At 32.4% G+C, this 123,617-nt stretch overlaps 14 protein-coding genes across 18 annotated transcripts; 7 read left to right on the top strand and 7 right to left on the bottom strand.

Moving 5' to 3' along the window:
• The first annotated feature begins 24,502 nt into the window (after window positions 1-24,502).
• Window positions 24,503-27,044, top strand: LOC125832248 (probable WRKY transcription factor 60). The gene is made up of 5 exons (XM_049511395.1): window positions 24,503-24,639; window positions 24,726-24,791; window positions 24,902-25,261; window positions 25,606-25,722; window positions 26,298-27,044. Exons 1-5 carry the CDS (start codon window positions 24,565-24,567, stop codon window positions 26,754-26,756), a joined length of 1,077 nt encoding a protein of 358 aa, XP_049367352.1. The 5' UTR covers window positions 24,503-24,564; the 3' UTR covers window positions 26,757-27,044.
• A 1,146-nt stretch (window positions 27,045-28,190) lies between these two features.
• LOC125832459 (uncharacterized) lies at window positions 28,191-35,254 on the bottom strand. Its single transcript, XM_049511610.1, has 5 exons — window positions 34,446-35,254; window positions 30,042-30,099; window positions 29,856-29,939; window positions 29,604-29,745; window positions 28,191-28,708 (listed from the first exon to the last, which is right to left on the bottom strand). The coding sequence occupies exons 1-5, from the start codon at window positions 34,987-34,989 to the stop codon at window positions 28,337-28,339; spliced, it is 1,200 nt and encodes a 399-aa protein (XP_049367567.1). The 5' UTR covers window positions 34,990-35,254; the 3' UTR covers window positions 28,191-28,336.
• A 2,285-nt stretch (window positions 35,255-37,539) lies between these two features.
• Window positions 37,540-40,445, top strand: LOC125832413 (photosynthetic NDH subunit of subcomplex B 1, chloroplastic). The gene is made up of 6 exons (XM_049511559.1): window positions 37,540-38,179; window positions 38,853-39,043; window positions 39,169-39,426; window positions 39,570-39,675; window positions 39,924-40,009; window positions 40,106-40,445. Exons 1-6 carry the CDS (start codon window positions 37,580-37,582, stop codon window positions 40,269-40,271), a joined length of 1,407 nt encoding a protein of 468 aa, XP_049367516.1. The 5' UTR covers window positions 37,540-37,579; the 3' UTR covers window positions 40,272-40,445.
• An 8,946-nt stretch (window positions 40,446-49,391) lies between these two features.
• LOC125832457 (probable N-acetyltransferase HLS1) lies at window positions 49,392-51,285 on the top strand. Its single transcript, XM_049511608.1, has 3 exons — window positions 49,392-49,616; window positions 49,724-49,872; window positions 50,370-51,285. Exons 1-3 carry the CDS (start codon window positions 49,392-49,394, stop codon window positions 51,223-51,225), a joined length of 1,230 nt encoding a protein of 409 aa, XP_049367565.1. The 3' UTR covers window positions 51,226-51,285.
• Window positions 51,286-54,348: 3,063 nt separating this feature from the next.
• LOC125832125 (putative cyclic nucleotide-gated ion channel 8) lies at window positions 54,349-60,597 on the top strand. The gene is made up of 8 exons (XM_049511264.1): window positions 54,349-54,490; window positions 55,266-55,402; window positions 55,741-56,308; window positions 57,011-57,223; window positions 57,939-58,240; window positions 58,733-58,844; window positions 59,360-59,596; window positions 59,725-60,597. The coding sequence occupies exons 2-8, from the start codon at window positions 55,347-55,349 to the stop codon at window positions 60,307-60,309; spliced, it is 2,073 nt and encodes a 690-aa protein (XP_049367221.1). The 5' UTR covers window positions 54,349-54,490; window positions 55,266-55,346; the 3' UTR covers window positions 60,310-60,597.
• A 955-nt stretch (window positions 60,598-61,552) lies between these two features.
• LOC125832124 (putative pentatricopeptide repeat-containing protein At3g15930) lies at window positions 61,553-63,817 on the bottom strand. 2 transcript variants are annotated; one of them, XM_049511263.1, is made up of 2 exons: window positions 63,614-63,733; window positions 61,553-63,534 (listed from the first exon to the last, which is right to left on the bottom strand). In XM_049511263.1, exon 2 carries the CDS (start codon window positions 63,527-63,529, stop codon window positions 61,559-61,561), a length of 1,971 nt encoding a protein of 656 aa, XP_049367220.1. In that variant the 5' UTR covers window positions 63,530-63,534; window positions 63,614-63,733; the 3' UTR covers window positions 61,553-61,558. The 2 variants fall into 2 exon arrangements, with proteins under 2 accessions (XP_049367220.1, XP_049367219.1); XM_049511262.1 differs by having other exon boundaries at window positions 61,553-63,817.
• A 596-nt stretch (window positions 63,818-64,413) lies between these two features.
• Window positions 64,414-68,226, bottom strand: LOC125832126 (zinc finger BED domain-containing protein DAYSLEEPER-like). Of its 2 annotated transcripts, none has more exons than XM_049511266.1 (2): window positions 67,976-68,226; window positions 64,414-66,587 (listed from the first exon to the last, which is right to left on the bottom strand). In XM_049511266.1, the coding sequence occupies exon 2, from the start codon at window positions 66,576-66,578 to the stop codon at window positions 64,542-64,544; it is 2,037 nt and encodes a 678-aa protein (XP_049367223.1). In that variant the 5' UTR covers window positions 66,579-66,587; window positions 67,976-68,226; the 3' UTR covers window positions 64,414-64,541. The 2 variants fall into 2 exon arrangements, with proteins under 2 accessions (XP_049367223.1, XP_049367222.1); XM_049511265.1 differs by having other exon boundaries at window positions 67,972-68,030.
• Window positions 68,227-71,101: 2,875 nt separating this feature from the next.
• Window positions 71,102-77,930, top strand: LOC125832415 (PX domain-containing protein EREX-like). 3 transcript variants are annotated; one of them, XM_049511562.1, is made up of 11 exons: window positions 71,130-71,464; window positions 72,514-72,624; window positions 72,947-73,045; window positions 73,215-73,301; window positions 73,468-73,576; window positions 73,738-74,242; window positions 74,294-74,444; window positions 75,676-75,840; window positions 75,927-76,169; window positions 76,394-76,612; window positions 77,491-77,930. In XM_049511562.1, exons 1-11 carry the CDS (start codon window positions 71,192-71,194, stop codon window positions 77,734-77,736), a joined length of 2,208 nt encoding a protein of 735 aa, XP_049367519.1. In that variant the 5' UTR covers window positions 71,130-71,191; the 3' UTR covers window positions 77,737-77,930. The 3 variants fall into 3 exon arrangements, with proteins under 3 accessions (XP_049367517.1, XP_049367519.1, XP_049367518.1); XM_049511560.1 differs by having other exon boundaries at window positions 71,102-71,464; window positions 73,738-74,444; XM_049511561.1 differs by having other exon boundaries at window positions 71,130-71,458; window positions 73,738-74,444.
• Window positions 77,931-78,133: 203 nt separating this feature from the next.
• LOC125832060 (signal recognition particle 54 kDa protein 1) lies at window positions 78,134-83,837 on the bottom strand. Its single transcript, XM_049511190.1, has 9 exons — window positions 83,524-83,837; window positions 82,850-82,949; window positions 82,523-82,676; window positions 81,725-81,875; window positions 81,513-81,661; window positions 80,734-80,834; window positions 80,476-80,633; window positions 78,846-78,960; window positions 78,134-78,752 (listed from the first exon to the last, which is right to left on the bottom strand). Exons 1-9 carry the CDS (start codon window positions 83,752-83,754, stop codon window positions 78,418-78,420), a joined length of 1,494 nt encoding a protein of 497 aa, XP_049367147.1. The 5' UTR covers window positions 83,755-83,837; the 3' UTR covers window positions 78,134-78,417.
• Window positions 83,838-84,498: 661 nt separating this feature from the next.
• LOC125832059 (uncharacterized) lies at window positions 84,499-85,220 on the top strand. The gene is made up of 2 exons (XM_049511189.1): window positions 84,499-84,781; window positions 84,895-85,220. The coding sequence occupies exons 1-2, from the start codon at window positions 84,554-84,556 to the stop codon at window positions 85,087-85,089; spliced, it is 423 nt and encodes a 140-aa protein (XP_049367146.1). The 5' UTR covers window positions 84,499-84,553; the 3' UTR covers window positions 85,090-85,220.
• Window positions 85,221-85,600: 380 nt separating this feature from the next.
• On the bottom strand, window positions 85,601-96,733 carry LOC125832057 (uncharacterized). Its single transcript, XM_049511188.1, has 11 exons — window positions 96,374-96,733; window positions 95,719-95,787; window positions 95,242-95,334; window positions 93,964-94,082; window positions 92,985-93,180; window positions 91,350-91,525; window positions 89,614-89,743; window positions 88,874-89,034; window positions 87,642-87,733; window positions 86,358-86,463; window positions 85,601-85,957 (listed from the first exon to the last, which is right to left on the bottom strand). The coding sequence occupies exons 1-11, from the start codon at window positions 96,686-96,688 to the stop codon at window positions 85,912-85,914; spliced, it is 1,503 nt and encodes a 500-aa protein (XP_049367145.1). The 5' UTR covers window positions 96,689-96,733; the 3' UTR covers window positions 85,601-85,911.
• Window positions 96,734-98,611: 1,878 nt separating this feature from the next.
• On the bottom strand, window positions 98,612-101,878 carry LOC125832419 (uncharacterized). The gene is made up of 5 exons (XM_049511567.1): window positions 101,415-101,878; window positions 101,173-101,287; window positions 100,398-100,618; window positions 99,930-100,103; window positions 98,612-98,987 (listed from the first exon to the last, which is right to left on the bottom strand). Exons 1-5 carry the CDS (start codon window positions 101,592-101,594, stop codon window positions 98,901-98,903), a joined length of 777 nt encoding a protein of 258 aa, XP_049367524.1. The 5' UTR covers window positions 101,595-101,878; the 3' UTR covers window positions 98,612-98,900.
• Window positions 101,879-103,238: 1,360 nt separating this feature from the next.
• Window positions 103,239-104,406, bottom strand: LOC125832454 (uncharacterized). Its single transcript, XM_049511606.1, has 3 exons — window positions 104,362-104,406; window positions 104,118-104,275; window positions 103,239-103,968 (listed from the first exon to the last, which is right to left on the bottom strand). The coding sequence occupies exons 1-3, from the start codon at window positions 104,388-104,390 to the stop codon at window positions 103,244-103,246; spliced, it is 912 nt and encodes a 303-aa protein (XP_049367563.1). The 5' UTR covers window positions 104,391-104,406; the 3' UTR covers window positions 103,239-103,243.
• Window positions 104,407-112,796: 8,390 nt separating this feature from the next.
• Window positions 112,797-118,094, top strand: LOC125832473 (PTI1-like tyrosine-protein kinase At3g15890). The gene is made up of 4 exons (XM_049511625.1): window positions 112,797-113,299; window positions 113,571-113,718; window positions 116,821-117,083; window positions 117,215-118,094. The coding sequence occupies exons 1-4, from the start codon at window positions 113,256-113,258 to the stop codon at window positions 117,861-117,863; spliced, it is 1,104 nt and encodes a 367-aa protein (XP_049367582.1). The 5' UTR covers window positions 112,797-113,255; the 3' UTR covers window positions 117,864-118,094.
• The last annotated feature ends 5,523 nt before the right edge of the window (window positions 118,095-123,617 follow it).

Raw genomic sequence — 123,617 nt, 5'->3', positions numbered from 1 at the left:
AATTTTTGGATTATCTAATATTCAGATGAGGCCAAAATTAATACAAACACGTGAAAGGCTTGGCGTACATAATCTAAATCTTACATATAATCTTGCTATTAAGTAAAATTGACTCATTAGTTGACTCAATTTCATGTAATCAATAATTAATGGGTATACACAACATGAGGAAAAAATCGACATTTTCATGTATGAGATTGTTGTTAACACATATCTTAACTCGATAAAGCACACATCAAACAGAGGCGAATTTAAACGTTTTTATGTGATTTACAGAAATTTAATAATTTTTGTCCATAGTCAGTATTTATTTAAAAGAATATTAAATATCTATGAATAGTTGACTATAAATTAAATTTATTATCATAGTATTAACTTGAATTGATATAGGAACTCATAAACTTTAAAATTGGAATTCGCCTCTTATATGAAATTAAGAAGTTGTTCAACCAACTCACATACTCATTATGATCTCATAAATTATATTATAAGTAAAGTTTGAGAAATATTGTATATAAGATTTTACCACTGTCTTTATAAGAATGATTGAGGGAGGGGAATTGTTTCCAATAGATGATCGGCTCAAGAAAGTATTTAAGTATAAACTAACTTATTAGACATACATCACTACCATATATACTAACATTAGCTTTATTTTCAAACAATTACATATATTATCATTTTAAATATTTTATACCATATATTATTGGAGATACAATTAGATCCCCACATTCCTTGAAATGAGGACTAATTAAGTAATATTCAAAATTATCATGAATCTTATTAATTAGGATCTAAACTAATATTCAAAACTATCGTGAATTTTAGTAATTAAAATCTAAACTATTGGAATTTATATAGTTTGCTTAATATTTAATATGATGACGCTAAGAAAGGGAAAGTTATCTAACCCTACTTATATTGAGGGGCAAAACTATAGACTTTTCATCTAATTTGAGAAGATTAATTATACTTTTCTTATTTTGGTAACCACTTCTCTTTGACAAAATCGTCTAGAAATGGTGGAAAATTAATCCCAATATAATCCAACACAATTGATTAAATGCTAAAAAACATCTGATGGATGTAGAAGGGTAATATGATTTATCCTCACTCAACTAAAAGTTGTTTAGTTAATTACAATTTCTTAATAGAAACATTTTTCCCCTTTGATAGTTTAAATTAGTAAATAAAGTTAATTATAAATTGTAATAAAATGGTTATTCTAAGTACTTTACCATCGAATTATAAATAAAATATTATAACCCTAGAAAACTATTTAACTTTTCTATTTTTAACTAGATTTTGTTGCCCGTGCTATGCACGGGCCCAATAACATAAATGGTATGTTTTGGGGCTAATAACGAAGTTTTTGAAGCGATTGTTTGCGTGGATAAAGGAATAAGTTTTTTTATCACAAACCTGTACTTTCTTTGACGCTATTGAAGGCACAATAAGACTACCCACATACAACATTTTTGAACAATTTTATGTTATCAATTATCACGATTTAATTTTAAGAATCAGTCAAAAAAAAATTCTGTTTTTTTAATAAATATTTTAAGTTGTCAATTATCACGATTAATTGTATTTTATACATAATTTTTAACGATAGATTAATTTCAAGAATCAATTGAATTTTTTTAAATGTATTTATTTTTGAAATATTTTATGTTGTCAATTATCATGATTTATAGTATTTTTACGTTAGATTAACTTCAAGAATCAATGGAATTTTTTGTATCTTTTTCAAAACAGATTTTATGTTGTCAATTATCATGATTTATAGTATTTTTACGCAATTTTTAAATATAATTTTTTTTAAAAAATAAGACAAATAAATTAAAATGGACCCAATATATGTTATTTTTGTTGTCTCAATTTATGTGACACAAATGAAATTTGGAGAGCCATTTAATATTATATATTATACTTGGGCATAAACTCTCTTACGCACGGGCCCAATAACTATTATTTTTTGTCCTAATGTATGTGACACAGATAAAATATAGTGAGTTATTTAAATTTAATATGATTTTTAAATATTTTAAGTTGTTAATAATGTAATTTATAATATTTTTACGTAATTTGTAAATACTTAATATATATTACTCCACTTGTCTCAATGTATGTAGCATAGATAAAATTTCAAGAGTTAATCAAATGTTGTTAATTGTTAAGATTTACAATACATTTTACGTAGTTTTCAGTAACTTGACATTAAATAATACATATTACTACTTTTGTCTCATTTTATGTGACATTGATAGATTAATTTTAAGAATCAGTCAATTTCTTTTTTTGTGCATTTTTAATAAATATTTTAAGTTGTCAATTATCACAATTTATTGTATTTTATACATAAATTTTAACGATAGATTAATTTCAAGATTCAATCGAAATTTTTTATATGTATATTTTTTTTAAATATTTTATGTTGTCAATTATCATGATTTATAGTATTTTTACGATAGATTAACTTCAAGAATCAGTGCAATTTTTTTGTATCTTTTTCAAAACATATTTTATGTTGTCAATTATCATGATTTATAGTATTTTTACGATAGATTAACTTCAAGAATCAGTGCAATTTTTTTGTATCTTTTTCAAAACATATTTTATGTTGTCAATTATCATGATTTATAGTAATTTTACGCAATTTGTAAATATAAAAAAAAATTAAGACAAATAAATTAAAATGGACGCAATATATGCTATTTTTGTTGTCTCAATTTATGTGACACAAATGAAATTTGAAGAGTCATCCAAATTTACACTTTTTTAATTTATTTTTTTTAAGTTATTCATTATTGTGATTTATAATATTTTTATGTAACTTTCAAATAACTTCCTAATTTATGTGATATGGATAAAATTACAAAATTAACCCTTTTAAAATGTCTTCTAGATATTTTAAGTTGTTAATTATTATTATTTTTAATACTTTTTGATAATTTTAAAATGATATATGTTATTTTTTCTGTCTCAATATATGTGACCCAAATAGAATTTTGAGAGTCAACCTATTTTATGATAGAATTTTAAATATTAAATATTTTAAGTCATTTGTAAATGATTTATTATATTATATTATATTATATTATATATTATATGAACTCCCTTAGAAAATAAATATATATTATATAGTAGAAAAAAAGATTTATAGTAGAATATTATATAAGTAGAATATAGGGAGTTTATGATGGGACATTCAAATGTCCCATCATAAACTCATTCTTATATATAAGTAGAAAGAATATATTATATTATATTATATATTATATGAACTCCCTTAGAAAATAAATATATATTATATAGTAGAAAAAAAGATTTATAGTAGAATATCATATAAGTAGAATATAGGGAGTTTATGATGGGACATTCAAATGTCCCATCATAAACTCACTCTTATATATAAGTAGAATATATATATATATATATTATATTATATTATATATTATATGAACTCCCTTAGAAAATAAATATATATTATATAGTAGAAAAAAAGATTTATAGTAGAATATCATATAAGTAGAATATAGGGAGTTTATGATGGGACATTCAAATGTCCCATCATAAACTCACTCTTATATATAATCACTCTTATATATAAGTAGAATATATATATATATATATATATATTATATTATATATTATATGAACTCCCTTAGAAAATAAATATATATTATATAGTAGAAAAAAAGATTTATAGTAGAATATCATATAAGTAGAATATAGGGAATGTCCCATCATAAACTCACTCTTATATATAAGTAGAATATTAAAGTTATACCAACTCTTTACGTAATGCTATTTAGAAAAAGTCACACATTATATATTCCTTAGTTTCTATGCTTAATTCAATAGAGCATCCTTTTGTTCGGTGATTTTTAGTTTCCAGTATTCAATGTTTTATTTTATATAAAAAAAAATTAATAAACGTAATATGTCACTTAAAAAATTAAAATTGAGGCCAGCAAACGTGTCATTAGGAGTTGCTTCTTTCGTCACATTTTAATTGTATCATTCAAGCTCCTTTCATGTCCACTAAAAAAACTTAATATGTAATTTATTATATTATTTCTACTTAATAAAATTGAATTGATTATTTTTTTTCTTTATTATGTATGTGGAAAAAAATTGTTGATGAATATTGTGGGACCCAGATTGTCTTCTGTGGCGATTTGTCCACAAAAAGGCTACTGTTTAAGAATGGATCCTTGTTGCTTATTCCAAGCCCACATTGAATGGTCCATCTTTTTATGGGCCCCATCACCTTGACTTTTAAAGGGCCTAGCTTTTTTCCTTTTTGTACATTAAGAGAATATAAAAAAGCCCAAATTGGATTTGATGACAATGAAGCCCAAATTAATGTTCCTGTACTATTCAATTGTTGTCTTGTCTAGTTCCTTTTGTGGTGGGACAAATGAGACACAATACAGTCCTGATTTAGTCCGTCCAAAAAGAATGTAATTTTATTATAATTAAAAGTATTTAATTTAATTTTTTTATCTTATGAAATGATTTATAATAATAGCTAGGAGTTGTTTCAGATTATAAGTTTCAAAAGTTTTTCTTTTCTTAAACACCGTGTCAAATCAAAATGTGCTACATAAAATAGAATAGAGGGAGTATTTCATTTAAATAGGCTGATTTACAATTTTTGTCCTTATTTATGTTTAGCAGAATATGAATTCTTTAAGGACGCAGAGTATAACTTGTGAAATATTATAATGCGAAAATATAAACTTATGTTCTGTAAAAAAAATCAATATATTTGTCTGGAGGGGCAAAAATTTAAAACCAAACAAAAAAGATGAGTAAAAGTGCAAATGACCCATGATATTTTTACTTTTGTTGCTTTAAACTTATGAAGAAAAGTTTTTTTAAAAAAATAAATCTTGTTTGCTTAATTTTAACGGCTTATTCCCCAAATCAATTCTCAATATTTTTATAAAAAACTTGTAAAATTTAAAATTGATAAGTAAAAATGAACGCATAGTATAATTAGGTGGCGTTCAATTCAGAATTTTATCTGATAAGCACATCAGTTTTAAAAAAGTCAAAAGCATAAGTTGGATTAATTGGCACATGTAATTATATTTTTATATTTTAAATCGATATGTGGCTTTGATCATTGTATGAGATAATCATATTCACAACTACTGTAAACAAAGCATAAAAGGTAAGTGTTTTTTTTGTTTCCTAAGCTAATCAAAACCATTCATGATGGAATTTTATGTCCTTTTTTAAAAAGGTATGTTCAGAAAATGAGAGCCACTTACTGTGAGGGAATCTCAATTTTTAATTAATTTACACTGAATTAAGGGACCACGACAAAAGTTTACTTTAAGAAATAAAAAATATAAAAACAAAAGTTTAGTGGAATGATACCATTACGCAAATTGATATTAATTATTATTAACAACATAAAAATAAAAATGATATAGTGGTGGTAGGAATTAGTCCAGAACCTTTATATTATAAATTTTTTAGAAAAAGATATATGTACTTGACTTGGGTTAAAAATTCTTATACTAAACTTCAGTAGCCATGACTTACTTAGTGGAAGGATCTGCAAAATCATTTTTTTTTCTCAAAATTAAAAGGGTGAAATCCAAAATAAGAAAGGATTTAACTTATGTATGGAAAATATAATTATGCATATCAAAAGGGTTATTTTAACTTGCTATTTTTTGTACTTTATTTTACTAATTTGTCAAATTGAGTTTTACTTTTGATAGATACTAGTGAAGCAATAAGACATTAATTGATTGAAAGCTCCATTATTTAGTGAAAGATAACGAAATTCGAACTAAATCATCGAGAATCTCTCATCCACTTTACATATTAAGCATAGCCGATGAATCTGATGCCTCCCTATTAATATTTAAGTGTAGGCATGATTCCTTAGTAACTTCTAATGTGATAAGAAAATGAGATAGTATTTTAAAAACAAAAATGTATTCCAAATATATACGTCATAATTATAAACAAGATAGAAATTGCGATAGCCACTCAAATTAGATGGAAGTGTGCCCTAATATGCCCTAGGCGTGCAGAGAATAATATCGAAAATTCAAGTGCATGCTTACTTGCCCCACAAAGTGGGCTTGACTTGTGGACCATATACTGGTGCACTAGCGCTTAGCTCAACAATTAGCATGTGCACAGTGCATACTTTGATAGATATTTGAAATCGAAATTTTTTCTTTGGCTAAAAAACGCAAGTGAAAAAAAGGACTAATAGAGTGATTTCGTGTTGATTTCTTACATTATCGTGTTATTGTCTCATAAAATCAATATTCTTTTTAATTCTAATTTATTCAACAAAGAAAATAACTTTACGAGATAAAAATTATTTATTGAATAACCATATGAGAAAGAAAGAAGTATAAATTATAGAAACCACATATTATAAGTACTAAATAACATCCTATCCCTTCTAGTTTTCTATTTACCAAAAATCCCTTAAAAATGATGTTTGCGGGATACATAGCGTTGTGCACGGAATACATTAGGTTTGATACATTCCACATAGCGGGATACATAGCGTTGTGCACGGGATACATTAGGTTTGATACATTCCACATAGCGGGATACATAACGTTGTGCACGGGATACATAGCGTTGTGCACGGGATACATATCGTTTGATACATTCCACATAGCGGGATACATAGCGTTGTGCACGGGATACATGCGAGATACATAGGTAAATAAGGGATTTTTGAAAATTTTGAAATAAGTAGGGATAAATGGATATTAAGGTAAGTAAAAGAGTGTAGTTAAGTAATTTGTCCAAGAAAGAAATAGTTGAGACAGAGGAGAAGGCCCAGCTACTTTCACTGTTTTTGATTTTCAATGGGCTTACAAAAAGTTAACAATGGGCTCCAATAGCAAGACTCTTACTATAATTGGGCTTAAATACAAAAGGCCGGTTAATTTACACAAACTGACTGTTTTTAGTCTACCAATTAGATTTTGTTTCTATTTCTAAAAGTTATGTACATATAGCCCTTGAAAAAAATATACCCTTTTAGATATTATTAGACTTCAAATCTTACGGATAAATATTGTAATGATATCTCATATAAGAATAACTTACATATTTTCAGACCATAGTCTAACATTTTCTCATATGAATTTAGGTTTGCTCAAATGAAGTCTTTAGATCGTGATGGTAAAAGGTCCATAAATTGCAAGAAATTTTTTAGGAGGCCCACCAACAACAACTACGGATAAAAATCAGGCCCATAATGCATGGGTTCTGAGTTTACACATTCTAAAGTCCATCATAACTTTTGGGTGAAAGCCCATCCAAGGCATGTGTGTGAAGAGCCCATATATTTTCTCAAAAGAGAAAAAAGACTCCAGCGAATTGTTCGGATGGTAAGGTAAGCACCCCGCAATTTCAACCTAAAGATCGTGAGTTTGAATTACTAAGGGAGAAAAAAAAGTGAAAGCTCCTCCCGTATGATCAAATTATTAATCACGCTAATTATATAACACAAACCTATTTGAATTCAAATAAACTTTACAGACAGATCACATTATAAACTCATCTATTGACTTGGTTTAATATAATTTCAAAATTTCCTTAATTGGTACTACAACCGACATATTTGGTGCTACGCCTCTAACGTAACTCATTTATTTGACCTCTTCATTTAATACTTACTCAAAGAATATATATACTTTGTTCACACTCTCTAAATACAAGCAAAATTCCAAGTGTGCTTGGAAAAGTATGTGTTCTCATGGAAGGAGATAAATGGGGGCCATGATAATGTGTCGATATACTATATGCTCAATAATTAGTCCACATGAATTTATATAAGGAAAATTACTAGAATATTGTGTTTAAGACTTTAAATTACATTATATTAACATATTCATTTTTATTTACAACATCAAGTTTTTAATTACAAATATGACAATGTATTAAATACTACACGTTTCTACATATTTTTCCTAGCTATTTTCTTGGGTTAGTGTGTGGGACACATAATTTATGGTGTATATTTTTTTAGATTTTCAATTATAATTATTATTGAATACGTTTCTATATTAAAGATATTTTCTCTCTCTTATTCCTTTTCAAGAAAGTAAAATCATTAATTTAGTTTTATCAATTTCATTGTTAGTTTCTAGGAGTAAGAAGTTATTCACTCATGTTTTTTCAATAATGGGTTTGATTTATTTATTTTTTAATTATTTTTTTCAAAATCATCTCTAATCAGAAAATAAAGAAAAACTGTGTGTTTCCTATGGATTATACTCCTTGAAAGTTTACATCTTTTCTCATTAAGAATTTTGGTTAATCTTCAAACCATTTTTTTTCTTTTCAAAATTGCCTATAATTTGAGATAAAATTATTATGTTTTTATTGACTTGTACGATTATAAATAGAATATAAACAACGCTTGTTTGAGAACAAGTTTCGAGTTGAATGTATTCACTTTATCTTCGGTGAGTGAATATGGAAAAGAAAATCTTGCCATTAGTAATGAAAAGTCTATCTCTATTACCCATAGTTTGTTTAAAAGGAAGGGTAAGGAGAAAATTTTATATTTATACAATTGGATAAATTTGATGATTTTTTTTTATCTTTGTATTTCATTTTTAATCCTTAAAATTCTGAAAATTAATATTTCTCAAAATGTGGTGTTTTTCATTTCAGTGTTGGAACTGAAAGGGATATTGATAAAATGTTGGTGTTGTTGTGTTATAAGATTATTAATTGGATAAATATATACTTATAAATAATTAACAAACTGTATTTTATATGACATAAATTATGGTTTGAAGTTGATGTTCAGCCTACTAGTTTAGCAAGAGTATTACACCATATTTTAATCCAACAAAATACCTTAATATGTACCATTTTATACAGAAATTCGTTAAAAATTTTACAAAGGCACAAACCTTTTTATATCAAAAGTTAATTTTATACCATAATCAAAATCAACATTTTGACAATAATACCTTTCAGTTTCAACACTATAAGGAACTAATTTTGAAAATAATACACATTTTTAATTGCTATTTTTTGGGTTAGTGTGCTAATATTGTGGGACTCATAATTTACTATATTTACTTTGGTATTCTCAATAACAATTATAATTGAATATGATTCTTTACTTAAAAATCCTTTTTTTTTTTAGGATGTACGTTTCTTTCTCTCTCTTTTTTTGTTGATTTTTTGAATTTAAGTGTTAATTTTTTAGGAGAGAATTTATAGTCTAAATTAATAGGAATCCTATACATTAAACACTTTCCTTATTTGATACAATTATTCTTTCATTTTTCTCTCTCTCTCCCCAATTCGGTTTCAATTCTTTTGTAAAAGAAGTACCAATTTATATTTCATCATATGAAATACCAATATACATAAAATCATAAAAAAATATTTGCGTCTAATAATTATTTCTGCAGACTAATTCATATATCGGTAATATAATCTTTTTAGTTAATATTGTAAAAAAAGAAAAAAAAATTATATTATGGTGTTAATTGATATACAATATGGTTTCATTATTTTGTTTATTCGTAAAGACAATTTTATTAGTATATAATTTTGATTCCACATAATGGTGTACACTATTATATAACATCAACTCAAATATATAGATCATATTTGATCGTTGCGTCATATATCACCCTTGCAAACATACATTCCTGCGGCACAGTTCCATAAATAGTTAGAAACATTCAAATGTATATCAATATGTCAAATCATAATATAAATTATTTACAAAAAAATAATTCAAAGCTATTATTTAATAAAGGTGTACATTGTGGTGAAATTTTGATGTACACTTCAATCTGATTTAATGAATGACATACACCACCATTTACAACATAAACTAGCCAAGAATTATCAATTTATTTGTATAATAAATTTGATTTAAAGAATTTTTTAAAATTTACACATTAATTATAGCGTAAATGAATGGTGTACATATACTAACACCAGCCCATTTATCAAAAAAAAGAAGAAGCTAAATATCTAAATATATTCGCTACACCATCATATTATATATATATATATATATATATATATAACACAAAATGGTGTTTTTCAATTTAATTCAGTATAAAAGATTGGTTTATTTTTGGTACACAATATGGTGTATTTATATTAAAACAATGATGACGTTGTTATACAAAATAACTTTAACTATTGAGATAGTATAACAATTTGGTTGTTATTTTGGTATGAAATACACCAACATAAACTAATCAGTAATTTAAACACTATAATTATTTTAAGATTTCAATGTAATATACCTTAATCCAACCAAATATCACATACACTACAAATTACCAAGTTATTTAACAACAATGACGTATACCACAAACATATACACATACACCAACAAAGTTGGTGTATATAAGTTATCTAAAATATATCAACACATCTACCACAAAATAAAGAAGCTGAATATCTAAATATGATCAGATTTCAAAATAACAAGCACGAAAAAAATATCAAATCTTTTAAATTCATTATGTTAACAAATCATCAATTTCGCCGTGCTTACACATACACCAACCGAATTTGATGTATAATAAATTATCTATACTATATCAAATACACCAACACTCATCACATACAACACTGCCATTTTCAGATCATAAAATAACAATAACGGAAAAAAACAAATAACGATCACCAATTTCAACGTATTTATCAACACATACTTGTTGCATCTCATCGTCTGTTGTATTGAATTAGAATTGAAACATTGTTCATATCAATAATTGTACAAACTTTCATAATAGAGGAGGTAGAGAGTTTTAATTTGATTAAAATACCTTTTTTTTTATGAAAGAGAATGTATAACAATTTGAGTTGATTGTGGAAGGTAAATAAAAAAAAATGAGAAAAAATCTTAGAAAAGAAGAAAAAATCGTGGATCATAATAATTTCTCTCCTAATTTTGTTTCATTTTCTTTTTATTAATATTATTGTATGTTTTTGAAAAAAAATCTATTGCTATAGTGGTGAAAAATAAAACAATTGTTATATAGTGGTTATTAAGGTGCTTATTATGTATACTTATATTTTTTGCCCATTTATATAAGGCATTGGTTAAAAAAAATACCTAGCTAGAAACTACTACTTTAATAAAATATCTTTGAAAAAAAAACATTTTTTAATAATAAAATTTAAACAAATGTTGGATTGGCACCTCTATTTATTTTTTAGTGACTATCCACGTCGACAACGTGCAAACCACCTCACGTTAATTAATTTTTAAGTGATCAACATTAAACAACGTGTGTATTGGACTATTTATTTTCTGTATTTTCTATTATATTTTTTTGTTTGTATTGAAAAAAATCTCCAAAATTCAATCCTACTGATCTATAAAATATTCAAAATGTGTTTTTTAATTAATAAACGCGAACTACCAAACATGCCAAAGAAGTATCCGTCATTGACAGCTAGAATATAATTGTAGCTCAACAAATAAGGAAATGTGCTAAAACTCTGTTGGACTTTAGATCTAATTCATACTTCAAAAGTTGACTCAAATGAGGAGAATTTTTCAAATGTTCCAAAAAATCCAGGATTTTATTCATTCATCTGATGTGGAACATTTCATTCATCATCCCCTTCTTCCCAACCCCGAATCCAAATATTCTTTATCTGGAGTTCCACTTTTAGGTCCGATGCATACACATTTATGGACCAGGAGTATTTCCATCCCACAACGGTTTGATTTCCTAGGGGCCCACATCATAGATAAATCTTATAAGGAGCCCAATATTCCATTCATTCATCGAACTCCTTGCACAACAACACAAGTAATATCCTAATTATTTTTTCTAGCTGGGTACTCACTCCAAATCAAGAGTCTTTATAAAATAATAAAAAAATAAGGTAAGGTGGCCGGGGTAAATCCTCTGAATTTTGTTTATTATTAATTAATTTGGCGAGTTGTAATCAACACAATGCATAAAGATAATTATCTTTATATTAATAAGTTAACATGGAGACAGTCCTTTAACCTTTTTACTTTATATATAGTAATAAATAATAAATTAAACTAGTCTTCACTTAATCAAATTATGTATCAAATGATTAGGAGTTGCTGCAATCAATATAAATAAATACTCTATAAATAAAGACAAGACAAAAACCTCACAATTCACACTTAATAAGTAGCAATTAAAAAACAAATCCCCTAAAGCAACAGAAAGTTCATTAAATTATCAAAAGTAAGTTGCTACAATCACTCAAAAATATTGTGTTTTTTATATAAAAAGCTTTCATCATCACCCAACAGCTCGACCAAAAAACAAATAATCATGTGCTAAAAACTCCTTCACTAAAACGTGCACAAAAACACACGTATCCTAGCTTATTATTTTTTTGTCTAGTTAGGTGCTAACTCAAAATCAAGAATCTTTATTTGGGGGTGGGTGGGTAGGTACTATGCCCTATGGGCTAAATAGACCTCCTATTTTTCCATGTGTTCAAAATGACCATATGCTATTTTTTAATTTTTCACTTGATGTCCGAAATTAATATTGACATTCTGACTATATTTAAATCGCGTGCTACATTTAATAGTTGTGTTCTCAACAATTTTTTCTCTATATGCAGAACTCAAGACTCCTGGTTAAAAGTTAAACGATTTCACTGCCACTTGTAAGTTGTAATTGACTTAGTCTAGTAGGACATTTGATGATAAGAAAACGTGGGCATATCGACGTGCTTCCACGTGTACACCATGACCAAAAGTGTTATTGACTAAGTTAATTTCTTCCGTATGTCAATGTTTTACAGTGTATATTTCGTGTTTTTCTTTCCATTTCTGTCACAATTTTGTAACAACCAACGTGACCCGTGACCTACTGTTCCGAATTCGGCTCTATAATTCATTTTTATTGGATTTCTATTTCAAAATATTTTACTTTTCAGTTTTCTAAAAGTCAAATAATATAAAATTTTATTTTCTTAAATCATATTGATATGAAGGAATTTGCTAATTATAAAATCTTTCATATAGTTTTTAAAGGATATTAATTTCAACTTTCAAGTATTTCTAAATATTATAATATAATATAGCTTTGAAACTTAATTAAGATCATGACTCTCGAAAAGAAAAACGTAATAACTGATTTGGACGGTGGGATATTAAGGGCCTGTTTGGCCATGCGATATGGAATCATGATATGGTATCATGATATGGAATCATGAGATGAAATTGAAGTTTTGTTTGGACATACGATATGAAATTTTTGTGTTGTATATTTTCTCACAAACATAAAAATCTCATAGCTGTAAAACTATCAAAATAGCGTCCAAATGTTTATTCAATCTTATCAAATAAACAAAAATTTATAAAACCGCATAATAAATTATTACAAAGTTATTTGTTCTCCACTTAAGTAATTGTTTCATGTAACTTTAATTTAATAAAAAAAATTGAACATAAATTGTAGTGTACTAGTCTTTAATATAATCCTCCCACATAGTACGGAGAATTTCCTCACGTTGAACTTGCATTCCTCGATCATGTGACCGAGAAGACGAACTAACATTGTTACTTTGAGCCATTTGTTGGTCAATATCATCCGCAACTATATTTTCATGCTCATAGACCATAAATATTTCATCAGTTTAACAATCGGTTGGTGTGAGTTAAAGTGACTATATGTTGGTGAGAATAATAAATTTTATGTCGGTGAGAATAATAAATTTTAAAAAGTAATGGTGTGATTATAAATTTTATTTACATGTGAAATAAATGGTTAGTAGATATAAATGTGGGATTGTTTTAACAAAATATAAACTCGTGGATCAATTTTTGTATTAAAATATCTCAAATCATGATATGGAATTCCCATATAATTCCATATCATGATTTTTGGAGAATATGGAATCACATCTCATGAGATGAAATCAGCGTAAAATCGCATGTTCAAACGTTGATTTCATCTCACGATACCATATTATGATATGGTATCGCATGGCCAAACGCCTACTAAGTAATTGAAAATATGCTTTGACATATTAGGTTGAAAATATTTTGCTGTAGCACAGAACGACATTTTCCCGACATATGAAAAAGGAGATGCATGGTGTTTTTTTGTTCTTTTTGAACAATCAAATAAAGTGATCAACATTTTGAAAAAATGACTGAAATAATTTGCTGTACTATTTTTAGAAAAGCTCTTATAATACACACACATAACACATAGCATAACAAATTGAGGAAAAAATAGTGAACGTAATCCCTTAATTATGATTTGAATATAAGAAAATCCTCTAGAATTTTTTTTAATATGTATTATTTTTAGATTTTGAATCGGAAAAAATATATTTAATTTTTTGAAAAAGAAACATCAGCACTTCTCCAAATGTGTAACTTAATTTTAAAATGGGAAGAAGTCCAAGTTAAATATGTTATTTAACTTGTCATCTTCAATAGTTGGGGGTAAAAAATGCGTCTGGCTTACAATATTATTTTAACTATGTCATTATTATTTTTATTAAATACAGTAGTATTTAATTTCAATACATGTACATAGGTATACATCTCAAGGGGTAAAAATCAGATTTGTTCCTACACAATGCAAAATAGTTCAAATTATACAAGGGTTATTATTGATTCCGTAAGCACAAGTAAACATGTAACACAATTTAGAATATTACATGTATGTGGATTGTGTACTTGAATGCACACTTATTAAACTATTTTTCTAATACCATGTAAATAATTCAAACAACTAACGTAAAACATTAAGATAATGTATGAATTACATATTATAAGTTAGGGAAAAAGGTCTAAAAAATATTTCAATTTTGGTCGAAATTGCTGTTACGATACCAAATTTTGGAAAGGACCTTTTACCCCATGTACTATTTAATAGTGTATTTTAAAGGTATATATGTGTTTATGTGGACATCATAAATATTTCATCATTTTAAATAGTAATGTGTTCACGTGGGCACATATATACCTTTAAAATACACTATTAAATAGTGCAGAGGGGTAAAAGGTCCTCCATAAAGTTTGGTATCATAACAACAATTTCGGCCAAAGTTGAAGTATTTTTCAGACTCTTTTCCCTATAAGTTATAACTCAACAAAAACAACTGAGATGTCATGTACAAAGTTTAATATATATGTGTTATGTGGTAATTAAATAAAACAGATGAAATACTAGTATTTTATAAATAATAGTAATACATAAATATAATTGTCATTTATGTTTTTAATGTACATATATACTCTTAGTTCGGATATTACATGTATCCTGTTATAAAGAAACAGTACTATCATGAAAACGTCAAATAAATTGTAGTTAGATGGTTGAAATCCATCCATCCTTACTTGAGAAGTCTCGAGTTCGATCAATTTTGGTATGAGTGAATTAGATTTAATTATGCCCACATATATATAGTATAATTTATGAAAACAAGTGAAAGTTGCAAGTTCACTTTAAAAGTCATTTAATTTTTATCTTTACATACAATTCAGCTTAGTGCATGCATGACATATATCCAAACCTTCTATCATATAATAAATATAAAACGTTAGTCGTTGTCTTCAAATTGGCTTGCTGAAGTTTCTACCAAGTTCTTCATATGATGTTGAGATTTAATTTCTGTATATAAATATTATGGCAAGTTGTTCATATTAAGACTTGATATTTGTCTGGTCCAAAAATATTAAGTCTATAAAAAATACTACTATTGCATTATGAATCTGGATGACTTTGAGGAAAAATAAAACCACAACCGACGTACGTTGTTGATTCTTTGACTTGAGTTTTGACAAAAGAAAAATAAATGGGAGGAGACTATATAGTAATATATTATTTATTATATGATATCATCCATGCCATCACAGCCAATACAAGTGGATTAAATTCTCCAGTCTCTTTGGCACTATGTTTTTATGAATAAAAATCAAAATTGATTAAAAAAAATCAAATTTTTATGCTTATAATTAGGTAGTACGGACCACGGTGGCAAATGTATACAAAAAATTAAAATTTGGAGTCTTCTATAGGGCTCTCCCTTTACAATTTTGTTTGTCCTACTTTCTTTTTTTTACCTCGTTTCAAAAAAAAATAAAGACAAATCTTCAGTTATATATAACTTTTTACCATATATGTTTAAGATCATAACAAAAATACTTTGACATATTTTATATATTTTTAATTTAAGATCATAAAATTTAATTTTAATTTTTATTTTTAAAAATTATGTGTCAAATTAAAATTAGATAAATAAATTGAAACAAAAGAAGTATAATGATTATAACGCAATTTTAAGGACCCTACAGTTAGAATACATTGTCGGATAACTTTGTGTTTCTGTTCAAGGCCACATCTGCCTACTCTTCCTTATGCATAGTCAAACCGTCCACAATTTTTGAAATTTGGTAATTTCGTATTTAATGGTACTATTTCCGTTTTACTTTTAATGGTTATAATTCTGATAAAAAGGTCTGAAAAATATTTTAATTTTGGCCGAAAATTTTGTTACGATATCAAATTTTATGGAGGATTTTTTATCTCTGCACTATTTAATAGTGTATTTTAAAGGTATGTATGTGTCCACATGGACACATTACTATTTATAATGATACAATGTTTATGATGTCCACGTGGACACATATATACCTTTAAAATACACTATTCCCTAAAATTTTCTTTTTAGAATCAAATGATAAGTATTTTGATTAATATTTTACGATGTATTTTCTTATCATATTATATGTAAAAAATTGCAATTTGTATTACTTTTTGTATATTTTTTGAATATCTATTTTTTTTTGTTTAAAATAGTGAATTAAGGTAATCTAATTTCAGTTTGAAAATTAGTCAAATTAAATTTTGAAAAAATACAACATGACAATTAAAAATAGACGAAGGGAGTATTTCTTTTCTCCGAAATTAGAAAATAATTGGAAAATCTCTCATAAATATTGAGCTATTCACCAAACTAATAAATGCATGAATTATTTGACTTCTATTACTTAGTAATTTCATTACCTTTCAAACAAGGAAAAATCGATAATCAACAAAAATATATAGTAACATAATTCTAACAAGAAATACACCTAGTAGCAATTTTGATGTACTTTTTTGAGCAAGAAATGTAATGAAGAAAAATAAGAAAAAGGGGAGAAAAATGATTTAATCTTTTTTATTATTGATGGATCTTTTAATTGGGTTTGTCCGGTGGGTAGGAGAAAGTTTGGTGGGTTGGAATTTAAATTTCTTCAATGAAAATATGTCACGTAATAATCAATAATAATAATAATTAAAAAATATAAGACTGATAGTTTAAAGGGTAATAGTGGACCAAAAAAAGTTGATTGAGGGGTATTTTTAGCCCAATAGATGAATGAGGAGTATTTTTAAACCTTCTCAAATAGTACAAGAGTATTTTTGGCCCTTTTCCGTTTATTCTACGTAGAGATATGTTTCAACAAGATTGGACAATACGTACAATAATTTAAAAATCTAATTTATTTATGTCAATCGGTGACATAATTCCTCAATCTTTTAGGAAATAATTTACATATTTTTATTTTTATAAAAATAAGTAAAACAAGTGTGAAGTATCTTAATCAAATGAAAACGATTTAATGAGAAAATGAAGTAGTAATACTTTTCTACACTTTATTTTGGACAAATAGAACAATTCACTTTCGAGCCTTTAATTTGCCCCACATATTTCCTCACGTACGTGAACTAAACATCTCAAAAAAAAAAAAAGTCTTTTATTACTATTATTATTATTGTTATTATTATTATTTGTTGTTGTTGTTGTTATTACTATTATTATTAAATTGCACAGTAAAACCAAAACATTGATGTCTATATATATACTTAGACATCGGAGCCCGTGCTAGCACGGGTCCAATATATATCATTTTTTGTTTCAATTTATGTGATAAAGACAAAATTAAAGAGTTAATCAAACTTTAATATTAATTTAAAATAGTTTAAATTTTTAATTATTGTTAACTATGATAAAATTTTTTTTATGTCTTTTAACATTCTAAATTGGTAATTATTATTGTATGATTTGTAATATCTTTTACGCAATTTTGAAATAATAAAGGTTATTTCTTCTTTCTCAATTTATGTGGTACTAATAAAATTTGGAGATTCAATCAATTTTTTTTTGTCGTTAAAATATTCTATTGTTAATTACTGTAAATTATTGTACTTTCTAAGTAATTTTCAAATAATATAGATTATTTCATTTGTCCAATTTATGTGTCACCGATAAAATTTGAAGAGTTAATTAGATTTTTGACATATTTTTATATCTTTTGAATATTTAAGTAAATAATTATTGTGATTTATAATATTTTATACAATTATTTTAAAAAAATTAAACAACAAACAAAACGAATTCATCATAGGAAAATTACCAAAGCATCCTTGAATACATCAATAATGGGTCCCACTTTTTGTTTTAAAAAATATGCATATTGGATATTTTTGTCCAAAGTAGAAATAGAATAAGTATAAAGCATTAAAGTCTTTTAAAATTGTTAATTCTTATTGTATGATTTGTAATACTTTTACGCCATTTTCAAATAATAGAGGTTATTTATTCTTTCTCAATTTATGTATTAGTAAAATAAATTTAAAAGAAACAAATAAAACGAATTCATCATAGGAAATTACCAAAGCATCCTTCAATACATCAATAATGGGTCCGACTTTTTGTTTTTAAGAAATTGCACATTCGAAGGATATTTTTGTCCAAAGTGGAAATATTGTGTAAAAAATGTGTATTTATTGTGATTTTAAATGTTTTGTGGGGTAATAGGATGCACGCAAAGTTAAGGTGTCTTTTTGAAAATCTAGGACAACTTCAAGTATCATTTAATGTTTTTTCTTAAAATCTAATTTACTTTCGTAAACTATGTGTCAGATCAAAATTTAACAAATTCAAAAGGAATGAGTAATAAATAGTTCATACAATGACATATTTATTATTTAACTAAATAATAAATATGTAACTAAAAATCTTGTTAGCTTTTGGTTGAAAGCTAACAAGACATATTTATTATTTAACTTAATAATAAATATGTAACTAAAAATCTTGTTAGCTTTTGATTGAAAGCTAACAAGATAGTTACAGTGGCTTATTATATATAGATATATTTTTTTTTTAATTAGGCGACCCCATCGACTTGGAAAAAAGTAAAAAAAAAAAAATAGTGGGAAGAGCCTTTAGAATGTTGGGATGTAACTGGTGAAGAGAAGAAGACTTGTGACCAGTGACCACACAAAAGTTAATTTTAGGTCCTGCATGACTTTGAGCTTCAAAAATAGTACGTATAATTTAAAGATATTACTATATCGATCCATTCGTTTCAATATGTTTGTCCAATTATAATTTGATATGAAATTTAAAAAAAATAAAGAAATTTTTTGAATTTGTGATATTAAACTAAAGATACATTAAATATATCATTTTTTTTTAAATCTTATAATCTTAAACATATCACGTGGAAAGTTAAAATTAAAATTTGCTGAAAAAAAGTCCTCTTCCTTTTTTTAAAAGAAAAATAATAAATTAAAAAACGTAACATGACAAATAAATTAAAATGACATGAGAGTGAAACAAATTAGGGGAAAAGCGTGTCAAACTTGTGCTGCTTTCGGTGCATAAATTTCCAACTTTTGTCGACTATGCATCACAGACAATGTTTTGCCACTATTTGTTTTTACAACTAATTTTTTGTTGGCTATCGGTGAAATTAGAGGTGAATATAGAATTTATAATTTTAAAAAAAATATTCTGTCCACTCTGGTAGAAATTAGCCACGTAATGACGAATCTAAAAATTTTCTTTTAAGAAAGTACTCCAAATTTAATATTGGTATATAGAAAAACATATTTAATGAATATTTTATGAATTAAGTTATTAGTATATCATATATTTAGAATCGGAAAAGAACTTATTGATACAATCAAGAGTGGAATCAGTCAGTTAGGTAGGACCGAGAAAGTTCATAGATATTGAATTTTCTTTGATTTTTCGCATACATATATCTTTTATTTTTAATTTTTTAATATTTTTTTTTATTTCAACCACTGAATCGAATTATAAAAAGTGAAATACAAGAATTAGAAACAAATGATATAAGACAAAGAACATTCAAGTGGGAGGTGGAAGGGACCTACAAAAAGAAAATGAAAATAAAGGTCATAATTCAACAACCCATTTGCTTGCTAAAAATTAATCATCAGAATCTAATAATAATAGTCTAAGACCTATGTTTTGGAAAATTTAAGCAAAAGACTAGACGCACGCTTGGTTGAATTGAATTTCAATCCAATTTAATCCTAATGTATTTTTCTAGTCTTGTTAATTATTCTAAACATTCAACTTTTGAAAATTAGACAAGTCATTGTGTACAATTTTTAGTGTAAAATGGATGTGGACGACAAAATAATTTATTTAAGCCTAGTTCATGAATGTTGAATAATGTGTGAACACACGTAGAAAATTAAAAGAATTCTATGTACGTAACCATATGTTTTATATGAGCCTTCAATTCAATGAATGTTCACCAACTAATTTTAAGTGGCTGGCTGACTAAGTCATGGTTCCTGCAGGTGCATCATGCTAAATTATTATTTTATTAAAATAAATAAGTCTTCGACTGGACCTAGGTTTAGTTCATTAATTATTTTAATTTCACCGTCATTAGTTCCATGACCTCACATTATATGACGCATCCGCATACTCCAAGTTGAGATTATTATTTCTTATTTTAGGATTAGTGACGGAGTAAAATTTTTTAATATTTATCGTGAAAATGATGATAAAATTTATACAAAGAGGTTAAAAACAATTGAAATAAGATCCATCAAATCATTTAATTTTTTGATTAAATCAACAGAGTAGAGATCAAGTATAAAAAACACAATTATTTGTAAAAAAATAAAAAATATCAAAGAGAAAAAGGTGGAAAGTCTTCCATCATTGCAGTCTTAAAATGGAATTAGTTCTCAATGCATTTCTCATTACGTAGGAGACTTTTTTAAAGGTCAAAATAATCGAAGTCTATGCAATTTACATGTTTGTTCTAAAAAAAAAAACTACCTAATTAATTATCCATTTAGACTATTATTATGTCAGGGAGGGGTTTCGATTTCCATAAGATAAAGTTAGTTCTATGCAGTCTTTTCAATCACACTTTTTTTAGGTCGATATGAAATACAATTTTTCTATGTTTTTCAATTTTTGGTCTATATTAATAATCCGTATATGATATTTATATATATATATATATATATATATATATATGTCGTTCAATTGGAGAGAAAATAAATAAATAAATATGTATTTTTTTCGATTTTATTTCACTTCTCTTATTATATATATATATATTTTTTATTTGTTTATTTTAACAAATCAAGAAAGATTCAATACTACCCCTTGTCATCAAATAACGGTATAAAATACTTAGTTAATGATTAAATTTAAAATTTTCAAACAATTAATAAAATTAATTTAATAAATTAACCCCTAATAAATGTACTACTTTTTAAGAAAAATGTCACAGCCAAGTAAAATGAAACGAAACGGAAGAAGTAAAAGGTACGTTAAAAATCAGTTAAGACTTGAGAGGTTATGGAACAAACCCACAAGTTTTGGCAAGAGTCAATTAATATTTTACGTAATATAATTGAAAAGAGAAAAATTAAAAAAGTAATCTTTATTAAGAAAGTGAAAAAGACGTTGAAGTGGTATTTTTTTTAATGAATAAAAATAAAATGTGAAACAAGTGGAAGCCAATTAGTCAATGTCCAGGTCAATTTTAGAGTTGAAAAAAACTAATTGGCAATCATATATATAGTTAAGCTACTTATTAATCTGGCACTAATCCATTGTCTAACTAAAATGTACTTTAATTTAACTACTAACCGCACATAGTTAAAAGACTCAATTTGTACTTATCATACTTTTTTTTTTCTAATTAGCAACTTTGACACGATGTTTACCGTTCATTGCATCTGATTCAATTAATTTTCTCATTTTTCTTAATTTTTCCCCTTTTTCTGTATTACCGTATAAATCAAGTTAATCCCTATGGCTATGAAATTCATGAATCCACTGTTTTTTCTCTCTCACGTTTTTCTTGAAAATAAAACGTTTTGCTATTTGATCATTTGATGAAATACGACTAATTAAGTACTATGCTGTGTATTTATGTTGTGAGTTTGATTTATATACTCCAATAATATAAACTTGTTTGTCCATGAGAATATTTCACTCTTAGGGTGTGTTTGGTATGGAGGAAAATGTTTTCCTGAAAAACAAGTAAATTTTTTACTTATTTTCTCAGGTTGGTGAGTAGAAAGTATTTTTGAAAAAATATCTTTTATTTTTACTAGAGAGTAGAAAATAATTTTTGAATTGAATTGAAAAACCCTCAAAACACTATTTTTTTAAAATCATAAAACGTATTATCTATGGTTGTCCAGTATACTAAACAACCCCAAAAAAGGAAAAGACTTGCAAAAGTAACTATTTTGAAGCTACGTTGGAAAAGTCTTCTCGTATGAAATGTATTGACAATTTTGAAGGATTCTTTTTTCTTTTCTTCCCCTTATATCATTCTTAAGTGTAAATTCAACTCTTACTCATGGTCTATCATGCCGTCCATGTATTATGAATTTTCTCTATCTAGTCTAGAAAATTAAATGCTTATAAAAAATTAATTTTCTTCCTATAAAGTCTAGATTTTCTCATTCGACATGACATTTTTGAATTAAAATACAATTATATATATAGATTAATTCATAGTCAAAAAGAAATAAATAATTCCTCTAAAACTTTTAAACTTAGATCGAGAAAATTTTAATTTCCTCCCATTAAAAGAAAGTTGAATTAAGTTTTTTCAAGCACGTTTTAACTATATCAATAGCTTATCAAATTATTTAAGATTAAAATAATCTCATTCACACATCATGCTATTAATATATTAATTTTTTTGTACCATCTTTTAAGTTCACTTATAACCATTATAAATTTTTTATAGTAAGTGTGCTATGATAATCTGAAAAATAAAAGAATAACCTGTTATAACGAGTCAAATTGAATTGATAATACAAAAGTATTTGTATATAACTTAAATCCATATTAAAATACACATATAGAACGCGTATTGTACATATCAATTGATTAATTAGTATTCCTGTTTTTCAATGTAATTTTTTTAATAAAAAAATTGGGTAAGTCATAAAGTTCAGACCTTGCCGGGGAATTAAATAATATTAGAGATAACGTGGAAAATATTATTGGAAACGTGATTGGAAAGAAAACCCACATTACCCTACTTATAAAGAAAAAAAATAAATAGACGGTACAACTCTATCATATTCTTTTTTTATTAATTTATAAACAGGCATGTCGGCTGACGTGACAAAATTAGATAAGAAGATTGAACCAAAACAAAAATTCTATTTATTTATTTACGAAGACTATTATCTTATCCTCCATCCTCTGCCCATACCATATGAATTAAAATCCCTTCATATTGTAAACAACAAAACCATCATATTTTAAAAAATAATAATTGTGGTATTTGGATCAATTTTCGCATAATAATTAATAGGTATCAGATAACTCTGTCCATCAAGGTTATGACATATGGAAATGATCACCTAGTACTGTTTTTTAATTTGTCTCCACCGGAGAAATTGAACTTGAGACCTCATAAATCTCAACCATTTTATTGACCACTACTCCACTAGGTCTCACCCCTGAGTGCAAATCAACATAATCTTATAAGTGGAGTGTTAAAGGAATAATGTTTATATAGATTTTACTTTTATTATGAGAAGATAGAGAAGTTATTATTATGAGTCCCCGCCTCAAAGAAAGATGAAAAAACGCTAATCACAACAAATAGAAATAACAACAAGATAATAAGATTAATGAGTCTCAAGATACATTAGGTAATAATAGAAATCTAACGATAAGTTACATCTAAGCATGGGGTCTAGTGATCAATAATGTGAATTGAGCATCATGAGGTTAAGTATCTCATGAAATAAGTCGAGGTATGCTCAAAGTGATCCAAGCACCATAATAATAAAAAAATGAACGAGTTAATACAATAGTAATACTAATACTTAGGAATGGAGAAAAAATACGTTTACTATTTATCAACCTTCTATTCTAATTTTATATTCTTCTATTAAAGGTCATATACTCGGTGAGCTGATATAAGAATTCATTTCATGTGTTTTGTCTTATACAATGTGCTTCTTTCTAGTTTCCTTGGTGCAGGCTTGACTTTGACTAGTAAGGAAGAAATTCAAACAAGAAGATATGGGCCGACAAGAAAAGCAAACTCACTCAATTAATTAGTACTACATTTAATTATTTTCTGAATATACCAATTTAACATCCCATCAGTTCACGTTTTTCACAACTATAAATAAGATGGCAAAATAGGCAAAGCGCTTCAGCTTCCAAACTTCAAACCCCCCCCCAATTACATACCTTCCTATTCTCTCTTACAAATTACAATCAAAATTAAAGCAAATGGAATTCACCAGTTTAGTTGATACTTCTTTGGATTTGAACTTTAGACCTCTTCGAGTTTCCGATGAATTACCGGTATGTGGAAGTGAATTTACAATATACACTATAATCATGTATTGATATAATTTGCGTAATTGTTGATGATTTCACTTTCCTTGCAGAAACAGGAAGTTGAGAGTAATTTCATTGGACTTGGAAGAGATCCCGTACTACCTATCAAAGATGAGGTTCGTAAAATCTTCTTCTTCTTCTTCTCCGATTTCTTACAATGGCAGATCCAGAATTTGAAGTTTATATGAGTAAATGCTGATTTTGAATTTTGTGTTGTTTTGTCCAGACAGGCAATTTAATGGAGGAACTAAATAGAGTAAATGCTGAAAATAAGAAATTGACGGAGATGCTTACAGTTATGTGCCAGAATTACAATTCATTGAGAAATCAATTGACGGAATATTTGAGCAAGCAGAATAGTAGTACTAGTGGAGCTGATCAGGATCAGAACAGCGATGGATCGAAGAAAAGAAAAGTTGAAAACAATAATAATAATAATGAAATTGTGAAATCGTCAGTTCAAGTGTTGAATTCAGAGAGCAGTTCAAGTGATGAAGATTCATCTTCAAAGAAACCAAGAGAAGAACACATTAAAACTAAGACTTCTAGAGTTTATATGAGAACTGAACCATCTGATACTTCTCTTGTAAGTTTCTCCAACACTTTCTTATTAATTCCTTCTCCTGTTTCAATTTATAATTTGTAATTCAAAAATCTTTTGATAATTTTCGTAAACTTTGTGCCAAATTACAAGGCAAATAAATTAAAATGGAGATAGTAATTTCATTTGTCCACGAGCGCCAGACAAATTCTATAGTTAAATGACACAGCTAATCTTATTTAACAACATATTAGAATATACTATAGATTATCAAAAAATTATGTTAACAATATAATGAGCTATAAAGTAACATATGAACGACAAAGTTCATAGCTGATTTCAGTATTTAAGTTGTTTTTCTAATGGGAAAGTTAATAATGTTGTTGCAGATAGTGAAAGATGGATATCAATGGAGGAAATATGGACAGAAAGTAACAAGAGACAACCCATCTCCAAGAGCTTATTTCAAGTGCTCTTTTGCTCCTACCTGCCCCGTTAAAAAAAAGGTACAGCTAATACTAATTAGTAATACAATTTTAGAGCCTAATGTACAAGTTTACTCATTCTGAATTAATTTACTTCATTGAACTAATATTTATTCAAAGTAAAACCAAAATGACTCTAAAAGATGCTAAGAAATAGTATGAAATGTCCCAAGTCATTTTCGATTAGGAAACAACTGAACAAGTAGGAGTAATTAAATAATTAGGTAACCCAACTTTCCTTGAAGTTTCCTAGTTGCAGCTTCCAGATATTTTATGTATTTTGGTGGCCAGAAATGAATTCACAGCTACATTTCTAGATTCAACTCAACTTAATTATTATTTTTGACTTGAACTATGTATAAATTTGAAAAGAAATTAAACTTAAAACTCCCTCCATCTCATTTTAAATGTATTTTAGAGATGTAACACTTAAGTAAACATCAAGTACAAGGTGTAATTTACTTATCATCCACTTTAATAACAAGGATAAAGAGATAAAAGACAATTTTTGAATTCAATATATACTAATATAGATCACAAATTAGTCTTTTCTAGTTCAATGTTTTTTTTTTCTAACAATGGTGTTAATTTGTCAGGTTCAAAGAAGCGTGGAAGACCAATCGATTCTAGTAGCAACCTATGAAGGAGAACACAACCATTCTAAAGTGGATACTGTTACAACAACTTCCCCTTCTAGCCGTTTCAACCCAAAAAACAATGTTTCGGGTAATTATACTGCTTCAGTAATGCCAAGTTCCACTACTAATATCATCAACACATCAGGACCAAAACCAATGTTAACTCTTGATTTGGCTGAACCAAAAACATTACAAAATGATGTCAAAAAAGTGAACAGCAATACAAGTACAAGTGGTCACAAGCGTACATCACCAGGAAATGATCATCAACAACACCAAAATAGACCAGAGTTTCAACATTTCTTGATAGAACAAATGGCTTCATCATTGACTAAAGATCCAAGTTTTCAAGCGGCCTTAGCCGCCGCCATATCAGGAAAATTCTTGCAAAATAATAATAACACTAAGGATAAATGAATAATTAAAACGAAAATTATGTCTCACATTGAAATGTTGCAGAGAAAGACAGGCAGCCACTAGGACATGCTGTATATAGTGTTTACTATAATTGTCTTTTTTTTTTGGAGAACAGTAGGCAGTAGGTTGGACTAGTAAGTGCACGTGGAAATGGAATGTGCCAATTTTCTATAGCAGCCTATATTAGTTAGGTCTCAATTTGCGCCTTTCAGTCTCACAAGATTGAGACTTTTGGTGGGTCTTAAATTAAATTGTTGAATTTGCTCAAATAAATATTTAATAATTTGATTTCTCCTCCTTACTTTTGTGTAGACTATGGCTTCTCTAACTTGTTATATTCTTTTGGGCGTGTGAATAAAGTTTATATTGATTACTGAAAAGAAAAGAAAAAACAGGAGATACATCATACATAAAAGGGGTAAGAATATTCTTAATTGTGCGAGTATTTTAGGAAAAACTGTACAGATTCGATCCAAAGTGGATAATATCATAATATCTTTGAACTATTTTAGCATGACAAGCTCATTTGCTACTTGTTTTTTTAAATTGGTTTCTCTTCTATTCGACTAAGGTCAAGAAATGGAGGCCAGGTTGAAGTCAAAAGAAGAAAAGACCACACGTGAAACTGAATTTTTGGTTCATTGAAGGAGGGATAATTTACTTGACCCGTATTTTAGCAGAAAAAATTCTTGATCTAAGGATTAAAATAAGGGAATTCAGGGGCATTGTGAGACTATAAATTGAAATAGATATTGGTTTCTAAATGTTAACATCAGCCACTTGATGTCATTGCTTCAATATTTATATCCTATTTAAAAGACAAGATGTAATTTCTTGGTGGAATAAAAAAGTAATACAGCTTGTTCATTATAATTTCACAAGTAAAATCTAAAGAAGATGATGTGTACGCAACCTCATTCCTACCTTATAAAGATAAAGAAGTTTTTGATAGACACTAGAACCCTCCGCTCATAAAAAAATAGTAGTTTGTAGTGATACCAAGTAAGCCAGAGACCACACATAACATAATGTTGAAAAGTATTTGTCAATGACAATTCTATAAGCTAATCTTTAACTTAATTCCCCCCCCCTCCTAAAAACCTACTCCACATTGCCCATTTTGGCCTTGTACTGCTACATTAAGATTTTAAATCAAATTGTACACCCCCCTTTCCCCCACTACTTCTTGTTAAATTTTCATTTTTTTATGATTACATTCGAGTTAGCTTTCACTCACCTAGACTAATTCCACGGGATACCTGCCACCTTCCACTAGCAACAGGTACCAAGTAACTCTATCCACCAAGGCTAGGGTTGATAGAAAGAATCATCTAGTGTTTTCAAACACTAGGCCACACCCTTAGGTGCTAAATTTTCATAATTTCCCCTCCCGCCCCATTGCAATCCCTACTAGATGTAGATATAGATCAGATGTACACATCAATGGTAAAAATAATAAGCAAGGTCATTTGTACACAAGCACTTGCCGCCCTTTCAACTGTATCGCAACCAAGGGCGTAAAGCTACCAAATCTACTAGGAGTATAAATTACATTGCACTACTACTCTGAACACATTTCACTATGTCGATAAATTGAATTCATCAATAGCTCTTATAAGGCCCATCTCAGTTTCATCCTTGAGTTGTTGCTTCACTTCTATCTTGGCTGCAAGGCCATCATCTTTATCCATTCCATCGGTTGCAGCTACACAATCATGAAATCTGAAGCAACTGATGAGATGGTCGTTTGTGATTCCAGCTACTTGCATGAATGAGTACACGACAGTAGGTCCAACTCCTCTGAATCCTCTTTTAACTAGGTCTTTACTTATCCCTTCAGCTTTTGACGTCTTCATTGGCACCTGCCTTGCATATCGGAACTGACTAACTATAGGTTTGTTATTCACAAAACCCCATATGTATTTGTCCAAGGATCCAAGTTCATCGATGATCTGAGAGGGTAACATGAGCATGACATCAAAAATTGTTCTGAAGTGACAACTCTAAAATTACTACTCACTGACAGTTACTATTAAGGAACCAGTTTAAGCAGCCAATCATGACTTTCTCTTCGACGACAACCTTCTAAAAATTTCTTTCATATTTTAATTACAAAAAAAAATGATTTAATACTGTAATGTAGTTTTAAAATATGTCGATACTACTTCAAAAGATGTAAAAAGCCCATATTTGATATTTTGATCCCCATAATCCCGGGTCTCACTTTTTCAATTTGAAATGAGGTGTATTCTAATAAAGTTTTGTTTCTCTTTCTCCTTTTAGAAGTTCTTTTGACATTTAATAGCCTACCCTCTAGAATGACATACCTATTAAAGCCACAACTAATGCCTTATATTTCATAATAAGCACATCATATCTGTAGTTTCTGACTTTAGAAAACATATCACATGCATCTGCCGAGTATTTTGAAAATTTTGCACCCAGTACAGAAACCATCAGTTTCCAGGGAAACAGAATTAGCAACAGCAAGACTTTCAGCTCAAGACAGCTGATACAATAAATGCAGACCGACTAAACTGAAAACTTTTGAGCTTGAAATAATCTGTGGTTAAGAAGCAGTTTCCCGTAGCAATCTTCTTTCATTACCTAAAAAAGGTCCAACAGCCTCCCTTTTAATTTATGTAAAGCTGACAGTTATCTTGGTGGAATATCTAAGAACCGACATTTTGACTTGTGAAAATCTGAAGAAGGTTCAAGAGCCAAGAACTACGAAAGCTTCAAAAAATTTATCCTAACCAATAAAATTTAATTTCTCCTAGCTGTACAAGGAAGGTTTTTCTTCTTCAAGACAAGGACAACTCAATAAGACAGAAAACTTTCACGTACCTTACAGGTTTGGCGTGCATTTTCAATAACTGCCCGTAGCTTTACCTCTGATAAAAGAGTGCTGGCAGGACTTCCTGGTGGTGCTATCTTCTTCTCATTTAGTTTTGAGACTGCAACTGGGTCAAAATTTTGAAAGACTTCTCTGCATAACAAATAGTTCAAATTGAAGCAGCAGCTTTTGTAAGGCAACTAGATATGAAATGATAACCAATTTTCTGGTACTCCAAAGCACTGGTGCAGAGCGTAATGTACCTAAACATATGTCTTTTACTGAGAATTGCCGGCCATGAGAGTTCAGCTAATGCAGTGCATAAACTGAGAAGTTCAAAGAGCTTCCTGCATATAGTAGTAACCCAGACTGAGAAAACCATCACATTTAATTGCCTTGTTTATTGCAAGCCACAAAAGAATAGGAAAATATAAAGTAGGAGTACGCACTTGTCGTCGTGGACTGGAACTCCCCATTCCTCGTCATGAAAAGCAGCATAGGATGGATCTTTTGGCAAAACGAAACCAATTAGCAGAGGGAATGGATAAGAACATAATATCTACAGCATTACAATAATATATCCTTCTAAAGGTATGACCATGGACCAATATAATGGAAAATCCAAAAACTGGATGAATAAAAGAATCTATTACAAACAATGGACTAACCCCAGGTAGCAGACTTACTAGGGCTTGCTAAATGAGTCTTCTGTATCTTTTCCCGCTTTGTTCAACGTAAGGTTTCCCCAAAAGTAGAGATTCTATTAATCTCACACTTACCCATACACGGACACATACTACCAGAATAGGACTCCTGACAAACAATAAGCCTATAGAATCCTTTGTGCTTAGAATCCATTACACACATGGAAAAATCACCATGATGAACTTGTTGGAAGATGTACAACTTGTTTCATGATGTAGGACTAGAAACTGGAGTTAGAGAGCAAGATCAAACAACATTATACATGTTTGACAAGAATAGAGATGTGGATACACATTAAGTTATTCTCAATATAACGATTCCTTTTTTCTTTTTTAGTGATAGTGGTGTCTAGGCCAACTTGTGCACATCTCGACTATTCTACCATGTACCTACTACCTTCCACCAAGACATGTCCATCGAGGCTTAGACAGATACGAAGAAATCAACTAGTGGTCTCCACTGGAATTTGAACCTGACACCTCATGATTCGCCTACCACTTCATTGATCACTAGGTCACACCCTTGGGTGCTTATGTACTTGTTCTAGTATTAGGTATGGTGCCTAACAAAGTTAATACTTTGACCTTTCTTGATTATAATCATTAGCTTTCCTGCCCAAAAGGAAACAAGATGATTCTATAATGATTCTTCCCCTTAACGGGATACAATTAATAGCGGATTTGATTTCGCTGATCCTAACATGGTTTTTCTACCCCCTGTATCCTCTCGATGATTGATCAAATGAAAGCTTACCTTACTTGATCAAAAGAGAACCCCCAATAACAAGGTTTAAAAACAACACGTTCATCTCATAACAAGTCATAGACTCAAAATCCACTGGAGAAGTGGCAAATGAGAATTCTTAACATAGGGTCCAGAAAGTAGGTAAGAATGCCACAAACACTAAAATAGAGAGAGCATCTCCAATGATGGTTTGATAATACTTTTTGATAATACTTGGAAATAGTTATGTATTAGACGGACTATCCAAAATGTTGCCGACCCAGTGACGGATCCTCCAAAAATGCACTAATTTTGAAGGATCTGACACGCACCCGATGACATTTGAAGAGTCCGAGTAACATGAGTAGGACAGACTGGAACTTCTAAAAGGCCATGCATGGTCAATCACCTTAATCTCCAAATGTCAAGCATATGATTCCATCACTCCTCTGACCATGTTTTGACAAAATAGAAGATAAAGAGGAATAAAAATAAGCAAAGGGAAACGAATGTTAAATGGGATGCAGGTGGTGTTTCAATAGAAGGGTGCTAATATAAAAATTATGCAACCAGTTCAACAAATATTTATCATAAATACACAATAGACATATTAATAAGGTTAAATAAGAGAAGTAAATAACGCATTAATGTAGTTTCATTGCATTGAATCCTCAACATCTATTATCTTCTTTGATTTTGGACCCGTTTCATTCAATTACTCAATAAATTGAGATTATTTAACATCAAAGGTTCTTTCTTTTTGTGCTGATATATAATTCTAAACAGACTCAAATGCCTCAAAGAAAATATTGGACTTAACATAAGCATATTCAGCACTATAAGGAGTCATCATATGCAGACCTTCAACCTATTGCATCCCTTTTTATTTATTCGGGTCTGAGACATAAAATGTGTGCAAAGTCCATAAAAGAAGAAGATTATGAGACCTAAAACCAAATGGTCAAAGTGCTCAATGTGCATGCATTAATAATGTGTTTCCCAGCGTTTTACACTTTCCTCGAATACATCACAGAAAAGGTGAGTTCTCCTCAAACTTTTCTGTAGAACCTCACAAAACCAACAGGGTGGCCCAGTGGTTTGGGCTTGGGACTTCCATGTTGGAGGTCTCAAGTTCGAAACCCCTTGCCAGCGAAATCAAGGGGTTTGCCTTCTGAGTCGAGCTCGTCGCACCAGGCTTGCCTAGTGCGGGTTACCTCTCCTATGTGGTTTGCGAGCTATTGTATAGGAGCGGGGTTTTTACCCTGTGCGCACCCAAAGGATAGCGGCTACGGGTTTCCCTTGTCATCAAAAAAAAAAACCCAGCAAATGTTCATACCTGTCCTCCAGCCAGCTGCTAGCTAGTCTATGTAATAATTAGCAATAAGATCAAGTGGAAGGTTATCATTTCTTTATTATTTTTATGTAAAGAGCAATATATAGAAGAGGAAGTTCAGTTAGTGGGCTTTCTAGGACTTCTGTGATTACTTTCAGCAAATGTAAACTTTTGGAGGTGGTCGGCATACCCTTAATGCTAAGGAATACAAAGTTACAAGCTTTAAAAAAAAATTGCAATAAGACACACATCAGACCTAGCAAACTCACCACTAATCAGTTCAAAAGAAATTCATGAAGCCAGTGGTCAGTTTACATAAAGACTGGTGTGACACGATGAGCCATGCAAGGGTACTTAAAGAAGCATGCATGCATGGTATAACATGGCCACAAACTGATTGACAGCTTGACCTTTACCAGAGGATCCTTTTTTTTTCTTTTTTTTTTTTGATAACCGAGAAATCCGTCTGTGACCCGCCCTTTGGACCAATCACAACCTTCTAAACTTGGTGGATAATGGGCCCTCCCCTCTACCCTTCTCCACTTAAATACCGGGCTTCACTTTGCATGGTGTAGGGCTTGAACCTGCGACCTAAGCCACAAATCCTCCACCTTTTGCTACTTGAGCTAGGCCTTTTAATGCCTAAGGAAATCAAGTTTACAGTTCAGACACTCTCATTAGGCATATATTGCATCTTAGATAATGTCATGTACAGATGCCGATGACCTTCCAATTGATGAAGGAGAAAATTCTCTCTATTTCACCATTTTTCCATATTGTCTGTTCATCACACAAAAACACTATTTCACCATTCTTCCACATTGTCTGTTCATCAAACAAGAAATGAAAACTTAAGTGACTTTCTGAGGGCCTGAACAGTATGCTATTAGGTTCAAATTGATTTCACCTTCTTCCCACACTAGGTCAAGTAGCGTTTCTTCATTCCCTCAAGCAACACCGAGAATGGAATCAAATTCTAACTTCATGAACTCAAAAAAAAGAGAGTTGAAAAAGGGAATGCAATTAAATTCCAAGTTCAGAAATACAAGGAGAAGGATGGTAAATTCTTAGTATGAACTGTTAAAGATGAGCATATTTGCTCAGATTAATTTGAGCACGGAAGTAGAGGAAAGCATGTGAATTGTCAATTAGCAAATCTGTAATCTCTAGTTTCTCTTTGGTGCACCTATGATAACCCTATACAATTGTATAGAAGATCGAGAGTTCCATAGAGAACCATATTTTATTTGTAGGTTCTCTACTTTTTGATATTTGGCTAGTACACGGGGATTTCCCATCATTTTTCTTGACAATGGTGTTTGGGTTGACTTGTGGGGGGGGTTACCCCACTTAACTGTCAATTAGCAACTAGATTGCTCATACCTTAAACCAACCATTAGAATAATGACCCTAGTATAAAAAATTATCCATTATAAGAGATAGAACGGGATATAATTAGGGATTCAACTCTCATAAAACATCAGCTTAGTGGAATAGACGTCCATTACAACTTAACCGAAGAAGAAAAAGTTTATCCATAAATGTTCTCCAATTATTAATCACGAAGTAGTTCATAATCACAATTAATAGCATTAATACTAGATTAGGCGAGGGAAATATATATATGCATGCCAACAACACGGAACATCGTTTTCGATAGCAAAGATGGACAAGCAATCAAGCTCGTATCCAACAGAGCCCAGCAGTATACATCAGATGGTGGCAGACCTGAATGATGACAGCTTGGAGGCACAAGGATTTTCAAAATGACACCATTTGGTTAGCTAATACCAGGAAGTTGAATCGTTCTCTCCTCCCTAACTCAGCTGAATGCAGAACTAGCTCAGTCCATCGTTTGTTGCCCTAATGAACTGGGGAAATCCAAGTCCTATCTACACTTCTGACATATTAGTATTCTAGCAAGACCTACATATCCCAATTTTTCCACTGATAGTGGATTAAACAAAAAAGATGAACCAAGAGCAAATACTATCCCACAATTATGTAACAAATTTAACAATGCTGCCTTATCAAAACACTGTAACTGTACATATACAACAAATGAAATGCAACATTACAGAATTAAACATACCAGTATTTGGGGTCACCCAAGCACACCTTTTCTTCATCACCGAAGCATCACCCGGAGTGGGACCTGAAGCCAAGCTCGGACCTTCACCAACAGTTTTTCCAATTTTCTCAGACTTCACCACTTTCGGACTACTACATTGCTTCCTTCTTCCAGCCGTCGGCGTCACACTCCCACGGCTCAATTTCCCCGTTGTCGATGCTCGGCTATGAGAAGAATCCGTCGAAGCATCCGAAGAACAAGACGCATTAAGCGACAAATTAGGCCTCATCATCAATGACCTATGGTCCTGTTGCTGTCTCAAAATAGAAGGCACAGCTCCTCCACATTTCTTCGAAGCAGCCACCGGCGCCCGTGATTGCGGTACGGAATCCGTTCCCTCAAATTTCTTACCCTTAGACTCTTCACTTTCAGCAGCCTTCTTAACAGGCTTTTCAACGGGCTTTCGTAATTCAACGGATCTAGCCTTGTTACCCGCCGGACCGAGCACTGATCGGACTTCAGAATCAGCATTGTTCATCAATTTAACCCTAGGTCCTCCAGACATTGAAACAATTACAACTCCTAGTAACTAGAAATTCGTCGAACTTAGCATGAATTTCTTCAACTGTGCTTAGCTAGGGTTGAAGAGTAAAACAGTGAAGGGAAAAAGAAGGTGCATTGTAATTGTATGGACCGGAAAGTAGAGAATTAAAACCCTAGAGAGTGAGAGAGCAGATACATTATCGGCGAGAAGAATTTATTGAGAAAATGGTGACTGTCCGATCTTAGAAACCAACGGCGACTTCTTTAAGGATGTTTCTAGAGAGAGAATTATACTACGCCTCTTTCTCTCTTCCCTTGCATTTTAGTGTGATCATCGAAACTAACCAATTATCTGTTGCCCCACGTAATATTAACCTTTTACTGTGATTTATTTTATTAAAAATTAACTCTATTAATTAGATTTTCAAAAATCTAAACATAGCGGAGATTTAGTGAACAAGACTGTCAATAATTCACGTTAAATAATAAGTGTCACTTTAGCTCATTTCATGCTAATTAAGAAAAATAATAGTAAGGATTTTCTTCGTTAACTTTTTTTTACTTGTCAATTTTAAACTTTATACCCTCCTTAAAAAAAACAAGAATTGAACACTGTATTTATTATAATAGTATGTGTTTTCTTGAAAATTGAGCAAAGTTTTTTTCATATAAGATATAATTTGTAAAACATACAAATTTCAGTTTTAAATTTTTAAGATGATGTTTGTTTTAGAATGAAGAGATTTTTTTTTTTAACTTGTTAAAATAAACAAGTAAAAAAACTTTATTTATGTTTATTCATCACCATGAATTATTATTTCTCAATTTACTTTGTATTTTATTTTTTGAAAGTAGGTGTTGTTATACTTGATTGAAGGGAAAATTATTATTTTTTGAAATGATATACTTTGGAATAATATAAATTTTATTTGACTAAATTTAGAATAAAAAAGGATATGCTACCTACTAACCCTTAAAATGTCTTTTTTAATAATTGAAAACACACACATAATTGGACCAAATTTGGAAATAAAAAAATAAATGGGAAAAGGGAAATTAATTGCCAACTTAAAACACAATTTAATTAATTAAGGATAAGCACGAATCTAATTATAGAGCTTAATTATTGTTCATCCATTACTGTGGAAATTGAAGATAGCTTTTCAATTTGTGAATTGTGATGGGTACTTGATTGTGGAGTGGCATCTACATCTATTTTTTCTATGCAAAATTTAGAAATTTAAAGTTTCATTTGTTATTTTTTTTGTGAGTATATTGGAGTTGGGGTGTTAATGGTACGATTCAATCGGTTATTTTCTAAACTAAACTATTATTATTTTAGATTAATAAATGGATTTTTAAGTACAATTTTAATTTCATGAACATCTTCACATAATTTAATAAAGATCATAAAAGGAAAAGAAAAAAAAAGTGCTGCCTGTTTTATAAAAGAGGTTACCTTATAAGTCAAAAATATCAGTGACATATCCAAGCTAGTTTAGTGAATAAAACAAAGCCTAATAATTTACTTTTTTCCTTTTATGATCTCCTTATCTTTTTTTCTGTGTATAATCTTCTTCTTTTTTCCTTTTGATCTCATCATTGACTCTGTTTATGATCTTACTTTTTTGACATAATTGGTACACAATTTTGGTGGAGTTCCTTTCCTTTTCATGCATCTTGTTTTCTCCTTGATTGCATATTAAGCAATCTTTTATAGGAAAACTATACCTGATTCTCCCTATGATTGATGGAGCAGCAATATAGAATTGTTATTTGCTAGCACTTTGTATTTTAGCTAACACAAGTAGTATAAATCACAATTCCGATAGGATAGATATGATCTCTTCATCTTAGGACATATCTAGACTTATATTTGTAAGTTCACCGAAGATATATAAATATTTATTTGTGAACTCAATTATTACTTTATATTAATTTGAGATGATTGTAAGAACTTATAAAATTTAATTTTGGATCCATCTCGTAGAAAGAATTGCCCAACCCATATTAAGGAGACCACCCATGCGCCTTTTCCATTCGATGTAAGATTCTTCAACACCCATTTCACGTCCAGGACTGGATATCTGGTACATGTACAATTTGATTTAGGGGCTCATCATGAAGAATACTAATTGAGATAGATCCTTTTATGATCTTGGATTTAACTCAATCCAAAAGCTAATTCAACAACATTGTCCAAGGCTCCAAGCCATTTAAGGAGACCACTCCTTTTTCTTCCGATGTGGGACTCTTCAACCAGTTCAGGGTATGAGAAAAATCTTAGTAAAGAGTGTTTTCTCTTTAATCGAAATTTATGCAGCACAGTTCCAAATTAATTAGGTTGTCAATATGGGTATTAGACACTCGATTGATTAAAAAAAGCAAAAAATTAGTATTCCATCATCTCAATTTATATGATTTTATTTAATTTAATGAATGAAATACTAACTAAAAAAATGTATCACATAAATTGAGATAAACAGAATAGTCGTAAAAGACAAGGCAGGAACAAAGTGACAACACTGGGACCTACTTATCTAACAACCTTCACACATTCAAATCCAACGTGCTATAGTTTTTAGCTATCCCCAAAAAAGTTGCAGAATTTTATGATACACTCAAAAATGGCTGCCACTACTACTCTACTACCTAACTCCGTTTCTCCTTTCTTTACTAATTCACCTTATTTTCCTATAACCCATGTCACAAATGTACCTTTCTTGAACAACAATCCATCTTTTTCCGCCAGAAAATCAGGGATTTTTTGCCCCAATGCCAAGAAAAAAAATCCATGGCTTGACCCTTTTGACTATGGTGATGATCCTGAAATGGAGTATGGTTCACTTTTTTCTGAAGGCAAACAAGATGAAGATCCAAGGCCACCTGATAATCCTGATAACCCATATGGATTCCTCAAATTCCCAATGGGATACTCTGTTGAAATTGCTTCATTGGGTTTGAAAATTAGAGGTGATGTTAGGAGATGTTGTTGTGTTATTGATGGTGGGGTTTATGAGAATTTGCTGTTTTTTCCAGCAATTCAGATGATTAAGGATAGGTACCCTGGTGTTCAAGTGGATATACTTGCAACAGCCAGGGGAAAACAGACATTTGAGATGAATAAAAATGTGAGGTGGGCTAATGCATATGATCTGGATGATGATTTTCCTGAACCAGCTGAGTATACTGATATGGTTGGAATTCTTAAGGTTTGACGCCGTTCCATTAACATCAACAGATCATTGTTTAAATCTACGTTGCTTGGACTCTTCAAAAATGTCGATTTTACTTTTGGAAGTATCCCACACACATTAATCTAACATTTTTGAAGAGTTCGAGCAACAAGTTTTTTTCATTCCAAGTCTGATTCTTGTTGTGTCTTAATGTATATATGTAATGTAAGCATGTTGCATCTTAAAATTAGAGAAAACATCAAACATTATAAGGACACTTGGTTAGGTACGAAGATTTAATTATGATTATCTTAATGAATAACCTGATTGTGTAAATATATATTACTTCGTCAGTGGATAGAACTTAAATTTGTTCCCTTATTGTGTAGCTAAGCGACCTCGATGGTCCTAGTCTAACTGCAGGTGCTGTGCTCTCGAATCTCGATATATTCACATATTGACTGCTCTCCGAACCTAACATCCATAGTGTGGTGAATTTTTGATAAAATAGTATAACTACATATGCTTGCAGATAATTCTAAAGTTGAGCAGATCACATTTGGAAAAGAATTGCTTACATTAGTTTCAAGATATTAATCGCCTTGTTTAGTCAGATGGAGATTAAAAATTTTGATCCCTGCATTATTAATAGAGAGTTCTAGTCATTTTTTTGGCTAAGTTATTTGCTCTAATGCATGATTTATTGCAGAGTAGGTACTATGATATGATCCTGTCAACCAAACTGGCAGGGATTGGACATGCAGTATTTTTGTTTATGTCGACTGCTCGTGACAGAGTTAGCTACATTTACCCAAATGTGAATTCTGCAGGAGCAGGATTGTTTCTGTCAGAAACTTTTACACCAGAAAGCATGAACCTTTCCGAGGGCGGATATCATATGTAAGTAGATGTTCCAACTAATAACTTCATTTTTTGACAACTGAATAGGGAGTTTGAAAAGTAGTGCAACAGTTGTACTTCGTCAAAGCTTGTATCACATGTTTACATACACTTTTTTGAAATAGGTACCGTCAGATGATTGATTGGTTGGGCAGACCAGCTCGTAAAGTACCACGACAACCTTTACCTCCACTTAAAGTATCAATCTCAAGAAAGGTTAGGGAGGTTGTGGAGGCAAAATATAAGAATGTTGGTGCACAGAAAGGCAAATATATTGTGATTCATGGGATTAAATCAGATTCAAAAGCTTCTATGCAGTCAAGGGGTGATACTGATAGCTTGCTCCCAATTGAGATATGGGCTGAGATAGCAAAGGAGATAAGGTATAATGTCAGTATTTTATTCTTTGTTGGAAAAAGGACTACATGGTCATTTTTAGTTCTCGAATTAGCTGATTAGTCTTTTTCATCAAATGCAAGAAAATTTGAGAGATATACTAATGGATTGTAAACTATTATTTGATCAGGGGAGTCAAGCCAGTTTTTGTCATTCCGCATGAAAAAGAAAGAGAAAATGTGGAAGATGCAGTTGGTTATGATGCTAGTATAGTGTTCATAACCACCCCTGGACAGGTTTGTTTTCTCAACCATTTTCACAATATCAATGACCGATGATCAACCAGTGTTTAGTTGAATAACCATAAACAAAGAAATTGGTTGGAGTCAGAGATATAATGGCAACAATTTACCTTATAGTCAAGGAGGGTATAATCAAATGAAATAGTCTGCTTCTGTTGCATGTTAGTGACAGCTTTAACTATAGTCTTTATACCGCGGATGAGCATTAGAAAACTAACAGTCCTCACAAATTTCTGTCTTAGCTTGCTGCTCTTGTTGATGACTCTGCTGGAGTGATAGCTACAAATACAGCTGCCATACAACTTGCTCACGCACGTGGAAAACCAAGGTAACGTCATGTACTACAAGCTGTAAACGCAGAATTTTTTGCACCTTTTTCTGTCTTTGTGGGGGAGGTTGATATATCTTGGTTTTGTCTGTACAGTATTGGGCTATTCTGCTCTGAGGATAAGGCCAGAAGTTTTGTTCCCAATGCAGAAGCAAAGAAATGTGCAACTATTTCATCTAAGACTGGAAAATTGGTTGATATTGATGTTGAAGCTGTGAAGAGTGCTGTTCAAATTTTCACCATGCCCTTAGCAATCTTCTAAATAGTACACCTTCCAGTTCTCTTCCATATAGTAATTAAGTACTCCTGTAATTGTTACTATTCCACTTTCTTCTCAATTGTAACTAATAGAAGCGGAAAGATATTTTCTTTCTTTTTTTATCTCAACAACAAAGGAATATGGAGATATGTTATTTATCAATATGGCGTTTTAGGACATTTTGATATCCTGTTTATGAAGTTGGAAAGATTGTTTAAGAATAAAGAATTTCACAACTTGTAGGATTTTCATGTTTTAGAGAAAAAATTACTACAACTTAAAAAAATTAAATTACATGTTTAAAGGAAATTTCAACTTCATATCAATCTGATTTCAAATCACAATTTTGTATTGTATGTGCAAAGTGCAAACAACAGTAAATATACATAAGCCTTGTTAAAATAAAATCCCACAAAAATAGAGGACATAATATGGAAAAATCACCCCATATACACATTAAAGAGTCAATATTACAAGTTTTAAATCTACTTTAAAAAAATTATTGCTTATAACAGTTTAATTACGGGTTATAACATATCACTAATTATTTATAAATTAATTAAATTTTACTTTATTAAATAAGTAATTTTTTTATAATTTAATGTTATTATTAAATTATTTAAATAAAGAATACCCATAATTATCTCTTACACAATTATAGGGATTTACATTGATTACTGTTCCTTTTTTATAGTTACAAGTCACACTCCCACACCCCACCTAAATCCCTCACCCCAAGTCAATTCCACGTTAAAAAAAAAATAGAAATTCATCTTTCATCTCTTTCATCCATACTCCATTGAAGCCGATTTTTCAACATCTAAAAACTGATTAGGAGAAATATATTCTCCATATAATCAAAACAAAAGGGCAGATCTCTAAGTTGTAATTTTCAATAATTTTAGTATTTTGGAGAAACCCTGTTTGATAATTGTATTGCAAGAAAGTTTATTTTACCATTTTCATGGAGGTGAATCAGAGGTGTTTTAAGGTTGATCCTTTCTGCGTTTTACTTATTTGAGTTCTTACTACGTGGGGAATGGTCAAAAATCAAATTTTTATTGATTTTGCTAATGTTTTTGGGAGATTTATGGCCATGTGTAGTGTAGATTGGAGTTTATTATAGGAGGTAAAGATGTTCTTGAAACCTTATATTGTTTGGACTCTTGGAAAATACTGTTGAGTGTGTGTTGTGTCCTCCAAAAGTTAATTGGATTTTTTACTACATGGGATATGGTTAAATCAATTTAGTAGATTTTTTTGTTAAAATTGTTATATTATGCATATTATTGGTATGAAAGCTGACTTAATATACGATTTATGAATATGGTATGAATTTTGTTTAATGTTGACATGTTTGGTATAAAATTTGGTATAAATATGGTATGATGTATTACTTATATTTGGTGTGAAACTTGTTTAAATCTGCTATGAAGTTGGTACACAGTTTAGAGGAAATCTATTCTTTTTCAAATTATTCTCATTTTGTCTACTAAACTGGCATGAAACATGAATAATATTGGTATGAAAGCTGACTTAATATACGATTTATGAATATGGTATGAAATATATTTTAACATTTGTATGAAATTGATTTATTGTTGGTATGAAAGCTGACTTAAGTTGTGCATTATTTTTATCAAAAAATGGTATGATATCATTGGTCCAATTATGTGAATTGATTGTAGTTTGTTAAATCACCAATTTTTTTTTGTATAAATTATGACTAATGTTGGTATGAAATTGGTATTTTCTTATAATACCTATTTTTTATAATAAGAAGGTTTCTTTTTCAATTTCTCCAACTAGGTTGATGACAATGCGAAAAATAAAGAATGATGATGGTGCGATCAGTGAGAGTGAAGTAATTGGGACTGTTGCTAGCAAATTTGATGGATCCCGCATAGCAAAAAAACATGCTCCAGATACCAACAATTATCCTACACCAAGACTACGGAGATCAAATTTGAGATAGTTGATTGCAACTTAGAATCTTTAGTATTTCATGTTTTTTAAACTTTTGAACGATATATATTTGTTTTTGATACAATTTTAAGTATTGAATGGTATAAAATATGCATTGTTTTCTTCAAGTCAGTTATCAACTACATATGAATTACAGATTGACTCTCATAATTTCAGGATACTAGTTATATACAGACTGCATATCAATTGGATACAAATTTCTGGATATCAGTTATTTACAAACTACATAACAATTGAATACATACACAATTTAGTTTTGATATTTAATTGGAGATCACAATGAACACCATATAATTGGTATCCAAACTGTATATAGTTGACATCCAATTATTCATACCAACATTTATTCAACCTGAAGGATCCCATCTATCACCATGTTTAATTAATATAGATAAGTAATCGTCCATCACAACAAAATCAAGATGTTTCAAACAAAAAATAACTTGATTTACTCGTCAGTGACAACAATTCTGGAAAAAAAAAACGAAGAGAGAGTAACATAGAAGAAAATGGATAAAATCAGACTTTTTAATTAATTTTAATAGATTGGAGTGAATTAAGGAAACTAAATATTCCTAATTAGTTTGAATCTCCTAAATTTATGCTAATTAATAATTATCATCAATCAATTCAAATTTTATTAATACACCTATTCCCGTTTTTTTTCTTCAAAATTGAATTATATTCCTTTTTTATTTTTTTCAAAATTAAGTTTTTATCCTTTTTATTTTTTTCATAACAAATTTTTACAATTAATTAAAAAATATTTTTTTATTTAATAAAATGTTACAACCTGAAATTTTTTATTGTTACAACTTGAAAGTTTTATTCTACTGCTATAACTTGAAAATATTAGTCTAATAAATGTCATATATGAAATTTTCACACATAATATTATGAGGTCGTTTTCAAAATTTCCATGAGCCACAAAAATGTGGAATTGGGTCCATATCATTGGGCCTGCTTCCCCAATTTGTGCTCAATGTTTTAATTTTGAGGAATTTTCACATATAGCCACTCAAAAATAGTCTAATTACTCTTCATAGCTATAGTTTGATAATTACAATTCGTAGCTACATGTCATAGGGAGGAGAGAGGCGAGCGAGACTGGGAGAGAGAGGAGAGAGGCAAGCGAGAGAGGGCAAAGAGTGTGTGAGAGGTGAATTGCATATGTATATCGGTTAGATAATTGTATATTATACATATGTATTTGTATATATAGCAAGCAAGATTGGGAGAGGGAGGAGAGAGACGAGCGACATTGGGAGAGGAGGAGAGAGGCGAGCGAGAGAGGGCAGAGAGTGGGAGAGAGGTGAATTGTATATGTATATCGGTTAGATAATTGTATATTATACATATGCATTTGTATATATGGAAAACGAGATTGGGAGAGGGAGGAGAGAGGCGAGCAAGAGAGGGCAGAGAGTGGGAGAGAGGTGAATTTTATATGCATATCGGTTAGATAATTGTATATTATACATATGTATTTGAATATTCTGACGAATTATACATATACAAAAGTGGCTAATTATACAAACTTGAAGTCTGCCCACGTAATTAATGTATACTGTTAGTCGCGAGTGATTATTATAGCAAACTATAGTTATGATGAGTAATTAAGTAGTATAAGTTTGCTTAACCACGTAATTTTCCCTTTAATTTTTGTACTGTTCTCACTTCTCACTTATACTTCTTTTTTTTTGTTAAAAAAAAATAAAGATAAAAGGGAAGGGACGTGCACCGCGAAAAAATCATGAATCCAATGAGATTCCTCCGCTCTTAATTAAAAATCTTGAGCTCATATTTTGGATATGGAAAATTCTTGTTAGGTGAGTTTAATCATCTTTTAATGAATCTTACGTGGCGTGAATCTGATTTTATCAAACCAATTATGATATTAGATGGAGTATTGGATAATTAAAGGAAAAGTGGAAATTGATCTAGATGCAATATAGAAACTCTACTCATAAGTACTTGCTAGTAAAAGTAAGAAAAATCTTAATTTTTGATGATAGGATACTAAACAACAAAATCAAATAAAGTTGTTTTATTCCATGAATGAAATATTTATATTACATGAAATTGGAATAATCCTGTAAAGTTTAGTGTCAGCAAGTCACTACTTTTATTTATCATCAAGCTAAAATTTGCAAGTGGGATCAACTTTTGATAGAAAAGCAAGACATACAGGAAATAAATAATAAATAAAATCAAAACATCATTAAACACTTGCTACCTTTCAAATTTCAATCATTATCATCCGTTGAGACTAAGTAACCAAAATTAAACAAAACAAAAACATCGTGAGATGGTACTATCCATAAATCATTATCATACGTTGGGACTAAGTAACCATAGTATATTTTTAAAAAATACGATGCACATGAGGGCCGTATCATAAGGGGTGTGATGTAGACAGTCTACCTTAATACATATATTAATGACATGCTACTTCCAAAGCTCGAAATGATGACCTATATACAAAAAAAAAAACTTTATTATTACTCCAAAACTCCCTTCTAAATAATTATAGTATATAAAAATAAAAAAATTAATAGAAAACGCTTGTAAAAAGATATTAAAGAAAAGGTTACAAACCATGATTAGGACTTAAAAAAGGTGAAGTGGCTAATAACAAATTAAAGGGCTTGAACTTTTAATTATTTCTTTTGTTGTTCTATTAGTAGCATTATTATACTGAATGAAAACTCAATAACTCCTTGAGCAAGATAGGAAAAGTCCAAAAGGGAAAATCATTTTTTAAAATTATGATCTACTCGCTTTGTCCTAACGTTAGAATTTTAAGAGTCAAATTATTAAATTTTTTTACCATTAATTGAATATGATTTTTTTTTTTTTTAAATAAGATTTGTACTCTATGAAAAAGGTAGCACAAAAGAGACTGTTTATTAGGGACGGACGATATGAACGGGATCTCGCACATATTCTCTGTTCCCATTTTTATTCTTTAAGCAATATTTCAAAACATGATTCAATAATCTTAATAGTTAATATGAAAAAAGTAGCTTTGTTACTTTACTACAATGATAAGATTCAGCCACCATAAGCATTTTATTATAAATTAAGACGATGGCAATGAGGTCATAGTATGGAATTAATTCATATTCAACTATATAATATAAATTAATTAAATTAAAGTTACAAGTTGTACCTATGACCTAACTTGGACATTACAGAAAAGGATGAAAATTAGAAGAAATCTGGGAAAGTAATTAAGAACAAGATTACATTTTAATTAATCATATATACCACACAAATTAATCAAAGCTTCCCAACATATATTCTCCTTTGAACATTAGAAATACATTGAAAAAGAATATGCTTTAATGCTAATGAATATTTTGTATATTTTACCTTATCATATCATTTCTTGATCCTGTCTTTCAAAAAAAATTGTTCATTAATTAGAAATTCCAACTTTTTTTTTCTCATTGTTTAGAGAATCAATTTTAGACAAATGGTTATTATGAGATATATGCATTCAACTTAGAATATGCTTTTAAGATAAGGTAGAACTTAATTTAGAATTAAGCAATAATATACAGGTATTAATTATATCATCATTTTTTTTTTCTGAAAAAAATGGAATATATAGGACCTAGTCCTATTATCCTCATCATCACGTGCATAATATATACTTTTTATAATATTTTAATTCAGCTTCTGCTTTATTTATTTATTTACTATAACTTTGAGTTCTTATCCTGGTTAATTTCTATGTGCTACTTAATATATTTGCTAAAAGTAAAAATAGGTCCATCTTGTCTTCTCTTTAATTTTCCTTCTACTAGTTATCTTTGCATTATTAATGAACACTTACAATTAAAATTATATGCACTTATAATGTAGAAATATTTAAATAACGTAACTAGGTTACTTGTTAAGTAATAGAGAAAAATGTCTGAAATATATCTGAACTTTGACCAAAATTGTTGTAACAATACCAAACTTTGGAAAGGACCTTTTACCCCTGCACTATTTAATAGTGTATTTTAAAGGTATATATGTGTCCATGTGGACATCATAAATATTGCATCATTATAAATAATAATGTGCCCACGTGGGCACATATATACTTTTAAAATACACTATTAAATAGTGCAGAGGGTTAAAAGGTCCTCCATAAAGTTTGGTATCGTAACAACAATTTTGGCAAAAGTTGAAGTATTTTTCAGACCCTTTTTCCTAAGTAATATCATAGGTTAATTTTTATTAAGTATTATTAATTGGTGTTGTGGTCTTGTTTTCTTCACTGTCTCCTTCTTTGTACCTAGATTTGCTGCACTTGAACCGAAGATCTTTCAAAAACAACCTCTCTATCTCCACGAGGTAGTGGTAAGGTCTGCGTACATTCTACCCTCTCCAAACTCGACTTGTGAATTTCACTGGATATGTTATTGTAATTGATGGTGTGGTAAAAAGTAACTAATGTGATATCACATATCGAAAATCTTTACGTACATTATCAATATATATAATTAAAATTCATTTTAATAAGTGTACATAAAGATTTATTTTAATACAAGCAGAGAAGTTTAATATGCAATAGCACTTTAATTACTAACTTTACCACATTACCAATTAATAATACTTAATAAAAAATTAACCTATGATTACTTAATAAGCAACCTAATTATTAAAATATTTCTACATTATATAAAGTTTATATAATTTTAATTCATAAATAAGTATGCTCCATCAGGCATGCATGGCCTATTAACTGTTTGGCGTGTTCGAACGTGAAGGATTAATTTAAAAAAAAATACCTAATGAGATCAAGAAAAGAGCTTTACTTATTAATTAGATATCGTTTATAGGCAATAAACTTATATATAGCCTTCTATTTTTAGGCTACTTGCCTTAATCACATATATAATTAATGTTGGAGGACTATTAATTAGGGATAGATTAGATTAGTATCCAATTAAAAGGAAGATCTCGATATTGGTAAACTACCCTAGCTACTAATCCATGTAGGTTCAGATTTCATGTGGAGAAAATCTTTGTTTTCTATAGCTAGGCGGCGGGTTATCAATCAATAATCCAAAGGTTAAGATTTGACACATGGAGCAATAATTTTATAGGACATTAAAAAGAAAGATTGGTATGCGCCATAATGTTGAAAGATTTTGAATTCGAATTTTGAAAATGAAGAGTCTAATTATAGGAGATATATTTTGTTAGATAAGTCAAATCTAAATTAATCGATTGTAGATTTTAGATTCATTTAGCTTCTTTTCTCCGTATGCTTGCTTTTCTAGTATATATAGAACTTTATTAGTTGAAATTTTGGCTTTGCCGTACTTCAATACCATATCTTTAATCAGAAAATTTAAATTAGAGTATTAAAAATGAAGCAAATTATTCTAATAAGAAGCGCTTCTCCTTAAATGAATCATGTCATTGTCATATGATGCAAATCTGAATCAACTGATAGACAAAATTACTCCATCTTCATGATTAAATTAGGGTTCATTTTCGACTATGGAAAATAAAGAGAATGTAATTAGTCTAACAAAAAGTTCTTTCCCTTAAATGAGTAGATTTGAGTGTTGAAAATAGAAGAATATTAGTACTATTCTAATAAAAAGCACTTCTCTTTAAATGAGTTATAATGTTATATCATGTGATGCATCTCTAAACTAATCGATATCGATAAATTTTAAATATTAAATATTAAATATTTTGTTTAAAAAAAAAAGAAAAAAAGAGGGTGGTGCGTTCTCATCCATCCAACACTTGTCTCCTTTTCTTCATGTCATCAGCCATTATTTTTGGGCACAAAAGCAAAGGGCAAGTGCAAATGGATTAATTATAAATTAAATATCAAGTGATTTAATTATCACCTAATAAGCCCCCCTCCACATGTTAGCCAATAAACCCCTCTCTATTTGGCCACGATTCTCACCAACCCAACCCAATTATTGATCCAAGAAACTACTTTTATCTCCACATCCAATTAGAAGGTACATCCTAGAACTAACAATAACTTTTTAACTTAATTAACCATTGTTTTATTTAAATTAATCATAATTAGTGGTACCCCTTTCCCTTTTCCTCCTTGCTTTTCTCTCATGCTATTCCCTTCTTCCTTAACTAACTTTAAAATATTTATTTTATGATTACTTAACAAATGAAGGTACAATCAAAGATATGAATCTGAATTTCTTCATAACGAATCATACTTCCAAAGCTTGGAATTAATGAAAGTGTATTCTTTATCAAAAATGCTTTTTCATTCGAATCAGACACCTTTAACTAAGGACTGAAAGATCTCATATCCTATCACGTTTGATAAGAACTGAAACTTGAATCTAACTGAAACCCGATATTTCTGACTTAATATATATTATGATAGGAAAACAAAAGATATTGAATTTAACTTAACCTTAAAATCTAGTTTGAAAAGTAAGATGCTTGTTCAAAATGATCAAATCCGATATATCAATGTGGGACTCTAACCATACTCATTGCCACCATCATGTATGAAGCGCAAGATGACAATCTCATGGAGAAACAATTATTGGAACACAATTCACTAGCTTAACAATAACAATCACCATCAATTGGATATTAAAGTATTAGCTATTAGTATAGATACATGCACCTCTTTACCTTTAGCATTAAGAAGAATATATTATAAATTAATCTTTTAAAATATGAATCAACTAGTATAATATATTTAGCTCTAGTTTGGCTCTTGAAAACTTTTTTAAGGCAGTTTACAAAATCTGATCCAAAATTTATAGTCAAACAGATATTTGAAAATAACATTTTAAAATCTGATGCAATATCTATATTCGTCAAACAAACACTTAAAAGATAAACTTTTAGAATTTGATGCAAAATCTAGGATCAAACGCTATTTTAGTCTAAACAAATTCCCAAAGAATTTATCAACAACAATATAGAAGAAAAAAGGTCCACAAAAACCGGTGATGTTGCCATGTCATCAGTTAGTAGGTCCCACTTACTTTAATTAACATGAAATAATTAAAGGACCAAAGTATAGTACAAGCTTTAGGTGTATATATATATAGGATGATATAAGATCAAATTTTATTAGCAGCTCAATCAATATATAAACACAAACATTCTTCACTCTATATTAGGTGAATGTCTCTTAATATCTCAGAAGAGAATTTATCAACTTATGATAATACCAATAAAAAAACTGAAGAAATTGTTGTAAGACAATATGATGAAGAGAAGGACAAGTTGGCTGTGGAAGAATTGGAAGGACAGTGTGATTTTGGACAACGAGGGCAACCATCGTTGTTTACTGACCTCATGGGTGACCCCATTAGTCGTATTCGCAATCTCCCCTTACATGTTATGTTGGTACGTAACTATTTCTTCTGTTTCAATTTATGTTATGTGTTATGCATGATTCAGAGTAATACGAAATTTTAATTTCCCCTTACATAAAGTGACTTATTACAATTCAGGTAGCTGAATATGGCAACGATGGAGATATTGTTGGGGTAATTCGAGGTTGTATAAAGACTGTGACTAGAGGAAACAACGGCTCAACTCCATGTCCAGTTTATGTAAAAATTGCTTATGTTCTTGGTCTGCGTGTTTCATCTCACCACAGGTACGAATCATCGTCAGTCAGGAGCAAAATATTATTTATATTATTAGGTCACTCAAATATCGTTGGAATATTAGAATCTATACTATAAATCTTAAGGATCGCACATATAAATGTGAAAACACAATGGCAAATGATATGCTTTCCAACTATATATCCAATTTAGTTCATAATCTACGCAAAAATGATGCTCTTTTAACAGTATTTTAAGAGAAATTATGTCGTTATCAGAACATATTCATAATTGAATAAGTTAAATATGCATGGGCCAAATTAAAGTACCTTTAGTTTAACTTTACAAACATCAATGGGAGACTCCCAAAATGACTAGAACAATGCAAAAAAAAAAAATGTCTCCTACTTTGTTAGACTTTAATTAATCATATATACAAAGTCGTCGTCTTGACATGTTTTATTTTCCATCACACCTTTTTTTCTAAACTATAGTATATTCAAATATATTGATTATTTCTTTTTTTGGTTATATTTTCAAAATTTAGGAGGCTTGGCATTGGAACAAAACTAGTTGAAAACTTAGAAGAATGGAGCAAAATCAATGGAGCAAAATATGCTTATATGGCTACGGATAGTAGCAACGAAGCATCGATAAAATTATTCATATCGAAATGTAATTACGCGAAATTTCGTACTCCTTCCGTGTTAGTTCAACCAGTTCATGCTCATTATAAGCCGGTTGCATCCGACATTGCTATCGTGCGAGTTTCACCACAACTCTCTGAGTCATTCTATCGACGTATTTTTGCGAATTCGGAGTTTTTCCCTAAAGATATTGATCATATACTAGACAACAAGCTTAATTTTGGTACTTTCATGGCTGTACCAAAGAAAACACTCTTAAATTGGGATCCAAAGAGTGGATCTTTTCCAACAACTTTTGCTATACTAAGTGTGTGGAACACTAAGGAAGTTTATAAGTTACAAGTAAGAGGCGTATCGTCGCTAAAATACGCTTGTTGTCTAGGGACTAGGGTTTTGGACTCATGGATGCCATGGTTAAGGGTTCCATCGATACCTAATATTTTTAAAATGTTTGGGTTTTATTTGTTGTATGGAATTCATATGGAAGGTAAAGATGGTCCAAGGCTTATGAAATCACTTTATGCATTCGCGCATAATATGGGGAGAAATGATAAAGAGTGTCGTTTGTTGGTGTCTGAAGTTGGGTTTGATGATCCTATTAAAGAGGCGATACCGCGATGGAACAAGTTTTCATGGGGAGACTTATGGTGTATGAAGAAACTTGATGTCAATGAATTATCTAAGGATGATAATTGGATGGAGTCTCAAGTTTCTAATTCTTCATCAGTTATTTTCGTTGATCCGCGTGACTTCTAAATTAGGTTTGCATGGAGTTTTAGATAAGCTTATATATAATGAGCAATTGTATATTCCAACCAACAACAATGACTACCCCTTAGTTTCAAAACAATTCGGGGTCGGCTATATGATACTATTTTCTTATTAGTGTATTTCAAAAAGAATGTTCTCTTTAGAAATTGTTTAGCTTTAATTTGTTCAGTTTAATATCCTGAATGACATGTTTCTTTAGCCGTGGAAATCTCATGACATATTTCAGATAAAAAATGTCAATTATCTTTTTTTCTCAAAATTCCTTATTCTGTCAAATTACGTGCTATAAATTGAAATGTAGAGAGTAACTAAAAATAAGCCTTTTTTTTCCTTTGTAAGGGAAAATTGTGCTTTTAGTCTTTTTAAGATATTGATAATTCTAAAATTGACCCTTGTGACATATTACTAAGTATATTTAAAAACTTTAATTAATTGAAATTAATGTGCACTTTTGATAGTTGCGGAATCTAATTTTTTATCAAGGAGTTCAAAATATAAAGAACTAATGATGAACTAGCGGAAAAGGGTTCAAAAATAATTTTAATCATATATAAATTGACCGAGCTGACTCTGACCCTAACTTTGACTTTTGAATTTTGATCTCTCTACTCGTAAAATCAAATGAATTATAACTACTCAAACTATTTAATGACTCATTGTGATAAGTTTATGTTGTTAACATCACTCTAAAATAATATAATTAAACATGATATATTTTCTATATAAAAGGATAAAAAACACGCATACAGCCAACTAGTTAAAAACTAAATACCTTTAGTCAAATATCACAAGAATCAAAATTTAAATTAAGTAAAAGAGGGATCAAATTATAGTATCAATTATTTTCATCTTATGGTTTAAATTGTGGAGTAAAAGATGGGAATAATATGGAATAACTAATGGTCCCCTCCCCAATATTTATGCAAATTAAAGAGAGATTAGCATTTCTAAAACTTTCGGCTGAAAGAGCAAAGACCAAACGGCGCTGGGATTAATTAATTAATTAATTAAACAACAAAATTATACTAATGACAGCAGGAATCTAGCCACGCGTTAGCTTTAGAACTTTAATTTGATCATCGCATATAATCATCAAATTAAAACGCTTTCTAGCTTAACAACTGTTGAACCATTTAGCACTAATCTACAATTAATAATGACGACCACGTTCTACCCACTTACTTATAATTAACTCATCATGCAACTTTCTAATCAGTTATTTTTATGCTACTATTGTTATAAATTGGTTCACTTTGTTTATCTTATTCATGTTATTACAATTTCTTTCTTTTTTACCTCTTCCTACATTAAGTTTAAGAGTCTATCAGAAATACTTTATATATCTATCATCACGATAAAAGGGTGAGATTTACATACATACTATCCCTCTTCAATGTACTCTACATGTAAAATTATACTGAATTTTTATTGTTATTGTAATAAATATCTAGTGATGTAAAATATAGATATGCTTAGGACTTAGTAGTGCATAATATAAAACGTAAATTTCATACATATACACGTACTGTACAGTGTGCATGATATTATATATATGAAATATGTATTTATATAAGTACTGTTTAAATGTGATTTACACCAGTTGATAGTCTTACTTAGCTAATTATCAACTACTTATATATACTCAGAATTTATAATATTTAATGCGACGCACTAAATGACGACTAAATATTTGGCTTTTCTGTTAGTCTATAGTTTTTCGTAGTATTAGTTTTACATATACTCTTAAATAAATACTTTGAAATTGTGTTACGGAAATGTTATTTTCTTAAAATTACATATATCATATCATGTCAGGTTAACCAATAAGATCTCATTCCCCAGGATTGCGGTAACATAGTTAGGTATGTCCTTTCATTTTTAATCAGAAATTTTGAGTGTGAACTCAATTATGAAAAAAATTATGTTAGAAATCACTGCCTATAACACGTTATCCTAATTAATTAAAGATAACTTGCTACTTTGGCTCTTGCGCATCGTCAATATCAATGCACTGCTGTTGTATCTCACAAATTTTATTCTTTAAAATTGTAGTATTATTCCCCACTTTGAATTGACTTAGAAAAGTATAGCTTTCACGTCAAAAATAAAAGGAAAAAAATACTTAAATACATATCTTATTTTAATATAATCTTTAAAATTCTATCATTTTAAAAAAAAATCAAAAATCCCCTCGCTGATACATTCATATCTTCTTCTCGAATACGTCCCTTTCCTTTTTGATACACCATTTCCCTCTCGGATACATTCATCCCCTCTCTAATACATCTCTCCCCTATGTATCCAAATGTCCTATACCCTCTCTGATACATCCCTCCCCTATGTATCTGGATGTCTACTGATGTATCCAAAAGTCCAGTGATGTATCCAAAATCCATAAATTTTAAGGGATTCTTGTAATTTGGAAAATCATAGGGAAATAATGTAATTAACTTTTAACACAATGATATTTATGTAAATTATTATAAAAAGTAGAACTTAAACGACTTTTAAGTCAAGAAAATAAAAAGTAGGGGAGACCTACTTTTGATTTTTTTTAACTTATTTTAAGTTATTTTTAATCTTGCCAAACATTTTCTACATTATTTTAAGTCATTTTTTGACTTATTAAGTTATTTTTATATTTATCAAACACTTTCCAAAATCAAAAACTGGCCTTTTAAATCAATCCAAAGACCCTCTAAGTTGTTGTTTTCAAAACTCCAATAATTACGGTAGATTTTAAATTCTTTAGTCTAGAAGATAAATAAAAATAAAAATTGTAATAAATGTTTTATTCTCTCCTTAAGAAAAAAAGAAAAAACCCACGACATAGTATAAGAAAAATCTAAGACACAGAACATGAGTGTCATCAAATGTGTCAATTGGGGTTTGACCATGTGTAATGTTTTAAATTAAAGTTTTTATATTTTTATTTTCTTTCATATTTATTAATTAATAAAGGTTTGTTTCCCTTTTAGGATTTCCGTTGAAATGGAGGGAAAATGTAATGGAGAGGAGTCAAGTCCAAAAATTCTCCGACCTTAATTTCAAGAAGAAAGCGGAACGTTGTCCAAAATAATTCGTTATAACAAAAATTCCTTTTCATTTCTTCCCTTTTTTTATTCCCTCCATCTCTTTCTCCTTTTCAGTTTCTTCCACCCTCTTAAAAAAAAAAAAAAACTACTTCTTTTCTAATTATTCTCCTGCATTTCTTGATTCATTTCGTAAAATTAGAATCGTCAACGTTCAAGTAAGTTCCATTTTTTACCCTTCTCCCTCCCAAATTTTTTAATTTTTTGGCTTCAATTTGGTGATGATGATCTTGTTTCTATTTGAGAGGGGGAAATTTAAATACATTTTTTTTAACTTTTCATACACAAACACAGATTTTTTGTCGTACAATTGATTTAAAAAGAAGATATAATTTCAAGAAATTGTACTATTTTATTGAATTGTTTATTTTTTTCTTGTTACGTATGCATGCATGCATAACGAATTTTGAGACCTTTTTTTTTTTCTCATTGTCATTAATCATCTAGCTATAGCTATATATCTGTTTCTACCTCTTCACATTTTTTTTGGTTGTTGAGGAAATGGAAAATGGTGGATTCCGAAAGAAGAAAAAAGCACGAAATTCTGAAATTTATAGGTGTTGTGTATTTTTTGTTTTGTTTTTGATTGACGAAATGCAATTCATCCACATAAAACCAATTGACATAGGCCATAGAGAGAGAGGATGAAAGAGAAACATAGGAATTTGTGTTGGAACTATTGGAATTGGTCAATGTTATGGATGGTTATTTACTCGTTATTTACAATCTACTCAGGGACGGAGCCAGGTAGGGGCAAGGGTTCATTCACACCCTATTTGATGGAAAATTACACTATATTGATAAGATAAAAGATATATATTTTCTTGGTTTTTCATGTATTTATTTCTTATATAGTTGAACCTCCTTAATGAAAATTCTAGATGGATCCACCTGAATCTACTGACACCTTATTTGTATCAAATTAAAATGCAGTCAAAACATAAGTATTTGATGTGGCCATATGCCTGATGTTTTGATGAACTCCTTCACTCTCTATGCAAGAGATTTTACACAATGTTTGGTAATTACAAGTCGCAGATTATTGGAGGACAAAAAGAAAAGTTTGTAAGGTATGCTTTCAAAATCTCTGCAATATTCACATATTTCATCTCTGTTTAGTCCAATAATGTAGACGAGGGCTTTTAACCTAAGTTGCTTGGACTCTTCACTTTCAGTACCGTAAATTGCTGCATTAAGGCAGCTAGTGTATTCTTTACGTGTTTTCTTGTCTTTAAACACATATTGCATACTGATACTTTTAGCCTAAGTAATTAATGGATGTAGTATTATCACTTCAATTGTTTTATAGTCATATGGTTTTGAGACAGCCTCTACACCCCTGATTAAATTCCTGAAATGAACTAGTTGTCTATTGTAAGTCAGAAAAAGTTTTCCTTGTTTCTTGCAGGTTGGAGGACGCTAACTCTGACATATCGTTTAAGTCCGATATGGATGGAAGGACAAAGTATGGATTTAATATAGAGGGGCACGCAACCAACCCATCCAAGTCAATAAAACTGGGAGTAAAAAGAGGATCTGAGGGACTAGTGACATTTGGTAGAACACTGAAATCTGGCGTTACCCGAGCAGTTTTCCCAGAAGATCTGAGAGTTTCAGATCAAAGGATATTTGATCCTCAAGACAAGTCTCTCCTGTTCTGGAATAGGCTATTGGTCATATCATGTATTTTTGCAGTATCTATTGATCCTCTATTTCTCTACCTTCCTGTTTTTAAGGATGAAGGGAAGTGTCTCCACATAGATGAAAGTTTAGCAAACATAGTAAGTTGGATGCGGACAGCAGTTGATCTCTTTTACCTTATCCGCATGGTTCTCCAATTTCGAACAGCTTTTATTGCTCCATCTTCCCGTGTTTTTGGGCGAGGTGAACTTGTAATAGATCCCAAGCAAATAGCAACCAGATACCTCAGCCGTTACTTTGTAGTGGATTTCCTTTCCGTTCTTCCTGCACCACAGGTTCCTACCATACCTCTGACTATGTAACAACTCATGTGCACATTCAACATTCAGCAACCATTTGGATAAATAATTTTCTCTTTGGAACTCTCTTTAAGGGAGCCTTGGCATAACTAGTAAAATTGCTACCATGTGACCAAGAGGTCACGGGTTCAAGCTGCGGAAACAACCTCTTGCAAAAATGCAGGATAAGGTTGCGTATAATAGACCCTTGTGGTCCGGCCCTTCCCTGGACCCCGCAGTGCACCAGGCTGTGCTATATACATATCTTTGGAACACACACTCTCTCTCTCACACACTCTGTGACAGTGACAGGCTCACACACACATGCAGATAGTGAGGCAAATATGCATATAATCTATTTTAGCAATTGTTACAGCAATATATACATAATACCTATTTTTCTCTATGCACCTTTTATTCCAGCAATAGAGACACACACAAATAGAAAGTTAGAGGGGGCATGCATATAAGTATTGGCAGTCACACCATGCACCTTTTGTTTCTTCGTTTGAATGCTAATGCCCTTTTACTAAAATCACACAAGACCATTTTCCATTGTTATTTTTATCTTATTAAAATTAAGAAAAAAGAAACATCTTGATCTCTTAATGAAAGCTTCAACTATAGTTTTACGATTGTTTCTTTCTACAAAAGTGGTATTTGGTTGATTTATTCCTTCTAGTGCATTTTCTTCTTCAGACTGTGACATGGAGATATCTTGGTGGATCAAGAGGTTCGGATGTATTGGTTACAAAGACATTATTATCGTACATCATCCTCATTCAATATATTCCTAGATTTTTGCGGTTTATTCCATTAAGTTCGGATTTGAAAAAGACTGCAGGGGTGTTTGCAGAAACTGCTTGGGCTGGTGCTGCATATTATCTGTTGTGGTTTGTTCTAGCTAGTCATGTAAGTAACTTTTCAAGTTTGTTCGTTAGTGCATTTAATATTACTCTTTTGTGCTTTCACAAATTTCTCTTCGTATTTGTCTGATAAGGTTTTGACATAAAATGACCAGTCATTACATACAGTAAGAACGTATATAGTAGCAAGATAAAACATCCTGCTAACATATTCTAAAGGAACCCATTAGTATTTAGTAAAGCTTAGTTTTTCGTCAAAATTCTTATTAAAAGACCATTTAGTGGTAGTTGATTTTCCACTATGCTCTTTTATGGTCCTTTGCCTAGAATATGAAAATTCTGCGACAATTGTATATGGCATCTAAAAATGATCATTCACAATATACTCTTCCCTTTTCTAGATTTCATAGTTTAAATAGCTTTGTGTCTCGGACAAATAGTATTTGTTAGAGGACATCATTTGGGACACTGCACTGCAATCTTTTCATCTCCTCATTGACCATGAGTAGTACATCACTCTTACCTATTCCCCCACTTCAATGGGTAGACTGGATCCTTTGATTTCCTTTTCCTTTCGGCATACTTTGTTATCATTATAATCTGAACTGTTAACTAGAATTTCATCAGTTACTTTGATTATTTATGGTACTAAGAGAAGCTAAGGTAACTCCGGTTAAATAATCAATGAGTCTCAAACATGATCAGAAGGCCATCTTTCAAGAACCCAGAAATGCTTAAAGTTTGTTGTTTATGATATGTAGATATTTGGGGCCGTTTGGTACCTGTTAGCTGTTGAACGCAAAGATACATGTTGGAATGAAGCATGTACCGAAAATGACCAGTGCAACGAAAAATTATCTTATCTGTATTGTTCACGTGAAGGAAACTTCAATTTGACAGAATGGCAAGACATTGGTAAGAGTGTTCTTGATGAAAACTGTGCTGAGGAGGAGAAATTTTCGTATGGAATATATGCAAGAGCTGTAACAACTAATGTTCTTGACACTGAAGATTTCGTGATCAAATATTGTTTTTGTTTGTGGTGGGGCTTGCAGAATTTGAGGTAAAACTTCAGCTATATGATGCGCCTAATTATATTGTTCCATTTTCCCTCCTTTTCACACTCTGTCTTTAGTTAATAATATTTGTCTGCCTCAAAGATCTTCCCGATTTCTGTGAGAAAATTATCTTACTCCACATTGAAACACAAACTAACTGTCTACTTTTAGTTCAACAAAAGGTAAAAAATTGAAAGCTATCGAGGTGTCATCAAAGTTTGTTTTCTTAGTTTACTACTCCATTGAGTGGCATAGTATGGTTAGAAGGCAAGAGGCTTCTGTGGAAGTGCGCTGTCTATAATTCAGACAAAATGATGTTCTGTTGCTTTCCTTTATTGACGTAGTTTTTTATTTGTCCTAGAACAGGGCTTTATCGATGCTCTTGGAATCGTGATTTTCCCTGTTCTGATGGGGGTGTTCATGAGAGTCAGAAAATCACCCTTTGGACAATGCCTTTGTGAGCTTTAACAACTTGTTTTAAATTTCATTTTTTACAGCACACTTGGTCAGGGGCTTGAGACCAGTACCTATACTAAGGAAAATCTCTTTTCAATAATATTGGCCATTTCTGGACTCCTACTATTTGCTCTTCTCATTGGAAACATGCAGGTTAGTAGATTAAGGACGCCCTCTTTACGTTTTTTATTTTGGCAACTTTTTTCTTAAGGTTAATGTTGCCAGATTCTGTAGAAGATGATGCAGAATAGTACATAAGTTTTCAGTGTGATACTTCCTTTATTCTTTTAATTTTTTTTTGAAGGTCAAAGCTAGTAATATTTTGAACAGATCTCATACCTCCTTTTTATCATTTATCCTTCTAATAGTATTGTTTAGTCAGAGTAGATAAAATTTGGTATTTTCCCTCCCATATTTTTCCTAATTCAGATTGGTTCAAACAATAAAAATGGAGGGCTCGCACAATTGAGCGCATTACTTCCTAAACAAATGGGAGAAATGATTTATAACAACCTATTGATTGCTTGATTAAGGAAATGCTTGTATATATTAGGCTCCAGGAACATGTAAATTCTTTAACAAGTACAGGTAGTGCTTGTTAGGTTAGAGAAGTATTTAAGTTCATACATTATAATAGTGCTTATACTTTGGCTTTGTGCACCCTACAGACCTATCTTCAGTCTCTAACAGTACGACTTGAGGAGATGAGGGTCAAAAGGCGCGACTCAGAGCAGTGGATGCATCATAGAGTACTTCCTCCTGAGCTAAGGGAGAGAGTTCGACGTTACGATCAGTACAAATGGTTGGAAACTAGAGGAGTAGATGAAGAGAGTTTGGTGCAAAATCTGCCCAAAGATCTTAGGAGGGATATTAAGCGGCATCTCTGTTTGAATTTGGTCAGAAGGGTAAGTACTCTTAGCTTGTTGATAGCTCAAGTTCACATTGTTGGGCATGATGTAGAGTACTTTTTTATATGTTCGAAACCTTGATGTGAAATTTGATGTTAAAATATTGTGAATGATACATTTTGCAGGTGCCCTTGTTTGAGAACATGGATGAGAGAATGCTTGATGCCATATGTGAGAGATTGAAACCAAGTTTATGCACAGAAAGAACATATATAGTTAGAGAAGGAGATCCAGTTGGTGAAATGATGTTTATAATCCGTGGTCGCCTAGAAAGTGTAACAACTGATGGTGGGAGAAGTGGATTCTTCAACAGAGGTATCTTGAAAGAAAATGACTTCTGTGGTGAGGAGCTGCTAACATGGGCATTGGATCCAAAATCCGGTTCTAACTTGCCGCCATCAACTAGAACAGTCAAGGCTTTGACAGAAGTAGAGGCATTTGCCTTAGAGGCAGAAGAAGTGAAGTACATTACATCACAGTTCAGGCGGTTGCAGAGTCGACAGGTACAACACACTTTTAGGTTTTACTCGCAGCAATGGAGAACCTGGGCTGCCAGCTTCATACAAGCTGCATGGCGCCGGCATACAAGGAGGAAAATTGCAGAACTTCGTCAAATTGAGGAAATGGAAGAGGACGGATTTAATGAGAACGATGATGGAGAAACTGAGTTTACTCCAATGCTGCACAAATCTCCGGAGAGACCATATTAGTCTCTTCACATTTTCGCTGCTAATCCTATTTGGAGTTCACAGGCATTAGAGCTCAAGTTCTAGAGGTTTCAAAGACTGGCATTAGTGTCCATAATCCAGACTAAGTCAAGAAGACATTTTTTGTTTCGAGTGTTTGAATTTTAAATATTAGAGAATTGTTTTGGGATTGCTGTAAGAGATTTAGTTTTGTGTATTCAAAATGTCTCAATTTTGTAAAAGAACAGTTAACACAACAAAAGTATATTATTTTCTTGTCCAACGGGAACGTATTCCCTATGGAAAAGGCAATTGCTATGTCTTCTTTACTTCTATATTTTCTTTTTCTAACTGCTTTGATATGTGTTAGTTGACTGGATCTGAAACTATTTTGTGGATATCTGATGACTGGAACTTTTTCTCTTTAAAGGCGGGGGAAGCATTATATTAAAGAACATTGTTGATTCAACGAGTTCGGTAATTATTCCGTACCTAATTTCTCCACCACGGGGGTATGGATCTGTAAGCTTCCACCGCCATCCTCTTCTTTTTGTAACCAACTTTTTCTTGTATCTCAGTTCTACTGCTTAACTACGCCATGCAGAAGTTGCTTCTAAATCAAATCTTCTTCGAACCAAGTTGCTGTCTGCAGTAAGGGAACAAGGTATTAGTCTAATGAGAAATGATTCAATAGGAGAAGTTGACTGACCTATTTCATATTTCTTCAAATAATATGTCATTTGAATAATGGGGCTAATCACAGATATAAAACAGACTATTAAAGTAGTAAACTAAGGGGGTGACCTTGTTGCCTCTTCTGAGAAATTCAAGTGAACTTCCTTTCTTCCCCTGAAGTCCTAGTACTCTCAATAGTTCTTCCTTAGTCTGACACAAAGAATAATAGCTTCTTAGCAACCATAAAAATTATAAGAAACTTGAAAGCCCAAAGAGCATATGACAGATGCATATTTACCTCTCCCAGGGTGAAGCTAACGGCGCACTCTGCTATACAAGAAAAAGAACCATCTGCAACTAAAAGGAGTATGAAATATGGATATCGCCCGGAGAAGGGTGGTGCCAACGAAGAGGGATGAGCTTGCTGCAGTGACAAGGTTGCCTGTATGCAGCCATGACACAATGGTTGGCTGATGCTTTTTTTTGGACGGACAAATACAATGGAGGGAAATATAACAGACTCGATATTTGAGGACGAGGCATTTTCTTGGGAAGAATAAACAATAATGAAAAAATGTAAAACGAAAATGACAGAGGATCACCAATAATCTTTACAAGAGCATGAACCTTGTACAAAATGGTGGAATCGGGTCCTGTCTCTAATAATTAGTTTTCGATTGTAACGTTCCGATATTAACTTTGCTACATGGTGGCAATCTGTACATATTCTAAGGTTTTTCACTATCCTAATAGTGAATCCAGGTTCAGAATTGGTTAGAGCAAATGCAATTGCCAACTTCTCACTGTGTCGATTAAGGGAGTTCTCTTTCTCATCTTCTCCTATGTCAAGAGAAACCTCTGAAGTATCTGGAACATAACCGGAAAATTTTAATTCTCCAATCAACTCAGCCAACTTTGAATATATGCTTTTAGATTGAGGATGAGACTGATCCCCTGCAACGAATTCATGAACAATTCCATGCATCTCTATCAGACTACAACCTGGTGTCTTCTTGATCCCGCGATCTGTCATTATTCTTCTTGTTTCGCGCAAGTTATCCCATTTTTTGCAAGCTGCATATATATTACACAAGAGAACATAGACAGCCCCGTTTCCAGGCTCTAGCTGAAGAAGTTGTTGAGCTGCAATTTCAGCCATTTGAACATCCTTGTGAATTCTGCAAGCACCAAGAAGAGCTCCCCAAACAATTGAATTTGGTTTCACTGGCATACTCTTTATAACTTCATAAGCTCCCTCCAAATGCCCTGCTCGACCAAGAAGATCAACCAGACAGCCATAATGTATAACATTAGGTTGAATGCCATGCTGAGAGGCCATGTTAGCGAAGAAGCTTTTTCCTTCGTCTACCATACCCATATGAGTACAAGCACTAAGAACACCAATGTAAGTCACGTCATCCGGTGTTTCTGAAGCTCTCAGCATATCAAAGAACATATCTAGAGCTTCTCTCTCATGCCCATTAGATGCAAGACCGATAATCATGGCCGTCCACGTGAATTTGTCCCTACAAGGCATTTGAGTAAACATCATCAATGCCTTCTCCACATTCCCACACTTAAAGTACATGTCTATGACAGCATTACCGAGGTGTACGTCAACCTTAATTTTGTGCTTGTCAATGTAAGACTTGATCCACTCTCCAAGTTCAAGAGCCCCAAGATGTGCACAGGTGGTAAGGATGCTAACCATAGTGAACTCATCTGGTCGTATCTTTGCTGCTTGCATTTCACGGAAGAGCATCAACACATCTTTAAATCGGTTTTCTTTGACATATCCATCCATCATCGCTGTCCAAGAAATATTATCCCTCTTTGGCATCTGATCAAAATATTTCCGAGCCACATCAACTTGCCCAATGTTAACGAAACCTTTGACAATTGTGGTCCATGATATAACATCTTTAAGCTTCATGCTCTGAAATAGGCCAAGTGCAACATCCATCTTTCCAGAACTCGCATACAGGTCAACTATAGCATTGTCCAACACCAAACTAGACTGTACCTTATAGTCCTTAACGTATTGATGAACTCGGTTGCCAGTATCTAAATCCTTAAGCTGCGAAAGAGCTGATATCACTGAGATGAGAGTTACCGAAGTAGGCTGCAATTGCTTCTCCTCCATTGCATAGAAGAGTTTCCTTGACTCTCTGAATTGCTTGGACCTGTTGTACCCCGAAATCATAGAATTCCAAATAAGTATATCACTTTTAGCACTCAAATCAAATACCCCACGAGCCATATCAACTTGCCCACACAAACAGTACACATGAATCAAAGCATGATGAACAAACTCATTTAACTCAAACCCGAATTTACATACATGAGCATGCATACTTTTCCCCAATTTTAACGATACTTCACGAGTAAAACCCTTGAGCAAGAAAGGAAACGTATAATTATCTGGTTGTACATTGTTATTTAACATCTCTCTGTAAATTGACACTCCATTTTGGGGACTATTTTCTCTTGAATAGCCCTTGATCATTGTATTCCAAATGAAAACTCCTCGTTCAGGCATTATGTCAAACACAGAACGAGCATATTTCATATCACCTAATTCATTATTAGAACAAAAGGCTATAATATTGGAGCAGAGTTTAGGATCAGAAATAAGGCCTTTTTGGATTATTACTGAGTGAATCTGTCTAAGTTGGTCCATGGATTTGCACCTTTCTATGACACTCTGCAAGGGTAAATGGATTTCTGGAGACAAATGAAGATGAGCAAGCTGGAAAACTTGATTTGGACATTGTGAAGCACCTTTTCCATGGAAAGCCAAATTGAAAGTATATGTCAAGTTAGAGAGTCCCCTAAGAGAGCTTAAGATCATAATCATATTCTGATTTCACTATCAAACACATCACATAAATAGATTTATTTTTATTTTTACAGCTAAACAGATATGAAAATATAATTTTCTAGTAAATGGTCGAGAGATCTCGTTTCCTCCGTAGAATCTAATGTGTTATCGCTTAACGCAACCAATTCCAATTTTGAACTTTCAAAAATCTAACAGCCTATGAAAGCTGTACCTAGATTTACAGAAATATTTTTCTTTTCAGTAACTACGATAGTAAAGCGGGAAAAAAAAAGTACGGTTTTCAGTTGATAAAGTATATTCCACCACGGCCCCACCTCCAACTCTATGGCTGTAGGTTCGAGTGCTCATCGTCCGAAAATCCATCATGTAACCATAAGATAATATCCCAACACAGCCATCGTTACTAGAATGTTCGTCAGAATCACAAAATAACATGATCCTGTCAACTATCAGATGACATCTCATGGTAGCCTTGAAAAGGCTTAAATCTTTTGGTAGTGAAGAACAATCAAAACAGATTATTTTTTTTCCTTCAATCACTAGCTTTTATGTATTTTCCCACTTTTTAAAAAAAGCAACGCAAGAGATGTTGGAGTGAATTTTCCTTCATATAAAGTTGGTGAAAGAATATGAATTTCATTGATCTATACGCCTTTGTGTGCACAAAACTGTTTGCTATAAAGGGGTAATCAAAAGAAAATAAAGAAGCAACTACACCAATAAATCTTTACTAATAAATCTAATACTCCATTTTAACTGTGGCGTCTGGAGTTCCATATGGGAGCTCCCAAGATTCATATTGAAGCCAATCCTTGGAACAACTGAGAGCCTCAATAGTTATGGGTCTCAATGAACTCCGGTGTCTATCCAAATCTCGCGATGTAGTGTCAAACACAGAATCTGGAGTGACAGTGCAGACTGGGATGGATAAAATATCAGATGCCATTTTGGAGAGAGTAGGGTACTTGCATCTGTTAATTCTCCACCAACCCAAAACATCAAAATCTTGTGAGCGAGGCATCAGAGATTCTTCAAGATACTGATCTAACTCTGTTTTCATCTGCTGATTGTTCATTATGTCATGGAGATAGACATCGAAATCTGCAAATGTATCACCATTAGCAAGGAAACTATCTTCCTGAGAGAATTCTGATTTTATTACAAAACTGTCATTTGCTTCGTCTACAAAACTAGCAGGAGGCGGAGGAAGTGATTGCACGATGTAATCACAAAAAATTTCGTGCACTCCTTCATCTACAATCTTGATCCAAGATTCAGCTTCTTCACCATAGATCTTGTTAAAAGTGAATTCAATTAACTTCATCTTGAACCTAGGATCCATAACAACAGCAACTGCTAAAACCAGGTTGCAATCATTCCAGTATTCATCAAACTTCTCCTGCAATGGTCTAGTCAAATCTCTTATGAAACGATCCTGGCTACGGGCTGCCTGCATCAGGTCAAGCTGGATTTTCCACACTTCATGAAATAACACATCGGCCGTTGAGTATGTCGGGGAGGTTAAGAGGTTGGCTGCATCAAAGAAAAGCTTCAGGTATTCACAGAGAATTTCGGCCTGTTTCCACTCATCCATTGTAGGTGTCACCTTATAATCAGGATCAGAAGTATCCAAGCAAGAAAATACTTCTTTCAGCTCAGACGCAGTCATCAGCATTTGATATGTGGTATCCCATTTTGTTTGGTCATCCACAATGAGCTCCTTTGCACTGGGAACTTGAAGTTGTCTCTTGAGCTCCAAAAACTTTTCTTCATGGGCATCTGCGGTTTTAACGAACTTAACACTTTGGCGGACCTTCTCAACAATTGCTCTCATGTAATGTAATGCATACTGTGCAAGATTGCTCAGAACACGAGCACAACAACTACCAATAATTAGCTGACCGTTGAGAATATTTCCTCCCTTGATCGATAGTAGATGTCCCAGGTTTTTTCTGACATTGACATTCGCAACAGATTGATCAAGAGTTAGCGTGAATAGCTTTGTCTCTAAACACCAATCTGTCAAACATGCGGCAACAGCATGATTGAAGGCAACGTCTGAATCAGGAAAAGGCACCATGATAACATTGAGAAGTCGGCACCGCAATTTCCAATCACTGTCAACAAAGTATCCTGTTAGGAAGACATAACCTAAGTTTTGATCTGAAGTTCTCAAATTGAGTGTCAGACTAACACGTCCAGGAATTGCACCAATAATGTTCAAAAGGTTTTGCTTTTCTCCCAGGTAAATGTTAAAAATATGCTCTTGTATGGTATCAACACTCACTGAACTAAACAAAGGCTGAAGATTTTGCACAAACTTATTAAATCCCGAATGCTCCACCATCTCAAGTGGATAGTCATGCTGAATTATCATTTTTGCAATATCATAGTAGCAACGGGCTTGATCAAATGGGATACTTGTTGGTCCTGGATTAGCTCTGTACCGCTTTCTTGACTTACCACCAGTAGCCTCAGCAGAACCATTAGTTGGCGCAGCAGAGTTAAATGAGGTTAATTGATTCTTGTCCTGGTTGGTCCGACCCACCGGGCAAATACCCAAGGCGATATGCCGCTTGAGGTGGCTGGTGCCTGCTAACTTTGAACCACTAATATAGGCAAATGACTTCTTGCACTTCTTACAACAGGCCCTGGTACAGTCTGCACCAATTCTTTCAATTGTGAAATGTTCCCAAACTATGGACTTCTTCCGCCTAAACTTATTCGGTTGTGCCTCTGAATCAGCTATCTCATTGAGAGTAGTTAGGGTATCCATAGTAACTCCCTGCCAGCAAAGCAAACAAAATATCTATGAAGATACTTAATCATCAGTTTAAATAAGTTCATTAATCGAATTGCGCGACTAGGTTATATAGAAAAATGTGTTAGATGCCGCCTTTTCTTTGAGTTTCTATGATACATTATCATTGAAATTACTCACCAGTTATACAAGGATAATATAAAAATAAGGTAAAAATGTTCAGAACCTTTCAGGGCATACAACAAATGTTTTAGAATACATGAATAAATGAAGCAATACTTCAATATATGCAAGTCTTTCTCAGGCATAACCAATGCAACAGTATTGAATTCAACAAAATAAATGAACCAACACGGCAGTGATGCAATATGTCTCAAGGATTTAGACAAGTCTTTCTCAGGCATAAGCAAATGAATATTACTGAATATGAATGGATGGACGATAAGTCGTGCATTGAAGTTTATCCAACAATGATTTATTACCAAACACAATAAGCTAGTTAATTGCAAGGCAGATTCAACAACGTGCAGAATTACAGAGATGATTAAAAAGTAAGGCTGAAGCTGCATTGTCTATAATTGGATCTACAGGTTTCTCCTCTCCAAAAAAAGGAGAAAGAAGAAGTCAGGTGGGGGGAGGGACAAGCACGCTCAATCGTGTGATTGACAAGTAGTAAACAACTGTTTCTCTCTCTCTTTCTGTGGGGGGAGGGGGGAGGGGCGAGGTGCTTATTGTCACTATTCATGAGTTATATAGGGTATTCCCACTTTTGGAAAACGGAACCTTTGAGGCAAATCCCAATGTCTCTGCTGAGATTTGAACCTAAGACCTCGTGGCCACACTCTTGGATGCCCAGATATATCAAGTTCCTTAACAGATACATTAGGAATTCTCAACATTACACCCTTACATGGACTAGGTGGGCATGGTCTTACTTCCAATGAAACTCAATACCCATGATACAAACTTACCTAAGTACATGAGAAAAAATCAAAATACTAGGAAGGAAGACGAACACACGCAAAGACACCATTTAAAAAAAAAAAAAAATAGACTAGATCATATCAAGAAAGCATACTTCTTTTTTCCCAGCATAATTCATTCTAGTTCATATACTCTTCTAGCCCCGAATGCTACTTTACAGAACCGAATGGCAACCCCCAATTTACATCATGGTTTTTCAGGTGCACAAAACACGCTTCCCAGAATTTAAAAAAATCAAAAACAAATAAAAAAGGTGAACTCCAAAACGATCGGAATGTAGAGAATAGATACATTCGAATGAATGAATAAACAAAGACATAAAAATCTTGTAACTTTCAAATTATACACACATAAAAATCGGATAAACAACACATACATAAACGAAACTAACTAATTACACAACCAAAACTAAAAAAAAAAAAACTTACTTTAAACAACTCCGCAAACGAATGCTGAATCAAAAACCTCTGTTTGTATCGCAGTCGCAGGGTTTAGGGTTTATCGTTTATGATTACTTTTTTAATCGTAAATTCAAGAATATTTTCTGGAGGGAGAAGACGAAGACGAATAACAGATGGGCTTGAAAGCCTTGAACTTTTGATGTTCAAAGCTCAAAACCCTAATGGACTTTTTTACGCTTGCCGCTATAAGGTTTTAGGCCTACGAACAGTGGATTGTGAACTTTGTTGAGGTTTTAAGGTCCATTATATATACTGTTTTTTTTTTTTTTTTTGTGTATACGCCGCCCGCCGCGCTTCAGCCAATCAGAACCCTGTATAATTTGTTGGGACCTACCTTTTGTTTTCCTAGTCAGCTACTTATTTTATTTGTTTCACTATTTTTGGTCACTACCCTATATATATTTTTTTTGGTTACTACTTTATTTATTGTCCATTTTTGTGGAACAAGAATCCTCATGTGTATGTTCTTATATTTTGCTATTTGAAGAAAATGGGTAATTGCAATTAATTTACTTTTTTTCCTTTTTTGTATCAACTTTTGGAAGAAAAATTATAAACAATAATCGAGGTGTATTTTAATAAATATCTAGTGATAGTTTAGATAGGAAACTCACGCATCTGATTGTTCAGATATGAAACTCAAAGAAGTATAGATACATTAAGTCTAAAAATTATAAATAGTAGATATAGAGAGGGAGAAAAAATTATCGTAAAAATTAGGGCATAGTAAAATGTATTATACACTAATAAAAATGAATAAATCAATCGAAAGAGAAAGTGTCGCAAAAACATTGAGCAGTCTGAGACTCTTAACCTTATCCACAAAACCCGAGGAGTTAATTGAACGCTATCGTAGATTGGACGCATAAAAATCGTCCATATCGAAAAAGGTTACTTGTATATACACTCTAATTGTATGAGGTTCGAGAACGGTTGTGTAATCTTGGAGTTCGATTATCTGCGACACTTGTAATGAATCGCTCATTTAAAAAATTGATCATCATTCAGAAAGTAGACTATACAAAAAATCAAAAAACACATGAGCCCGTAATGAAAAAATCCTACCGAAACAAAAAGTGAAATACTTATAAAATGGGCAAGGTCCATAGATTATCTAATTTTAAGTGACAAAGATGTATGAAAGTACTACAAGATTATTTTGATCAGTGTTATGAAAGGCGAGGCGTCGCTATGCAATTTTAGAAAGGCGAGCAATGACGATAGAAAGGTGAGAGGCGACATGGCAAGGTGGGGAATCATGCGTCGCCTTTTTTTAAAAAAAAAAAAAAGAAGAAGAAGAAGTTAGATTTAATAATTAAAAGACAAAATTAGGTTTTTTTTTGGTGTTTTTGCAAACCTGGGCTCCTCTTCTCTCTATTGTGACATGCGTGATCTCTTATTCTCTTCCATCGTGACTCTCTTGCCTTCGAGAGGACGAGACCTTTGTTGCTACTCAAACTTTTGTGTTGCGAATCGCGACTCTCTCAGGTACTTTCTTCTTCTTTTTATTCCTTCTTTAGTTCTTCTTTTTTTTTTTCCTTCTTCCTCTTCCTCTTCCTCGTCATCTTCCTCTTCTTCTTCTTCTGTTTTTCTGTTTCAATTTGTAGCTATTGAACTTGATTGTCATTCTGTTTCTGCCTATATTTAAAAAAATAAAAAATTAATCCTTCTATATTTATTTCTTCCCTACTCAATTTAGTTTTATACTAATTAATATAATATTTATTTGTCCATAAATAGTGAATTCAATGGCGTCTGATGATAACAAAAAGGACATTGGAGTATTGGTTGTCAATTGTTTTATGACTTATTGAGTCATTCAAGTTCTAGACTTTTAATATCTACTATTAGTTTTTTAATTAAAATATTTGCTAATGAATGTTAATGCTATTGAATTTTTGGATATTTATATATGCAATTAAATTTTTTAAGTTGTTGGTATTTATTGACGCCTAAATTTAAAAAGGTGAGTGTCTTGCCGCGAGGCAGGCTCTTTTTGCCTTTTGCCATCCAAAATACTAATTTCGATTAAGAATATTACAATTCAATATAGGTTAGTGATTATTAATTTATTTCATTTTTTTGGTAAAGATTATGAATTTAGTTGTTAAAGGGGAAGAAGGAAAAGGAGTGGGTTTTGGATAGCCAAGGATTGGAACTGAGGCAGAGCTTAAGAGATTTGGGAGAAGTTGATGGTAATGAAGGCTTAGGGACAGAAACAGTATGTGAATTACGATAGCTAATAGTTATACAAAAGCAATAAAAAAAAAAGTGTTTTTAGGGGTTCAAGGGATAATCTAGGTGGATGGGAATAAAGACTTGGGGAAATAGCAAGGACACAAACAATATATGAGAACTACGACAGTTATTCAGCTAATACATATACAGAAGCAACAAAAGAGGTGTTCGGGGTTTGAGGGATATATAATCTAGGTGGACATAAATAGAATTAGTGGTGAAATGGGTTTGAGGGATAATCTACGTTGATGGTATTGAAGGCTTATGAAAGTAGCGGGGACACAAACAATATGTAAACTACGACAGTTAATAGTTATACAGAAGTAACAAAAGAGGTATTAGGAGTTCGAGGGATAATATAAGTGGCCATAAATAGAATTGGTGATGAAATAAAAAGGTGCAAAGACAAGTCGATAAGGAGAAATTAAAGTCAAGAAGGTTACTTATATTGTGAAAAGCTTAGACGAGGAGGACGAAAGGAGGAAAATTATTTTTTTAATGTTTGGTAACAAGTATTTTATAAAAAAAATTTCACTAAACGTGAAAAATTATTCCGATTATAATTATCTTTTAACTTTGAACTTCACATTATTTCCTTGAATTATCATTTAAATATCATTATTAATTTTTAATACCAAAGTTTCATCCTAACACTTTTTCTATTTCACTATTATTTTTATTATTATTAGTTGTTAATGTATTTTTCTTAGAGAATATTTTCTATGTATCAATAAAAGATAGTGAAAATTATTTTTCATTAAAATGTATAAAATATTTTGCACAGAAAACAATTTCGGTCGTATAAAACACACGATTAGCTAGTGGGTATGCTTCATCGTCAAAATCAGGACCGTTAGTTCGCCAGTTGAAGTTAGGAAAATTTAACGCGACGACAGGCCGTGACGGACCGGCGAGAGAGTTCCGGAGCAGAGTTTAAGGCTTGCAATGTACAAATATAAAATGGACGCTTTGTTACCTGAGATGAACCTCTACGGTAATTACTCATATCTGGATTCGGGATTTAACGATCCCTCTTTCATCGAATCCCTTTCGCTTTCTCACACTTCGTCAATCGTCAACGATGATTTGCTACGGGAGAGGATTTCTTCATCGACTGACAAAGCTAACAAAAGTCGAAAGAGTCCACCAAAGCACCGGCACGACGGGACCTCGCCGCTTCCTTTAGGGATGGATTGGAGTCCTTCCCCTTGCGTATGGGTAAAAATAGTCATTCGACAGCTGTGTTTTTCAATTGTTAATTACTTTGTGACTGAATTTATTTTATATGTGCTATTTGATGATTAAATAGTACTCAATCAGTATCAGTCAGTTTGAATTATACTGCAGTTAGAAGGTTGGGGGTAATGCGGTAGTAATTCTATTTGATTATGTTCCTGACCGAATTTCTTAGAGATTCCTTGCGATATATGATCATATTTTCTATGGATGTAGTTTTAAAAGAGTTCCTGGCCGGAATTTCATATAGCTTCTGTGCTACATATGATTATATTGTCTAGGAACATAATATTGGTTATTAGATGAAAATATAGCTGGTCTATACTATAGTGTCATCAACATACTTTTCTAGTTTTTTGTGGAAAGTAAAACTCTTGTTTATTTCTAAAGGGAAGTGAGTTATCAGGAATATAGATAAAAACACAGAGTTATCCAAACAAGATAAAGACACTGTTTCAGCGTAATTGATGAGTATGTATGTGTGTTACCTCTCTTTGCTTTAGTTTTGGGCGTCAAGGCAATAGTGTGATCCATGAGGTTTTGCTGGAAAAGTTATGTTAGAACCTTGCTTTTATTCCAGAGCACAAGAGAAAGTGAACCACCATTCATGTATATAAATGATAATAATGCATCACCGTTTGTAACACACTTGAAAAATTATAGATTATGTTTGTGTACATATAAGGGCTTATGTTGTCATCAGATACTAGGTAACAGTTACTTGACTGAAAACATGGACATTTCACTTAATCTTGATTTGCAGTACCAATCTAAATCCTGGTTTTCTAAACAGTAGTTCAATGCTAAAATCTTAATGGAAACCTGGACAAGCTATTGTTAGTTTGATCTGTTATATTTGAAGATTCTATTGGCAGTTTAATCTGATTTGCAGTATGTCTAATCTGTTACTAATATATATGGGTCCATGATTAGTCATGAAGAAAAGCTTGAAGAGATTATCATAGACATTTATTTTTTGTCACAAGATCTTCCAGTGCATGTTCAGATGAGCTCTCCCTTATTTTACACAGGATGGACATGATACCATTTGGCCACATGATTCTCATACAGGATGGAGTTACTGTGCCACTATTCCTTCTTGGACTATCTCTTTACTCCCCAGAGGTTCAGCTACTGTAGTGGTATTTCCCTGTGAATTTTTGAGTCAGGATCCTTTAATGCATTGAGCACAGTAAAAGGAATAAGCTATATTCAACATTACCATTTTCATTTAAAAAAAAAAAGAGGAAAAAGCTATATTCGCATTGAAATGGGCTGTTATTTCCATCCATGATTGGAGCTTGCCTTTATGATTTTTAGGTGTTTTTTCCTCCTTTTTAATGGTGAGCTGTACCTGGTCCACAGGGGATTACCATAGTCTATTATCTTTCAGAAACAAAAAAAAAGCTAACTTGGATGACTTGTTATTTCTTGCTTGAGTTATTGACATTCGTACTGGAACAGTTTTATAGGGTTCAAATTGGTTTACAATCACCTGATGGGTTCACAACCACGCGAGAGATACTACGAAGATTTAGTGATTTCTTAAAGCTATCTTCAAAGGTAAGCTAGTTTCTTTGAGATCATGCATAGGCCATAGTGTAACAAGTAGGACAATATTTCTTCTATGACTTCCGTAAGAACCGATCAGTTCTTGGACTGAATCTCCATACATACAATGTATGGTATAAGTTGATCCATATGATTATTTCACACCTTTCGTTTGTTGCAGCTGAAGAAAGAATTTCCAAAGAAGAAGTTGCCCCCTGCTCCTTCAAAGGAGCTTTTGAGAATGCAAAGCCATGAGCTTTTGGAAGAAGTTAGTAGCATTCTATTTCTATTGTTCTCTTTTATTTCAATTATAATTGCATGATGGCATCATAACCTGAAATTTGTTATTGAGGAATGCACTGGTATAATAGGTCAGTGATAGTTCTTAGTATGACCTCGATCTTTGCTATGTGCTCAAGTTGATTTCATCTCAGCGTAGGTGTTTACTGGAGGATTGGATGATGAAAGTATTGTCTGACATCGAGTTATCAAGAAGTGCCTCCATAGGGATCTTTCTTGAACTTGAAGCAGCTGCAAGGTCGTGTAGGTGTCTCCTTGCTGCTTGATGAATGCTTGTGCTTTTTTCCTTGTACTTCCACCAAACACTTGAAAGTGGTCTAATCAACCCAGTATGCTATGATTTATCAAGCAAAGCTTTGTTGAATTAATGTAAACCTTTTTTTTCCCTTTTATGAACTTTTCAGCATTCTATGAATTGAATCAGAACATTGCAGATGTGAATCCATCCATCAGTGTAGCTCCATCGATTCAATTCTTAAATAGTTCAGATGTTTCTTTACTTGCTGGTTCATCATCATTTGCTTCTGATTGCGGCAATGATTCTGCTTATGGGACCCCTGAGCTGGGATCTCCAATGGAGGGCATGAGCCAGTTTCATGAACGTGACAATGCAGCAATTTACCAGGGCTTCACCCATTCAGGGGAAGTAATTTCTGAGGATGCCTGCTTAAAACATCGTGACAACAAACCAATGAAGGATTCTGAACAAGGGAACCAGGAAAGTCATTTGAAAATGCCCTCCACAGGAAGTGAGACTGATGTTTCCACCAAGAGAGTCATAGATAGTGCTCATGTCAAACGGACTCTCGAAACTGATATTTCTACAGAAAAAATCTCAGACATTTCAAATTTCTTGAAGCTTGAACCATTGAGGAAAATCTCACGTGACCATGCTGAAGGTGCTGATTTTTCAGGACTTAATACACCAGGAAGCTCCAACCTACAGTCCCCGGACCATTTACAAGTTGTTATTCAATCGGATGAACAAAATAAATTGAATAGAATTCTCAGTACTATGCAACTGAGGCTGGCCACAGCAAAAACTGACATTGAAGATCTCCTGTCGAGATTAAATCAAGAGCTTGCTGTGAGACAGTATCTTGCCACAAAGGTATGGATCCTAGTTCAAATTCTGCAATTCAAACGTGCATTGGTACATTTATTTCTCTGATCCTGCTATCAGAGCTGCACAAAACTTGCAATATGTAAAATTGAGATTAGGGTGTGTTTGGTATGGGGAAAAACATTTTCCAGAAAATGTTTTCCAATTTTCCTATGTTTGGTTTGGTCAAAATGTTTGGAAAATATGTTCTCTGGGAAAACAAGTTCCTTAAAAATTGAAGAAAATGACTTCCCTAATAGAAGTAGGGAAACAAGTTGCATAAGTGGCATTCTAAGTTTATTATCTCCTCCCACCCACCCAATCCCCCCAACAGCACCGAACCCCCACTCCCCATCCCACCTCCATAAGTGTTTTGCTAGATAACTTATAAATGCTCTTGGGATAATATTTACTTGCCAAACACTAGAAAATAAGTAAGAAACCCACTTGTTTTCCAGGAAATCATTTTCAGTGGAAAACATTTTCCTTCGTACGAAATACGCATGTTAATTTGGATAATGGCAGAAGCCACCTGTCTATTTTTGTACATTACTAAGCAGAATTCTCTTTTGCTTCCTGCATTGATGCATTGTGTAATGTCCTTCGTTTGCCTTTCCTTATATCAGTATTGGAATATTCCGGCCCTTCCCCGGACCCTACACATAGCGGGAGCTTAGTGCACTGGACTTCCCTTTTGTGAAATTTCCAGAAGAATTGGTTAGAAGAATGACCTAGCAAAACCAGGCTTAACAACTTGTCTTCAGGCACCCTCTCCTGTAATATCCTACCCCCCAGCTAAGGTCTCTAATGACAAGCTCCTGTAATATACTCATAAATTGTTAGCCCGTACAAGCTCGTATACTTCTCCTCCTTGCCACCACTCTTTCCCATTGTAAAGAGAACTTCATTCAGATATTTCCTTATGTAATATGTCACAGCCATACTTCCCTCTTCCTAGTCATTCCACCCCAAGTGTAGGTGGATAATGGAAATGGGGTTATGAAAGGGCTAGGTAATTCTTACAGAGACATGTTTAGCAATCATTGTACGCTTAGAAGTTTATCTCAACATGTAGATCCAAACTTTCAACGGAATACTTTTTAAACCAAGAAGGCAAGAACCGGAGTTAATATTACGGCTGGACTTGTCTGTTTTGCGAATGTGAGTTATATTACTGCTGGACTTCTCGATCTTGTGTTATGACAAAGATGCTAATAATACCAGTTGTGGACTTACACAGGTCAAAGATTTGGAAATTGAGCTTGATTCTCTAAAACAGAGTGGCAAAGAGAACCTGCAGCAAGCAGTTCTAACTGAGAAGGAAAAATTTACTCAAATGCAATGGGATATGGAGGAACTTAGAAGAAAGTGTGTGGAGATGGAATTGAAGCTGGCGGCTGAACAGGTCTACTGTCACTCTCTTCTATTACAAAATGTGATTTTTCTTCTATATTTCGGACAGTGAGCAAGTTGTTACTGAAAATTGTAAAGGCTGACAAGATGCGGATGGAATCAACGCAAAGAATCTTAGTACAAGAGAATGAAAGACTGTACCAAGAGCTGGATGCTGCTCAACAGCAGAACAATAGCTTGCAGAAACTCCATTTGGAGTTGGAGTCGAAGTCCAACACAGATGTCAAACTTTTAGTCAAGGAGGTTAAATCTCTACGAAGTTCCCACACAGAACTCAAGCAAGAGCTCAGCAAATTGGCAAAAGAGAAGGCAGAAGTTGAAGTAATCATTCACTTAATTGGTTTTTATTAATGCATAGTCATTCTTTAAATGGATACTTATAAGTGCAGTGGATATGCAATTGATTCTCTAGTATTTAGGGTTAAACCAAGGATATATTGTGCTTTTCATTTTCTTGTCCCTGGGGAAGGGGTGGGGTTGTAAATTTTTCTCCATACATCTGTCCTTCAATAAACTGTGAAAATGATGATGTTCCTTTCTTTCAGATAATTTTACGGGAGGAAAGGCAAACTAGGGAACATGCTACTGCTGCAAATATTAAGCTGCTGCATGAGTATGAAATTCTTCGCAGTAGACTTGAGGAATGCAGTGTCAGTTTTCTCATCGAGGAAGAAAATAAACTGGTCCTGGATGCTTCTATCCCTTCTGATGCCATTGATATACTGTCAACATCTGATGATCGAATAGGTCTACTTCTTGCAGAGGTGTGTCTTTACTTTTTGTGCTTACATTTAGGCTGTTCTTGGCTGTGCTTTTCCTAAATGCTCTGAATGACATGTAGTTTTCTCTAATAGAAACTCTACATACAATTTATGTTCTACTCAGATGCTTCAGATCCATGTCTTTTCTTAAGATCAAGTTTCCAGTCTTCTGTACAACATCCAAAAAGAAAGAAATAGATATACCAAACATCTTAGCGCAAGAGAAAAAATGGGAAGAATATGAAGAAATCATATCCTGCCCTAAAGAGTATTCGGTTTAACAATTGGATGAGGTTATAAACATTTCTTTTGCATCTTATGTGGACTCTGATTATCAGAGGAGAATACTTTGATTGTGTTGAGGTACTATTGTCTTTATTGTTCTGTTCTTGGTGCTTGGGAATCAAGAACATAAGTACATAAAATTTTGAAAAGAAAATAGAGAGTTCTACCACTGGGAACCAAGAAGTAAAAAAATAAGGAAGAGTGCTATCACCATTTCTGACTTGCCAATTTACTTCATGTATTGCTTAGCAATTATCATCTGTTGCTAAGCAGTTAAAGGAACAAGCAGCAACCCAGCTTTTTATAACTGGGTTATAAGGACATAGTACTATACCATATGGCATATGCTAGCGTGCATTTTCCATATCTAACTTAGACGTAGTAACCTACCAAACTAGTAACGTGATTGTTTGATATCCAGCCTACGTGAATTAGCGTGGCTATACTTTTCTTGCGATGTTGTGTGTTATAGATCTATTATGTTTTGCCGTTGTAACTTCTGTTGATTGGCTGAGTCATTATGATAATGAAGGAAAAAGCTGCATGAACATGCTCAATCTCTCTCATTCCTCTTTCTTCCTTGGTGTCTTAAACAGGCCCAGCTGCTAGCACCAGATGTTGAAACTACCATTGCAGGGAGAAATCTTGATGGAGAATATTCCAGGACAGCAGTGGATGAATTGAGGAAACAACTAGCTGATGTTTATGTTGACAATGCCAAATTGAGGAAACAGATGAATTCTGTGATTCGTTATGCACTACAAACAGCTGGTAGATCAAAGGACAATGAGGAAGAGTGCCCTTCAACAAAGACAGCTCTTACGAAGTCTTTAGATGGATGATTTTTAAAACGCAAAACACGTATCTATAGTAAAACGTGGAGAAGCTTGTATAATATTTCCTCCTTTCTCTTATACTCGCAAAACACGTATCTATAATAAAACATGGAGAAGCTTGTATAATATTTCCTCCTTTCTCTTATACTCTCAAATGGCCTCGTAGTATATACGTAGCTTATTTCATCTCCATCATGTAATAGTAGTGACTAATTGGAAAATTGTCATTGAAGATTAAGTTTGAAATAAAGCTTTCCATTGTGCTGCTATAACCTGAGACCGCAGAGAACCAGACACTATTGATGAAAGCCGAATATAGGTGGTCATTGAAATAACTACTTCACAACAATCTGCAACAGAAAAATTTGTTCATAGCAACTTGGCAATATACAAATACGTAGGTAAAGGTTAAATAGCAACTTGGCTGCTCATCATTAATCAATGACAAATGTCATCCAGTAAACTGATAATAATTTACAAGCAGCGCATGAAAAGATCATGTCATACAAGCATAGCATGAAGTGGAGCATCAAAATCATACAGCGTTTCATTCTAAATCAACTAAATTTACCAAATGCATCTGATTCAAAATTTGAAAGATAGGGAGTGACAATGATTTGGTTATATGCTATTTCCACCAACTATGGATTGATAACGTAAAGTACAAGTTCAATTGTGATTCCATTATTACTCTCCACCACCACCACCACCAAACATACCCATCATGTCCTTTGCGGAACCCATTTGCTTCATTAAGTTCTGCAAACCACCCATTCCACCTATCTGCTTCAACATCTGAGGGGGGAGGACTTTGCTCATGTTTTGTGCATTCATGTTTCTGGACAGGGAGCTCATATCTCCTTTCTTTGGAATCTTAAGACCCTTCATCTTGCTGAATATTTTGGCAAGTCGTTTGTATTCTTCCAACATCTCCATCACCTCATGCACTAGACGGCCAGATCCCCTAGCTATACGCATGATCCGAGATTCAGTCAAAATCTTTGGATTGGTACTGTCCAATTCTGCAATTATGTTATCAATTTCAAATCAAAAGGTTAAACAATATTCTAAATACGGTAGCTTAAACAGAACTCCATAAAATGTAGCTCACTTGCCTTCATCAGTCATGGAGTCCATCATTGTCATATACCGTTTAAATTTTGCTTGACTTTCCTTTTCACGACCTTGTGGCATCATCTCTGCACTAAATCCAGGAAGCATTGAGAAAACCTACACATACCAAAAAGAACATCAATGATGTGCAACCAGAATGATATCAATCAACCTCCAGAACGAAAAGCAAAACAGGCATGAGCGTAACTTCGTAAAATAAAGAAGGAACCAAAGAGGGGGAACAAAAAAAAAAGAAGGGGAGGGGTGGGGTGGGGGTTAGAAGGGGTTCGAAGAAGAGCAGAAAAATTCCATTCAATCAAACTAATGTTCATGTGTTAAAAAAACTTTTGGTAGGAAAAATTAATGCTCAAATGAGACTCAAGTAATTTGAAATGCATAGATCTATTTGGACGAAAACGCATTAAGATGCTTGAAACATTTCCACGAATAGCATCAACTCTCAAATTGCCAAGTCACTACAAGCTACCTAATGTGGGATCCATATTTAATGTGAGTGCTCAGAGAACTCATTCCGAGTGAAATTCATGTTCAAACACAATTAACTTCCAAATACATTTCTTCCACTACAACTTCAAATACTCTTTTATTCCAACATCAACCAGTTATTGTCCAAATACAGAATTTGAATTCAAATACTTTTTTTCAATGTCTACTTCAAAAACTCTTGTTCTTTTCTCCAACCAAATATTGTCCGAACCCCCAAGTATTTCCTAACTATCTTTAGTGGATTTCGATTTTTTTCAACACTAGTGCCATTTGAAATCATTGCAGTTTGAGCAACGGATAGCAATATAGGAAATAAAAATGTTTATTATGAAAAAGTTAACGCATAAACAATAGAGTTGCCTACTAACAAGTTTAAATTCTTGGAAGGATTTAAAATCTACCAATCAAAATAAAGCCTAAATGAAACAGCAGGCTCCAAATGGTCTTCAACAACTTGCTCAAGTTACTAGATCAGTATCTTTAGATTTATAACACAGAAGATTAAGGACAAATGGAAAATTGAAACAAGCCTCAGAGATTTTCTAGAAGAACTTACAAAAACGAAATCATAAGCTTTTGCAGATTACTGAATCCCTAACCATAGTAACTTATTTCATATGGTTACAGATTTCAGAAACAGCAAGAAAACATCTTTACATGCAACTAGATTTGCTTTTGAAATGGTTAAAGGCAAAAGAAGAAAAAAAAAGGAAGAAAGAAAGAAACCAAAAGAGAAAAAAGCAGAGAGGGGGGTGTGGGGAGCAGCAGTTGGGAAAGGAGGGATCCGACTGTTCTCCCATAAAGTTCAAAAAGTGGTAAAGTAAAAAAAATATCAAGAAATGTGGGGACCTCAATGAAGAAAATGGCGGCTGAAAACAAAATTTTAGAAATTAGAAACCTGATATGACTGATTTTTGTACCAACTTGGATTTTCATGTTGGTTTTGCCACACAATTGCTTTTTTTTCACACAATTGTTTGATTCAGAAATCAAAACCTATTAGTTCTGGGTTTGGTCATCAATGATATAACATTCAGAAAAGTCTGCCAAATTCCAAAAGGAGAAGGAGAAAGCAAGAGAGAAGGGTTGGGGGGATGATCAGATTAATTTAAGTGAGTGGCAAACCTGTCCAAGGGGACCCATTTTAAGCATGTTCTGAAATTGCTCGTACATGATCCTCAAGGTAAAATGTCCTTCTGATAACTTCTGAAGAAGCTCAGGCTGTTGATCCATTGGGACCACATCCTGTATCTTGTTCACCAATCCAGACAAGTCACCCATGCCTAGAGATAGTTCAGCAGATCAAAATCAATGGCAGTGGAAATAGGAACGTAGGTCCAAGCAAAGTTGACAATATCAAGTTATCAACAGAAGAATGCGAACCTAAAAGACGGCTGACAAATGGTTTAACATCAAAAACTTCAAACTCGTCCATGTGTTCACCAGTGCCAATAAATATGATTGGACTTTTAGTTGCAGCAACTCTGCAGATGGAAGAGCAATAGAACAAATAAATATTTTTTAATCCAAAGAAACGAACAATAAATATTCAGCAGAATGTTCAGAGAACACTTGATCCAACTTATAATTTGTGAAAATCAATAACAAAATCCTTGTGAAGTCCCCAAGGGAATGTCCTAGTGGCTGTGACAGATTAACAACCTGGAGATACCAAATCTTCATCCCATTTACAACACGCGATGGAGCTAATTTGCTCCAACCTTTGCAAGCAAGACTACCTTGACAACATGTGCCCGCAAAAGACCACAAGTTGGTTTTGAGCTTTTTGGAGCCAAAAGACAGAAGTTCAAGTTTTACCATTCTAATTTTGCATCAACTGTTCAGCATCAATTTCTAAATCTCGTTGGATAAAGGATAAGCATTTTCTGCAGGAATATCTTAATGATTTACTATGCGACAGAAATAGGTAACCAACAAGCGTTTCTCTTACCCAGAAGAAGCAGACTAACAGGTTGTACCACCAAAAACAAGAAAAAAGAAATAACAGCAGCAGCCTGCAGCTTCGAGCTACCATGTCTAGAATTTCAAATGTTAAAAACTGAAATCATGAGCTTTAGCATATGCTCTGTAGTTATTTAAGAGTACCCAAAACTCTAAGAAGAAGTTTCTTTAAGGCTACAGCCAAACAATTAAAAACTTACGCACTTAGGGCACCACCTCCTTTTGCATGGCCATCCATCTTAGTAATAATCACGGCTCCAACCGCAACACTTTGTCGAAATGCTTGAGCTTGATCAAAAGCAGCTTGTCCAATACTACTATCCATAACAAATATCACGAGATCCGGTTTCTGCGGAAAACAATAAGATGAGCATCTAATGAAAGGGAAAATATAGAACATAGTATAACATACCGTTGCTTCAGAAACTTGTCGCATTTCTTCAAAAAGAGCTGCTTCTTGTTTGTGGCGCCCACTGGTATCCACAATTATTAGATCACAATTTTCCTTCTTAAATGTTTCTACACCATCCACAGCTATTTTCATTGGATCTGATTCTGTATAGCTGTTGCAGAAACACTCATTCAATTAAAACAAAATGGCCTGAGGTGTTGATTACAACATTGATGCAGTTTAAAATGACCAGATTGCCAATTACAGGTTCAGTCCTATGCAGAAAGATACACAACAACAGTAAATTCCATCCAAAACAGGTAAACTCTGTATTTTCCTTTAACCTAACAGCAACAAGAATAGCTTTCTTTTTTTCCTCCTTTTCCCATTTGGATGAAAATTTAGCTCAAAAGGATTTTAAAAGAAAACGTTGAGAAAGCTTAATTACTCTAGCAGATTGTGTTTTATTGATAGTGCAGATGATGACTTTTAGGCAGCAGGCAGCTGTCAGCTAATTAACTTTAATCTTGAGACATTTCTAAGCAAAGCACCATTCACTTTCTCATGCACCAGGCAATGTTTCTTAGATTTCATTCTCCGCTTCCCTTATCTAAATGCACTTCAAATTTATCAATGCTTATGGACCTATGACATTGTATATTGATCGAATTAAAACAAACAAAAAATGATGAGTTTTGGCTTCTTCTGTCAGGAAGAAGAACAGAAGAATATGGACCATCATTAGATAGTATGATGATCATCAAGCATCTAAATGTGTGGAGATAACAATAACAATAATAGATTCAGAAAAGGATATGCCTTCCATAAAAGGGAATTTTAGCTTTTGTTGCATTCTGCTTCAATTGATCGAAAGCACCAGCTCTGAAGGTATCTGCACAGACTAGAGCCGGCTTCCAACCCCTTTTCTGGTGGTGGTAAGCATATTTTGTACACGTTGTAGTTTTTCCAGACCCTGTGTGAAATTACAAGACATAAGGATACCATCTTGTAATTGAAGAGGAAAAGCTCTTGGTGTACATTATAATAATTGCACCAAATAATGTTACTGCTCAGATAGTTAATGCTAGCTCACATATAAACTTGTTACAGAACATACAGCTAAGGTAGAAAAATAAATTAACACACCTTGCAAACCAACAAACATTACAACACTAGGTTTCCCTTTTTTCAGTGTAAATGCAGGCTTCCCAGGATCCAATATCTTGCAGAGCTCATTATACACAGCCTACACAAATGAAAGAAACTATCTCAAGTCAATACAAGAAGATAGTGAGGAAAATATATAAGTATAAAACGATTAAGAAAATAGAAAAAAAACAATGAATCCCCAACTGGACACAAAAAGAAAACCAGTTAAGCATCATAAGAAGGAAGAAACAAGTGAAGAGATATCATGATAGATGGCCTATAATTTCATTTGCTTTCTTTTCTTGGTTTTTTTAATAAGTACTAGTGTTCTTTTCTTGGTTTTCTTTACAAGTAATAGTGTTCCTTCCTTGTTTGATGCCTTTCCAGCTCCATAAGCTAACAACATTGGAGGCTTGTTTACCAGTCTCACGACTTAAGAGACTTATTGGGCGTTAAAAAGCTGTCTCCATTGCTTATCTAAATTACTAGAAAATGAAAGAAAATAGGGACAGTTCCCCTCCAACCTGCAAAGAAAACGCCTACAAGATTTCCTGAAAATCTTTCAGCCTCTTTAGGCATTACTCTGTGAATATCAAATTCTCAACAGCTAAATCATCTTTACATGCATATCAACATAACAAGGTCAAATTTTCGGCGAAAAGAATACAAACCTGTTGAATAATCCTACGCTTGTTGTGTCCAGCGGCAAGATCCTCAAGATTGACAATCTTCTTGATATTTGTTGACATATCACGAACTAGCTTAAATTGAACATCGGCCTGTAGAAGAGCACGGGTGATCTCATTGAGGCACTCGTTGAGGACCTTTTCATCAATGATTGTGGCATTGCTCATCTGCTGGAGAGCACGCGAGATGCTCCCCCCTAATTGTGCTAACACCATCTTGATGGAGATCGAGAAGAAGATCGATTAATGAAATCAACAGGATTTTGAAGGAACTTCAATGTTTGTGAATGCCCAACTGATTAGGCTTTAAGATTTGGGAACGAAAACTTTGTTCAGTGATTTGTCTTATAAGGATAATTTTGGGGGAAAAGAAGGATGAACGCAAGTCTTTGCTGGTGGACTCGGGTCTCTGACTTCAACCCGACCCTCTCGTTTTTCATGGGCCGGGAGCTTCTATTTTCTCCTCTAAAAATAATACTATTAAAAATAAATACTTAATTAAATATATATCTAGGGTGTAGGGGGCCTTGTAGGAGATTGTGTCCGATATACCCGAAAGCATAACATAACACTTTGAGAAATAAGGAGTTACAGAAATCTACAATATCAAATCTAAGATCAAATTTTTCGTAATCTGCAACTATATTATTTCATGTTTAATCTCTTTTTTCTAATATTTCATCGACCTATTTTTATTTCTTTTTAAATTATTGATAGTCAATCTCTTACCTCTGCCATTGAGTTATTTGTGCATTTCATCTTTCACATGCTAGGAACCATTTTATTAAAATGAAAAAAAATATAGTATAATTTTAAATTACCTGAAGAAAATTATTGGGTCTTATATTTCATAAAATTTACTCGTACTTTGAAATTTCAATTTGTCTATTAATTTTTATTGAGAGGTAAAAAAAGAAAGAGAAAAAGAACAAAGCCAGCTCTTTTGGCCATTGGATGAGGAAGAAATAAAAATCTGTGGCTCGTGTGGCAAACTGACCCGTTTTCTTCTGAGAACATGGAAGCTACCGCAATGCGACCAAACGCTACCAAACTTCCGGCAAACTGCTCAATGCCGGTGTCATTTCTTCAGCCGCCGTCTGCTGCCGGAGTTGTCTTCCTCGTTCCAAAATCTGTTCGATTGACTTCCTCATTTAAGACGCCTATGATTGCCCGAACTTCCGACCCTAAAACTGACCAAGCAAATCCCAGCACTGATGAACCTGGCCTTCCTTTCCTACCGCAGGTTACTCCCACTCCACTTCATTATATATACATTTATACTCTCTCCATAATCTATAAGAATCGATCAATTTTTTTTAGTGAGGTCGTTTGTTGAAAATTTTGTGACAATTGCAGGAGGATTCGAATTTTTTGGTGAAACTGGGAGTAGGTTCAGTGGCGGGAGGGGCAGCGATAAAGTACGGAAGTGTAATTTTCCCAGAGATAACAACACCAAACATTTCAGTAGCTCTGTTTATGATATCAGCTCCGATGATTGTTGCCGTTGTGCTCTTAGTCTTACAAAGCCGTGCAGATTCAAATTCTGCGTGAACAAGCTCTTCTTTTGTACTAAGGACCTCTAAAATTTGTACCAACTGATTTTTATATATATATTCTTTCGTGGATTTTGTAGCTCGTTTAAGTAACTCTGTGTTGCAATTAAATATTTACACATGTTTAATGAATCTTAAAATACAAATATATATGATCCAAAGTAAAAGCTATTGGACTAGTCCAAATTGGTACCTAATACTCTAGCTCCGCCGCCCCTGGTGGTGGTGACCTGAATAATGTGCAACGATTGCGGAGAATATTATGGTAGATTATTAGACTAATGAGATCTTTGGTTGCTCAAATCCATACTAAGTATTATGCTGGAAATACAAATATGTTTATCATTTGCAACCATCAAAGAAGTTCGTGTAGCCCACTGCAAATCATTTTCAAAAGGTGGACAAATATGGAGTAGCCTCAGGTCAACCTTCCCAAGCCCGCAAATAGCGGGAGCTTAGTGTGACGGACTTTTGGACAAATATGGAAGCAATCCTTGAGAATATTGTTTGGATATTTCTGGGTTTCTGTTAAATGCTTGCTGAATACAAAATTTCTTACATAAAAATAGCTGTTAGAATCCAACTCATGGACTTCTTTGAGGTGGAGAAAATATATTGTCAGAATTTACAAAGGCGACGGATTAGGTTTCCTAAAAGAATAGGGTGCCTGAATTCAATTTTACAGGAAGAATCAACAAAGAAAATTATTCTAAGAAATGAAAGGCCGCAAGATGCTATAATGGCTCGTTTGAAGCAGATAAAATTCAATGCCATTGTCGTATAAAAGAGGATTGCTGAGGCAGTATTCCAGCACCGAGTACTACAGGTTGTCTCTTAACCATTTTAGTGCACCATTTACGACAGACCTGCAATCACAAACCTTAAATTAGAAGCAAGAAACACTTGCAACAGAATAAAACTAAACAAGGTTGAGATAAACTATCGCAGAAATATGGCGATATAAATGGTGCAAAATTTATTGGTAATCCGAAGTCCAATGTCCAGCTAAATGTATACCCCTACACAAGTAAAGGGTCATTCTACCATGGCTTTGTGAATGCATGTCTATTTTCTGGCAAGGTTGCTGAATTCATACAGCAAAACCACTTAAAAGGATCTACCATGTTTTTAGACCCCAAAAATAGGTGACTTATGTGGTCGGTGGTTCTAACAACATAAGCATCTTCCAAATCAAGACTAAATTACCAAGAACGAAATACTTTCCAAGAGAGTTCCCAATTAACGAATAATGATCAAGAAATTTACCCAGCAAAATTTGCTAACTTCTTCAATGGATCATCTTGATCTTCTGATGACTCATCAGTTTGTGCTGCAGTTGAATCTGAATCTACTGGAGTTTCTGTAACTTTAGCTGCAAAGCAGAAAAAAGATGGTAAATTTTTATGCCAAAGGACTGTACTGACTGTCAATGAGATATTCATTTCAATATCCAAGTACCATGACTTTTGCCTTAACCTGATCATAAGTTTCCTACACTCAGAGCAAGGTGTTCCTCTTTTTTGAGTGAGGAGAAACTCGAACTTTCGATACTGTGAGTGAATTCAGAGCATAATTTTCCTATCCTCAGAGTGATTAAGTATTTCCTTTTTGGAACCTTCATCAAAAAAGTATTTCCTTTTTGGGACAACTGTATAAGGTAGGATCCTAAGACTTGATTGTATTTTCTAATCACGTGCTCTGATTCTCTGAGCTGCATGCTCTATCTAAACTGCATTGGATATATTTCCAATTTTAAAAGGATTTTCTCTTCCGGGATATTCTAGGTTGAGAAACATAACAGAGCTTTTATATAAGTATGGGTTAGAATCAATTACTTCATTTCTCAATTCACGAGTAGCAATATATTCCTCTTTGTTCTCCCGTGTTTTGAATCAGTTTTAACTACTTGAAGCATCACACAAATTTCCAAATCAAACTTAGTGGTTGATCTTGGGGTTTTTAAGTAACTAACCAAATACAGTAGCCAAAACCTATCACTGAACTCGCAAATGGTTCATTTTCATTTTATTTTTTATTGATAATCAATAGCATCTATTTCAGAGCTGATGACCCCAGGTCTAGTTCCAAACAAGATAAGATGTACTCCCTCCATTCCAACATAAATGAATTTTTGGTGTGTGGAGCACTCCTTAAGAAAGTTAGTTAATTAAATGGCAATTTGTCAATATTACCCTTTTGTTTCTTCCCAAACTTTTCTTAAAACTAGAGATAGTTGGAAAAAAAACCCATTAAAGAGAAAGATCATTTGGGAAAAAATAATTAATACATCTTTGGACTTCGAAAAATTCTTTCATTTTGGACTAGAGGTAGCAGCATTTATTTGGAAGGATATATCCATTTCTGTTTGATAATACAGTGAGTAAATATTTGGAAGGATATATCCATTACAATCAGCCACACAAGTGACAGATCATTACCTTCTATTCTCTGGAACTCATCATGTTTAACTAATGTCACAACCCAGTGTCATTAACGATGTCATTCACGTATAGAGAATTGAGAAGATGATGAATCAAGAAGTAATTATACCAGTTTGCTGAACCGCCGGGCGAGTTTTTGTACGAGTGCTTGATCCCTTAGTTAGAGAAGCAAGTTCTTCAAGCAATTCACGCTCCGTCACACTACAAAATAGAGAACCATGAATGAAGTCCCCATGCATAGACAGAAGCAATTATGAGAGCACTTGCATACAAGCCCTAAATTCTTGTGTAACAATATCAGATCTGTATTAGATGTGAAAAGCATTTCCTATATGCATTTTATAGCGTCATTTTCAGAAGAGCAGGGGGAATAGTTTGCTCATAGGAATTTGTATGCAGAAGATACTACTAACCAAAATTAGATGGTGATACTGATGAGTGGAAACATATTGATTTTTCACCAGTAGCCTGAGTAATGGTTCCTTTTCCTTTTATTTAACTTCAGGATCAGGACACATGACCACTACGCTGGCTGGCAAACGAGCAAGAAGAGTGAAAGAGTATTTAACATGTTTTATACATTAATTACTCCATTCATTTTGGGGGTGGATGGGGTTAGGATACAATTTGAATAAGTTTCTAACTCTTATTGAAAATAGATTTTGCTTGAGGAAATGCACAAAAATAACAACAAAGAAACAAAATATTTTCCCGAAGTAAGATCACCCACTCGCATCACCCAGATCATGATGCACTTGGCCATGCAAGTATATTATGCATTTTAATTAAGTCTTGGAGATATATCGAGTATACAACAAACAAATACTAGTATTTTCACTTCCTCATGTGCCTTCATGATACAGATGGAGGAGGTGATCAAACTCATTTGAAGTTGGATTCAGTCAGGCATGGTAGTTTTCATAATGAACAAATAGGTAAAGTTATGTGAGAGAAAAATGATTTTTTTTTACATATATTATAAATTTCAATTTTTCGGCTAACCATTTTTTTCTAAAGGAAGCGAAAACCAAACTGAATACCCAAGATACTAAAACCGAAACAGAAAATTTTGGTTTGGTCGGTTTATTCAAAACCGAATGATGCCCACCCCTGATACGACTACTGGACACACACACACACACACATATATATATAAGTCCATTTAAAGAGAAGGACTGTTGGACATATTCAAGGAAAAATATATCTATAGTTATTCAGGAAATTAGTTCCCAAACGTGTCCGGCATACTCCTCAGAAATATGATTAGGCAGAGCTACACAAGTAGGTGAGAAAACTGATATGTATAATTAGTTCATCATCTACAACTTAACACTTGCGCACCTGATGCGTTTTGGTATGCTAACTTTAATCGTGAACAAGTGATCACCACGTATTGATGGCTTATTTAGCTTCGGTGCACCTTTCCTTGCCAAGACAAGCACATCCCCAGGTTGAGTGCCTGGAGGAATCTGGAGATCAGTCATCCCATCCACTGTTTTAACCTGACAAGAACATCAGGGAGAAGGAAAAAGACTGAGAAATATGATATCAATGAAGGCAATTGAAGGGCAAAATGAGGTGGCCTTGACAGATGCCAGGCGTTGGTTCTTTCTCTCACACCTCTTTCCCCCTCTTCCAGCAAGGGAGAAAGACTAATCAACAAACGGACAAACATATAGAATATAGAAGGATCTCATCATGTGGCAGGAGAATTACAGTACTACCATGCATTTGTTGTATGAGGAAATTTAAAAATTTATGAAGCTTTCAGAATCTTGTATTCATTTGTCTCATTATTCAAGTAGATGTACCTTGCCCCTGGATCTGATAGGGGATGTTTCTCGAAAGAGGCTCATTTAAAAGGAGAAAAAAGAACCAGTTCCGATGAGTTAGGCTCATACTAAAAAGTCTGAATTTCTATTTTCCTGACTCACCAAAAACAATACTTCCATACAGGCTTTATCTTGAGAGTAAAAAGAACTTTTACATTGAGAATACTATAAAAGTGATACAGCATACTATCTTATTCACATTCTTATCAGAATATGGCAGGAGCCAAGACAAATATCGTGTAAAATTACCTTAACAACAGCCCCAAGTATAGCATCTAGATAACCGACTGAAACTGTTGAAATCAGATTTATGCCATCTCTTTGGATCTCAGATATCTCTTCAATGTCAAGATAGACATAAAGATCTCCAGGTGGGGCACTGCAAAACATAGTCAAAAATGAACTAACAAACTGAGCTATATGTTCTCAATCTCAATTTGTATGTGAACATCTAACATGTGATAGACTACAACAACAACATGTCCTCCTCAATCCCATACAAATTGGGGTCGGCTAAATGAATCTCCACCTCCGTTTAAGCTCATTTCATATCATGATGATTCAAGATGCTAAAATGGGACAAGGTTAACCTAAACTCACATATAAGAAATCTTCTCAAAGATCTAGAATCTCAAGCCATACATGTAGATTTAGAGAACAATAAAACGTAATGGAAGCAAAAGGTCCATATAGGCAATACAAACTAGTGAATGTTGGCTCACTTACTTTAGGTCCAATAATTGCTAGGACTCTATTTAAACTGATGATTTATATTTTAGATCCAAGAGGGAACTTAGGACTAAGGAGTATTTCTTTTCTTTTCTTTTTTTGACCAAGGACCTATCTTGCTTGAATCCTCCAAAAATGTCACTGCACCAGCATTCAATCCTCCAGAAAAAATGCATTTTTTGAGGATCCGATGTGGGTGTTATGACATTTTTTTGGAGGATCTGAGCACATAGTCAGGGACTAAAGGAGTATCTGTTGACTACTCATCCAAATGTGCTAGTTTTAATCAAAGAATGTCACTTGCATTCTGCATATGTCAAAAACAGCAAGAAGGAACACCTATAATCCCCAAGATTGTGAAATCACTTGAAAATTAAAAGCAGTAATACACACTCCCTAGCAGCACAGGAAAAAGAATAGAAGAAGCATTTTTGACTACTTCATGCATGCTCCGCCTTAATCCGAAATAATCTTAACAGTCATGAAAAGCCTCATACTATAGATCTTCATCTTCTATCTTCTCCTAGCCCAACCTGAACCAACCCTTTTTCAAACCAACCTAGCATTTGACATCTGAAATTTGGAAAAATTATAGGCACGGTTAATGACTTAATGTATGAACAAGGAAATCTTGAGCATAAGCTTAAGAAGGATAGCTTGAACTTTTCTTCTCATGAGGTGGGACTATGTTGCTCGGACTCTTCAAAATGCCAACGGGTGCGTGTCGGATTCGCCAAAAGTAGTGTATTTTTGAAGAATCCGAGACGGGTGCGGCATCAAAAGTGAAGAGTCCACGCAACTAAGGATTACACTAGGTATGTTGTTGTTGATTCTCAATTTTTTTAGGTGTTGTCATAGGTCTAATTGTTTATAGGTAAGGTAAGAGCACATTTCTGTGAAGGAGGCAAGGCATCAGCTTTTCCTTTTACTCTCTCTTTGCAGGGTAAGTAAAGCATATTTGGAAGACAACAGTCAAAACTGACTTAGTTAATAAGCTACAGTTGGCTGAAAGAATATCAGTGGAGCTATGTGTACATGGGTCCTCCGCCCTGTATATATCAACAACACCAGGGCTAATTATGAAGACCATTATAGTGATCCTAAAAGACTAAAGAAGAAAAAATTACGCAAATGATAGTCAATACTATGTTTTACTGAACATACAAAAATCCCAGAGATGTTCTACTGAACCATAACCCAGGACAATTATGCAGACTATTGTTAAAGAAATGCAACTATATAACTTGAATACATACCCCCTAGGACCTGCATCACCCTCACCAGCAACTCTGAGGATACTTCCCTTGTTCACTCCAGGGGGTATCTTGACTTTTATATCTTTCTTCACTCGTATCCGCCCCTCGCCTGAGCATTTACGACAATATTCAGAGATCATTTCACCATCCCCACCACAGTTTGGGCAGACAGAAACCTACACTTAATCCAAATAGATGGAAAATGTAACAATGAGTATGAACATATACTTTTTGAGTGACAAAGATGAGAAAGCCCAGCAATGTAAGAACCGAGAGACCAAACAAGAAATCAGCCAAAAAAAAAAAGATAGACAACCAATCAGCCCAAAGATTAAAGCAAAATAAATATGTCATATCGGTTAAGAAACTGCAACAATAACAAATTAACAATTTCCAGGAAAACAAGCAATCTTTTTTAATATACATACATGTTATCTTCTCAAAAACAAAACATTTTGACTACAGATTCTTCAACCATTAGGACATCTTTGAGCATGGGAAGACTGACTTGTGCTCATTTGTCTGTAGTAGTCATGCCATGTCATGCATATCACTTTGCTACATGGTTTTAGATTATATTTGACTATTTACTTTTCCTATCAACTAAAAATGCAAATTAATCCTTACCCTTGATTTCTTCAATAATGGAAACTTTTACCACATCCTAGATGCTCTGTGCAAAGCAAGCTAAAGAATTTTAGTTCATTTCAGCCACAATTATTTCTATTATTAAGTACGGCATATTTAATTTCAAGCACAATTTCAGCACCATCAGTTCGGAAGCGCTTTGTGTTACCTACCTAATTGTTCCACAGGAGTTGGAAAGACGTTATTAGATCAAACTGTTCAAACCTCTTTGAATCATCCTTTCATTGAAAATCTTTCCAAGAACTTTCTGAGCCTCTTTGAAGGTGTAGCTATCCCTTAAATAGAGAGCTAAACACTACCCAGAAACCACCTGATCTTCTATAACATGTATAGTCAGCCTCGCAATTAATTCTAAGCAATATTAGGGATGATGGTGTTCAGGCAAAACCCAGTGTTCCAAAACTGACCCGGTTAGTAGTAGGAGTGTCAAATTGGCAAGTTGGGCCAAATTTGAGCCGGGTTAAAATAGGTTGAGTATATATGGATCATACTAAACCACCCAGAGTTCACTTGTGTCAAGAAGAGTAGGTTAATTTGGGCCGAAACATTTCTAGCTATAGCCCGACCTGCCTAATTCAGAATTACGTTTCATCTGTTTATTTGTGTGTTTGTTTTATAATTTGTTTAGTTACCAAATCAAGTTAAAACATCCTTTTCTTTACTTGGTAGAGAAAGAAAGTGGATGAACACAAACTAGCAAACATCTAATTTAGATTGTGCCCTAATTGACCTATCACTGAGTTTATTGCAACCCAACTAAACAGGTTGAGGAAGGTTATACTTCCATGGGCTAAAACTGATACCCCTAATTAGCAGCTGATCCTCTGTACATGCAATAGAAAACAGATTGGTTTTCTTAAAAATGACTCAGGAGTCCTGAAAACAGACTCATACTGTAATACCAAATGAATAAAGCTGAACAAATTTATATAAAAATGTAATCTAAACTATCGCGACCACCAAAAGAATAGATTTATATGCTATTACCTGAGAAAACATGCCAAAAGGTGTTTGTTCGGTCCTCATAACTTGACCTCGGCCACCACAGGTTGAACATATCCTCATTTTGGAGCCTACCTTTGCCCCAGTTCCCACACAAACCTCACAAGTTTCAAGATGTGAAAGCTCGAATTCTTTTTCAGCTCCAAAGATAGCCGCTGAAAATTCTAATGTCATGTCGTAACTGAAAGGCATTGAAGTGTAAATAAACTCTATTAGGCTTGACATCATATCATTTGATCTGCAAACTCATAGTGTTTATGAAACGGTGTCTATCTATTTCTATTTTTATGCTTCTAAAGTATACATTGTTCCTAGGATAAAACTTTATGCTTCACTGGTGCAAGTATACACAATTAGCCCGTCCAGTTTGAACATAGCATATTTCTTCTGTCAGAGGATATATATGTTAAAGAAAAGCATACCTGTAAATTGCAATTCATGCAAAGACCATTTCAAGCACAAAAGTATGCTGATATCATACTCAGTTTTTTCTTCAGGTTATAAGTATAGATCAATAACATGAATATAAATGAAAACTGATAACAACTGATTCCTAATGAAGACTCCAGCACAACTTTGGAATGGTGTTAGGACTTCTTGGTTCTTATGTTTTACCAAATGTCCAATCATACTATGTTAGCCTATAAGGTTGTCCGAATGAACTTTCCCCTCGTGGTTAGCAATAATTGTGACCATGATTTCGAGAAGGTCTACTTGATTCTACAAATTATCATTCTAAGGGAACTATATGCTTCAGCTTCACCACTGCTATAAAATCGATTAGAGGCTATATTCTTCCTAAGTTTACCTGTCATACTATGTAGCATATTAGTTATCAGAAATAGCTTCTTCTCATGGTTAACGAAGTAATACTTATGAAAAAAACCCTTTTTGTTATAAGTACACACGTGAATTCTAATGAAGATGTTTAGTGTCAAATCATTCCAATCAGCTACTGACTTACCGTAGATCTTCACCCTTGGTAACAGTACTGCGGCGACGCGTTCCAAATCCAGCTCCATCCATTCCAAAACCACCCATAGAAGGTCCAAAGAATGTCTCAAATAGATCAAAAGGATTTGTCTGCAGTAAAATTCACCAAAAAGAAAGAGAAACAGATTAGGGTTAAAGATAATTTCCATATAACCATGCACTTATTATGTGTCTTCCCACTTTCTTCTACGACCTACTCATTTTACCCTTTTTGGGAAGTGAATAAATTAGAAGAATAGCATCTAGGAACGCAACCTTCACACATTGACACATTTACTTAGACTCAACTCTCACTCCTACATCAAACAAAACCCAATTTTTTGGCTTGCATGCAAAACGACAGAAAGTAAACAGAAACCAACGTTGTGAATCAACTTCTTTCATTTGGCATTCTATTTGCAAATTGATATACATTTACCTACATAGGCATGAAGTATTCTATTCTTCTTTTAATCCATAATCTTACTTGAACTAATATTTTACTCCTTTTGAAGTGGTGGAAGGAGCCAGGGGGTATGGCAAAGTTTCTGATATCACCCCTGGTGTGCCATTCAATAAAAGTGAAAACTCTTTTCACATTTACATTTGAATGACACCAAAGAATTCTATGAACCTTGTCAATTCCTCTTCAAGTGGGGATGGGAAGAATAAAAGGCAAAGAAATTAGGACTTATAGTGTCTGGAGGGAAAAATACTGGCAACCTATAACTCCCAAAACTTGCAGATATTGTGTATGTAAACTATAGTACAAGAACATAATTGAACTATATTGAGTATGTAAGCTAAAATAGATGGCACACCTAAAATTCACCAATTAGAGAAAAACATGAACTAAACATACAATATGAGCAAAAGCGAACATAAGGACTTCACATCAGAGGGAGCCAAGTTAATATGTGAGAAAATTTTATCATGATATGTATCTTTTCTTTGATAAGCCATGATAGTACTTCCAAGTCACAATTTCATAGTCCTACTTGGAATTGGCAGGGGAACTAAGAAAAAAGTTGAAAATGAGTTGTGTATGGGTAACATGCTGGGCCATAAAAGTTATCGACGAATATAATAAAAGTTGCATAAGAAGAGTAAAAGTTGGTCATACAATGTGTGTTCGATAACATGACTTAAAACTTCCCTTTTAAAAAAAGTGGATATTAATTTGGGAAGGACTAAAAGGAAATTAAGATTACCCTTTTGGAATGACAGCAATAGTATCACACTGAACAAAAAATAAGAATTTATGGCATACCGTGTAAGCACCGGCTTGGGCCCCTACAGAACTTTTCACCCCGGCTTCACCATATTGATCATATAGTGCTCTTTTTTTGTCATCTGATAGTATCTGGAAAGTAAAACTTCAGAGTTGATTCAAAGAGTTAAAAACAAAAGAGAAATGCGTCAACATACTAACACCAAGATTCCAAAGCTTGAAAGCTAAAACAGGAATTTCTAAGGTCTACCTTAGGTAAAAAGCACATAAAATTTTCAAAATATATGAGGAAATGGATCACTTCGGGTTTAGTAGACAGACAACCAATGCAGTTTCCAAGGTAGATAAATGAAGAAACGGATTGAATAAGTGGATAAACAGTAATTCCATCACGCAAAGGGGAGAGGGGGGACATAAAGATGCAATGCCACATATGTCTAAAGATCAATAGTTTCAGAAGGAATTAAGAAAACTACCAGGGATCAGATGTTAAAAATAGTAAATTTCCATATTTACCTCATAAGCATCTTTAATCTCCTTAAACTTTTCTGGTGCATTAGGTTCCTTGTTGACATCAGGGTGATACTATAAAACAATATCAAAAGTCAGAAGCGGATTAATGGAGAATAGAATAATGTGTTGCTGTGGAACTATCTTATTGTGAAGGCCCAAAGAACTGGGTGAAGGTGTAGCCTGTATTGGTAAGATTAGCATAGCATTCCTCATCCTACTAGAGTATGTATCATATGCACACGCACAGAAAGTAAACAATCAACAATACAAAGAAAAAGATAACACATGCAGACCAATGATTCATAACGCATCAGCTTCCCGAACAGAGGCAACTCAACCATACAAAAAGAGATCAAAGAGTAGCATAAAATAATTGAAATAGGAACGGAAACTAATAATTAGCAACTTGTGCTGCTATCCCAAGGAAAATGCACATTATATATGGTCAGCCACAAGATTACTTTTCTGTTGTAGCTTGGAGCTCAAATGCAGGACCAACCTAAGTCACAATTTCGAAAAAGCATCATATAGTGTAACCCTTTTCTCAAAAAATTCGAAGGAGCATCATTTGGTTCTTTTCTTAAAAATTGATTCTCACAATGACAGTCAACAATAACTAGAATTAAGAAGAAGAAGAAGAAAGAAAGGATTGCAGTACCTGTCGAGCTAACCTTCGATAAGCAGCCTTTATGTCTTTACTGTTAGCAGATTTTGGGACCCCAAGTGTAGAGTAATAATCAGCGGCAGCAACCACCAATCTCCCAAAACGTCGTCCCGGAATCTTCTTATTGTACTGGGATGAAGAAAAGGAAATGGATATAAACTTCTTATGGGCCCACAAGCGGGTCCCACCGGAGAAGAAACTAGAGGAGGAAGAAGAAGGAAGAAGAGAGGGAGAATGGGAACGGTCGGAGATGAGAGACGAAGGACGGAGAGATAGAGAAGCTGTGCTGGCCATTGCCGTCGAGTTCATTGGACTGTACAAGACAAGTTAACTGTCCCGTTTTTATGCTAGCTTGCTTCTTTTTTTTCACAAGAAGAAGAAGATGTGGTGCGATATTGATACGCGCTTCAAGCAATTGCCAATTATACAAACACGTTTTATGTGAAATAGATATAAGTAACGTATGTCACCCTTATTATCTTTCTAAAAATAAAATTTGGAATTAATGAGAAAAATAACCTATATTTCAAGTTTTATATACTTACTGTAATAATAAAACTTCATAAATATTCGTAATTGTTGATTCTAATTGGCAAAATCATTACACTCGTATTTTTTTAGATATTTGGGAATCACCAATTATTTCACTATAGTCAAAACTTGAAGCTCGGTATAGGAAAATAATAATCATGAATTGCAATTTTGAAGGGAAATATCACAGCCAAACTTTTTTGGTTCTAAACAAAAAAGTGTCTCATAGATAATGTTATATGTTGGAAGGAAAAGGCATAAATTCCCCCTTCAACTTATACCGAAAAGTCAGTTACACACTTTAACTATTATGACGATCTATTACACACATCTACTACTTAAAAGTGAATTTATTTACTCCCTAAAACTGACGTGTCAAAAAAATAAAAATAAATAAAAAACTGACGCGTCAGAAAAAATTAAAGTTAAAAAAGAATTTAAAAAATCAAAATCTTCTTTTCCCCTTCCATTACCCTTTAGAAAAAGAATTAAAAAGTCAAAATCTTCCATCCCCACTCATTACCCTCTTCTTCTTCATTCTTTAATTTTCATCACAACTTTTTATTTTTATCACAACCTTAAAGATTCACAATGACGTGAGTGTAGTAGTGGTGTTGTTGGTTGTCCAGATTATTTGTTGGTTTTTCAGATCTAAAAGTATGGAGCTCTTTGGAACTTCATCGGAGCCATGGCTGAAGCTTTGAGCTTGCCGACGCACCTTTAAATCAAATCAAAAGAATAAAATCGCAAAGGGATAAGGTAAGGGGGTTTGGTTTGGTGTTTGTTGGTGATTGATTTGGATTTTGAGTGGTTGTTTTGTGGTGGTTGTTGGCTGATGGTTCGTCAAAAAAGAAGATCAAATGGCGTTGTGGAGGTGGACTTATGGTGGTGATGGGTTGGTTGTTCTTCGCCGGAGAAGACAAAGAAAATTCTTGTATAAATTCAAATGAATGATTTCTCCGATGAGATTAGAGAAAGTGGGTGGGATTATAAAAAAGATACAACTATTAGAGAATTTTAATAATTAATTACAGATTAATTAGTGTAAAATAGAGTTAACAAAAAGAAAGTTGATTAATAAAGAAAAGAAAACAAAAAGAATAGAAAAAATATAAAATTTGACGTGGCACTGACATGGCGATGACGTGGCAGCGAGTGTAATACACTACATGCTGTGAGAGTGGTGTTACACGTCTCAGGGAGTAAATAAATTCACTTTTAAGTAGTAAAGGTGTGTAATAGGTTGTCATAATAGTTGAAGTGTGTAACTGACTTTTCGGTATAAATTGAAGGGGAAATTTATGCCTTTTCCCTATGTTGGAAATCAAAAGAAACTCGAGTGATGAGAAGGATTCTGCAAACCGACTTTGTTAACTTTAAACATGTTTGAGGAAATCTTGTCAAATTTACGACAAATTGTTTATCTCCTTACCAAAAAGAAGGCTGGATGAAAGGATAATTAGCCTGTATGATATGAGGCTAATCTCACATTCATCCAACACCATGAAGAGGAGAATGCCAGTCAGCAGAGCTAGCGCTGGAGGACAAAAACCCCAGCGTGAACCAGCAATTGCCAACCTAATGGCACTACTCATCATCGAATCTCCCTCCTCAGACACAGGAAAACAAATTGACACAGAAATCAATTCATTCATCACACAAAAAAAAATTGTAGAACAAGCTGAGTAGCAGAAAGCGAAATTATAGCAAAGTATATTTTATAGCCAGTTTCCTGATATCAGTTAAATACTAGCACGTTTGAGGACTTGCACCATTTGGATGATGTCCAGTACAACACTACTTACTTGAAAAGCAGGGTCATCCACCAAAGTGGCTTCAACTCAACACGCAAACCGTTTCTCAATCTAATTATAAAAACAACATTGATTCATAATTTGATTATTAATACATCCTATATCACAGCTGACAAGATGCCAACAAGCTTGTTTCTTTGTATGTTCCACAGCTTTAACTGGACTAGCCTCCCGCACTAGAAGATGTCTGGATGGAAGCGTCCCGGAATAGAGTTGTTTTGCTGAGCCTGGTGCAAATGCATTGTCAAAGCATAATTATTCACCTGCAACGATGACCATTAAGTTAGGAATAATGAGTAGACAATCTTGTTTGCATTCATTCCATAAATAAAACAGAAAAGGAACATATCTGCATACGTATGGGGCACTATGCAGTTGTTCACAAAATTACTCTCAAGTTCAGAGTATAAAGAACACGAAAAAGAATAATACAGGTAAACTGCAACATGCATAGCAGTAATGCAACATATCCTTATGCCAATATTTTCTTTTACCTAAAAATACAGGTGCTACTAGCTTGAACTAATGACTATAGAATATTTTACTAGACAATATGGAAGTACGCTTCAATCATTGTTTTAAAGTTAAACTTGCAGTTTTCTCGATGATCTGCACTGCTACCAACATAAACAAGTACAGCAGACATTCTTAAAGTATTAACATATATTATACTCCCTGCATCCCATTTTATGATAATCTTTGCATTTTGGTACGGTAAGAGTATTTGCAATTTCTTTTATGAAGTAAAATTCAGTTAAAGCATAAACAGATGCAAAGGTTGCGAAACAGAGATTAAGTTGGTTACCAAGAGAAACTATACTAAGATCATGGAGCTGACAAAATAAATTGTTGCAATTATATGATATCAATCAATACCACTTTCAAGATTAAACATTCTCTCTATCAAACTAACTTTTCAGTAACTATTAAATAATTTTTAACCACTACAAATCTAACACAAAATTCAGCATAAGTTAGACTTTGTGCCTATGTTCATGACATGCCACAGAGGAAGTATATTACTGTAACGCAGACTATGCAGTATAAGCAGCTAAAAAATATCAGAATAAGTGTTCATTAAAAAAATATGAGAACCAAAATGCAATAAGACCACCACCTGTAAACATAAATCATAAACTAAAAAGACCATATGGAAAAGGTAAGCCACGTCAGGAAAAGTTGGTCTCTAAAGCTCTAGTTTTTACCTCAAGATTTTTTATTTGTTCCTGATATTGAGCAATCATCTGCTTCAATTGCTGCACTTCCTGGTTTCTATCATCATACTCTTTTTGCCGTTCATGTTGGATAGCAATAGCACGCTTGAAAATGGCCTTTTCTCTAAGGAACACTTCAATTTGCTCTTTCAGCATCACGTTTTCCTGAAAAAAGAAGTGATAAGGTCAACATCTAAAGAATTGAAGTCGAACGTCAGAAAATTAGGTCAACAGGATAAATTATCAAGCATGAGTGTCATTTTCGTACTCCAACCAAAGAAGCACTAGACTACCACAATAAAGAAAAGACATACTGCAGAAAAAACGAAGCAACATGGGTACTCAGCATTCTTTTTTTTGTCGAAAGCTTCGTAAATGTAGCAGAAAAGAGAAGTATGTGAATGCCAGCAATTTCTCCTCCTACAATGACATCAAATGGCTACACCATCTAATACCAACCTTGTGAACATTTTCAGCTGCTGCAACACCAGCATGAACACTAATTGATCGCTCCAGGCTCTCCAACACTCTTGTGGCCCGAGCCCTGGCATCATCTACACTTGTAGCACTCATCATTTCCCTGACAAGCAACTCCACCCACTCAGCACCATCAGCTGGAAGATTATTCTGGAGAGGAGGACCTTCAGATTGAACATCTGGCCCATTGGTTGGTTTTTCTCCTGCATGAGGCTTGATTGATTAGAATTGTGATTCACAAGAAGTAGCATGGTAAACTAATACAATTGAATGGGCAGGAATACAATTGAATAGATATAGAGTATTCTTATAGCCAACCCCAACTAGTCTCGGTTTGAGGCTTCATCCACTGATTGTTGATTGACAAGGTTAGAAACATCCCATTAAAAGTCTAAATGTCTCTTTCAGAGACTATAAAGCACAATAAAACTAATACTGATGTCCCCATATGAGGCAGTCTCAAAACACCATTCTAGGAATATTAGTATTGATTCAACAACATGATTTATCAGCACAAATTGATCATCCAACCATCTACTTATGTTGATGCAAGACATAGAGATGCACTTTTCCCAACAGCTATGCAGCACCATAAAATTAATGAGAGAATCATCACATTCTCATATACTTATCTCTTTGCAACCTCGTAAATGGATATCAATGTATAATACAAGGAATAATAAGCAAGAACAACAGCTACAAACCTGGAGCATCAAAAGAATAAGGCAAATAGGGGAAATAATTATTGGATACATACCATTCTCCATCTCTCCATCAGTCTTTGCATCGGCATACACAAGTTGAAGCTCATGTAACCTCTTAATAGCAGCATCCAAGTCATTGCCGGACTCTTCCAAAGCCTTCTCAATAAGCTAAACAGTACATCATAAAAAGAGAACATACATATATTAGAAATAATTATAAAAGGAAAACATCAAAACTGTCAACTGGGTATCTGCAAAAAAGATAACTAAAACAAGATAAAGAAAATGAGAAAACCTGATTGTCCATATCAGGAAACAAAGTTCTCAGTTGATCGATCAAACTGGTCGGGAACCGAACCGGAGAAGTGGAGGAAGAGCAACGAATCTTCTTGGAAACAGGCGGCGACGCTGATGTCGGCGACGGCGATTGTAAATCTTCGAAGAAAGATCTCTTGCCGCAGACAATTGCAGACATTGTTTAATCTCCGTCTGCCCCTCGGCAGATCAAACTAATTTTCCTGATTATATGAAATGAAATTGGAATTGGGATTAGGGTTTTGTGAGTTTAAAGGTTTTGGGGATTCGAAGCTTTATCTTGAGGTACACTCAATTTTTGCCTTGGTGGGTTTGGTTCCTTTTCTTATATAGTGGAGATGAGAAGGAGCGTCCCCGAACACGCGCTTAAAGGGGAGAGTGTTTGAATGTCCTTCCGGGAATTCATGGTGGAGATTGTGTCACTACACCGTCATGTTGCCGCAACTAATGTTTGTCTGAACATATTGAAATACTATAAGAATTTATTTTTCTTTATGATAAGAAAAATATTTATTTTCTTTCGATGTAACGGAGGATATCGGTGGTGCCTATCTTGATCGAGCAAACATGAAAGGGATTCATTCAGGATTTGAAAGAGATGGCGGAATTTTTTGATCTAACAAGACTTTGAAAATCGAAGAAGACAATAAATTTAAAATGTTAATTACTTAGAAATTTGTTCCCCTATTTTTATTGGGAAAGTCATTTTCTATAGCGGTAAGGAATTTGTTTTCCTAGGGCAAGTCTTCTCGACGAACCCTTTCTCTTTGTCAATTGATTTCACAAGTGCTCCGGCCAACGTCCCCTCGATGTGTTCTTTCTTTTCTTCTCTTTTCATTTGATTTGCCTCTCTCCTAGGGTTACAAGTGTTGACTACTCTAGGGATCTCCCTTGCTAGTTTTGTGTATCGTCTATCTTCAAGTGCTAGCGGCAACTTTGTATCGATAACATGGAATATTTAATTTTGATGTTGATGTAGTTCAATAAAAGTATCAATTTGACGGACAATGAATCTAATTCAGGTTGTACATCTAAGTTATGGGCCACCCCCCCTTCTCTTCCTTACTATTATTATTACATATGAGGCAAGATGATTTTGTTTCCGCCTCACGCTCTATTTGGCATGGAGATCGAGGGTTATGGTAGAAAGGTGATAGATATATAGGAGAGTGTTGTCGCATTTCTAGCAATCTAATTTAGGTTTCACATCATTTTTCTCTATCCAATGTGTATTAATATTTATTGCTACTATTGTTTTGTTGTCACTTCTTCTTTATTACTTTCCTACTTTTCTTTAGCCGACGGTGAATCGGCAACAATTTCTCTACCCCACAAAGTAAAAGTACGAATTGTATACATCACGCTGAAAATGTTATTCTTTTTTTTTAAAAAAAAAACGACAAAATTTCAAAAATATTTTAACCGATCAAACATATGAAATCTTAGATATTTTTCTCTTGTACCAAACAAAAATTGCTAGCAATTTACTTACCAAGTCAAAGTGTCAACCCTCTCTACAATATTCTTCTTTGTTTTGACCTTAAATTTCTTGTTCATTATATAGATCAATTATTACCCCCTAATAAAATTTATATTTATATCTTATTTGATAGTGTGGAAAACCTTTACAATGACAATATAATAACTTAAAACTCTTTCAACAATTAAAAGAAAAAAGGACAAGACAAGAATTAAAGGTAGTAATACTTGTTTATCATTTTTACAATACAAAAAGATTCAAGTGTCAGGATTTGAAAAATAGTAGAAGAATATATGGAAATATAGCACCTAATTGCACCTCAAATGGGCCTACTTCAGTGGGCTACCACCAGACTTCAGGGCTTTAGTACTTATAGAAACTGGGCCTTTCTGCAATTTGTATTGCATAGCCCATTGATGAACCAAATCTTGAATTCCAGCAAAAGCAACCAAGAACTCTGCTGCATCTGTTCTGCTTAACACCTTCTTCACTGCCATTTCCATTGCCTTTAACCTCAAATTTTGGGCCTTAGTAATAACCCTATGAATCTTCTTAAACTCAGATTGTACACAAGCCATTGCAGGTTTACCCTTATGTGCCTCTCTCTTTGGGCCAAATGGGAGATAGAATATGCAATTGGACTGAATCTCAGCCATTTCTTCATCAATCACCGCCTCCTCGATTCGTAACTCGTTGATCAATTGGGGCAATGCCACTTCAATTGCAACTGAATCTGGTAAAGATTTTGAAAGCCCAGATGAATGGGCTAAGAATTGAAGAAGATCCAAGATTGTTGAAGGCCGCCAATCGCCTAACCAAGTCAATGTGGCTAGCTCTGGTGATGGAGTCCATTTAGGCGTGATCAATGTAGCTACATCTTTGAGCTTTGTTGGGACTATAGACCTTTTGTATTGGGCTCGAAAGCGATTGAGTTCTTCTTCGATAAGTCCATCGACTGCCCATCTTGCTTTTAGCTGTTTCTCTAGCCTGGTTGCTCTGTTTATCTGCTCACGCCTCCATAGCCCCTGTTTTTCGCAAGAAAACTCTTCCCCTGCTTAAAATTAAAAAAAAAAAACAAGAACTTCAATGGGGTCCTGAAATTTTTCAAGAAAACATGAAAAGATTGATTATCTTAACCCAAATGCCAGTTTCTTGATGGAGAAAAACAGAGCATAGAAACTGGGAATGGAAATGTGTTGTTACCTTGTGTGGTGGCTTCCCATTTTTGTACTGTTTTGCAAATTACAGGTGTGCTGATTCTTTCGAAGTCAATGATCTCATCGTATTCATCTTCATCTTCGAGTATAGATTTTCCTTTGTTAGAATTGACGTCTACGTGATGAGTTCCTTTGAGTTGTTTCCTGCCATTGTAACAAAAAGATAAAATTGAAAGAGAAGAGGAATCAATGTGAAGCAAAAGAAGGGAAAGAATTAGGAAGAAGCGTACAATATGGGCAGAGAAGAAGGCCGCTTCATTTTTCTTCGTTTGCTCTGTTTTCTCTCAAAGAATCGAAATTGTGAAATTTCAGTTACATGTGAAGTCGCGAACAGAAGAGTATTATATATACTAGATGAAATTATGCTGGAATGTCAGTTATGATCGTTAAAAGTAGGAGCGCGCGTAAGATTTTATTTTTTTTTAAATTCCGAGGCAAATTTAAACAAGAATATATTTGCGACTATATTAAAATGGGAAAATTATATAATATAGCAAACTATTAATTCAAATTAAATGTTATAACCATAGTTTGATTTAATTGTAACTCGTAGCAAACAGTTGTCGCTCGCCTCTCTCCCCGGCTTTCTTGCTCGCCACTCTTCCTTTCTCGCTCGTCAATCTCTCCCTCGCCTCTCTCACTTTATACAAACACAAATATATAAAATGTTTTTGTGTTTATATAAAGTTAGAGAAAACTGTATATATAAATACAAATATATATATTTTCGTCCTATATACTTATAATTATACAAATACATACCTTTCTCTGCTCTGTTCTCTTTTGTCTTTCTCTCTTTCTTGCTTTATACAAACACATATTATACAAATTACAATGTATAATTTGTGTTGTATAAAATGAGAGAGAGATTTGATATACAAACATTTTATTTCGATTCAATTGTATACAAATTCAAAAATTTTGCAGATATACAAACACATAAAATTGAATTGAGAGATTGTTATACAAACGAGATGCTGCGAGCGATTTATATAAATGAGAGGCTACCAACGATTTATACAAATGAGAGGCTGCCAATGATTTATACAAATCTGATGCTCCATAGCAAACATAAAATTTGTTATGAAGCACAATACAAACTATAACTATAACATACAAATATGATTTTTATGTTTGCTAAACCTAAAAGTTGCTCCATTAAAATCGAGGGCAAAGTTATTTTATTTCGCATGATTAAAGGGCAAATATAAGTCAATCTAGCAACGGTATATTTTCAACTAGTAACTTGATTTAATTGCTGATGAGAATGACAGGTGTTTGGCTATTGCATACACTGGCAAATTTGTATACATTATATCTACTCGCGGATTTTATGATCGGTTGCTTTCTTCAACTGTTATTTCCCGCACATCAAATGTTTATGGAGTGAGAGATCAAGATAATACCAATGAACGATAAAATTAAATTCAGAATTTAAAGTTTACGATTTTTTATTATAAATCTTGGATCTAATTCAAAGCTATACGAGGGTTGTCTAACACTATATAAGAGACCGAGATAATGCCAACGAACAGTAAATGATTTTTGTTATGTTCAATTTGTTTGTTTATTTTAAACTTGATATGAAGTTTTTTAAAGAAAAAGAAAATTGATTTTTGTGGTCTCAAACTATATATATATATATATACTAAAATGTCTTTTAATCTCAAAATCATAAACTAGAATGACCAAAGAGATAAATTTTTTTAAAATAAACTAATTAAAAAGGAAAAATATGACTAAAATGAAAAGTAAGACAAATAAAAATTAAGACTAAGGAAATATCTGGTTACTCGATGCCTACAGTGCCGACTCAGTGCTTATAAAAATTAGGCATATGCCTTAGGCCCCCAATTTTAGGGGGCCTCTAATTTTTACCACGATAAATTATGTGTTAATTGTTTTTATAGAAAAAATTAATTATCTAAAGCAAATATATTTTTCTTTAAAAAATATATATTATTTTATTCTCCTTAACCTCAATCAAATAGAAGAAATCAAGAAAAATGTTGTTTTGTCTTCTTACATTCTCTTCACTAACTCTCGCGTTATAATTTTCTAGACTCCTTTTATACTATATGTAAGTTAGAGATCTATCAAAAATATGAATCAATAGTAAATATCATGTTTTGGATAAAGTGAATTACAAGTCTGTTTAGATTGACTTATTTCATGTGTTTTTAAACCAATAAAAAAAAGGTTTATAAGCAGTTTGTCAACTTATTACTTATAGAATAATGTTAACAATTTATATAATAATTGCCTCAGCTAAAAGATTTTAGGCCTTTAGTTGAAATTTCGTTTTAGGCCTCCAAATACGTTGAGCCGCCCTGGATGCCTGGTGATTGATATCTTTTAGACACCAATTAGCAAATAATGGACATGAGGAAAAAGTGCTCAACCTTAGGGATGTTAATTTGGTTGGGAACAAGTTATTTTGAAATGAATTATCTCGGGATAAGTCTATTAAATATGAAATAACTTATCTCATCGCTAATATATAAATAGTGAGACAAATAATTTCAAAATTATCTAATACATTATACCTCACGCCAAACCACTAATAAAATTCTTATAATACTCCCTCCGTCCCTTTTTAGTTGTCCACTTTAGAAATGACACACAGATTAAGGCAACAATGATTAGCACAGTGAAGTTACAATTTTACCCTTATGACAACTTTTCACTTCAAAATTACAACCACTTATTTGAATTCAAGTGAAATAAATTGGAGGGAAACAACATACACTTTTACAATTTTCAAGAAGTGTAAATAAGGGTATAATAGGAAAAAATTTGTTGTCCTTTCTTGATTTGTCAAAATGGACAACTAAATAGGGACAACTAAAAAAGGAAATATAGACAAGTAAATAGGGACGGAGGGAGTAGAATGTTACCATACTGGTTAAAACATGCATAATTGCTGGAATGGATAGGAGTAGGACCAGTTACAATTTATTTATTTTCTGCAGTAGATTTTTTCACAGCAATATTAATTGATTGCCTAATACTTAGGACGAAGGGGTCATTGTCAACAGAGAATAAATTTTGTCTTGTACTATTACAGTTGTGGATGCAGGTAATATGGACTACAGTAGTATTTCATTTCAATTCTGACATAAATGATTAGTAGGCATACCTACCAACTAAAGAAATGGTGACCATATATAAAATGGAAAATAATGAAATATTATTACACAGTAGCTGTATTTTGCCTTGGTGTCGGCTAATAATTTATAATACTACTCCTCTTTCGTCTCATTGACACATTTTTCTTTTTAGTCCGCATGAGTCTTATTTCTTAGGCGTCCTTTTTCTTAGCTCCAACTTGTGAGATCATTGTATATATTGTTGTTGTTAATATTTATTCTGATCTCAAATGTTGATATACAAAAACTGCCAAATTGGTATATTAAAGTGCACAGTTTACAAATTAAAAAGAGGTAACTACAAATACAATACATTATCGTTTTGCATAAGGGCCCCAAGTCACGTGACTGTGGCCAAGTTGCATAGAGTTTGTGTTCTTCAATAATTTGTTTAGCACCAAAACCAAAACGTAATTAATTATAGACTTATCTACTTTCGAAATCTTGACATTTTCTTGTTATTCTCTAGTGTTACTAGAATAATGACTATCTAGAAGACATACATGCGATGCCATGCCCATTCAAATTATTGATACTTATTAATATTTTTGCTTTTTAAAAATTATAACTTCTCACAATAATTTAAAATTGTAGCAGAGATATAATAATAATATGTATTAGTGTTTTGAAAGGAGGGGCTGAGGCAGATAAAAGGAATGCATAAAAATAAATAAAATAAATAAATAAATAAAAGGAATGCATTAATAGTTTCTAGAAAATTTAAAACACGAATAAAGAGATTCATAAAAAACAAAACTTTTAATATGATTTTTATAAGTATAAATAATACAATGATTTATATAAATATTACTATATGCAAATAAAGGCAAATATTTAAAAATGGGTTAGGGATTGTTTCCTCATGTAGCTCATTTAAATTGAGAAGTGTTTTGAGTCTCTTTCGATTGTTATTAGTCAGGCCTTAATTTTATCGTATATATCATTGATTGTCTTAGTGTATGTCAGATGTATACTTACGGCCTCCAAATATTTTCATAAAACTTCTTTTAAAACTTCATTATAAATTTTCTTTGAGTCAAAAAATATTAGATAAGTCCTATCGAGAATAGTCTTCAAGTTTATAATTAAAAATAGACCATTGCTAATTTACGAAGGGTACTGACTTAATGAGAAGGTTATGTATCTTTTTTTAATATATATAAATTGATTCGAAAGTTGTCACTTTTGTCAATCAAAAATAGAATATGCCACTCAATTATTTAAGTTTGATTAATGGAGATATGGTGGCTGGATTCCATTAATAAATGAACGCTGCTGAGAGTGATGTTACTTTATCAAATAAAATTTTAACTGTTTGATGTAATTAAGAAGATTAATGACAGTTCAACCAATGCTTAACTTGCCAATTAAGCTAATATGGACTCCTTTGGATAGCTGAATTAGAGTTATTATTATTTTTTGGAAAAACTTATGTGAATTTGAAAACAGTTGTATTTATTTTTAGTAATAAACTTTCTTTATTTGAAATGCAAACTAACCAAACTGATATTTTTTTAAATAAAAAATTATATTTAAAAAATCAAATATTTTTCTCAGATAGTCAAGTACGGAAATTTCCTAAAGTCTTTTTTTCAAAACCAAATCCAAGCATCACCATAGTGGCATAGTCCATAGACCATAGGTTGCGGCGTTTACTAAAACTAGATGAAATAATAAAGTGGCGCAATGCTTGTCCTTTCCCATTTCAAATTATTTAAGGGTAAAATTGGTTTTTTCTTTAATTTTAGAATAACTATCCGTAATAAAATTATTTTTTGTTATAAAATCAAGTTAAGAACAATATAATTATAAAGAGAAGAAGACAAGATCAGTAGACGAAGGAGAAAAAATTTCTTCAAATTCAAGTGTGTCCTACAAATGGTGAATGATATCTCTATTTATAGTATTGAGATATCACCTCAAATGCCATAATGTTAAATGCTCAAACAAGTAGGTACATAGTTATCCACGAAGGTTCATATCACCTTGGAAAAATACATGCTTGAATTCAAGTAATCTATATATAATATAAAGGAGGATCTTCATCTTGCTGATGTGGTGATGTGACATGCATTAATGATCAGAAAAGGTATTTATTTATTTTCTTAAAATTTAGACATTTTTTTCTCTATTTTTTACACAATTATATTATTAATAATTATTAACTACTGATCAATTATACCTTCCTATAAATAAAGAATTCCAAAGGCTATCATTTTGCCATTTTTAAATTGTACTCATTTGATTACCTATAATCAATATTTACTTCCCCATAATTAGTGTGCTTAATTATAAAAAAAAAATAGTTACAGAATTTCATTAAAAAAATACATCCACTTAATTGCAGCTCTTTAATGAAAAAGGTACCCCATTTCTGCTCTTTAATATTTTAATTACTCTCTTTCCTTTTATTAGCATCTATTACATTTAATTTTTCCTTCCAAATATAACTGCTAAGTACATAATGATGCAAAAATACCTAATTGACTACAAATTAGCACTACTTGCAAACGTTTCACTTTTTTAAAAAAAATATATAATTGCAAACGTTCACTATTTTTTTTAATAATTTCAACATTAATGATTATATTTAAAAAAAAATTATAATTGCAACATTAATGATTATATTTAATTTTTTTTATAATTGCAATATTAATGATTATATTTAATTTCTAATAGCTATTTAAACTCCATTCATCCTCACTATTTTCCTAAGCATATTCTCCCTACAACTAATTAAATTTCTTTTACTTATTCTTCCTTTGAGAAACAAGAGGTCATTCCTTGTGGGGTGATATTCGGCTAAAAATATATATTAATATTACGTTATTGTCTTATATTTTATGCATCATTTTTTTTTGAGTGTTTTGAACTTATTCTGAATTTTATGTGATATTCGGCTAAAAATATATATTAATATTATGTTATTGTCTTATATTTTATGCATCGTTTTTTTTTTAGTATTTTGAACTTATTGTGAATTTTATGTGCAACAAATGTATTGAATGAACGTGAATACATGATAAAAAAGATGTGATTTTTGCTTCTTTTGAAGCAAAGAAACGAAAATTAAAGGATGACTAAGTCCTCACCTTGCAAGACACAAAAGTGAAGAAAAAAAACAAGAAATTTAAAATTGATCAAGTTTGCCACTGATTCTTTAGAAGTATAATTCAAGAAAGATTAATTGTTAATATATGTCTTCCAACTAATTGTAATCTCCTTGTGAATTATCATAATTTTATTTATTTTAAAAGTTTCATCATTGAAATGATCTAATTTTTCATAAATATAATAGAAATTTGTTTCATAGAAAAATGTGTATTTTTACAAATTACACTTAGAATGTCCAAGATTTTTCTTCTATAGTTTGAATTAGTTAAATTATTTCAATTCATATAAATGTTGAAAACTTGAAATAGTGTGAGAATTCAAAAATATAATTTTGAGAAACGTTAAGAGGAAGTGACAAGAAGATTCTGAAAGCAATTAGAGAAGAAATACATTATTTTTGGCTAAGAAATTTTCTTGCTGGACAAATTGAGGTTAAAATTTCATGACATGGATCTTCATCAACATATTTTTAACTCTTACACATTATAAATTAATAGATGATAAATATATCATTAACTTAAAAATTTATAAAGTTAGATTTAATTTTTTTCTTTTACTTTGTAATCTATAGATAGTGTTTTTTTTTATATGATATGGGCTATATTAACAAATATTTTTTTAATGTTAATATATTTACATTCAAAAATTAGAAAAGTTTGTAATTGACAATTAGATTTTTAAAAAAATCTAAGCTATAAACTTAATTAATTATGAAATAGGTGATATTCAAAGTTTTGGAACTAATTTGAGAAAATATTTAAAATTGTATGCATAAATACATGAAGATTTCATCCATTAATCTATTATATCTTAGCTAAATTTGTAACGAGATTATATCATATTTCCATTTATTTAATTTGTCACTTTTTGAATCCTTTTCTCTCTTTTTAATATTATATCTTTTAAAGAGTCAAATGATATAAATTTCAATCAAAATTTAATTAATATATATTTTCTTAATCATATTGATACATGATACATGAATAAAATTGCAATTAATAATACTTTCTATATAGTTTTTGAATACTTAAATCTTAATTTTAAAATATCAGATTAATCTGATCTTATTTAACTTTGAAAAATAAGCTTAGAGAAAAACAATATTAGTTGAATTAATTTTGGCCATAGGATAATAACTATCGTTTAGTTTCTTTTCTTTTCATTGTTTTATTCTTAACGAAGGAAATTTTCGAAAAACAAATATTTCATATTATCTAATGAATGAAACAAGAAGATATAATAATACAAAAAGTATTGTTCACCTAACTTTAATTTTAATAACAAACTTATTTAATAAAGATTTCATGAATATTTATAATTACTTTTTTATGCATAAACATGAAAAGTTTATCATATTTGTTTGACAAAAATGTATTTTAAAAAATCTTTTCTAAATTGATTAATGCACTGTGCGAAGCGCAGTTATATTTTCTAGTTAATGAATAAACTCAATGGACAATCATGAATTTATAGTAACATTTTTGAGTTAGGCTTATGTTAAATGGCCAGAAATTTTAAAAATCTATAATATTTTTTTAATTTTAAAATATATTGATCTTTTTTCAAATTTTTAATTAAAAGATATTAAAATTAAAAAGGTAAAAATGTTCAAAAATGTAAAATAACATGGGTAAAATATCATTCTGGCCAAATTTTTTAATCCTTTTGAGTTATTTGTCTAGTGAATGACATTTTGAGCTAATTGACTAATGACAAGGACATTTCTGAGTAAAAAATGCAACATATGATTAAATTGATCTATTTTGAATAATATATATATATATATATATATATTGTTGTTTATCCTTTTCGCTACATAAAATTAACTTTCACATGTTTCAGTAATGTTTTGTCTGGATAGATAGAAGAAAAAGTAAAAAATAGAGATCACTTCTGTTCTTTGTTTGCCATTACTTGTTTTTTGGAATAATAATTAGGAATCGTTTAATAAAGTATACTAACAAATACTTTTTTTGTCCCTAATTACTTGTGTATTTTTGAATTGACACACATATTAAGAAAACAATTATTGACATAGTGAGATTACCATTTTACCCCTATTAATTATGAGGTGGATGAATTAAAAACATAAAATTTTCAAAAAGTTCTACCATGTTCAAAGTAATTAATTGAGGATATAATAAATAAAAATATTTTATTTTTTCTTAATTTATCAAAATAAATAAATAATTAAAAAAAATAAAAATATAATGCATGCATTAATTTCGTTTATTGCACTCTTACATTTGAAAGTGTTAGAAGTAAGGGGGAAGTACGATGATACGGTCTCATAGGCTACCTAAAAGGAAGCGTAATTAATGACAATAGACCCCTCTTTTCTTGTTTGGGTCCAGGCTTCGAGGGAAGTTTGAAAATATTGAGCGCTGCTGCGTAAAACTAAGAAAAACATTAGCCCAAAGGTAAAATAGTGACTTAACCCTGCCATCATAATCTCCTTTTGCACGACATTCGCCCATTCTTCCCTCTCCCAACCAACCACCCACCCCCAAAACACTTTCGGTTTCAACTGAAAGGAGAATTCAATAGAGTTGGATTGATTAAAAGCATCCCCATTTGGAATCTACTACTTTCTTTCTCTCTCTCTCTGTCTGTAGCTTTTTTGCAATCTTTGATTCGAAGGAAGTTTCTTCGCTGTAACGGAAATGGGGAAACTTTATTCTTATTGAGCAGTTAAAAACAGTCAGATAAAGTGATTGCTGAGTGTAGTTCACGGTTTTTCTTCTTTTCTGCTATGGGGTTCTGAAGATTGATTTTTGATCGACTTGCTTATTTGATATACTCTTCTGTTAAGAAAGAGAAAGTTGAGTTTTGGGTGTTTCAATATTCAAAATTCAAAAGCTATGGCCTTTTCGTCTATTTTTTGCTGCGTCAAGGGTTCAGATCGGTATGTATGTGCTAAATTCGTTCAAAGCTATTACCTTTAATTGCTCTCCTAATTTCTTGTAAATTTCACCTGGTATTGTTCTAATTAAGGTTTATGTTTAGCTATTTGTACATGTTTTTTACTCGAGTGTTCTGATTAGACACTGTTGCATTTGAATAATTTCTTGCTGTGAAAACTTCTAGTTGTGTTAATTTGGGGAATGCTGATAAACGAAGTGCAGGAACCTATTTTCCCCCTTTTTTGAATTGATTTTCGATTTGAAATGATACAGAAAGGGGAAAGCGAAGAAGCAGCCATCATGGAGGGTTTTTTCTCTGAAAGAGTTGCACTCTGCTACAAATAATTTTAACTATGATAACAAGCTTGGAGAAGGTGGTTTTGGAAGTGTTTACTGGGGGCAGCTATGGGATGGATCTCAGGTAATTCACATCTATAATGTTGAATGTTTTGTTTTAGATTAAAAAATATACTATATGTCTTCTCCTCACCCTAAGGAGGTGTGATGTAGGCAGTCTACCCTTACTCAGACATCAGGGACTCATTCTAGGGATCCAACCCATGACTATAGGTCGGTCACGTGGTGACAACTTTATGTTGCTTCTAGGCTCCCCTTCTCCTTGTTAACTGATTGGAGCAATTATATGAAAAATTCTGTAGAGCTGCTGGAACACTATTGGTATACTTGAGTATATTCATATAGCTTTTGAAAATTCAGAATTAATTGCCCATAAGAGTTGGATCACGGTCATTCACTTGGATTTAGGGATCTCAGAGGAAGCTTTTCAAGGTAGTTGGTCGTGAATTTGTGATAGTAATTATGACTGTTAAATGATATAACAGGTTCTAAAGCCCTAGCTGGTAAAGAGATGAATCTTGAAGATCGTTTGGATTTTCTTTAAGAGGTTTCTTAGGTCTCTGATTCCATGGTAGATACTTTGAAAGGAGGTTTAGAAAAACATTTAATGGTTTTTTGGTAGGAAACCTCTATAATTTTTGTATAGTTAGTTCCAATCCAACAACAATCTTTTCTGAAATGTGGCGTCTCAGCCTCAATGGACAGGCATCTTCAAAGTTACTGACAGCCTTTTGAGCCCCTCCCAAATGGACAGGAAGAAGAGATTAGACTGGAATTTACATTTTTCACTTGGGTAAATCTGGATTACTTAGTAAATAACTTTCTCTCTGTCCTTCAACAAGTTCAAACATAAGGTAAAGGACCTATGACTATGGAGGAACACTGTTTGATGTCACCAGCAAACACCATCTGTTGTTACCATTCTTCTCTCAAATGTATGTTTGCTACTTTGAGTCACAACTCTCTACAATATCAGAGTTACTTCACAGTTTATTCTCAAACGGCAATGGCATTAGTAGTCAAAAGTTCCTCTATTAAAAAATGGTTGTTCATCCCCTTTACTCAAACTATAGTCATTTTTGTAAGTTTCTCTTTTTCATATCATAAATGATACATAAAGTAAAATTTGGATTTGTTGTCCATCTAATGCAATGCTCAAAAATGGCATGCGTGCAGTAGACCTGGTATTAGAACAATGAAAATAAATTCAGATATTGTTAAATGGGTTAAGAGACATTCCTAGACTGTCTGATTTACAATTTGTACACATTATTGTGATTTTACTGGGTTCGATATTCTAACTTAGAACTTAAGTTAAAAGAATTAAGCGCATAAGAGCATCTTTCCACTTCTAACCAACTCAGAGTCTTGTTTTTTCAATAATTGATGCTTAAGAATACATGAGCATGGCCTCCATAGGGATTCAAACCACATTTTTGTTGGAGGCTGCATGTAAGCTATTATGCTGATTTTTCATTGCAGTGTGAAAAGTTGTATGAAGGATCTCTTCTTTTTCCCTTTTTCACTTACTTCAACCCAAAAAGGAAATGGATCTCTTCTTTGTTTGATTCACTGGCCTTCTCTCATTAGATAGGGAAAACTAGCATGAAAGTTGCTTATAGAGATAATAAAACACATCTAACTGTGTCTTTGAAATGTAGATCTTTTTTCTCATCCAATTAATTTGGGATTGAGCGGTGATTAGTTGATTGATAGTTTGATCCGAATTGGAACTAGAAGTAGTCCAATTCAGCTGGAGGTAGGGTTTGTTTATGTGAAATGTGTGATCCGTTGTTCGCATCCTAATAATGGCAAGATTAGTTGAATTCTCACCATTTGCCTAATCTGGGTGGGTGGAGTTACCACATACCTGAGCTTGGTCGGAGGTAGTAGGTGTTCGAGGATTAGTCAAGGTGCTGTCCAGGACAGTACCTTTATTTTGGGGTGGGGATTTGTGGGGGAGGCGAGACTGTGCTAGGAAATTCCAATTTTCTCTTGCTTACATTACTTTAAGTCAGAAACAACCTCTCTACCCCTGAGATAGGGGTAAGCACTGCGTACACTCTACCCTCCCCAGACCCCACTTTGTGGAACTACACTGGGTATGTTGTTGTTGTTATATTATTTTGTGGTATTAAATTTAAATCCTTTCTCTGGCACCAATCATTCTTAAAACTTACCTTTACGGGATAACTGTCCTCACTGCCTGATTCTCCCTTCCGTGAACCTTATACTTAACCAGTTTGTTAGGTTAAGAACTCTTTTCAGTTTTTATAAATAGGTTTGGGATCTGCTATGATTCTTTCATACGGTAGTTTGATAATAACTTGCAATTCTGAATGGGATATCAGTATATATTTCTTTGCCATTTATTCCTCATTTTAGGGCTATTGATTCTTTAGATTTCTCTGCAAAAGTCCATCACTGTTTCACCTCTTTCCTATCTCACTACTTCTCTAATCTGATTTACTGGTTTCTTGTTGGTACTGCTTTTGTTAAGACTCTCTAAAGCTACTATCTATCTTCCAGCAAGTAGTAATCTCAAAACTGAGTCTAATTTCCATTTTTTTGCTGTAACAAATGTTTTAAAAATGAAACGTATCATTTTAAAGCTTGAGGAATCTTTTTAATTATCTGCTGGATCCTTGACATCTGTGTTCTAGAGATAAAAACTGTATATATGCTAATATCACCCCGGGGGCAATGGACACGTCTATGCCGGGTTATGTTGAGAGGAAGGGGCCAAATCCCCCCCCAAATCCTCCCGGGAACAAAAGGGGGAAAAAGATAAAGAAGAAGATACTTCTGCTGAAACCATGACATGGAATGCTTCTGTTGTAAAAGGTTGGTGGACAGAGTGATGTAGGCACGTTTAGAAGAAAGCTGACAGTGGCCGTGACTAGGAATATGTGCAAGTTGTATGTTCATTTATGTGTTTTTGCTTGCTTATCTTCAAAAGATTCATTTCTTGAACTAACATATTTTACTGAGGAATTATAATAAAAACTAAAAGGTAGTATGCAAGACTGGCAAAATATCTTTAAATTGAAAAGACATCACATGCCACTGAAGTTTGAGTCCTTCCATACAGTGTGTTACAATGAGTTGTATAACTTAACCTACTGATCATAGGGTTGTGCTTTTCTTAATGGATACATATTTTCAGATAGCGGTCAAAAGGCTTAAGGTGTGGAGCAACAAAGCCGAGATGGAATTTGCTGTTGAAGTTGAAATTCTGGCTAGAGTACGACACAAAAATCTGCTAAGTTTACGTGGTTACTGTGCAGAAGGCCAGGAACGTCTGATCGTATATGACTATATGCCTAATTTAAGCTTGCTTTCTCATCTTCACGGCCAGCATTCTGCCGAAAGCCTTCTTGATTGGAAACGACGAATGAATGTTGCAATTGGATCAGCTGAGGGAATTGCGTAAGCATTTAACATCCTGGATCCTTCTTTCTGACTCCCTTCCCCCCACCCCACTATCCTTCTAGAGCCTCTGGGGTGTTACAGGGTCTTATGTTTCCTCTTCATTTGCTTAACTCTAATGTGTATGACAGCTATCTACACCACCATGCGACCCCACATATCATCCACAGAGACATCAAAGCAAGCAATGTGCTGCTCGATTCTGATTTCCAAGCCCAAGTTGCTGATTTTGGATTTGCAAAGTTCATCCCAGATGGTGCAACACATGTAACCACCAGAGTTAAAGGCACTCTAGGCTATCTTGCACCAGAATATGCAATGTTAGGGAAGGCATCGGAGAGCTGTGATGTCTACAGCTTTGGTATTCTTTTGCTAGAGCTTGCTAGCGGCAAGAAACCGATTGAGAAGGTCGATTTAACTGTGAAACGCACAATCACTGATTGGGCTTTACCGCTTGTGTGTGAAGGGAAGTTGAGTGAACTTGCAGACCCAAGGTTGAGTGGGAACTACGTGGAGGAAGAATTAAAAAGAGTGGTTCTTGTTGCTCTCGTTTGTGCTCAAAATAGACCTGAGAAGAGACCAACAATGCTTGACGTTATCGAGCTACTGAAAGGAGAAGCAAAAGAGAAATTCACAGCTTTGGAAAATGATGAAATGTTCAAGATTCCTCCAGTAGTGGATGATGATGTTTTGTCAGGAACAGAAGGCAATGGAGACTCTACTGCTTCGGAGGAAAAAGAACGAAAACCAGAAATTGAAAAGATAGAGGTACAAGCTTAAGAGAATATGGGTAATTGATTGTGGCTTGTTCATATTGAATTTGTGTAGGACGTTCGGAGAAGAAATACTGATATCCATTACATGGAACGACAGGTACTTTTCTTTTTTGAATTGGAAGTATCATTTCATTGGGTTGTGCAGGAATGGATGTTATTGTTCTGCTCGTCTTTCGTGTGATTTTCTCGTGTAATATGTTGGAACACAAGAAATGAAAACTGTTTATATGCTGAATGGTGTTTGGTTGAAGTTGGTATATTGATTTGGCTTGGACTTTGTACCTTGGCCTCTGTCCAAATATGCAGCACATTGTTATAATGGCAGTGTTATGTTGAATATTCCTTTGAACAATTTAATTTGCCAAAGCTTGTTGCCTGTTGGATTTGAGCTATTCAATTGATTCCCATCTTCATGAATCAAGTTTAAATTTTTTTTCAAAACGATTTCGCATTTGATCAAGTTTTTGGACGTTCCGTGATTGAACCAAGTAGTGGCACTTTCGAGATATCACCTTGAAATGCACAAAAAAGTATTTTTATTCTGTTTGACTTGAGACATTAGCAACCTTCAACATAGATCTCGTCTTTTTTGTCATCCGTAAGTTCTCCACATCAGTACTCATTTTTTTTTTATATAACTTCTTTTCCACGTCACCCCATCTCATTGTTTTTTATTTTATTTTTGCTATCTTGATGACTCGAACTCACAACTTTAAGGTTGAAAGTGAGGGATGCTTACCATCCGAGCAACTCTATCTTGTCACTCCACACTAGTACTCAGTCGCTACTCTTGAGGAGAGAAAATTACCAGTAGTATTGAAGTTGCTATTCAATTAAAAAATAAAAAAGGCCATGAGGGGAGGAAATGAAATTTGGAATATAAATAAAGTTGTTGGGGGTCTTCGTAAGGAACTCCCCCACCTCCCAATGTGCAATTTTGGTTGGAAAATTCCACTAGTTTATACTTGGGTAATAAATCGTTGGAAAGATGACATTAGTTTAAATTGTACTCCCTCCGTCCCTATTTAGTTGTCCACTTTAAAAATGACACACAGATTAAGGCAACAATGATTAGCATAGTGAAGTTACAATTTTACCCTTATAGTACAATTTACAATTCCAAAATAAATTCACTCAAAATAACTAATCAATGCTGGAAAGTTCATAAGTTTATTTAATTTATTTATGACAACTTTATTTAAATAAGGGTATAATAGGAAAAAAATTATTGTCCTTTCTTGATTTGTCAAAATGGACAACTAAAAGAGGAAATATGGACAACTAAATAGGGACGGAGGGAAAATCGTATTTCTTTTAAATTACATTTTTTAAACTAATACAATTTTCAAATTTCATTTAAAAACTTTTATTCTTTGCTAGCATTTGACCATAAATTTTGGATTAAACTTTGAAAAATTATCTTCACGAATTTATTTGACTATGAAATTTGATTTGATTTCGAAGATTTATGTTCAAAATATTTTAGGAGAAATTTTATTTCCACTCACAAAAACTTTAATTTTTTAAAAAGTAAAATGCATGTCCAAACATAACTTCAAGTTTCAAATATGACAACTTCAATAACTCAAATTTTGAAGTTGAAACTTCAAAATTTATGGCCAAACAGGAGCAAACAAATACTCCATCTTTATTTCTTATCTTACCCCGTTTGGACATGATTTGAAGGAAAAATCACCCCATATACACATTTAAGAGTCAATATTACAGGTTTTAAATCTACTTTTAAAAAATTCTTGCTTATAACAGTTTAATTACGGGTTATAACATATCACTAATTATTTATAAATTAATTAAATTTTACTTTATTAAATAAGTAATTTTTTTATAATTTTATATTATTATTAAATTATTTAAATAAAGAATAGCCCATAATTATCTCTTACACAATTATAGGGATTTATTGATTACACTCCCTTATTTAATGTTATACTCATAACCTCCCATTAGTCAATCCCACCACCCTTCCCCCACACATATCCAACTATACACGCTATCACCCACTTTCACCATCTCCTCTCCCATTTTTTTCACCAGCCAACTACACCAACATTCAATCTTTCGTTCAATTTTTTTTCCAACAAAACCATGTCTAAGAAACCCATTGAAACGCCTCAAAAGAGTCCCAGATTGGGTGAAGGAACATCTAATGATGATGTTCATGTTTCAAATTTTAATATATTAACTCAACCCCCCCCCCTCCCCCGCCTAAAATTGTTGAAAATTCGATGAATATTCAAAATTCGACGACGGATGGTTCATCTAAGTTGAAGGAGCGACAAAGAGAGAAAAAATGAAGAAAAAAAAAGGTCACCCCTGCAAATCAAAAGGGGAAGAAGAGGAAGGGGAAAATTGTTGAAACCCCTTCTGATTCCGATTTTGATTTTGTTACTGAAATCAAAAAGAAAAAAAGAAAAAAAAACAAATGTAGAAGTTGGAGCATCTTCAAAACCATCAACAAGAAGAACAACAAAAAGTTATTTTTTTTAACTTTTGGACAATTTTTTTCTGTTTAAGTATTTGATGATATATAATATCATATGTTTTCTTTCAGGCAGATATCATTTACATATAAATTACTGATTGTCTATTACAATTTCAAGATACTATTTTGAAAATATCAGTGTGTTTTCAAACTGTACATTTATTTGATGGAATCTCTATGAAATCTGATTAATAAGTGTATGACTACGCTTAAATGTTTTGATTTTGAAAATTTTATGAATTGTGATATAATAATGGTATGCAAATGGTATGAATTGCGTTTTAACATTGGTGTGATTGTCTATTAACTGTGTTTATGATATAAATTATTAAATTGGTATGAAAATTGTATGATTTGTCAAACTACTGATTTTTTCTAAAAAAAATCACATTATGCTTACTTTATATTCTAAACATGTTTTTGGATGAAACGTGTATGAAGTATGATTAATACGTGTATACCTATGAGTTTAATATTTTATTGTTGGATATTGTATGAATTGTGATATAATATTGATATACAAATGGTATAAATTGTGTGATTATATGAATTTATCAATTTTTATACATGTTGTTTGGATAAAACGTGTATGAAATTTTGATTAATATGTGTATCACACTAACTGAAGTTAGTGTAGGAATGAAACACTAATTGCAATTTGTTTTAAATTTATTTATAGTAGGACACCAGTTGAAAACCAAATTAATATTCATGTAAACTTACATTAAATTAAATACTCAGGATACCATAATTACCTTTTATAATTATCACTAATATTTACACTATTTTATGTATTAAGCTGGAATAAATTTTATTTTTAACAGTATGCAATCTATATGATTAATGAATGAATAGTGTATAAAGAATGAATGATATATTAAACACTAAGTTTATAATGCACTTCAAACCAATTATGTTTCATATCAAAACAAAACATTAATCTAAACAACAAAATAAAATAAAAATTATATATAGTCTAAACAAATAAACAGTCATTAGTTTTGCACAGGATAATTTGAACATGATTCATGTTGTGGTCAACTTGACAATATCTACTGCAAGTAACTTTGGACCTTTTGAATTTCACATCAGCAACCCTCTTTCCTGTATAATTCATTTCATTTAAAAATCAACATAATTCTCTGTTTCATTAAAAAAATAAAAATTAGTCTAACATTATACAAATCAATTAGAAATATATTAAATAATATTAACTTTTCATTCCAAAGACAATACAAATTTCATCCATAAAATTTATTATAATAACAACAAAATTATACACACTCGTCATTATTTTTTCATAAAAATATCACTCAGACAGTACATTACAAAACAAATTTCATACAAAACATAATATTTCACATTTAATACTCACTTAATACACATTTCATACAACAATCATCATTCATACCAAATTTATACATTTTCATACTCATTACTATACATTTCATACAAAACGATTATTCATTCAAACTATATACATTTCTCGTCCCAAATAATTAATTATTGTCACCAACTTTATACAGAAATAACAAAACTAATATAAACTCAACAATTTCACATTTAATACCAATTTAAAACACTTGTAATACACTTCGTCAAGAATTTCAATTTTTTTTTACATATTTCTTAACACACTTTTCATACATAATTCATTCGACTTATACTATCAAATTCATTATCAAATAAAATAAATTTTCATAAATTCGTCAACATTATAATTAAATTATTTTTACAGGATAATTAGCACACTTTCATACAAAATTCATTTAATTTATTCTATCAAATTTATTCATAAAATCACATTAAATTAATAATTTCACAAAACAACAACCATATACAAAATAAACAAATAAACAAAAAAACACTAAATATTTTACATTTCACAACAGTAAACATAATATGATATCAACAGTTAACAAAATATGACTCCACCTTCAATTAATCGACAGTTTGATCATTTTTGTTTCATTTCACTATTATTCTAAAACAAACGTTAAACAATAATAAATACTAACCCGAAGGATCCCATCTTTTACCATGTTTGGTTAAAACTGATACATAGTTTTCCATCACAACAAAATCAAGAATTTTCAAAGATGAAAAAAACTTCAATTACTCGAATGTGAGATTTTTTTTTTGTTGAAAATTGAAGAGAGAAACGTTGAATTTTTTTTGTTGCAAATTGAAGAGAGAGAAACGTTGAAAAAGTAAAAGATAAAATCTGAATTTTTACTTGATTTTAACTGATTTGAGTGAATTAAGGATACTAAATAATCTTAATTAGTTTAAATCCCTTAATTTGTGCTATTTATTAATTATCTAAAAAAAATGATATGATCTGATTTTTTAGTTTATCTTAACTGATTTTGAATGAATTAAGGATAAAAAATATTGTTAATTTGTTTGAATCCCTTATTTCATGCTAATAATTAATTATCTACAATAAATTCAAATTAAATTACAGGCCACACTTTCAGTTTTTTACTTTATTATCTCTAATTCCATTTTTTTTAAAATTTTCGTTTATCTTTTCTTTTTCTTTTTAACTTTTTTTCGAATTAATAAAAACATTTCTTTTATTTGTGAATTTGTTATAACCTGAATTTTTTAATGTTATAGCTTGAAAGTCTAAATCTACTGCTATAGCCTGAAAATAGTACTATAATATATGATATATATGAAATTTACACTGATTTGAAATCAGATTGAATTGAAGTTGAAGTTTTGTTTGAACGGTTGCAAAAACTAGCAGAATTTTCCAAATTCTTATACGTACAATTTTACCAAATAAGCAAATATCAGAATATTTTAAATGTTGCAATGTTAAATCACATATCTCGATGTTCTTTTTATAAATAAATATTTATGATTATAAACTTTTAAATACATATAATTTTATAAAATTCCGCTAATCAACAATAACAATAACTTACTATTCTTTAATAAAATCTTTTCAGATGAACAATTTCTTCACGCCGAATAAATTTGTGTTTTTCCTCTTCTTCTTTTTTTGTATTATGTACAAGAGACAACAGCCTGTGTGGTGGTGTCGTGGTGTAATAAGTTCGTCACGGGTTCGACTAATTAGATTTGAAATACAAAGCATGTAAACTTTATAAAAATATTTTTTAATTAACAGACGGACCTAAAAAGTCAATTATTGCTTTGACCCGCATATTGTATGTAGTGTATGTATTAATTTGCTACTATCAATTATTGCTATTATAATTAACTATATTTCTCTTTAGACAG

This window comes from Solanum verrucosum, unplaced genomic scaffold, assembly GCF_900185275.1.
Source record: "Solanum verrucosum unplaced genomic scaffold, falcon-dt-bn FXZP01000009.1, whole genome shotgun sequence".
Taxonomy (NCBI): Eukaryota; Viridiplantae; Streptophyta; class Magnoliopsida; order Solanales; family Solanaceae; genus Solanum; species Solanum verrucosum.
The sequence above is the reverse complement of the archived record's forward strand: the minus strand, read 5'-3'. Positions and strand labels throughout refer to the sequence as shown.

Excerpts from the sequence above, each read along its gene's own strand:
- LOC125832415 (XM_049511560.1), top strand. The coding sequence starts at position 71,192 with ATGTACAAATATAAAATGGACGCTTTGTTACCTGAGATGAACCTCTAC. Across the intron at positions 72,625-72,946 it reads GAGGTTCAGCTACTGTAGTG|TTTTATAGGGTTCAAATTGG; the intron begins GTATTTCCCTGT and ends GTACTGGAACAG. Across the intron at positions 73,577-73,737 it reads TGAAGCAGCTGCAAGGTCGT|CATTCTATGAATTGAATCAG; the intron begins GTAGGTGTCTCC and ends TGAACTTTTCAG.
- LOC125832059 (XM_049511189.1), top strand. The coding sequence starts at position 84,554 with ATGGAAGCTACCGCAATGCGACCAAACGCTACCAAACTTCCGGCAAAC. Across the intron at positions 84,782-84,894 it reads GCCTTCCTTTCCTACCGCAG|GAGGATTCGAATTTTTTGGT; the intron begins GTTACTCCCACT and ends TGACAATTGCAG.
- LOC125832057 (XM_049511188.1), bottom strand. The coding sequence starts at position 96,688 with ATGAACTCGACGGCAATGGCCAGCACAGCTTCTCTATCTCTCCGTCCT. Across the intron at positions 94,083-95,241 it reads CCCAAGCCGGTGCTTACACG|ACAAATCCTTTTGATCTATT; the intron begins GTATGCCATAAA and ends ATTTTACTGCAG. Across the intron at positions 91,526-92,984 it reads CTTTTGGCATGTTTTCTCAG|GTTTCTGTCTGCCCAAACTG; the intron begins GTAATAGCATAT and ends GATTAAGTGTAG.
- LOC125832457 (XM_049511608.1), top strand. The coding sequence starts at position 49,392 with ATGTCTCTTAATATCTCAGAAGAGAATTTATCAACTTATGATAATACC. Across the intron at positions 49,617-49,723 it reads TCCCCTTACATGTTATGTTG|GTAGCTGAATATGGCAACGA; the intron begins GTACGTAACTAT and ends ATTACAATTCAG. Across the intron at positions 49,873-50,369 it reads CGTGTTTCATCTCACCACAG|GAGGCTTGGCATTGGAACAA; the intron begins GTACGAATCATC and ends TTCAAAATTTAG.
- LOC125832473 (XM_049511625.1), top strand. The coding sequence starts at position 113,256 with ATGGCCTTTTCGTCTATTTTTTGCTGCGTCAAGGGTTCAGATCG. Across the intron at positions 113,300-113,570 it reads TGCGTCAAGGGTTCAGATCG|AAAGGGGAAAGCGAAGAAGC; the intron begins GTATGTATGTGC and ends GAAATGATACAG. Across the intron at positions 117,084-117,214 it reads GGATCAGCTGAGGGAATTGC|CTATCTACACCACCATGCGA; the intron begins GTAAGCATTTAA and ends TGTGTATGACAG.
- LOC125832419 (XM_049511567.1), bottom strand. The coding sequence starts at position 101,594 with ATGTCTGCAATTGTCTGCGGCAAGAGATCTTTCTTCGAAGATTTACAA. Across the intron at positions 100,619-101,172 it reads TGATGGAGAGATGGAGAATG|GAGAAAAACCAACCAATGGG; the intron begins GTATGTATCCAA and ends AGCCTCATGCAG. Across the intron at positions 100,104-100,397 it reads CAGCTGAAAATGTTCACAAG|GAAAACGTGATGCTGAAAGA; the intron begins GTTGGTATTAGA and ends TTCTTTTTTCAG.
- LOC125832413 (XM_049511559.1), top strand. The coding sequence starts at position 37,580 with ATGATACACTCAAAAATGGCTGCCACTACTACTCTACTACCTAACTCC. Across the intron at positions 38,180-38,852 it reads ATATGGTTGGAATTCTTAAG|AGTAGGTACTATGATATGAT; the intron begins GTTTGACGCCGT and ends GATTTATTGCAG. Across the intron at positions 40,010-40,105 it reads CACGCACGTGGAAAACCAAG|TATTGGGCTATTCTGCTCTG; the intron begins GTAACGTCATGT and ends TTGTCTGTACAG.
- LOC125832459 (XM_049511610.1), bottom strand. The coding sequence starts at position 34,989 with ATGTCTGGAGGACCTAGGGTTAAATTGATGAACAATGCTGATTCTGAA. Across the intron at positions 30,100-34,445 it reads TTGGGTGACCCCAAATACTG|ATCCATCCTATGCTGCTTTT; the intron begins GTATGTTTAATT and ends TTTTGCCAAAAG. Across the intron at positions 28,709-29,603 it reads ATGCACGCCAAACCTGTAAG|ATCATCGATGAACTTGGATC; the intron begins GTACGTGAAAGT and ends TTACCCTCTCAG.
- LOC125832124 (XM_049511262.1), bottom strand. The coding sequence starts at position 63,817 with ATGATTATGATCTTAAGCTCTCTTAGGGGACTCTCTAACTTGACATAT.
- LOC125832126 (XM_049511266.1), bottom strand. The coding sequence starts at position 66,578 with ATGGATACCCTAACTACTCTCAATGAGATAGCTGATTCAGAGGCACAA.
- LOC125832125 (XM_049511264.1), top strand. The coding sequence starts at position 55,347 with ATGTTTGGTAATTACAAGTCGCAGATTATTGGAGGACAAAAAGAAAAG. Across the intron at positions 55,403-55,740 it reads CAAAAAGAAAAGTTTGTAAG|GTTGGAGGACGCTAACTCTG; the intron begins GTATGCTTTCAA and ends TGTTTCTTGCAG. Across the intron at positions 57,224-57,938 it reads GGTTTGTTCTAGCTAGTCAT|ATATTTGGGGCCGTTTGGTA; the intron begins GTAAGTAACTTT and ends TATGATATGTAG.
- LOC125832060 (XM_049511190.1), bottom strand. The coding sequence starts at position 83,754 with ATGGTGTTAGCACAATTAGGGGGGAGCATCTCGCGTGCTCTCCAGCAG. Across the intron at positions 81,662-81,724 it reads GACAAGTTTCTGAAGCAACG|AAACCGGATCTCGTGATATT; the intron begins GTATGTTATACT and ends TGTTTTCCGCAG. Across the intron at positions 80,634-80,733 it reads ATTTGTCAGCCGTCTTTTAG|GCATGGGTGACTTGTCTGGA; the intron begins GTTCGCATTCTT and ends AACTATCTCTAG.
- LOC125832248 (XM_049511395.1), top strand. The coding sequence starts at position 24,565 with ATGGAATTCACCAGTTTAGTTGATACTTCTTTGGATTTGAACTTTAGA. Across the intron at positions 24,640-24,725 it reads GAGTTTCCGATGAATTACCG|AAACAGGAAGTTGAGAGTAA; the intron begins GTATGTGGAAGT and ends CTTTCCTTGCAG. Across the intron at positions 24,792-24,901 it reads TACTACCTATCAAAGATGAG|ACAGGCAATTTAATGGAGGA; the intron begins GTTCGTAAAATC and ends TGTTTTGTCCAG.
- LOC125832454 (XM_049511606.1), bottom strand. The coding sequence starts at position 104,390 with ATGAAGCGGCCTTCTTCTCTGCCCATATT. Across the intron at positions 104,276-104,361 it reads CCTTCTTCTCTGCCCATATT|GAAACAACTCAAAGGAACTC; the intron begins GTACGCTTCTTC and ends TTACAATGGCAG. Across the intron at positions 103,969-104,117 it reads ATGGGAAGCCACCACACAAG|CAGGGGAAGAGTTTTCTTGC; the intron begins GTAACAACACAT and ends TTTAATTTTAAG.